The 144,179-nt window shown below is 42.3% G+C and overlaps 2 protein-coding genes across 6 annotated transcripts in view; one reads left to right on the top strand and one right to left on the bottom strand.

The window, feature by feature from the left end:
• Positions 1–4,409, top strand: part of CCN3 (cellular communication network factor 3) — a 6,342-nt gene extending 1,933 nt beyond the window's left edge. The window contains exons 3-4 of the mRNA XM_037381961.1: positions 1,033–1,241; positions 3,222–4,409. Coding sequence (XP_037237858.1) covers positions 1,033–1,241; positions 3,222–3,518 — 506 coding nt within the window. The 3' untranslated portion in view covers positions 3,519–4,409. The remainder of the gene's footprint in view (positions 1–1,032; positions 1,242–3,221) is intronic.
• A 38,907-nt stretch (positions 4,410–43,316) lies between these two features.
• Positions 43,317–120,925, bottom strand: ENPP2 (ectonucleotide pyrophosphatase/phosphodiesterase 2). Of its 5 annotated transcripts, XM_037379753.1 has the most exons (27): positions 104,064–104,111; positions 103,663–103,765; positions 97,459–97,614; positions 95,230–95,355; positions 93,129–93,189; positions 91,813–91,910; positions 90,581–90,660; positions 89,264–89,383; positions 79,508–79,563; positions 77,255–77,320; positions 76,497–76,569; positions 73,592–73,601; positions 71,672–71,829; positions 67,945–68,056; positions 66,458–66,583; positions 61,787–61,818; positions 60,859–60,986; positions 58,663–58,750; positions 58,453–58,540; positions 57,405–57,577; positions 56,939–56,990; positions 54,313–54,449; positions 53,696–53,831; positions 52,455–52,532; positions 49,797–49,929; positions 48,975–49,131; positions 43,317–43,930 (listed from the first exon to the last, which is right to left on the bottom strand). In XM_037379753.1, the coding sequence occupies exons 1-27, from the start codon at positions 104,094–104,096 to the stop codon at positions 43,760–43,762; spliced, it is 2,751 nt and encodes a 916-aa protein (XP_037235650.1). In that variant the 5' UTR covers positions 104,097–104,111; the 3' UTR covers positions 43,317–43,759. The 5 variants fall into 5 exon arrangements, with proteins under 5 accessions (XP_037235650.1, XP_037235645.1, XP_037235647.1 ...); XM_037379748.1 differs by lacking the exons at positions 71,672–71,829; positions 73,592–73,601; positions 104,064–104,111 and adding an exon at positions 120,704–120,925; XM_037379750.1 differs by lacking the exons at positions 71,672–71,829; positions 73,592–73,601; positions 104,064–104,111 and adding an exon at positions 104,204–104,329.
• Between the last annotated feature and the right edge of the window lie 23,254 nt (positions 120,926–144,179).

Below are 144,179 nucleotides of genomic sequence, written 5' to 3'. Positions count from 1 at the left end.
TGTGGTCTTAAGCAGTTAGTTATGCTGAAACTCAGCTAATCCATTTGAAAAACAAGTAAGGAAGGATCCAGGAAGAAAAGCCCTAACAGCTTTTCAGAGTGCTATGAAGTGTCAGTTCTAAGGCACATAAAGTCTAAACAAAAAGCTTGCCACCTTTCTACTGTCTTTTCCTTTTCTTTGATTTGTCTGGCATTGACGGGCTAATCCGTAAAATGCCTACAGATGGATTATTTGCATTCTTTCTAGCAATGGCCATCCTTCTTTGGAGGCCACCTTTTTGGAGCTTTACCATGTAAAAGGCAGAAATGCTGTTGTAAAGGAGGTTAACAGCAAGAGCTGTGATTGACAGCTCAGTCGTGTTGCCTCATTCTGTTTACTCCTGTGATAACGGTGAAACCAAACGCTACACTTTACAATATTTGCATAATACAGCTTAACACTGCCATGGGGGCAGGACAACGATCAGAGTTGCCTATAGCTTTGAGTAGCTGTGATAACTCCTGGAAATCGTTTACTTCCTCCCTCCCCACCATCACACTGGCCTTAATCTGTCAATAATTGACAAGATTGGGTGACTTTATGACTCTCAGGGTAAAGGCCTTTACTTCCATGCTGTTTATTAGTTTAGATAAAACATTCAGCCTCTCTCGAGTCATATCTAATACAAATACTTCCATGACATATCTTTAAAACAGATTTGTGATGTATTTCCATTGTAAAGAGTGGAGAATAAAGAGTCGTTCCGAGTTCTAAACTGGCTGAAAAATTGGCAATAATTCTTCCAGCTGTGGACTTGAGTGAACCAAATCTAAATGCTTTGCTGATTACACTGATAGGCACCTTTCTGGTTTTAGATGTAGGGAGCTCATAAAAAGGCAACTTTTAAAATTCCTAAATCCTGTCAAAAGCATGTATTTTGGACCTTCTCTTGTCTTATGTGTTCCTTCCCAGATATGGCAGAGCTTTTATTTAGATACTGGCTTTTTGCATGAGGTTTTCTTGTAATAAAGTTCTGTGGGGTTTTGTCTCCAGCCTACAGGCAAGAGGCCACACTTGGGATCGATGTGTTGGATTCAAGTGCCAATTGTATTGAGCAGACAACAGAATGGAGTGCTTGTTCCAAAAGCTGTGGAATGGGTTTTTCCACCCGTGTTACCAACAGAAATGAACAGTGTGAGATGGTGAAGCAGACACGGCTCTGCATGATAAGACCCTGTGAAAATGAAGAGGCATCTGATAAGGTATGCTGCAAAGAATGGCAAGAGAGCAGAGTCTCTTTAGCTGTAATTCCAAGGTTGCAATATTATGGTCTAGAATGCTCCAGATGCAAATGTACATAAATGCACCTTTTAGCATATGTGCAGCAAGCCCAGCATTTTTTGTAAGCGTTAGACTTGGCATGTGCTGCCCCTCCAGCAGGTCAAGGGAGATGATTCTACCCCTCTACTCTGCTCTAGCGAGACCCCACCTGAAGTACTGCATCCAGCTCCAGGGCCTCCAATGTAAGAAGGACGTGGACCTGTTGGAGCGGGTCCAGAGGAGGGTTGTGAAGATGACCAGAGGGCTGGAGCACCTCTCCTGTGAAGACAGGCTGGGAGACTTGGGGTTCTTCAGCCTGGAGAAGATAAGGCTCCAGGGAGATCTTATTGCAGGTTTTCAGTACCTAAAGGAGGCTTATAAGAAAGATGGGGACAGACCTGTTGCCCTACAAAAGGGCAAGGAAAAGGGGTAATCATTTTAAAATAAAGAGGGTAGATTCAGACTAGATACAAGGAAGATATTTTTTTTTTTCAATGAGGGTGGTGAAACACTCTAACAGGTTGCCCAGAATGGCGGTAGATGCCCCATGCAAGGTCAGGTTGGACGGGGTTCTGAGCAACGTGATCTAGTTGTAATCACATCACAGGGTGGTTGGACCAGATGACCTTTAAAGGTCCCTTCCAACCCCAACTATTCTATGATAATCTGAGTCGTCCCAAAGAGACCAGATGTATTGCACGTGCAGACTATCTTGGCAACTCATGCAGGCTAACTTCTCCCACAAATGCAATTGTACTAGCTGCATGTATACTTCAGAGTTGCTCCAGTCATGCATGGATATGTCAGACTTCTAGTCTGTTGGGCATCTGGAACTGCAGAGGAATGTGTGAAATCCTGCAAAATCTTCTTGGGTAAATTAAACCTTATTTTATGTTTACATTTATGATGCTTTTTCCAAAAGCAAATCCGACACTGACACTTCATGGCAATAAATGTGTATCTTGGGGAGCTGACTTTTTTGCTGCTTTTACACATCATGCAAGTGTTACTGTCAGGGAGAATAACATGTAGCTAGGTGAGAGGGCTATCACTTCATGTAATGTTCTGAGCGTCGGAAAGCATTGCTAAAGCCTTTGCTGAATATACTGTGGGGTTTTAACTATTGTGTTTTGAAAAGGATATAAAACATTTGGGAACAGTTGAGGAAACTAACAAGAATGATCAGAGGTCTAGAAGACATGTTCAACATGTTCAGCTAGGGGAGAATAGATTGAACTGAACTTTTTCTGAATGCAAGAGAACGGAGATATGTTCTCATAACTGTGTTCAGATATTGCAGCCTGTTCGGTCTGTGGGAGATACAAGAAAGGGTGAGTTTAGAATGCATAAAAATTAAGACATGAGTGAAAACCTTCCAAGCAGTAAGAACAGTGAATTGTTAGGATTGTCTGGGGCAGACATGGAGTCTCTTGTCACTGAAGACTTCCAGGGACAAGTTAGACAACCATCTGTTAAGAATAACATGGATAAAGCTCATCCTGCCTTGGGTCACAAGAATGGGCTATTTTGAGGTTCGTTTTAGCTCTCTTGTTTTCCCCTGAATCTAGTCCTGTAACTTGCTCATTTGGCTTCCTGGTTCTCTGATGGAACTACACTAGCCTGAGTTTTCCAGTGGAGTATAGTTTGATAATGAATGTTGGTTTGGCTTGTCTCAGATGATAAGAGTGGGCTTTAATTATTTATCATTTATTACTGGCCCAATAACACACTGGTGTGAAAGGACAGATCTTGTAGGAGTTACCTGTAAGTAGCTACTGAAGTAGATGTAGAGTCTTAACACTGTTGAATGAGCAAAGACAAATTCCAGTTTTCAGAGTAGACCTGTATCCTTGCATGTCACTTTTTAACTGATATCTGTCTTATGCAATGATACATCTAATGTGTCCTCGTATTTCTTTTAGAAAGGAAAGAAATGTATCCGAACAAAGAAGTCTTTGAAAGCCGTTCGCTTTGAATACAGTAACTGCACTAGTGTGCAGGCATACAAACCTCGTTACTGTGGCCTCTGCAATGACGGGCGATGCTGTACCCCACACAACACCAAAACAATTCAAGTTGAGTTCCGCTGTCTTCAGGGCAAAGTCCTAAAAAAGCCAGTGATGTTGATCAACACCTGTGTCTGTCATAACAACTGTCCTCAGAGTAACAATGCTTTCTTCCAGCCGTTAGATCCGACATCTAGTGAAGCAAAAATATGAAAAGCATAAATTAGGTAGTGCAAAAGGTATAAATAGTTTATATAAAACTTGACCCACAATGAATGTAACAGTAGCACATGTAAAATATCTAAGATGTTTTTCGATACAGTCTAGGCGCTTTCTTTTTTCCTGTAGTTTATTAAATACCTCATTTTACATTTTTCCCCTACAAACGTCTTCTATTCACTTGAAGGAAACTTTGTACCTTGGACAGAGCCTTCTTTTTTTCTTGATGATGGCATACAGATTACAAAGTGAACAGCTAGACTTCCTCCTTGAGTTAAGGGGATCATGCCACGTGTTTCAGTAGCTGTAAGTCTGGTCTCTTTAAGAGTAATTAGATTCCTTGGGGAATGCATAATACTGTATCACATAAGCTTCCAGGTTCTTAACTTCACTTTGCGTATTGCGTATAAACACTTAAACAGTGGGGGTTTTCTCCATTCTAATGAAACTCTGTTTCTGATGACAGTAAAAATCTTACTGATGAAAGTGTTGCACTCCTGTGTCTTATAAAATACCTTCTGTCTATACCTCCGGCTTTCTGAGGATTAAGTTTGCCCATAGCCACTGCAGTGATACAACTAAGATCTCTTTTCCTGAAGCATAGCAGATTGATAGCTGACAGTAATTAGATTTCTCTTCGGTAACTTCACTAGCAGTCTAATCCAAAACCCACTAAAGTCAGTGTCTTAGGAGAACTTGGTTCTAACTGATGTGTGTCTGTAGATATAACTATTTGGATGCAAAAATAAAATTTCTGTAAATTCCTCTAAAATACTAACTGTATCATATGGTGCTTCATTTCTTAGAAAGGTGTATATGTAAATAGAAACTGTATATATTGTAATATAACTTTACTAAGTAAATAAACTTTATGTGATTCAAAATATTTTTTCCCAAAGTTGTTTTTCTTGAACTACCGACTTTTAACAGCTAAATGCAATGGGAAGAACAAGGGTCTGCCGACTCCTAAAATCAAAAGACCTTATTTCGTGATGTTCTTAGTGTACCTCATCCTGATCACTGCCCTAGCAGGTGTGCAGGAAAGGATGAATAATTTGTGAGACACTTATTAGAAGGGAGGTTTATTTCAGAGTAAGTTAGCCTGGGAGATAGGATGAGGTAAAGAAAGTTAAGTTTGGATGTGGTGTGAGCTGAGACATAGTGGTAGTGGGCAAGAATAATTAGGTGATTTGGACTTCAGGTTTGGGTCTGAAGTACTAACAAAGTATTTAGTTGGGTCTTGCATTTCAGCCTCACAAAAGCAGCCTGTGACCCTGCTTATGCTAGATATTGTATGGCAATATCCCCAAAGAATCTAGAGCCTGAGGGTGGCAGTTTCGTGTATGTTAAAACATGTATGTGACAGGATTGTTTGTCAAATAGGTCATAAGTACAATTGTGCAGACGTTCAGCTGCCTAGCCTGTGGGACCAAACTTAGCCTGGTGTGTGTCTCTCTGCGTTAGAGATACCAGGGCAGTACTTATGCCACAAGCATTCTATGACCATGTGGTAGGAAACAACTCTCTCATGAGAAAAAAAAAAAAAACAAAAACAAATCTCAGCATTTTTGGCCTAACGTCCCCTTTCTCTGGAGGAGCTGGCAACCTCCAGGTTGGGAATTCCTGAGGGGTACACACCCTTTCACACCCAAAGTCATTCATACTCGCGCACCAGCTTTTCATTGTTGCATTGCTTCTCCTTTATCCCTCTGCTTTCCCTTTATGTTACCTAGATTTTCACATAATGCCCTATGTTTTCCTTTTATCGGCTCATACACGCAAAGCACAAGCACCAGGGAGAAGCAGTTCAGCAAGCAGCTTCCGCTTTGCAGGCAAATTGAAGAGCTCGTCTGGGATATGAACCCACAACCCCTTGTGCATTAAGATCATCCATTACTCTTCAGTTTGTTGTTTTCTCCCCTCCAAAGGCAGGAATTTAATTTCTGATATTTTTGAAGAGGCATAAATCAGCTTCCTGCTGAGACACTTCTTGTGGATTGTCCATCGCTTCCTTTGAGAAGGGCACTAAGTGCACTATGGCGTATGAGTTCAATTCCAACTCAAGTAAGTGCTTTTCTCTATGGACATATCTCTGGCACTTTAAAGTACAGTCTCCGCTTCAGTACACCCAGTGCCAAAATGCCCCCTTATCACCTTCCCTAGTGGTGCTCTGTGTGATCCCCACGTCTTCAATCCATTTTGTAGAGAGGACAGTTGCATCATTATGAGCACTACAACCTTCACAGAAGAGAAGTGCTACAGTGTTCAAATCCTTGTCAGCTACCTTTATTTAACACCAGAATTATCGCAATCTCAATGTCTTCTTACAATACTGTAACATTTCAGCAGGAAAAATAGTTTTTGGAAAGGAACATAAATATTTCCTCTGGACAAAAGGAGCCAAAGATCTGAGACAGTTCTCCACTGTCTTTTAGACTATATACATAATAGCAATTCAGTGGCTATTTTTACCTCAACTCAGTTGATTCAGCTTTCCATCTGGTTATCAGTTTTGTTATATTCATTTAGATTTGTTTTACTTTAATATGGACAGTTACTAGCGTAGTCATTGGGCCAATTTCAGCCTGTTTCTGCACAAGGCCGTGGCACCAATTTAATTAAAACAGTGGTGTATCAAACCTGTGACATTTGTATAAGTAAACTCCAATGATACATTTCTGGTTTAGGACTCTTATTTTCCCAAACAGGCAAAGTTAAATTATTCAGATTGAGCAAAATTGAATTATTCATATGTCAGCAACTCATTTTCATGTCTCCGAGGATTCCCATCTGAGCGTTTCGGGAAACATCGCTTGATATTCAGTGTATGGGTCCATACAGCAATATGTACCCAGCATGACATGTTGATGGAACAAGCACAAAATATGCTGGTTGACTTGTTCATCCCCATACTCTCTGAACAAATTTACCTTTCCTTCGCTAGTACCAGTCAAGGACCGTCCCAAAAATAAGCTGATTAGAAAGCTTTTAAAAATTTATTTCTGCATTTAATTGAACAGCTTTTGGTGTTAGCAACTGGTAGGCCAGGTGCCACCTCCGATAAGTGATGCTGATGGCAGCCAGTGCTACCCCCTACAGCACATATGCCCAGGAGAGATGTCTGTAGCTACTTCCAGGACGGCTTCATGTCTAGGACGTCATTAAAGCAACATGCTTCTTGCATTTAATCTGCTTTGAATTTGTCTAATGCAGCAGTCAATGACATATTGCAAACATGTCTTCCTTGGCCTTCACTGGCTGTGTAAGGAGACCAGCTGTCAGCCTCCCAGCTGGTGCCTGACACTAGACTGAAAACCTCACCATGAGTAAATTTTTACAATTGATCATGGCTTCACCATTTCTGTTTTCTGGTATAATTCCAGGAGCAGTACAACAAAAACTTCAGGAAAATACAGAGTGTCACTATTTTTTTCTTTCTAGTCCAAGCTATAATTTGCCTTGACTCTATTTTTATTAATTTTTAGGTGTGTGGGGAGATGGACAGGAAGAAATTTAGTTACTGTTTCTAGTCCTGGTATTTATATCTTATGGCAAATCTGAACTTCATGAAATAACGTTGTCTTTCTCTCCCCTGACAGATTACTACATTGGAATCCATTTTTCTTCTTAATTGTTTTTAAGCAATAATAAAATGATTCTTTGTACTAAAGCTTTCTGTATTAACTCTTGTTTCAAAAAGCCAGTCTAGTTACATCTACCATGCTAAATTTTGTGATGTGAGCTGTCTAGCGCAGGCACAAAATTCAGTGTGACCTGAGGGAAAATTCTGCTCCGATTTTTCCTATTACCAGTCCCAGTTTATGCATTACACAGGAACGGACACCTGTTCTATGGCTGGAGATACTACACTGGTATCAGTCAAGAGACCTACCATGCAGCTGTGAGAGGAACAGTTTGCTTGCAAATATCTAATACATACGGGTTTTATTTGTTCAAATCCCTGCAGTTAACACCGTTATTCCTATAAATGTGTGAAGCTGGAGCTAACAGCTCGTTTCTTTATGATTAAGCATACCTTTAAAATCTCATGTTCTCTCCATGGACTGTGGAAGGAGCCCAGAAAATTGCCTGCCACTAAGCTTGCTGGAAAAACATGAAATAAATTTCACACTGAGCAAGCCTTCTCCACCCAGAGGAACAGGAGGGAATAGTCATTGCTGGTCAACTCATTTAACTGAATGATTTGTAGATTAGCAAGCAGGAAAAAATACTTATTTATATCCCAGGAAGTAGATTTATTTGCCCTGGATGTGCAAATTGTCACATGAAAATAATGAAGTGCCCCATGGACCTCAAACGTTTCAGTGTTCATGGTTGTTAACCTGGTGGTTGTCACTGCATTTCAGTTCACACAGGGAGACCTGTGTCTGCTCTCCTAGGTTGTCTCTGCTCCTCTTTATCCTCTCATTCCATCAGCATGTGCTGAGTCTGTTTTCCACCCTCTTCCCTAATTTTTCCATTCTTTCCTCCACAAAATGCTACTTTTATCCCAGTTCTCAGAGCCCACTCCTTATTTTTCACTTCTACAGTGCCCTCAAGTGGCAAATTAAACTTGCATATCCCATTGCCAGAGACCTTGCACCCCACGCACCCCACCTTCTCCCTTTCCCCACGAGACTTGCACCCCTGAGAGAACACGCTATGTCCATTGCGGCTGCAAAAACATCTGCTTGGAGCTAATCAGAGTCTTTTGAAGCACATTTTCATTTTTCTGAAGGTAAAGGCTAAAGGATATTTAAAAAGATAAAATAATAATGGATATTCTAAAGAGGAAAAGGTGTGTTGGAGGGGGGGAGACTCGCCTCCCTGCAGCACTGGATCTGGATCATTAGAAACCAAGGCTCAGCACCTCATGCTGCCCCTGGCTCAGAGAAATTCCAAAAGACAGAATCTATCCATTAGGCTAAACAGAGACTTGAGCCTGCATATAACCCAGGACTGTACTCTGACAATCAGGACAGAAAAATAAGCATGTTCGCCTCTGTGGGAGGATTGCTGGTTTGGGTTGTTTTGTGTTTTTTCCCCCCTCTGTTTTTAATTACAGAATTGCACTTCAATAAGAAGCTGGGTTGTTGTTGTGGGTTTTTTGTGCAAAAAGAAGCAAATCCCAGAAATCCTTGCCTGGATTGAGGCAGAATTAAATCTTACAAACTGCCTTCGTAAACAACTACAAGCATTGAAATGCTTGAAAAGTTATAGCCTCACCACTTTGCAAAAACGGCATCTTCAGGCTGTGACATGTTAGGCTGGCTGCTTTCAAAACAAAGCTTTTCCCTCATTGGGAAAAAGAATCAGACTTCCATAGTTTGTTTTAAATTCGAAGTGAAATGCTGTTTGTAATTCTGGCCCCGAGTGAGGGGCTGGGTCACCTGCCCCCTGAGCAGCGCGGCGGTGGCAAAGGCAGCCCTGAGCGTGGCCCTTGGCCTGGCCCCGTCTACGGGAGCGACAGGGTCTAATGCGAACCCACAAACTCGTACCCCACAGACGGAGAGCATCAGCTGCAGAGCACTGAAGGTATGTACTTTCAAAATGTTGGGTTTCAGTGGGCTGGCCCAGTTCTCCTCCAAACCGTGGCGAAGGAGGACACCTGGTGGCTACGGGCCACCTTGGCTTGCCAATGATGACAAACTTTGGGTCTGTTCCTGAAAGCAGGGGATGCATCCAGAAAAATGAGGCCAACTGATGTAACTTATGACAACTGTCACTGGTTACGGGGACGTTAGCAGCGAGGGAGCACAGAAGAGCTGTCCAGCTTTTAAATGTATACAAATTATCGTTAGCATCATGGCAGACCCCAGCCCCACTGGGGACCTCGTTTGCCTGGGGTAGGTATACAATACGGAAGAAAGTTTCTCATCCCGGATGCTTTCCAGTTAAGTGGGAAGGGCACAAAGGGTGAAGGCAGGGAGAGGCCCTTTGGTTAGCACACCAGGCACCAAAAGCTCAGTATGTACGAGCGCCTTCCTCCCCACCACACACAATTTGTGGTAAAAAAACAGGAAAGGAGCCCATTTCTCTGAAGTCACCATCTACAGCCTTAACCACAAAGGCTGTTCTCCTCCCCTCGGCTTTACCCTTTCAAGTCCATCCTGCATTTCAGAGGATGATGTTGCCGAGGAAATGAAGCAATGCGCTTTCCTTTGGAGAATCAGGGGAGGTCTTGGGCACCACGCAAGACCTTTGCAGCCTAGAAGGACAATGAGCTCAGGGAAAATGGTGGTCTCAGGAATGGTGACTGCTCTGTCATGGAGAGGCTGCTTCTGTATATGATGCAGATGTACTTAGGACAGTCTTACTTAATTTGATGGCAAACTACCGTATCTTGGTTTACACATTGCCTGGTGGAATGTGGCTTTGCATCTCTTCCTTGGGATGCCTGTGGAGGAGATACTCATGTCTCACTTGCACTGACCACTAATCAACGAGGTTGCTGAATCTTTCCTCTTCCAAGCTGTAGTGAACATTTTAGCTTCCATATCAGTGTGAAAAAACCACAGAGCCTAGGGACCAGTACCTGCAGCCCACATACAGCAGCAGGACCACGATGCTGGAGAAAGCCGAGGAAGCCCAGGAGCCCCATGGCTGGGGACTGAGCCCCTGCCCTGCTTCACGGGCACTTGGCACACAGAAAGAGAAGAGAGGAATCTCTGCTGCAGCTTTCAGGCCTGCCTGAAGTGGGAGGGGAGGGCAAGGGCACAGCTCTGAGAGACAGAAAATGCCCCAAGCCAGCTGCAGCTGTTACACCAAGTTCTTTGAGGTATCTGTGCTCTTTTATTTAAGCTGACTTGGGCTTTTGGTTCCTGGGAAGAGCTGATGTGTTCTTGCCTTGTCACAATTGTTCAGCATTTTAAAGACACTGCTCCCCACCCACCCCACAAAAAAATAAAAAATAAAAAAAATCCTGTTGAAACGCAAGTGCTGACCTTTACCCAACTAAGTATTCCTGTGAAAAGAGTTTTTTTTCCAGATTTACCACGAGGGGGAGGCAGCTGAAAAATTATCGGACACCCATTCTTAGCACTCACGTTTTTCTGAAAAACACAGGGACATCTGCAAAAAGAGTGCAAGGGAAGCTGTCTTCAGGCTCAGAGAAGATATTAACCTTTACATGGCTGATATCAATTAATCTCCTTTTAAGTAAGGTTTATATTTTTAACTGCATTAATTGCAGTTAGAATGAGATTCAGCATTTCCCAGGGGAAGAAAATCTGCTAATGAAAATGATGCTTTCGCTTCTATATATGGAATGAAATAATAGAAATAGTTTCTCCAGAAATTAAATCAAGCAGCAAATGCATGCTGAATGTTTAATATGAAGTAGATTAAAAAATAAATTATAAATTTCAGAATATTAAGAAACATAACTACCAGAGCCTAAGAACATGAAAAGTCTTGAAGTGGTAACTAAGGCCATCAAAAAACTTCCACTGCCCATAGCATCAGCAGATGAGGCAGAGAGAGGTCAGGTCCCTTCCCCATGGTCTCCTGCAGATCAGTGGCAGATACATCAATACAAGGTACTAGTGAGGTATCTCTTGGATGACTTTTTGAAGTGATGAAAACAAAAGGAGGTTTCTCCCTGTCTCTCTCTCCCATGACTGTACTTCAACAAGCCATGGAACATTCGAAGTCCAAGGTCAGCCTGAGCGTAGAGCTATGAAAAGCAGCTGGGGAACCCTTTGGGAACAGTAATTATGAGCATATAAGAGGTGATCTTCTCCCCTATGTGAGACATGAGTCTATCAAAGATTGGTATTCAATAGCAAGCTTGCAGAATAGGCCACCTTTGAAAGCTATAATGAATAACCTCAAAAGAAACCATTATAAAATCTTAAACATGCGCAAGATACTAGCCAAGGGCTTAATAAAATACACAAGCCCCACACGCAAAAAAACAGACAAAACAAACAGAAACCTATGGCAACTCCAAACATAACAAGATGGACCTCATAAGGAGGAATTAACAGTAAATCTCTCAATAACTTGCCTTTTGTGGCCAGAGGTCTGCTATCTCCCCAGGGTACGGAGCACAGAGAAACCAAATTAAACTGTGGTTATCTGATGTCTCTGGTGAGATTCACTTCGTCCCACGTCAGAGCTCAGTGGGTAGCTAAAGCCCAGGTCCGGGAGTCAGAAAGTCTGCGTTCAGTTCCCAGCTCTGCCACAGGCTTGCTGTGTAGCACTGGTCTACTTACTCAGCCTTTGTTCGCCTAAGTTTCCATGGCATAAAAAGTCCGGGATTGCAACAGTGCTGCAGTGCAGGATGATGCTGCGCAGCCCAGAGCAGGGCTGCTCGCACACTCTTCAGGTCAAGGAGGGTAACCACTGTCAAAAGTGCTAGTTTCAAGATGTTCACCATCAAATATTTTGGAGTTCCTGGGATTCCGGGCAGGGAAGGATTGGCTTTCAGGCCAGCCTTGCTCTACGGGCAGTGGATTAAGTGATTGCTGGAGGATGTGGCACTTCTTAATTGCAAGAGGTTGGCATGCCTGCATGCAGAGTGGCATGGTGAGGGGAGACCACACAGCGGCACCCCCTCCTGGGAGCCCCAGGCCACATTGCATGGCACGGCACTGACAGAGTTGGACGAGGGGCTGTGCTCCCTCAGCACCCTGTTGAGCTACCTGACTTTTCCACCTATTAGTGACCAGGAGTTGCTCAAACCACAGCTGCAGGAGCAGCCTGCTAAGTCACAGAGAACTGGGACCATAACATATGGCAGCTGTGATGGGAACCAACTGTGCAACCTTTGTACTTGTCACCACCAAAAGGGTATCTTCACCCCCACAGTTAGGTGACACCCTCCGCAGCAGAGCCAGCCCCAGACAAGGCACATTTTATGCCCCCTGTGATCCATGCAGCTTACAGATGGTGTCTCACAGCCTGGGGTGCACTCCATTTCATAGAAAAGAAATCTTGGAAGAAATTCCCAGACCCTAGTGCAGATTTATAATGTCACTTGGCAAGGTCTTTTCCCATTAGGTGCAGGCATTTCCCATATTACCGTGAAATGAAAATCCCGCATCCAGCCCAAGTTTGGATGAGGGTATATGTACCCACGCAGAGGAATTTGCAGGAAGCCTGTGGGAGGAGAGGGCTGCAGCCAAGGGCAAAGGACGTGCAGATGGCACAGAGGAACCTGGGACAACAGTGAGCCAGATCCTGGCACAACATTGAGGTTTATCCCAATAGAACTTTACTTCAAATCACATGGAGGGAAGTTGACAGAGCCTCTCCAACGCTCAGAAGATCAGGCAGTCAGCCTGCAAAAATGTCTGCCACAGGAGGAATTATCTGTATTAAAAATTAAACTCATTTTAAAAGAGAATAATTAACAGCATTGCAAATCCAAGCCCTCCCAACCTAGGAACGCCACCAATAAAGCTGCCTGTGTGTTCACCCATCAGTCTTGCCCCTTATTTGCTTTAAGAGTTGAATCTTGATGTATCAAGCCCCATAGCAGAAAGCAACCAGGAACCCACATCCTACCTCAGACCGGTGGCCAAAGCAACTACTGTGAAACCCAAGAGCCCCCCTCTGAAGATACTAGGTGCACTGAGTATAGCAGCTGGAGGAGGCTCCATGGTGACAAACCAAGATGACAGGGGCCAAGGCAGTAGGAGATGGTTTTCTCTTGCAGACAGACAGGGAAATAAGAAGTATGAGCCAAAAAATCTATGCTATCTCTGAAACAAGGTGAAATCAGCCAGGCAGCAGATGGGGTGGGTGTAGTGGACATGTTCTTCTTGACTACAGACCAGTCAGTGGATGCCACAGCCACTTTGTGTGATGATAGGGATACCATCCTGATTCCTCTGAGCATTTTCTCTCTGCCAAATCCACATTTTGTACCTCCAAGGTCTTAACTTCCTACTAACCCTTAAAGGAAAGGTTAAAGGAAGCAAGCGAGCAACTCATCTACAATGTTCTCATTGTCCTCAACACGAACCTCACACACAGATCTTACCTGGTTCAACCCACCATACATCTTTGAGAAATATGTTCCTTCATGGAAGTATGAATTAAGGCCTCAATTTGTCCCTTTGGACAAATGAATGAATGAAGTAACTTGAGAGAGTTAAATTGCATTTAAATAGCCACAATTACTTGCAGTGATTGTCAATCATTAAAATAGCCAGTGGTTATATGGATTATAATCTGACGGTTTGTGTCACGGGAAGTGCTTTCCTTTACTTATAACATCAGTCACATCTTACCTCCTATGAACCCTCAGAGCATCTTGCTACCTTCTTCATTTTTTTGACACGAGCTCTTCATAGGGTCTGCCTGTGGCCTTTGCCTTCACAAGGTCATTTTTAGGCATTTCTTTGTTTCAGATGAGGATGTCATTTACATTTCCCTTCTAGGAATACAGCAAGACAAAAGCAGAAGGCAAAAACTGGAGGTTGGGAAGAGAAGCGATAGAAATGTATTAATAAGTTATCTGGGTCATCACGCAGCAGAAAAGATCCCAAGGACCACAGGAATCTTCACAAACCGTTCTGTGTGCATAGAGGAGCTCTGCACAGGGGACATTCCCATAAATGACTTTGGCAGCTGATGACCAGTCCTGCCGTCTTCACAGCTCTCCCCATCATGCGCCATTTGCAGGTCTGTTTTCCACTGTTTGATTTCACGTTTTTGAAGTTGTTTGAGATTTGCATCCAGAAAATCATTACAAGAGAATTGTATCAAGATGTGTTTTACTATGCTTTATTTTTCCGGGCAGTCCTTCTCTCCACCTTCCAAGTCCCAGAATCACACCGCATGCATAAATAAGCAACAACTGGGTTGTGAAATCACCTCCAAGGGGATGTAGCCCAGCCTTTAAAGACTGTGTTGCTCAGTCTGACCTACATCAAAAGGAGATGCAAAACCTGATTCCCGATGCCCACACAGTGCTGTGGTGCTGAGCCAGCCTAAGCACAACCCTGTCACTGCATCTTAGGATCTCTCTGCAGAGCATTACTGTTTTGATATATTTCCTGTAGGTCTTGGGGACTCTGAATAAAAGCCAATTGTACAAACAATTTTTCTTTGTAGAAAAAGTCAGTATGTTAATAGTGGTAAAGATAAAGATAACAGCATGAAAAAAAAAACAAAACCAACAACCAAAACCAAACAGCCAAATTCTGTGTTCTTTTAAATTATACCTGTAAGATTTAGCCAAAATAAAGTTCCACAGCACCTCACAGACTGCGGTGAAATTGCCACACAAAAGAAAATTGCCCCGAACATGGCCATGCTGTGGACACTTCTAAACTTTGAAATATTTTGGCTCCGATTTTTACTTTTCTGTTTTGAATGTTACAGTTTCAGACAGAGAGTCAAGAAACAGTATCAGACAGCACACAGAAAGCAGGTGCCCACTGAAATAAAAATTGTAAGGCTTATAGAAAATGTTTTCTGAAAAACAGAGATGATCAATCTCAGCATAAACGTTCTCCAGGTATTTTCAAATATTTATATCACCACTTGGAAACAAACCTAATTACCTATGCCTAACATGATAGTGCTTGTACTTATAGCTCTGATGCAATATAGGTCATGATAAATTGTAATAATAGATCAAAAGTGGGATTAACCTCCACATATGCACCTGGAGCTCTTGTAGCTGGGATAGCACTTCTGCCTAACCAACAGTGTCTGAAACCATCCAGCCTCTGGGAGTTTGAAAGTTGCAAAGCCATCCAGATCCAGCAAGAAAACCACTGTGTTTTTGCCAACCCTTCATCTTCTTGACTAACCAAAGAGCATTCTGGTTTGGGCCAAATTAAAACAGGATATTTGTCTGCATGGGGAATCCATATAAAGTGATTTCATACTGCCTTGCTTTACCATCCCCAAATGCTAGTATTATTAGGATACGTCACTCTTTTTATTGCAGTAAGGTGCAGACGCCCCATGCATCTGGCCCTGGCTTATACCCACATGGGGAGCATGCCAGTGAGCCTGGCTGATGGCTCGGGGGTAGCAGCCCTGATCAGCCTACAGCAAGAGAAAAGCAGTACCAAGGGAGATTTGGATGAACCGGCGGGCTGGAGGAGCAGAAGCAGGATGAAACTTTACAGTATATAACACAAATCTCTGCATTTTGAGTATTGAGAAGAGCATTTGACAGAAAACATGGGATTGTGATTTGAGAACGTAAGAGGAGGAGATGATGGACCGTGTATCCCAGCTGCCACAGTGAGGCAGCCAGGGAGGTGTCATGGCATATACAAGGAGAGATATTTCTGTAAGTACAGAATATAACTGACTATTCCAGCATTCATCCAGAACAGGTAAAGGATTTTTTGGGGGAGGAACAGTATTAGACATGCATTTTTTTCTTAAATGCCCATTTTCAGTAAAGGTGAATTTAAGCTAGAGGAGCTAGGAAAACAACGAGGGGGGAATGCCTGCCTTACAAGACACTATTAGAAGAGTGTGGGTTAGCCTGAAGCAAACACTCATAGAGAAAAACTGTGATTACCCTCTATAAACACAGAAAAACAGACCAAAAACAGAGACGGGAAAGAGCTAATAAGGTAAACTAGAAAAGCTCATCCAAGAACACATGGGCACAGAGTGGTAATGAAGAAGTTTAGGCTGGAAATTTAAAAAGGGGTCCTAATGAAGAAAGTCAGCAGCACATTCCAGTAGGAAAGGAAAAAACCAAAACCCCTAACTTATTTCTAGGACAGTGCTTGTTAAATTCATTTGAGCTGTCTGTTTTACTGCAATGGTAAAAGGCTTGAGTTTGAGCTTAGATTACTTTACAGTCCTAGCCATTGCACAGTCCTGCCTCTGCGTGGTCTTACACAAGGATGCAGCTGGGTGCTTCATTGACACCCGAGTTTAACCGGGATGCCCGAACTGGCCTTGTGTGCCTCCTAAATTCGTTCAGAGGTTCGGGCTGAGGTACCAGCTTTGCTCTGGGACCACCAGCCGGCAGTATCAGCCACCTTTACAGGCACAATTGCAATCCTGCTTTCCTTCAGGTGGCAATGGCAGAGGTCCTGCTCTCCCCGTGTGTTATATCTTAGCAGTGAAAACATTTGTCTGGGAAGCAGGATACACGGACCTGGTGGGAACTCACCCTGAGCCACGGTCAGTGGGGGGTAAGTACCACATGGCTCAGCAAGAGAAGGCAAGAGGAGGTCAGCAGTCTATGGGCAGGAGGAGCCATAGGTCCAGTCCCTGTTCCCAGCAGTCTCTCTATAATGTTACCAGACATTGGATATGATATGAAAACTGCTCTGGGAGCAGACAGGAGAAGCCAGGCCACCTCCTTCCCAGCTAAATGCCCTCTGCCCTGGACTAAAAGGTCGTGTTTGTGCTCTTCCTCTCCTCCAATGCATCCTGAATGCTTCCCTGCAGTTCCCCCAAGAGCGATGCAGCTTGCTCAGCTCAGAACAGTCCAGAGCCGGTGACTAAGAGGCTGCTGTTTTGAGGGGACCCATGTTTTTGAGTGATGGACAAGTGTTGTAACCACCAAGGTATGGGAGGTATACCTTTAGGCTACTCCTATTCGCTACCTGACAAGTCTGTGAACGGCTTTAAGAGCCATAAATCTCTAGCCAGAGCTTATAAAGATCAAACAAACCTTGTGAGGAGTTTCTTTCCTTTGCCTCATCTTAAATATCCAGCCTAAACTGAGATACTTTCCCTTTTAGAGAATTTCCCGGTTTTTAACCTGAGGAAGCAATAAAAGGACCAACAAAACTTCCCAAAGAAAATACGATTCATCTCCCTATTCACTCATCTCAGCTTAACCTCTAGGCACAGACCACGTCTGTCTCTCCAAAGCCTCGCCGCAGCTCAGCTCTATGCCCCACATCTGCCCAGCTCCCACTTCAGTCAATGAAATGTGGGAAACACCCCTCTTGTTTTCCTCCCAAAATACTACACGGTTTGGGGCAAATTCTTCTGATACGTGACTACAGTGATACATATGAAATGATGAGCTAAATAATTCATAAACTGAGAAGACCAGACTGCTGAGAATTATTTGTCAGTACTTCATAGTATTTTAATTTTTAAAACTGACAAGCAGAGCTGGCAACACAGCTCCTAACACATGAAAGGAGGAGGACATGCTGTAACATTTAACTTCAAACAACCTAACACAAATAGGCTGTTGATCTGCATGATTGTTTAAGCCAGCGTTTCCAAACTTCTAGGGTAATGGGACCACCATTAATGCTAAGAGCCTCTTGTGGACCACCATGTACCCGGTATCATCAAACTTTTAATTGAAAACATGACTGAGAGCTGTTCAGTTTGGTTCTGCAGCCCAGCTGTGGACCACTTACCATAAGCTTGTGGACCACCAGTGGTCTGCAAACCACAATTTGGTAACTATCAGTCCAAGTGACTCAAGGCTAGAAATGTGCCAGAAAAAGCAACGGTGGGGTACTAGTGCTGTTACAAAGATATTACACATAACTAACCATATGGATACAGAGCTCTTTATACCACCCGCAGCTTTCCATGTGGGAATGCAATTCCAGCTCCTGATTGTCTTCTCCCTAATGCCTCCCATACAGTGTATTTTTTGCAGCACATCCTGGGACTTGTTTATATGCGTGAGCTTTGTGCCACAGCCAGTAGCTACAATTAAGGCATAATTATAAGTGGTAGGGCAGGGAGGAAAACTTGGCTACCAGTAAATTTCGCAATCGATGGTTCTCCTACATCTAATAAAATAGTTTAATTGGGCTCCTTCTCTGTTGCCTCATTCTTTAACTAGTTATGGACCTGAGCTGCTTTTTCAAAGTCCCTGAGTCTTGTGGGTCTGTATTTTAAGGCATCGTTCTCCTCCTTGCATAGAAGAGGCGGAGCGGTGCAAACCAGAGATCTCTAGCCACAAATGACTACTTTGAGTCTTGACCAAATACAGTTCTCTTATATGTTTTGGGCAGTTTTGGATTCTTGGTGTATGTTTTTAGGTCCATCCAAACTCTAAGTACACATTGATCTTTGAATAGCAGATACTTGTTTGATCTGCTGTAAAATACATGTACACACATACACAGAGGGTTTACCTACAGGACACAGTGAGGTGCTATGCAGAAATGCCTTAGCTATCTCTAAACGACCTTGCTGAGAACTGCACAGCACTGCACAGAGCTGTGCTCACAAACCCAGCAGACCTTAAAGACCAGCCTTTGCATTTCTTGTGTTGGGGGACACCACAAGTTGTCTCTAAACAAGCTTACTCAGATATTGCAAATAGTGTAGCCATGATGCCACAGAGCGGTGTAGGTATATTATAAATTACATACTCCTTACTAACACACTTTCAGGCTCCGATGGTGCCTTTGGAAAGGAAAATTTGCTTTCAGTCCTTACTCTCTTGTGGAGAGGTAAATAAGCACCGTGAAGGTGCAAAGTCCCCAGGTAGCAACAGGCTTGGATTATGCAGACTCCAGGGGGGCAAGAAAGCAGATTTCAAGCTGCCAGAAGGGGTGAGTGGGCCTCTTTGGAGCTCCTTGACCGTCCTTAAGGCAAACCCTTACAGATGCGTTTAAAGCCTCGGAAGACATTTTATGTAAAATTCATCTTCGGCACTTTCTGATTTGGACTTGGTAAGGCTCTTGAGGCACTATTTATGTCTGCTTGGGAAGCAAATGGCACGTTATCATCTGGACACAGAAAGGTTGAGTTAGTTGCCCTAAATTGCACAGCGCATCAGTGGCAGGGCCAAAACCGGAGGCGAGGAGTGCTGATTACATGTTCTGTTCTCCTGACCCTGCGCCTGCATCCCAGCGCTGCAAAAGGCGCCTTTCACTTAGGCAGACACAGAAGAGGGAGGGAGCAAGAGAAGAGTAAGATTAAAATCTCTGGAAAAGAGATTGCAGAGAGGAAGATGTTGCATACCACCCCCAAAAATCTGTTTGTCACATGGAAACAGCAGTGGTTCTCCTAGGCCAAGCCTGCGGAGACAGATTTATCTCTTGTGCATCGTTAGTGAAGGAAAGAGACAAAGTTACTTCAAGAATGGACCCGAGCCAGAAAACCAACTCATTTTTGTTTGATTGTAACAGAAACTCGCCTTGTTCTTCCTTGTCCCTGACCTTTTACGGAGAAAAAAAATGAAAGTAAAGCTGGGCAAAGCCGTACTCTGGGAAAAAATATACCAGTGGCACTTGGCTTCGTGAGATGGAAGAGCCATGGAGATTTGTTGGGTTTTTTTTATGTAAGCAAGGTCATGTAGATATACTCCATGTACACAAATGCTATGCTGATGCTAATGCTTTCCATTACCCATGGCACCCCACCACGATGTGCTGTTCCAATGCTGCTTAGCCTCTGTGACTGAGAAACAAATGTGACATCTCATGAAATGATCCTAAGTCCCTCCAGAAAAAAGATAATTTCTCTTCTTTTGCTTCCAGTGCAAGCACATGTGAGCCTGACGGTGCTCAGAGGCATGCACATGCCTTGCTTCGCATCCTCGGAGCCAGCCAGTGGCGAGCTGCTGGTGCGGGCATGGAGCTGCATTGGCACATGTGGCACAGGGCACCGTGGCATGGTGTCGCACAGCCTGTGCCTCATCACTCACCTTCTGCAGCTTTACAGCTCTCTGGCAAGAGATAGACAGCTCTTATCTTCCTGACAGGGGCATCATGTGAACTAGCATTTATATATACATTTTTTTCCCATGTTTTTCACAGGCTGTTTTTGGAATCTGGGAGCTTACGGGTCTGTTTTTCTCATGATAACTCAGATCCTGCTTGGAGGAAGTACGGCAAGAAGACCAGACCTAATCTCATCTTATTTCATCCTGGAAGCTCCTTGAGGAATTCAAAAAGCCTGTGAAAAACCAAAAGCAAACAGAGAAAGAAAAGAGAAGAAACCCACAGACAAAGAAATCCGGCTTTATTTGGGTTTCCCCTAAACACATGTTTCTCAACTGCACAGCACTGCTCACTGAGATATTTCCTCAGATGTCTGATGACTCACAGAGCTACATAAACTATGTTTGCCATTCGTTAGGGCACAAAGTGGTGCATATTTAGTTCATCTATCCCTTCGCATTCTTCTCCTTATTTACTTTTCCCAGCGTCCTGACCAGTAATTCCTTCCATCTCTGACTATGCCCACTGTGACCTTTCAGGATAAGGAGACTCCCAAACTAGTTTTTTGCTCTGTGACTTTTACCTCCTTGTTTCAGGGCAGGTTTTGGATGCGAGTGTCCACTCTGTTTTCCAAAACTAATCCTAAGTTTCCATTCCCTTATTTTTCAAATGACCAAAATCAAGTGAAAGGTACTTACATTGTCCTTGACAATGTAAAGCCGATGACCCCACTGTTGTTTTCTTCCTTCCACTACACCTGTTATTGCTACCCACCTTCTAATGCAAACTTCTCATGTTCCAGTGCATTTAAGGTGCATATCAGAAGCTCCATTTTTAGTGCATTAGAAAGTCATATGTCCATAAAATAGCAGTGGCATCATCCCGTCACAACACACCTGGAGGTTCAGCTGCTGAAAAAGGAACTATGTAGAGGGAGTCAGGTTAAGAAGTGGTCCGCAAATGCAAATATTTTCACAGGAGAAAACAATGGATTTTTCCTCCAACCCATCCCAGCAGCTGATTTAGCATACAGTGGGGTCTCCGCACACTTTCTCCCCCATGAGCAGTGCCTCTGAAGCCTGCCACAAATTTTCACAGTAGGTTATTCTTGAATTACTTTTAATTGAGGAGGGGAAAAAAAAAAAGTCATAAGAAGAAAGAGATTGAACTCCCAAGGTGCAGTTAGTTTTCACTCCACCAGGGAACTAAGAAAGAATTTTTTTTAAAGTCCCTCTGTGGGACTTACCTTTTTCTTGTCAGTGTGGACAGGATCTGCAGATACACCTCCTGCCCCTAACACGAGAACGGTAACGAGGGATGCTCAGATAGGGCACAGCACACCATCCTGCATCCCCCTGTCTCTCTGCTCCCTGCAGCACCGCGTGCCTCTGTGAGGTAGGGACATACCGACCCCCACTCCATAGGACAACCGAAAAGCAAAGGCCACCTGTGACAGTCCTTAGAGAAGTCTCCCATCCAGGCGGAGACACTTCTGTCCTTAAGTCCAAAATCCCAGTTTGAGTAACGTGAGTCAGCAGCTTTCCTGTTTGGTGAGGGAGCTGCCCACCTCAGAGCTCTGCTCGCCCAACGCCACATCACCTCACTCCTACGTAAATCCTACCGGGAGCCAAAAATCACAGTCACCTGGACGGGACAGCTCTTTCTGAGGCCCCTTCAGCAGGGACCTATGGGCTTTGATGCACACACACCAGCAGGATTAGGCCTTTCACAAAATGCAGCTACAGCCACTTTTTTCTATTCTTCAGAACATGCAGCTGGAGCATGGGGTGCAACAACAACCCACCTTCTCTGTCTAGAGGAGAAGGAGCACGCCCAGGAAGCGGGAGCTGTGGATGAAGACCTTCCTTAAGCTGGAATGATACAAACCCAGAGTTTCTACTAAAAAGCAATCACCCTGATATCAGCCTAAAAACTAAGGCAACTGCCTGAGGTCTCCTCTGTTCACCACTAGCATGCTAGGTTTGAATGGACAGAAAGACCAGCCTTGCACGTCTCAGTTCAGGAGACAAACCCCATGGAGTGTCAGACCCAGAAATGGTGCTCTGCTCTTCGAAGGCTGGCCCAGGGTTGCTTCCCGCTCCATGCATTGCTTGGACTGAGCTCCTGAGGTGGTTTGCTCTCTCACTCCACTGATGAGGAAGCTTGAACACCCATCTGGATTTTTCTCATCAGCTTGGGGCAAGTCGCCTGGCCCCACCGCAGCTTGCTGTAACCTCAGCAGATGTGCTGAGGGTCACACATGATGCCTGTGGAGGAGCAGGAGGCTGAAAATGGGGTGCAATGGGGTCTTCTTTATCAAGCTACAACACTCACACCCATAGTCCTGTGAAGTGCGACAGCACACAGCGATGTCTGTGACTAGAGACCAGACCAGACCGTATTATCATATGTTATGATGTATGGCAGGCTATGACATGCTATATGGGCCAGGCACCTGGCTCAGATAAGAGAGGCACCATCAGTCTCCATTTAATTGACTATGAGCTGAGGGCAGTCTGTTCTTCGCAGGATCTGAACCAGTGACCTAAAAGTGAAAGGCTCTTTTTTCCCATGCTAAAACTACTGTTTTTTCCCATCCATGAGTTTCCATGTTGGCTTCAAATCAACTGCTGCTTCAAAAAAATAAACCCAACATTTTGTCTGAATGTTTTGAGGTTTAGAACGGAGTGTTTTGGCTAAATGTACTAAAAAATAAAAGCCTAAAACAATTAATTGCTGAGAAATAGCAGTAAGCTTCAGCTGCATTTTTTTCTAATAAAAAAGGAAAGAATTCTGAAGAGGATGGGATCAAAACAACACACTACTGTCTTGCCATTTCTCTTATGAAAACAAGTTATGGTAAATATAAAACCAGCCTGATATTACAATAATTACTGAGAATTGGTGAAAATTGTAATGTACAGTCATGCAAAGTCAAGAAGTGACTAATCCAAAGAATGTTTTGACACCTGAAAATCAGTTTTCTTTCCATATTATTAACAAAAAATAGCCGATATTTACATGGAAAAAATTATTTAAGAAGTCATCCTGGAACCGTATGATATTTCCTATAAATAAATATCTGGAACCATAAAAGGATGGAGCCAGGCTCTTTTCAGTGGTGCCCAGCGACAAGCCAAGGGGCAACAGGCACAAACTGCAACACAAGAAGTTCCACCTGAATATGAGGAAGAACTTCTTTACCTTGAAGGTGACAGAGGACTGGGACCGGCTGCCCAGAGAGGTTGTGGGGTCTCCTTCCCTGCAGACATTCAGAACCTGCCTGGATGTGCAACCTGTTCTAGGTGAACCTGGGGTTGGACTGGATGATCTCCAGAGGTCCCTTCCAACGGAGACCATTCTGGGATTCTGTGATTTCTTTTCAGCAAAATCACATCGCTTCATTTGATTAACAACACCATACCACATTTTTAAAAACATGATAGCAATGTTAAGGCAGTCTTTTTTAAATTAAAAAGTGAAGTGTTGCCTTCCAAGAAGGTCAAGTAGTACATTTCAAGCTTTATCTAATTAATTTATATTTCCCCAAAGCAAAACTTTTTTTTAAAACAGTCACCTTCTCGGGGAACATTTTTTACTTCGAAATGTAGAAAAAATTGAAAAAAGTCTTTCACTGGGAAGGTTTCAGCCCGTTCTCCTGATCCATTTGGGACAAACTGAAGCACACCACCCAAAACAGCCAGGCAAAGCTACCAAGGTTACACCACCACCTTGCTGCATGCACCGCTCAGACTCTGCTCGCACCTACCTCCTCCTATGTCCAGGAGAGATGCTGCAGCTGAACAGCCACCTCGGGCAGCCAGCATCCCTCAAGCTGGGGCCACCAAGCAAAGCCATGGGCAGCAGTGCCAGGGCAGATTGTCCCCAGGCTGCCTTCTCCATTGTCTTGCATTTGTCCTCACCTTGCATCTCCCCTTGAGCTTGCGGCAGCCCAAGGCAGTGGGAGAGGACCTTGGGCACGAACAAGGACCCATCCCTCCATCCTTCTCCAGGAATAGCAGTGGTGGCCGGCTTCTCCGGGCCAGTCAGAGGAGTTCAGCAGCTCCTGCTGCCACCAGTGTGTCTTGGTGGCTGGTTAGGGACTCAAAAGCCAAGATTCAGCCCCTGCAACTGCTGTGGTGAAACCATCTTCTTAATTACACAGGAAAATGTGCTTGAAACCACAATGTACATTGGTTCAGCTCACTCCTGCCTGAAACCAGAGTAAACTGGGCGAGAGGAAATCACAGCTCACAGCAGATTTTGCCTATCTGCTCCAGCCTTATCAGCAGTGGGGACACTTGGGGACTGGGAACCAAAGGCTTTTTCTGGAATGGAGACAGTCATCACTTGAGATGTTTCTTAAACCTCACAGATTTTCTTCATAGTTCCCTTTATCATGGTTCATATTAGCTGTTGCTTGTTTAACCCACTCTCTAAGAAGCCACTGGAGCTGATATTTGTGTGTAACAAGCGCTGAAGGTTTTCCAAGCATGTGCTCAAATGATTATTTATATATTTTCACATTGTAGGCCACTATGTCCAGAAACTTGAAACCAAGAACAAACTCTGAGACGACCAACTTGCAACGATTACAACAATTGCCCTGGCTGTGTAATGATGTTTAAACCATACAAGTCCATCTTTGCAAATGCAGGATAGATTGCTCCAGCAGCTGTGCTTTTAAAGACATGGTGGACTCCTTAGTCCAAGCAGACTGAAAATTACTTTCATCATACGGTTTGGAAAAAATAGCCAAACCTCAGGGATTACTAATGATGGGTAAATAAACCAAAGTTAGCATTCTGGGGAAGGAGAAAACAGTAGCAGTGCTTGAGATCCGACGTGGTGACCCAGGCAATGATACTGATCAATGCCTTCCCGGAGGAGGAAAAATTAGAGAGTGTGTGGAATTAGAGACACCATTCAGTTTAAAATGAATAGGGCCTTAAGCAAAACAGAAGGGAACAACCTTATAAGGTTGTAAAAGGGCTTTTTGTTTGCCCGGTACCATACCTCTTTTCATTGTGCAAGGCTGTTATCATCTTTCATTAGCGTCACTTTTGGCATAACTTTTTTCTCCTGTGAAACTTGCAGATTTTTATGGACCAAATTAGGACCATTAAATTAAAATCCTGGATGTATAGCCATGAACTGTGGCCAAGGAGAGAAATCAAATCATTCGGCAAAAAGAATAAGCAAAAAAATACTTTGTGCCTGCATAAATGTTATGTTGTGTAGCTGTCAGGCACATCCAGGGACATAAGCCCGAGGTGGGCACAGGAGAGCCAGTTTAAATTCTTGCCTAACTTGTCATGTCCAACCACAAGGATCTCTAGAACAGAGTCTCATCTTTTCTTTAAAACGTGTCAATTTATTTTACTGAAATATTCCCTACATCTGGAACTCAAGTAACCACAACTACTAAGTTGGGGAATGACTATTGCTTCCTCTCAATGCAGGAATCCTGTAGGAACACCTGCAGTGGGAACCAGCATCAGCAGGAGCACAGGGGACGGAGTGGTCTGCCCATGCCCCGAGGGCTGAGGTATGTGCCTGGAGAAAGGCACCTATACTGAGGGGGTACAGACCTCCTCAGGTGGAAGGGTGAACTGAACACGGGTCCTCACAACCTCTAGGTTGTCTCCACCACCAAGCCATGGGGACAAGCTCCCATACTGACCCCTTCCCTGCCTCACGTGGGGTGTGTCCTTCCAGACCATCCAAAAACACCTCCAGCTGCAGAAGGAAGAAGGAGAATCCCCAAGGCCAAGGAGGGAAATAAGATGTGAAGGACTGGAGAGCACACAGTTCTTACAGGAATGGACATGTAACAACATCTACAGAAACTCTTACATAAGAAATTCGGCACCCACCTCGAGGTAGTGCCAGGGTTAGACTTGCCTTGACAGTTACAAGGGAAGGAATCGGAGAGGCTGGTTTACATTAATCGCATGCAACCAGAATGCAATCCAAACTAGCAATTCTATATACTTAGTGCTTTCAAGAAGTCAAATTACACAAAGCTGAAAACAATTATGAGCCAAATTATTTCAGAGAAAGAATTTAAACAGGAAAAATGTGAGTGATAATTGGGAACTATTTAAACACAATTTACTAAGTGCCCCAAAAGGCACATTCTCACATTGCACAAAAGAGGTCAAGTAGAGTTAAAAACAAAAGCAAAACACAACAAAAGTACAAGCTGGCTTACAGAGGAAATTGAATCAGCTTTTGTAAAAACCTCCACAAACAATCCCCCTCCACCATTCTCCCAGCAACAAAATATTAAACAAACCAAAAACACATATTTCATAATGAATAAGGAAGGAACTGCTGATAACAACCGTGTATCAGACACCAGCAAAGGTAGATGAGGGGAAGCCACGGGATACAAAGGGGCTGTATGGCCATTGGACTGACAGTAGGAAGGGTCTTTTTTTCCTAAGTATATCAGAGGAAAAAGGCCTCCTAAGAGTAGTAATTGTTCACTGTTAGATGACAAAAGTGGAAGAACTGTGAATCATAGCTCTAAGATTTTTTTTTTTTTCCATTTGGAGGAAAAAATATCCTTAGCTCTGTACTGTGCTGACTGGGGTGCTGGTGAAATGCAATAATGAAAAAGGGTTTGAAAAGCAGACCTAAATACAGTGGCGAGTCCACATTGCTTTCGGTTAAGTGTCTCACCCAGGAGTTATTTTTTAAATACTGATTTTCAGTTTGTTAGTCTATCAAGAAACATATAGGACAGTAATAAGGTTTATACCTGGCCAGTTTTCAGAGGAGGTGACTGAGGGGAATGGAAGGATTTACAGATTTGTCTGCGTAGCACTGAACACAGGCAAAATATCAGAATAGCTGTGATGGGGTAAGCTAATAAAGAACTGGGGGTGAAGGGGAGGCAAGAAATACAGTTAGTGGCAATAGATACATGGGAAATAGACCTTGTCAAACAAACACACATCTTCTTTCTGTTGCAATTACAAAAGTTGTTGATAAAAGTCATAACATTGTCACTGAGTACATAAGTCTCCATAAAGAGATTTTGATTCAGAACTAAAGAACCAGGAAAAAGTAACTCAGCAGTAGAAATTCAGTTTGGTGCACATTAAATATGTTCAGAAATGCCTACTCAAAGGAGCACTGTTCAGTGCCTCTGAGACAGGTAGCAGGGTCCAGAGGACAGTGCATGGCAGAGGTGTGAAGATGGCCCTTGTCTGGCTGAGTGCACAGCCCTGTCCCGCCACAGATCCCAAGGCAGGCATACAGTGCCCCTGGAATCTCTGAGGATGCATGTTAGGAGGAGAAGCCCACACCACTCAGCTGGACAAGCTGATGGAGGTGTTCTGCAGGAGATGCCTCTCCTGTGCCGCATATTTTTCCACCTTGGTGCACCATACCTACAGCAGCACAGACTGTGTGCTTAGTTACAAAGCTGGTCTTTGAGCAACTCGGGAGCCCAAAAAGCAGTCTAAGTACAACCTTCCCAAGTTTGTACGTGTTAAACACTGAACCCAGGCCTCTGAATTGCATGCCAGTGCCTGGGCCCCACAGCCAGCAGCAGCAGATTGGGCAGAGGTGGACAGCATGTGTGGGGCCAGCACCAAGTGTCCTTCACCCTCCATGTCCAGCTCCCACAGTATCTGCCTTGGCGGGGCCTGGGACCTTACACAGGCACAGGATCTCGGGTTTTGTAGGCTTTCTGCCAGTTCATTTAGACTCTACCACAGCCTGACACCCCACCCTTGAAAAATTATTGACGTCAGTGCTAGTGCTTGCTGGAAATATGCTCATCTGCCCTACAAGAGGTATCCTTAAAGTAACTGCAAAATCAGTCCAGAGTCCTATGCTAACTTGATCCATGGCATTTATGATGACTTCCAAGAAGTCAGGCCATGAGAACAGTGGTTTTAAATTGCTGTGACAGATGGTATGTGTTTTGCTCACAGCTGGTTGTATGTGAATACGTTAAGTTCTTTTGAAGGGATTTGGCTGAGCAACAGAGAGAAATGCTACCAGTTTGCCTCAGCTTGGCCACTGCGCTGCGGGTCAGGCGGAGCCATCCATGGGGAAGGGAGGTGGTGTCTTCCCTGAAAATCCTGGGAAAAGGAGAAAACTGTCAGGTGGGAGGATGTGGTGAGCAAAGGGATGGTCCCTTTGGCAAAGGGGGAGCCCTTTGACAGAGCAGAAAGTGGGATATGCAGTTAGGTGCTTCTCCCAGATGCCTGCAGGAGTCGAGGGGGGGGGGGGGCTGGATGCAACTGGAGAAGCTGGTACGAGGTAGCAGGGCTAAGCCCAGGCTTGAAGGGAAGGACCTGTCTGTAAGGACACAACGAGCAGGAGCAAGATTTGTTTACAAACCTTCTTCATTTAATCCCAAATTTCCTTGAAGCTTTCTTGTCATCATTTCTCTTCCAGTAAATCGTGGTCGTGGAGCTCACAAGCTCCTCCAGTGTCCGGGCACGCTTGCTCTCAGAAAAAAACAGACCTTCCTGAGAGCACTGGGTATCACCTGCTTTTCTCACAGCCAACATCACTTGGAGAAAAAGCTACAACACAGATTGAGAGATTTCAGCCCATTGCTGCAATTCCATCCTCTGCAGACAAGTTTTTTGCATCAAATATTACTGAAAAGAGGAAAAAAAATATCAAAACCCAAGTACTGCCTAGTTCTATGAGAAACCTTAAAATAATATTTTCATGGCCCATTCTCCTCAGAAACAGAAGGAAAAAAAAAAAAAAAACCCATGAATAACCGAAGCGGTAATAAGACAGTTGCTGGCTAGAAAAGGAAGAAATGCGACCGCAGACACATATCTGCAAAACAGGGCTTTGCTGCCTGTTTCTGCCACATTTAAGGGACAGCTCAGAGAGGAAAGAGCTATTGGGAAATGTCCAGTACGTTGGACTCGATGATCTTAAAGGTCTCTTCCAACCTAAAGAATTCTATGATTCTATGACCCTGCAATGCCAGGCTGAGGCTGTGGCTGAGGCGGCAGCTGGCTGGAGCCCCTGCTCTGGCTTTCCACCAGGGAAATGCCCTTGGGCAATCCTGACCAGGAGCTGTGGATTTCATACAGGTCGGATGCGAGGTCCCTTTTTTCTTTTGTATACGAGATGGCATTCGCAAACCGTGATACAATTACCTGTGGAAATAAATTGCAAAGATACATGCGAGCATGGCTTGATCCACCTCCTCCCTGCCTCGGCACCCAGCCAGTCCAGGAGCCGGGGCTGCCTCCACCGCTGCCACCCCAGTGGGCCACACGAGCCAGCTCCTGTGCGACGCCTTGGAAGGTGGTGGGGCAGACTGCTCAGAGGGGCATGCAAGGCCTGGAAAAAAAAGGATAGTAGAAATATAGCCCTATTTCTATATATTTCTACCCAGAGACTGAAGAAAAAAATCACTGATCTTTTATTTGCAACCACTGTATTGCTTCAAGAAGTGACACTGCTGGTGGGGTGCACTGCAGGGTTTTCCCTCACCTCTTGGGATTTTCTTCCCTTCTTAGATTATTTGATGACTGGGATCTTCTGTGAGCTCTTACCTTGCCAAGCTGGCTGCAACAGCATTTCCCAGAGAAAGTCAATGAGATGGAGGAGCAGAGTAGTTGGGCATCTCTTTGGAAACTGTTTGGTCATGCTCCCAGATTTAAGTCCTGTTTAGGCATACAGTTCTCTCTCACTCCAGCAGTTATTTAAGGAACATTGCTCAATGAGAATTTACTACCTTAAATTATGCCCTGCATTGCTTAAGCAAATTTTAGCTGGGAGACTTGCTCTACTAAAAAGTTTAGAAAAAAACCAAGGATTTTTGTGTTCTGAATTAATCTTTTAACCTGAGGAAAAAAATTGGTCTTCATTTGAGCCTCCCCACTAAGAAAAAAACCCGTGAGCTGCTGCTTGTTTTTCATGGTTTGAGGTCATCTTTTTCTCAACATGTTAGCTTTTTTATTACAAATATACTTGAACAGAGTTAACACAACTGGTCAAAAATAGACTGAGCTGTATATGTAAAACAAGTTAATTGGTATATGAAAAGATGCTAGCTCGATATTTGTATCTTTGGCCTAAATGCTACTCAACATTTTGCAACTTTAGTACCTGTTGCCCATCTATCTTTTATCTCATTGTAAATAGAGTTTTAATTCTACATTTAAAGATTATTTTGAGCATTAAGTACTTACAAATCTTCCATGGTTCAACATTTAAAGTTTCATCTACGCTGAGAAGAAATCAGTTGAGATGAATGCACCACTTAAAAATACAGGGGAAAACCCCATTTTGAAAGGCATTTGCAAGTTAAGTCTGTTTTTAGAAGTGTTGAAGAGATTCTTTATTAAGCTTTGAAACTTGTGGGCTAAACCAGCACCAGCACAAACACTACAGGGTTGTCAACAGTCCATATCAAGATAACAGTCAAAATGCAAAAATCTGTTTTGTCTTCTCCTCCCTCCCTCCAAACTTTGCAGAAACAGTTTTCCCAACTTCCCAGACAATCTCAGGCCAAGGCACTTTATTTTACCAAAAGAAAAGGCAATTTTTACATTGTTTAATAATACATAATACCAAATATCTCATCAACAGACAAAGATTGCTTGCTTTGTTTGTTTTTATTGAAAGCTCGTTAGCTGGTAGGCCATGAAATACTAAGCTCACTGCACACTAATCAGCCTTTTAATCACTGCTGTTTTGCAGACACTCTTAGAGATATGTAATTATTATCTCATTTATTTTTATATGCTATTTTGCATAATCAATGAATATAAGACTTTACTGCAGTTCAGCATACTTAAAGAACAACAAAATAAACAAGAAGCCCCCTAAACCCTTGGAATAAGCTTGGGCTAACAGAGCAAACAATTACTATGCCAGCATTCAGAAGTTATACAGAAATGCAATGGACAAGTAATAAATACATATAATTTGTAGATGACAGGCATAATACTTACAAAGATCAAGGTTGATTTCAACCATACATTACCATTTCTGGAAAATCAATCTACATTATTTTTAGTTCAGGTTAGGAACTGGAGTAATGATTGAGCGATTTGCCAAGGACATGGTTAAGACAGTCTTGGAAAACTGAAAACCGATTTCTTTCCAAAGGGAGCTTGAATCACAGTCGCAGCTGGTATCACTATGTCGAAGAGTTCAGTCCTATATAATTCATGGTGTAAGAGATGAAATGTATTTTCATACAAAGCCTCCTATTACCACAGTAACAAGAATTATCCTTGAGCAGACTTCAGTCAGGTCTGGGGACTGCAGTAGGACATAGCATTCTACACTTAAAATTTGCAGTACAGCACTTGTCTAATCCTCACAGCACTCTAGAAAACGTACCTGAGATTATTACTCTGCTTTACAAAGGGGAAGGCAGACACAGTAGGCAAGCCAAAAGACGTGAAAGGATTCGCCGTTCAGAAATATTTTTTTTCCAACACCCCCATGTACTTCTCCCCCAAAATAAAACCCAATATAGAAAAATGCTTTACAGCTTTAAACACATGTTCAAGTGCCTCAAAAATCAGAGGGATTTAAGTATACAGATGTGAGCTAAGCACACACTTAAGTATCCTGCTGGATTACACACTGACCCAGATTTGATAGGACTGATTGAATTCACATTCCAATTACAGGCATATGCTTAAAGCCAAGGCAGTCGCACCGTACAACTTATTTGCTGTACAGTACCCCTGTGTTTTGCCCAGTTGTTCTGCAAAGGGGTAGGTGTCTATAGAGAAGAGTTAGGAAAGAGTAGAGACACTGAGAAAAGTTTTTTTCCTTTGCTAGCATCCTGCTTTATCTAGATGATTATTTTTTTTTTTATTTCAGTTTAATTAGAGCTACTTTAAGGCCATGTTTCCTGCAGCGCCTCTTCTTTTTCCAGCTGGGAAGTTTGTCCAGGCAGCTTCCATATTGAAGACTTGGTCACTGCTGCCTCTCAGTCGTGGCTTTCAGAAGCTCTGGATGCAGCTCTGGTCCCAGCAGATGGTATGTGCACCATGCTCATCCTGTGCATCTGGTCTAGGGCCCTGGGATGTACCGGGGTGCTGCACTGATGGCCTCAGCATGTTCAGAGCATCCAGGAGTCCCAGGTAGGCTCTGGGTGTGTCATAGACAGGATGTCCCTCACTGCACCCGTCTTCTCAAAACCCAGGCTAAATTATAGGAGACTGCCCTGGAAATAGACAGTATCAGAGGAATGACCTTAATGGTTCTTCCTCTTAACTTAACCAGCCTTTGAGACTCCAGGGGTTTGAGTAACTGGCCAGGCCAGAAAGAAGGAACTGTTGTTTAATGTGATTTGACCTATTTTGCTGTAACAGTCAGTGTCCATCTAGTTTTGCAAAAAATTATATTGTGTGAGATTAAATATTCGTCTTTCCTAGAAAGACCTGGAACACTGAAATTCTTTCTGCTTGGAAAGGAACTTCTTGAAAGTGTTTTACACTTACACATTTACTGATTTGTACAGCTTGGGTGACCAGGAGGATCCCGAATTTTAACCGTATGTAGGACCCAATGTAATACTAATCTCCTTGTTCTCTTAATAAATGTTATCAGTAAATGGCCTGGCAATGGTCTGCCTGGGCAGGGAGGACAAAAATAATTCACAGTGGAGAGCTGTGACCTAAAGATTATTCAGCATAAGACCAGGATGAAAGGCAGAAAGAGATTAAGCACCTTTCAGAGGGAAATACTACTCTTTACATTGCAAATAGAGGGTATCAAAGAAAATGCAGATAATAACAGGAGCTTTTTCATTCAAGGGTTAACACATTTTGAAGACATACACTGACTGGCAGAGAAGTGCTGCAGAAATCGCTTCTTTTGTTGTTTCAGCCTTTCAAATACGCCCACTGAAAAGATTAAAAAGTGAACAGAAGAAATGGCATGGCCTAAAAGGGACTTCTGAGGGTTCAGTGAGAGTATCTTCAGCTGGAAGCAAGGTGTGAAACACTGAAGAAATTCTTGGGCACCAGAAAAAAGTCCCAAGAAGGAGGCCTGTGGGGAATGGGAACAGACTGCCAGTGAAGCAGTTAAACCACAGCCCCTGGGTCATTTGAAGTGAAACACACTGCAGGAACATTTACACAGGCAAGAATAAGATCATCTAACAAGGGTTTTCCATTAATAGTGTCTCGTTCAGTGGAAGAGGCTAAAATTGCATCCTATCAGACCCACCTCTCCTCATGGCTGGTGGTTTTCTTTTGGAAAAAGGGGCATATAAAGGCCCTCTCCCAAGGAGAGCACTGGGTGGACCATCTGTCATGTTTATGACAGCTGCTGGACCCAGATTTTTCAGACCTTTACCCAATGGTTATATGGGTTGAAACAGGCCCACAGAGATGAAGGTTGCTGAAAGGAGAAGATCACACAGATGGCATGATGATATTACCAGGCCAGAAACACTTGGCACTCCGGAAAGGAGTGTTTTTCACACACAGAGTATTCCCAGCAGTTGCATCAAATACTAACACATACCTCAAATTACATAGCTCTTGAAATTCTTTGCTGAACAGAGAGTTCAGCAAAGTCAGGGCCTTATTTCCAGGGCTTATGAGCAAATAAGGAACCCAACTGTAGTCAAAGGAAACAGCCAGCACCATTAAAAATCATGTGGGTAATTGAGCAAATAGGTAGTCAGGCAACCGCCTTAAAACACTGTAAAATAATGACCTCAGAACATGCAAAGTCCTCATGCTTTGGACTGAAGTTCTTTTAAGCAAAAGACAGAAACATAGAAGTGTTTGGGTTGGAAGGGACCTTTAAAGGTCGTCTAGTCCCCCTGCAATGAGCAGGGATGTAGCTCGTTAGAAGAAAGCATAGCAAAAAAACCCTGCTTAACTCGGCCCCGCTGCAGCTAAGGACATGTACCCGTTGATAGGTGGCTATACCCTCCAGACATACTCATTTTTATGTTTCACGAGGACCAGACCTGAAAGTCCCTCTGCTGAGCCTCCAGTCACTGCTTTTAAGAGCAGCCCCAGGATGAAGTGCCAGGAGATGGGCTGAGCTGAGAGCACGCGAAAGCTCAAGGTTGGTAAGGCCATACCGTCAGGCAGCGATGCCTTGTTTAACAGGCTCAGCTGCCTCACAGCGCTACTGGACACGCCTGCACCAACATGGGTAACTGGATTAGTTTGAACCATTGATAAAGGTGATTTAAAATAATCAGGCTGCTTTGTGTCTGAAGCAGACAAGGGCTGTGAAGGATCATTTTTCCTAATTCCAGCTGTCTCAGATGAAAATATCTAGTCCCCTCTAGATCAACTTGGTCCTTCCATCACTATTTACCACTCTTTTTGGTTATCTAACTAGATATATCCTATGTTGCTTCCTAACCCATTTCCAAGTAAAATGAGCCACATGAGTAGATCTCTACCTTTTAAACTGTTCAGTGAAATAATCTGATACTCCAGCTGGAGTGAGTTAGTGGGGAGTAATTCTGCAGGCAGTGAAGAAACAAAAACCCTTGCAGGGAGAAGAGGCAATAATTTCTTCAGCCAGCTCAGTGCAGCTGAAAGAGTCCGTGTCCAAAGCCCGAGAACATCACACAATCTGCTTCTGCAACGCCAAGAAATTTAACCTTCTACTGGAGGTGGTGACTTGTTAAACCATTCCAGAAAGTTCCACAAGAACATATCCTTAGGCAAAACCCAACACTAAATTATGTGGGGATGGACTACGTGGCTGCTAGAGATTTATCTTTGTGCAAGCTCTATTTGCTGCTGTACATTTAATTATAAGAATGGAAAACACAATCCTGTCTATGACATTCATATTGTAAAACTAGAATTAAGCAAAGGTACCCAGGGCATAAAATGTAGTTTATGTACTCCCATAAATCTAAATCCATAAAATAAATACAAATATTAAACAAGCTTCTTTTCCAGGAATCCGTTGCAACAGTTTCTTTTCTTATTCAGAAGAGATGTGCCTGTAGCTTAAAAAAAAAAGAAAGAAAATATTTTGGGAAGGACTGGGTGGATTATTTAAATGCCAGTGAGGAAGGCGAGCTTGTTAAGATAAGAATGATGTTGACACAAAAGGGATAAGAAGATATAATCTGACCATGAGCACATTTAGGCTTGTAATTTTTTATCATTACCGTTCTGGATCTAGCTTCCAGTTAGAGCAGTGAGGCCAACAGCTTAACTCCACCAGAGCTACAACTTGTTGCAGTTCTTACTAGTGTTTTCCTAGAGCAGCTGCCTTCAGTGTGAAGTTGGGATGAAGCGGCCTGAAAAAGTCTTGATACTAAAAGTATTTCTGCATTCTTTTGGGTGAAATTCAGAAGTGCAGCCTCTAAGACTGTGGAGTTTTGGGTACTTCTTTCTCTGTCAGGATAATACAAGCAGAGCTCTAAACTCTGCCCCATCACAAGGCTAGCCTTGTGAGACCTACTCAATTCATACTTGATGCTGGAATCTTGGGTGGGATTTCCCATGCTCCTCCTTATCTTCAAATATTGTAACAGTCATACAAGCTAGAAGCTTCAAACCTTTTTCAAGCCCTTGTGGTATGAACTGTATTACGTTACAAATGACAAGCCTTGAAGTATTTAACCTCATTTACCATCTGCTGTTAAGAATTCCAGGGCAGAGAGGGTACTGGGAAGAGCTGAGGACCTCAGACTTCTGCCAGTCCTCTGTGTAGCAAATCCAACACATCCAACAGAGACCATCCTGCAATCTGCAATGCAGGCCATAAACAGCCATGGCTGTCATGGCTGTTAGACAGCACAAGTGTGTGGCTGTCCCCCTCTTTAGTTATACATCAGGGAAGAAGCATACAGCATCAGCCTCATTAAAGGCAAAAGCAAAGCAGCTATTACTCTTCTTGCCATTCCTCATTTTCTCCTCATCCTTTCCTACTCCCTCAAATCTGCTCCAGATAACTGACAGTTTTGCTTCTTGTGTACAATGAAACACTGTCAAAAAGCCCATGTGGAAACAGAATTTTCCTATGGGGCTGGACATAGACAACAAAATTAGGTCCCCGAGGAAACATAAAACCTTTTCTCCAACTACAGTACAACATTAAAATTAAGCACATCAAAGCTCTCTGAATCACATACCTCTCCAACTTGGAAGACAATGAGACAGTAAACATAGAATTTATGTTAATTACATTATTTAATCCAGAACTGAATGGTCCTTAGACAGACTGGTGGTGAGAATCTGGCTAGATCAGAGCAGTCCAGCAGCCTATGAAGGACAGCAAAGAGGGGGGAAGGGTATGGAGGTAAGAAAGATGAGGGCAGATTGCCAGGCAGTGCCCTGACCTTGAAAAAGAGATGTGGACAGCATCAAATAATGGCCAAGAAGAGTGAGGTGAATGTGATCACCACCCCAGAGACCCCAGAAACTGTCTAAACTTTTTTTTTTTTTAATTGATTGAAACTTTTATCAATGAACACTCCAAGGATAAAGTTTAAAACTGGATTGATTACATCAGATTTGGGGTAACAACCAGAATAATAGCTCATGATTTTGACCACAGGAGGGCTCCCAGGTTTCATGAATGCACATGGAAACCTTTTGAGAAAGGCTAGAAATAGATTATGAGACATGGAAGATGAAAGCCATGGAGATGCATCCTTAGCTCAGACTGGGCGCCTGCTAGGCCAGCTGAGCACACTACATGTAATGGCTTTTGTCTCCTACAAAACACAGAAATAAAAGGAAGTATTTTTCTGCAAACTTCTTTTTCTCTGCCATAAAATAATGATTATTAAAATGTCAGGTGTTAAGATTCCTAAAGCAGCAGTGTTTCTTCTGGTGTTACCAGTAAGGAGAACCTTTGAAATTAAAGGAGTTTTTGCTAGGGAATAATGTTTGGGGATTCAATTTTTCTCACATGGGAAAAGACTGGCAATATTTGACCAGGCTGCAGCCCACACAACTTAGATACAGCTGTCCAGAAGGTAACACATCATCTGTGACCTTGTTCCTACTGTCTTTTTCACTAGACTCTGCAGATGTGGCCAGTAATCGAACTACAGACCCTGAGTTCAGCCATGGAGCCTTGGGCATGGGGAGGCAGTGGTGGTCAAGGCAGATGAGCATCTAAGTGAGGTGGGTAGTTACAGCTGTTCATGTGGTTGTACAATACAGGAGGAAGAGGAGTGCACAATTGCTGTTGTTCCAGCACATCATGCCCATGCACCCCAAAACACATCCTAACAACCGGCTAGAAACATGGAAAAGACTAAAAGTATAAATTACAATGTGCAGCAGGAAGAGAGCAGGTGAAATCACAGCAATCACCAAGTCCTAGGGACTTTGTTAGATGAGAATGGATAGATGGGCAGAGGACGTGGCCTCCCACTCTCCCCACTGAAATCAATGCTGAGAAAGATACTGACCTCTGATGTGCCTGGATTGAGTCTGAACTTTCCAGTCCCAGAGGAGAAAATACATTACTGATAGTTAATTTTCTCAGTTGTTAGTAATGGTCTAGTCAGCCATGGCTTGTATGGAGAATTTCTGGTTGATTCATCAGATCTTTGACGTCCTACCCTCAGTGACATTAAATGCATCCATACAAAGCCATACATATAGGTAAAGGTCACCACCTTAAATTCTCTGAAGAGGGTTTTTACCTGAAAAAAACTGGCCCTGGGGCTTTAACTGTACTAGAGAAGAAACTAGGAACGTATCAGGATCTTCCACATCTTCTATTCTGCAGGAGGAGTGTGTAAGACCTGACAGAGCTCAGCATTGAAAGAGCAGGTGGCTGTGCACCCTGTAGAGATATGTATGTGCACAGAAATTGTGCCAGCTAGGCTGACACTAAAGGTATTTGCAGATGATGACCAGATCAAAGCTGAAATAAAACAGGGAAGCCAGAAAGAAGGAAAAAAAAAAAAAAACAAAAACTGTGATAAGGAGATAAGAGAGAAAGTTTCTCACTTCAGGAGACAGAAAAGGCTGGACAGGTTGAAGGTCCAGAAGATGCTGCCAGAAGAGAAATGGAGCAGAATTATTTGGCAGGTTTATGAAGTCCCTGTTCCCTCTGCATCCAGCCTCTTCTGATAGTTCAGGCCTTCACACAGAACAGATGAAATAACTCCCAACATTCTGCACACAGTCAGGAAACAGAAAACTTCCTCTTCAGGGGATGTTTTTCTGGGATTTCATCCTTTTCTGTTAAGGGTTTATGATGACAAATAATCCCACCTCTTTTCTAGTAAATTCCAGTTTTAAGGTCAATCAGTTACCGAAGTGCTATAACTTCTTTGCCTGCTGATCTCTCCGCGGTGAAACCTGCAGATGAAACCAGGGTGACATCCATCTGCCTTTCCCTACCGTATTTAGAAAAGAACAGGTAAGGTAAGGCTCCAGAACAACTGTGCACATACTGTGGATGCTATAGCAGGGCAGGGATTTTTTGTTTGAGTGGGTTACATCCCAAACTTTTGACTTGTAAAGGCAAAGAAACTTGTGGTTTTGTTTACTGCAGCCGACTGCGGCAATGCTGCTTTTTATGTCAACATACATTTTAGTAAATGTTAGCTTGTACTCTGTAGTAATGGGCTGTTTGCAGTCACCTTGGAAATACTGCTCTTATCTTTTATTTACACAACAAGTGCAAAGAAACAAGATTAGGTATTTTTCCACAATGTTTAAAATGCCTTTTTTTCCTCCTGTCTTGAACAAGGGCTGAACTTTAAACATTTCAAACACATATGGCCCCACTTGGAAGATGTACAGTGAACACAGTACTAATCATTTGCTGGCTGGTCTAACCTGATCAGAGTATACTTGTATTACCATGACTGTACGGTGTGTCTCGGGTCAAGTGCAACAGTTGTCTGGGACTGCAGCAAGGGAAATGGAAACTAGTCACAAAACTGAGCTGGACTAGGACTACAGACAGGATAGACAGACAGATACCGTAGCATCCCTCTGGAGAAAAGGGAAGACTGGTAAGGAACCAGGCCTGTCACAACCATTTTGATGGATGGGATTGATAGAAAACTAATTCAGCATGATCTACTACCCCCAAAGGGCGTTTTGTTTCTATAGCCCTCTATTAAAATTTTATTGCAGCCACACAATTCTGAGGTTTCTACTTTAGAAAACTTACTCTGTATAGTGGAAGCACTATCAGAAATTATTTTAAAATATCACATATTAAACCCAATGCAGGAGTTCTGTGAGCACCTTTACTCGTCTTACTGCATCCATGTCCTTAAACATAATGTTTAACCTCTCTATACCACAATTTCATCCATACCTGTGATAACAGCCACCTCCCAGGAAGGCTGAGAAGTTTCATTTGTCTCTTTGTGCCAGAACAGCAAACTTGTTGGATGAGCACCGTACCAGAGTGGAGGGGAGGTGGCAGGTCCGCAACACCCACGCAATCCTTTGCTCTGGGAAAGCCTGGTTTTCTCCCATCTCCCTTACAAGCAAGAGCAAGTGCTTTTGCCCCCTGTGGGTAGCGGGCTTGCAGTTTAAATAAATAAATAAATAATAAAAAAAAGTGGCTGGGTGGGAATTTTCTCAATTGCACCACAAGCAGTATCTCCTCTGTCTCCTGCAGAGAACAGCCGAGGTAAGCTGCATATCTCTGTAGTGCAAATTTAAAGTTAATTAAAGATGTTTGAAGTGGCCGTGAGACTGAAGGGAAGGACTGCTAGAATGTCGGCTCCAGCTGCTAGAAATGTATCTTTTCCAAGTCAGCTCCAGCACTCAGTTCTCACTGTACAGGCTGCAGCACTTCCAGAGTTCACACTGCTCCTGCAGCTAGCAACACCTTCAGAGGGAACTCCTCCAAATTTCCTGAGTTTTCTGCTTCCTGGCTCTGTGCAGGAATTAAGGAGCTATTTCATCTGTTGTACATGAAGGACTGATCTATCGGAAGAAGCCAGATGCAGGGGGATCAGGGACCTCACAAACCTGCCAAATAAATCTTCTCCAGCCCCAGTTCCCTTCTGGCAGCATCTTCTAGACCTTCAACCTGTTCTGTCTCCTGAAGTAGGAAACTTCCTCTCTTACCTCCTTACCACTGCTTTTGTTTTCTTGCCTCTCCTACAAGAAATTCATGTTTCCATTCGTTAAAATCTTTGCACAATCAGCTGACTGTTTGCATATAAAGCACTGAGAAGCTGGGGACTATGGCAGAATTGTTTTGGAGCAGCCTCCAGGAACAAAGCAAGACCAACCTAATTAAACATAGGGATTTAAATCTACTCTTCACAATTTCCCTGTGAATACTGGAAAACCTTCACAAGACAGCACAGACCTGACAATTATATTTTTTGATCCTGTTGCTCATCTGGAGCTGAAAGTGCTTTATAACACAGTGCAAACTGATCTGATGTTACCAAAACAGTACCAGTGTCCGGGCAAGCGCGCAAACTGTTGAATGCTGCACCTAACACCGTAAAGGGGCTAAAGGCTGGAAACAAGGAACAGGGAAGTAGCAGCAAGCAGAAAGTATCAATCTAATCAAGCTGTTAGCTGACCAGGACAGAATATAATCAGTAATAATTAAGTATGCCAGTACTACCAGTATAGGGTGGTGACTTTTGCTATAATTTTGCCATCATAACTATGCTGTTGGTTTGGTTACTTGACCTGCCTTCCATGCTTATATATTAAGGATATGTGACTGTGAAAAAGGGGTTAAAAAAAGTAACAGTTTTCTGTAGCAATGATATCCCAGTTGCATAACTACCTCTAGAGGATTTTTCCCAGAGCAAAAGGACTTCATTAGGCGTGCAGGACACCTACAGCTTTTGTTGCCTTGACAATTGCTCAACTGAACTGCCTCTAACTCATTAAACATACTTCAAATTTACATCACCAATTGCAAACAATAATTACCCAAACCCTCAAAACTTGTGTTTGCTCAACAGAAAAATTCAGTCCTTGTTCTCCTCAATGGACCTCTTGCAGAAGCCAGAGAAATACAGAAAAAAAAAGGAAACATGTAACAGAAGCAAGTGGTACTTTCAAAATGGTCTAACAGGAATGGAAAGCAGAAGGGTTCCTTCCTACATGCTGGCCTAAGCTAACACTCACTCTGATGAGCACCAAAGGGAAATTACAAATTTCCTTTAAAATGTCTGTTGTTCCTGCAGAGCTCATGTTGCTTAGAGGGATTTGCAAGGCTTTCACTTAGCGCTGGAGCTTTTGTGTCAATAGGGCATCTTTCAACAGGAAAAAACCCTCATGCAATTTACAGAAGTCACCAAAAACATTCCCCAGCACAGCTACTTCTGCCAACATGGTAAAATAAAACAGCAAAACCATACAAGAGCACAGGGCCAAGGGCTGAAGAGAAGTAGAAGTAGCTTACTAGTATTTACTCTCACAGTAAGCAACTGAGTAAAAAAATCATACTTCCCTACACACTAACCAACATTCTTTAGTGAAACAGAGAGTTAAACCATCTCACCCAACAGTCATCACTAACTGTATTTTGAAAGCAAACTTCTCTAAACACAAGAAGAGTATCTTTCAGAGCTTAAATGTTCCTTTGGTATAAATGTCATGTTATTTTGGGAGAAAATAAAATAATTACATCATTTGTTACATTTAATTAAAACAAACAAACAAACCAACAGATGAATGTCAAAGCAAAACAGTAGTGGTGGTCTCAAGTTTAGTTTATGAACAACCACATTAATTCATCCCTAAAGCTAGTGTTGAAGGAATTAGGGTCTTAACTGAAAACTGTTTTAAATCCAGAGGAAATACCCTTTGTAGCACATGTAAGAATGTAAAGTTTATCATGGCAGGAAGCCCTGCCAAAAGCTTACAGAAAAATATTTCTGTGCTACCAGACAACCACAAGAGACAAATTTTAAGTTGCAAGAATAGGATGTTTCCCAGAGCTTTGTGCAGTTACTAGCATTTCCATCCAAACATTTTGGGGGGATTTTAAAGCATCCAAATTTTGTTCTCTTCTAATCTAAACAGAATTTGGCACCTAGAATAATAAAATTTTGTCTACTGGTCACAAGAACTTTGTCATCAGTGCCAACATGATTTATTCTGGTTTACTACTTTCTCTTAGATGGACGCTACAGGGATGCAAGTTGCTAAATTCTGCCAGATTAGTTTTACTTAGGAGACCTGGCTACTTGTCTATGTACATGGCCGAGATCCTTTCCAGCCCTCCCCACTTCCCTCCACCATTTGCAATCCTCAAAGAGAAAACAGACACAAACCACTTTGGTAGGGGGAGGGCAATCTGTAACCCCAAACAACAGGTTTGTAGTAATGCCACTAGCGAGTTCAGCCTCAAGAGGCATTCTGAACAATAATTTATCTTTTACATCACCTAACTACACTAACGCTAATGGTCCATACCATATGCCTTCTGTAAAAACTGTACAAACCAAATCAGGCCATTATCTAGATACCAGTATACAACAGCGCCTCTTCCATTGGCCTGCGACTGTGGCATCAGTGTCACTTGTAGGGACTTGCCAGGATTATGAGACTGTGACTGTACAGCAGTAACCAACAGACTTGACTCACTTGACCAGGTAGGTGATGGCTGTAAATCATGTGCACTGTATGGGCTTCACAGTACCAGAAGTTACACAGGTGCAATCAGGCCAAGGGGGTTCCTTTCAGAATAACGTCTGGCATTAAGCCTCAGACTCAGATTAGGGGAAAACTCCGCAGATTCTGGCCACTAGAACAAGACAACAAAGATGAGATTTTCTCCTCCCAGCTAAAAGCCCACTGTTGGGTGTTTAGCAATGTCACTTCCTTCAGCATCTGCCTTATCTCATTTCCCCTCAAAGGCAAAGCAAAGGACATTGGGGCAGGTATTCCCAGGAACAGCCCAGAGCAGCATCGGTGGAAAAGGGATGTAACACAGCCCGACTAGTGATAGCAGATGTTGTCACCTTGCATCCTCCCCACAGCTCCAGAGCAGGGCCAAGTGGCCTCAGCAAGGAGTACCGCTGGTAGCTTATGACACTGACAAACCTCCTCTCCCAGCTATGCCCCTAAGGCACAACCTAACCAGTAATCACTACTGTGGGTATCTGCTTTAGGGTCTCACTGCTGAGTACCAGAGCAGGACACCTGGGCTCCTGGCAGTCCTCTTACCAGCAAACCTAAGCTCTTGAGAGGGTTCTGCCTGGTGAATAAGAGAGATCTGGCAGCACTCAGCTGCCCGCAAGTCCCTCTGAATATCCCTGTAAAAGGAAATCAGAACACATTAAAAAAAACTGAACGTGTGGTTTATTATATTTAAGTTGCTATTTGTCTATAGGGTTTAAATATGTCTGTCATATAGTTAACAGTAAATGAATGTAATTTTACATGTTCAGTATTTTGATACACAGTACAGGACTACAAGTGTGGTAAAGGAGCATGGGAAATTAGTATTTCCTTGATGCACATATCAAATCCTGCAGCACCATTTAAAAGCTCTGAGTAAGGACTCAAGCTGCAGTATTACAAGCGCTACTAAATAAACCAAGAGACATACCTATATTAAACATTAGAGAAACAAAACAAATGACACAAGGGTTTAATATTTAAGATTTGATACAGGATTAAAATACTAATATTTTTAATGTCCTGGTTTCAAATTAATAAATATAAAAACAATATAAAAATATACACCAGTTGATAAAAGGATGCACTGAGTAAGGTTAGAAAGCTAAATTTCACTTTCAAACGTATGCAGGTATGTCTTTAGGGAGAGGATTTCTGTGTAGCTGCGACTGGTCTTTCGGAAGAAGTCCAAGCTTGTGAGCTGCTCGATGTCACGCACACGTGCAGTGTGCATCTTAAGAAGATCTTCAACCCACTTTGATTCATCTTCCAAGCTCTGAAACGTAAGAAAAAAAAAGTTTTATAACATGCCATGTCAAAAGTCAGCTCCAAAAGCAAACACAACTTTTCTAAACATTGGGTCCATTTGAAGAATCTCTGTGCCCTAAGAACAGCTAAGGTAAACAACTCCCAAGAAAACAGATTAGAAACTTAACATGCAAGATGATCCCTACAGTTTTATTTTGGACCCATATTAGGACAGGGTTGAGGCAATGAGCATAGTCATCTAGGAAAAGCTGGCCTCATGTTGCAGGTGTTCTAGAAGAACTGCCATTGCTAAGATCCAGTGGTCACTACATAATTTATCTCACAGAAAGAGCTCCACATTAATCAGTTGTGTATTACCAAAGCCCAAACTCCAGGCTGCTTAGCTCTGAATGCTTACACATTATTTTAATCTGACCAGCACCCCACCTAACACAGTATTATTTTAATCTTTCCACTTTACTCTTAGGAGACCATTATGATTCATTACACAGTTGGGACTATGGTTTATGTTGGTACCTGTAAAATCCTGTTGTTGGAACATACATATTGTTCACTTATAGAAAAAAGACTTTCACTAAACATTTCCCAATATGGGAAAAAAAAAAAAAAAAAATCAGGAAGGTGATGCTGCAAGAGTGATCGAGGTCAGGTCGCATGGGTGTAATCTCTCTTAGGGGACTGTTCCTGCTACATGCTTTATCCCAGCTCCGATACATGTTGCAGCCATCTACAAACTAGTGTCACTCAATCACACATCAGAAAATCAGCCCTGCAAAACACTGCAGTTACTGGCTGTTCGAGCGTGTTAACCAGCCCAGCAACATGTCCCATGAGCATTGCAGCCAGCCCCAAGGACTGCACAGTGGGAGAGCAGACGTGGGAAAAGGACAGAGCAAACAGGACTTTTCCCCCTTTGGCCTCTCTGGCTGGCACGTCTACACCAGTGCTGGGGAAGCACGTTAGGAAGGGAGGGTTGTACCTCTGGGCATTTGGACTCCAGGAGTGTGACCTGGAAACCTTGATGATCACAATCTGTTTCTGGGCTTACTCTGGAAAATGAGCCTTTTCCTGACTGTCTCGGTGAGGTCTTCCTACAAAGTGATCCTCTCACCAATCGAAACGAAGCTTCAGCAACGCCAGAGCCTACCCAACACTGTAGATGTGCCACAGACCACACAGTGGGTCACCCTCCAGAGGCCACGAGGGTGAGCCTGATCGTTTGCACAGAGAGGACACGAAGTACCAGCTAGACCATAGCTGGCTGCTCTAAAGAAAACATCCATGACCCAGTCAGTATTTGTCTGTTTTGGACATTTTCAGCTCTAAACTGACTTTGTTCTCCATGTCACTAGCAACCCGAGGCCCCAGACCAGGTCTGGAACATGAAAAGAAAGATGCAAATTAAGATGGAAAAGAAAGGAGTATGCCTTGCCTTCACCTGCAGTGCTGTGCTCCAGGAATGCCACCTGGCAGCACGTGGCCACAGGAAGCCCGCTCCTCAGCCCTCACCCTTGGCTGATCAGGTTGCTAGTCTGCAAACAGGCCTCAAGAGTGTCATTACTGCAAATGCACTCACTCTGACATTTTTGTCGTCTTCAGACCTTCCTTCTGGGCAGGAAATGTGCATTTTAGAGCTCAGAGGGAAGTCCAACTGCTACAAACCTCACTTTTTTGAATACAAGAAGGACTCCTAAGAGTTTGCAAAGTTCTGTAATATGAATAAATCACAAGATTGCGAGGCTGGTTTAAACCAAGTCCAGCAAACCAGCATTTACAGGACCCCAGAAAATCAATCACCATATCTAGGTTTTAGTTTTTCCATTCCTCAACTGGCCTGTGAAGCCTTAGGTCCAGCAGCAAGGATATTAAACACAGTGGTCAGCTAAGATAATATTATATTACTGCATAAAAACAAATTACATTTACATTTTAAATGATAGTTTTCTCCATCTGTGCTGGTTAGTCTCACCTCAATAGTACAGTGAGTCTTAGAAGGAAAAAAATACCAGTTGAAAACATGTAGGTAAATAGAAACTGAGATCTCAGCTGGAGTACTTTATCTCATTCATGTTCCAGATTAAAAAAGAAAGGCAGGCAGAAAGGCAGGCAGAAAGGCAGGCAGAAAGGCAGGCAGAAAGGCAGGCAGAAAGGCAGGCAGAAAGGCAGGCAGAAAGGCAGGCAGAAAGGCAGGCAGAAAGGCAGGCAGAAAGGCAGGCAGAAAGGCAGGCAGAAAGGCAGGCAGAAAGGCAGGCAGAAAGGCAGGCAGAAAGGCAGGCAGAAAGGCAGGCAGAAAGGCAGGCAGAAAGGCAGGCAGAAAGGCAGGCAGAAAGGCAGGCAGAAAGGCAGGCAGAAAGGCAGGCAGAAAGGCAGGCAGAAAGGCAGGCAGAAAGGCAGGCAGAAAGGCAGGCAGAAAGGCAGGCAGAAAGGCAGGCAGAAAGGCAGGCAGAAAGGCAGGCAGAAAGGCAGGCAGAAAGGCAGGCAGAAAGGCAGGCAGAAAGGCAGGCAGAAAGGCAGGCAGAAAGGCAGGCAGAAAGGCAGGCAGAAAGGCAGGCAGAAAGGCAGGCAGAAAGGCAGGCAGAAAGGCAGGCAGAAAGGCAGGCAGAAAGGCAGGCAGAAAGGCAGGCAGAAAGGCAGGCAGAAAGGCAGGCAGAAAGGCAGGCAGAAAGGCAGGCAGAAAGGCAGGCAGAAAGGCAGGCAGAAAGGCAGGCAGAAAGGCAGGCAGAAAGGCAGGCAGAAAGGCAGGCAGAAAGGCAGGCAGAAAGGCAGGCAGAAAGGCAGGCAGAAAGGCAGGCAGAAAGGCAGGCAGAAAGGCAGGCAGAAAGGCAGGCAGAAAGGCAGGCAGAAAGGCAGGCAGAAAGGCAGGCAGAAAGGCAGGCAGAAAGGCAGGCAGAAAGGCAGGCAGAAAGGCAGGCAGAAAGGCAGGCAGAAAGGCAGGCAGAAAGGCAGGCAGAAAGGCAGGCAGAAAGGCAGGCAGAAAGTCAATACCCCAGCCCAGACTGGAACAGATACATAAGGTGGCTACTAAAATGCTCATCCTCTCTTACAAAAGCAGCAAAAAAATCCTGGGTCTCCCATGAATAGAGGAAAGTATATGCCTTGAGAATCATCATAAATCATCACTAGGGTAAATCCCAAAGAAGCCTAGTGAAGGGCTATTTAAGCCATAGAAAAATGTTGACACAAGAATAAATGGGTATAACCTCACCATGAATAAACACAGTTTGGAAATGGAACAAATTAAAATGAGAAGAGTAGTGGTGTTCTCCAACAGCTGTGTGAAGAGAAAGAAAGTGTGCACAACAAGAGCGGAGTGGGGGGAAAGCTAATATTTCTTCAGATCTTAAAAGCAAGCTGTGGAGAGGTTGAAGAAAAATTCTTGCCTTACCCCATGCATTTCATCCATGAAGCATCTGAGGTTTTACACAATCACTTCTTTGAACAAATAAAATGGAACACCATGTGCAGAAGTAAGACTAACAGTGTATTTGAATGTCAGACTTTTGCCTAACTGTATTCTCATTCAAGAGCTACATTTTCAGAATGGTTCTTTGCTATTTAAAAAGCATAGACCAGTATCTGCTTATGACCTCATAGTAGCGCTGAAGTTCCTCCTACAACTGTAAACACAATCACCATAAATAGGATGAGCTACAGAGAAAAGCCTGGGTTGGAATATAAGAAATTGAAGAGTAAAAGAGGCCATTATTCTAAATAGTTTGATTCTAAACAGCAGTTTAAGAGGACTATGACCTGCAAATGTAGGAAGGGGAAAAAACCCTGACTTTGTCATAAAAGTACATATGGGCAGAGATACAAGGGCAGAGGCACTAATAACTGCCAGTTTAGTAACCTCCAGATCACCAACTGGATCTTAATTAACAGGAAAGCAGAAAAACCATGATAAAATGTATGTAGGACTTTGTGAGACTTTTGGTGGAAGACATCTCTGCCCAAAGCAGTTAAGAGTCTAAACAGGGGGAGCCAGACCTGCAAGAGAGGGATACTGCTCCAAAAGCATGGTTTTAGAAAGAGGGACCTGAAAGCAGGCGATGTGTGATGAATGAGAAAGAAACAGTGTTCCAGGTGAATTGTGTACAGAGTTGGAATGACTGTTTCTGCCTGTAGCTGGAACAGGAGTCTTAACTTTTTGTGCCAATACGAAATTCATAATATTAATGCGTTCATTCAGGAAATGGTCTCCTGGCAGCCTATAGTGAAGCGTCTGTGTGCAGGAATCCGCACAGTTGTGTAATGGGAGAACAAGTTCAGACGGAAGGACAAGCCTAAATACAGCTGCCTGGGAGGACTGCTGTCCTTGCAGAGCATCAGAGCCCGTGGGGACCTGACCGCTCTCCTGCCACACGACCAGCTGTCGAGTGTGCGTTACTTTCTGCGAAGCTGACCAGACCAAAGCCTTTGAACTTCACCAAGATCCTTACACTACAGGATCTTGCATCCCAAAGGAAGATAGGAAAGGAACCAGGAGGGTGTCTGGTCATCTCTGTTAATAAGAACCCACACTTTTCCCTTGAATCAAGAACATCTGGAAAGAGCACAAACTGGCATTCTGCCCTTGGCAGGTTTTAGCATATAGTTGTAATACTGTGTGGGTTGGATGTAATCGTGCTATCAGATGCACCCAGACTGCCACAGAAGACAGAGTGTATTGTACCTGCATATGGAAACAGACCTCAATAAAAACATCAGGCTGGCTGCCAGCACAATACGACTATGCACACAACCTCCCCCAGCTCTGTTCTGAAGTTACACTGACAGTGTCTGCCAAACGGTAGAAGCTTACAGGTTGTTTACTTCCAACCTACTGTATGTCAGTTCTTCCAGACAATTTAGGTGCAGTAATAGTTTCATATTTTCTTTGATATCATGGAGGAGTGCTTTTGTCTAATGAGTTGGAGGTGACACTTAACAGACTCACTATCCTGTCCTTTCATTCAAGATATCAGTTGAGCACTAGTGGCCAATAGTAAGGGGGTTTCACATGTCCCAGGGATATATTTACCACAGGATTACAGTAGTGCAGCAGAACTTACATTGCAGCTCTCATCATTGTCAGGCCGGTGGGGAAGGATGTATGAGAGAACGGAAAGTGGTCCATCGCACTTGTCAGCTGGCTGAGTGAAATCTAAGCAGCTGGTTATGATGGCATAGTAATGAGTAGGAACAGGGATGGCACTGCCTTCCACAAACCTGGGGAAATAAAGCAAGCATTTATCCACAAATGATTAAACTTTTTTGAAAGAAGGTTACACAAACAGCATGGTCTTTCCTTGCTATGTGTGAGGCCACATGTATGTTGCTGAAGTGTGTTTGATTCCTAAACGCTATCTGAAAATGAGCATTCAATTAACTCATGTCTTCTGTGCTACAGAAATACCTCACACCGGTGCTGAAAGGCTTCTTCAGTTCAGGGGCATAGACAGAAAGCATTACTGAATTAACAAAACACATGAGTATCTAACTCAACAGTACTGCTATGGTTTTCTCTGGTGTCCAGTTGTCAACTCTTAAGTTCTAGACAATTTTAGAGAAAACAGGTTATTTGGAACATAATTCAACTTCATCTTAAGGATGAATGAACACTTAATTTCCAAGCCAAGGTGAACAGTTACCAGCTGAATTGCCATTTCCTCATTTTTACCATTGTACTACTTACAGGGGCATTCAGTCTTGAGGAACAATAATTTTAGAATGAGCGGGAAAATTGTATCTTCTCCCCAAAACCAAATAATGTGCAGATAATGACTCATTTAAGATAAAGCCATCATTAACAGAAGCAACAGCAAACCAGTTAAACAAACAAACAAACAAAAAACCACAAACAAAAAAACCAAACAACCCCCCCCAACTCTTACTGTTTTATTTTGTCAGGTGTGTCATGTAAACCATCATAGTCATAGTCAAAGATTGGTCCACTTATAACATTGACTCCATTTCGTTCAGTGGCATATCTCTTCACCAAAACCCTTTGGAAATAGTTCCATACCTCTGTGGGGAAGGAGGGGGGAAATAAAAAAAAAAAAAAAATTGCAACAAAAAATAAAATACACCAAAATTTGATTAAGTCAAAACACTTCAAGATTATAAACAATGTTTTTTCCCCCCTCAAAATAAAAACCCAGTGGACATCATTCAAGCGATTGTAGGGGAAATCAAACACTAAGCATTACAGATTTACTGCAGCTTCATTCAGTTTGGTCAATAAAGCCTATTCACATGTCTTTGTTCTCTATGGATTCTTTTACCCCAACCACTGATAAAGGAAATACACAGTACCACTCCCAGGCTGGCATTGCCATAGACATTGCACAGACAGCCTGCTGTTCCTTCACCAAGCACTAGAAACAACTATTCACATGCTTTTGGTGCCCCTGTGAACACTTCCTTTGTCTTTCTTATCTAGTTACAGGGAATGGTGCTGTAGTTGTGTGTGTGGGTTAATTCTAGAAAGGAAACAGCACTGTGATTAAAAGCAAAACCCAAACATTTTAAAAGAAAGGGAAATACAAAGGTCATAGTCTTCCAGTTAAATTCTCCTTGGCTACAAAATGTCTAACTTTTAAATTAAGTGCTGTCAAGGATGACCAAATTGAGGCATGGCATTTCATTACAGCAACTTTTGGGAAGAGCATGGCATTCTTTCTCCCACCACGCCCTCCTCAACGGTAACAAGATGCTTGCAGAGGCTGGAAACACACTGGGATCTCCAGTTACATAATTCTTTTCCTTCTTTTTCCGTTTACTTTAACACTAACAGAAGTGTCAGACAAATACAAAATAACAAATAAAATATCTCCGACCCCTAGAAGTTTAACTTTTGTCCTACCAGCTCAGACCATCAAGTTCACGGTTCATGGGCACTGATGTCAACACCAGCCTCAGCGAGCCCCCCCAGTATGCCTTGTCCTGAGGCTGCTCAGCGCCACATGCACTCCCTTGCTTGAGCTGATGCTCTAATAAGAGCCTCAGCTGCGGCGGCCACTTGGCAGTACCACTGCCCCAGCTCCTTGCTCCTCCAATACATCAGCCTTAACAATAAAAATAGCCCCCAAAAGAAAGCTTTTTTCTCCCCCCTTGAGTTTTCCAGCTGAATCAGCTCCCCACTCAGGTTCCCACTGCAGCCCACGTTAAGACAGCACTGCCAGCCCAGGGGCATTATCTTGCAGCTCCTTAAGTCAGACTCACTATAGGAAACAGATACAGTATTCTTGCCTGGGGGGATGGGATGAGACAGTGAATTTAAAAAAAACAACAAAGTGTGCATGTGGGGGGGTGCCTCTACAGCCAGCACTGCCACCAAAGCCAGCATGGCATAAAACTGCCACCTCGTATTTTCCTTGTTGTGGGAAAAGCTCCATATAACAAGCTTATAATCAGCTCTTAGCATCGCAACCTGCACACATGTAGTGGTTCGTAATTCCCCAAGAACGATGTCAGTTCCAGCACTTGTTCTCAGGGAATTCTTCACGCACTTGTGATGAAGAGGAACGCTGCTAGACAAAATGAGCTGCTAGTGGTGGGTTGCTCTCCTGCGATTAGCATCTCAGCTAATTTGCTTAGACTAACATTAGCATAAAGAGCACTTTTATGAAGTGATTTGAGAGTGGGAAATCCCCAATAATTTTGCACTCTGTAATCAGTTAAGTGCCTTTGCTCAAATTTCCAGCAAACATCACCACTTGTCCTACTCAGAGGCCTTTTCAGTTAAAAACACTCTTCTGGTTAAAAAGAAAAAACCTCCCCATAGGCTTTGATGTTTATCCAAACCTCTCTGGCCTAAAATCTGAATTGGAAATCTCACAAGAACAGGCTCTTGAGATTCTTCCAAGGCTTCTCAATTCCTGCCAAGCCAAAAATGCCACCAGAATAGTATGATGGTTTTCCTACCTCTTGGCAGTACTAGAGACAGAAGGGATGTGCAGACAAAAGAAACGTTAATACTATAACCCTGCAGCACTGTAAGTTTCAGCCAGGTTTAAGTCATTCCTCATTTTCCATGAATTGGTTTCCTCTTCCTTTTTCTTTATAGGTAATAAATATGTTTGGTCTCCCTCTAAGGGCACAGATAGAAAACCAAAAAATAATCACTTGCCCCTGAACTACAACAGTATGCTAAGTGCACACTCCCAGGTGGCTCCAGTTGAGAAGTAAAAACAATGTTGCCTAAGTATGTTCTGCACTAGCTTGGGCTACAGGCAAAATCTGAATGGTTTTGCACAAACTGAATTATTGTGGCACAAAGCAAAAAGTGCTCTTATCTTAGCCCAGCACTGAGGAAAATAAATCTTTCTTAAAACTTAAGCCTTGCTTGTGGTATTTTGCCTGCCCATACCTAGAACTATACAAGTGCCCACAGGTATTATCTGCTGGCTACAGGTAACTGAACTTCATGTTCTAAACTTCTCCCATCAATTCATTCCATGGTCCAACACACATATTAAAAACCAACCAAACAAACCAAAAAAGCCAAACATGTTGGGAAAGAGAAGTAAAGCCATGGAAAGGGCACTTACTTTTGAAGGCAGGATACATTGGAATTATATTTGTTATTAGAAAAGCATCGTATTTTGCTTCTGCAGAGGAACTTAATTCTGAAAACAATAGAACAGAAATATATTAGTAAGATGAAATATCAGAAATTCAAATAATATAAAAATGTTTTGGAAAATGGATTCAGAGATTAACCAAAGGGAATAGTGTAATCTAAACAACAATCTGAATACTATATTCAGAAGTGCACAGTATATGCATAAAATTTGACTATAATGTGACATCTGAACATGGAAGTAGGGCTATTATCTTTTCGTCAACTGTCAATCAGTTCAAAATATTTTTCTAGCTTATCTATTTTTGCAGTCTTAAAAGTCAGAGAGCTGTTCTGCAGGCTTTTACAAAAGAGGCAAACAATTTCCAGAGAGTGGAGTATTGGATTGTCTTCTAGCTCTGAGCAAGCCTTTGCACCAGTAATGCCATATCAAAAATCCATCAGAAATATTTCAGCCACTGAGCAAGGAAAGCAGAGCAATGAAGTTCATAAATGTGAGACAGTTGTGTCCCTTGAACATTTACTAATCCTAGAGAATCATTGCTTGAAGACGGAACCAATGTAACTGCATCAGGAGAATCCAGGGCACACAATTACATTGGTTTTCTACTAGCTTTATTTCTATAGGACAGTAGATATTTTAACAGTATGCGAGATTCTAATTTGGATTTATAAATTAAATATACATTTATCTTACTGCTGTTTGAATTTAAAACTCTGACTAGATTCCCAGTTCATATAAGTTGGCATCTATCTGCAGTCTTTAAAGGGCCAGCTTTTGATGACTACCTTATAGCTTGTACTCCTACACCGTGCAATTCTTCATTCACCTTTTATTTTTATGAACTAAACTAAGCCAGGCACCAGTCTGGAGCACAACCGTGATAGCAGCTTGTGGCACTGGGCTCTTGGGTCCTCAGAAAGTGCAGCAAGAATAATGTATCCATCCCATTGGGCCCATACATGACACTGGTGCCGGAGTGGCTCCTCTGAGGAGGAGACATCACAGAGGAAGAAATCACCCTGTAGCAGGGGGAAATTAAACCATTCCTACATATATTCTTTCCCAACAATCTCAAAAAAACACTTAGTCTGTTTATATCTGGAGGGGTGAGTGGGGTGGTAGTGTGTGTTTCACAGCTAAGGTTTTCCCTAACAAAAAAAGAAAATTACGAAACCTCTAGGTATTACAAAGCTAGCTGAACTTACGAGGAGGAAAAAGGAAGCCATAGGAGAGCTGTTTGTCGCCTCTGTAGGCTGCACAGGTCTGGCTGTTTCCTGGAGAAATGCGGAGGTCAGGCCTCACACAGCTGGCCAGGTGCTCAGGAACACCTGATACCTCTGCCTGCATTGAGGAACATAGAAATGACAAGAAAAGTGATTCCAGCATCAATAGCTAAAAGAAGATTATTTTATATAGTCAACAGATTACATGGAAGGTCTTGTGTAGAGTAAAACAAACCACCCAGCTGTACAACCAAATCCTGCTCCTGTGTCTGCTGCAGAGCCCCTCCTTCAGGTAGCAATCACCATGGGAAATAATTCAACTGAAGTCACTGATTATTCCATCATAATAAAACAAATCCCCACTGAGCAAAACTTAGAAAGAAAATGAAAACAGGAAAAGAAATATACGTCCCTTCTGCTTTAAAATTATTTTCTCCTGAACAAACACATTTGGCATTGTTTACAATGGTATATGATGTAATTTCTGGTGCAAAAATTTACCCATGGAAGGGGAATTTTAGGACTTTAAAAGTTCAGGTACAGAACAGATTTCCCCAGGATTTTTTAAGTACTTTTCCAAGAACAAAGATAGCACTAACCTGTTTGGAAATAGTGTAGGATGTCCAGAGAGGCATCAGGAATGTTTCACTGTAGCCACTTTCAAAGTCATGGTGATGCAAGATATTGTATTTTGTGCGGTACAGCACTGCGGGGCGCCCATACAGAAGATGCTTCTCTACATATCAGAAGAAATTACATTTGCATTTATTACTGAAAACCTTAAAGATGAAAAAAACCAGGGGTCGGCTTTCCAACTCCAACACATGCTGATTTTACAGTGCTCCTTAATGGGATACTGACCCTGAATAACTGCTAAGGAAATCCTGTAATAGAGAGAGCAGCAGTTCTTCAATAGCTTTGGCCGAGATCCCTATTCCAGGCTCACAACACACCGAGGTTAAAAGTCCCTTCTGTACTTGAAAGCTTGTTGGGGTCATAGCATGGAGAAAGGGTGTTTCTCCAAACACAGAAGACTCCACAAGAACTTTGTGTCCACATCTCAGTCACACATGAGGTAATAAGCACTTTTTTGCAGGTTTCCATCAGCCCCTATCCTATCCTGCCACTCTTTCTTCTTATGTTTTTTCTCTCCTTCCTATGGTAACATCCCTCTCAAAAGGGAGGCATAAGTAGTTACTCACTAAAAGAGTATTTTTTTCCACTTGGCTGATACAGATGATGTTCTGAAGACTGATGTGCTATTTTCTATCAGCTATATCAAAGAAAATAAACAAACAAAAAAAGAACTTCCTAACTTTAGCTAAAAAAACCCCAACCTTCAACTCTGCAAAACTTGCTTTTCTTCTGTCTTGGCGATATGGTTGAATGTCACTAGGTACCTCTGACAAGCTTGCTTATAAAAAGACAAAAATATCTTTGAAAGAGAGAGAAGAAAAATAAATTTCCTGGCTAATCTTGCATTGTGCTGCACAGTTCGTTGATTCTGATTAACCGTTTGGGAAATAGGCTTGGCTTGCTTTGGGAAATCAAAACAAAGAAACAAGGGAAGCAGCCTAACATTGTACACAGATAGGCATTTAACCTGGAAGGACATGGTTTATTAGTGCCTGAGTCCAAATAGAGGATATTTTTGTAGGAAACAAGAATGAAAAGTAGAAAAAGGCATGTCTAGGGACAAAGACAAATTTGCTTTATTCAAGAGAAGCTGAAGCATCTTTTTCTTCTGCATGTGTGTATCATCATCAGCTAAATATGTGTGGTGCACCATGCAGGAAAAAGGAATTACCAACTAAACACAGGAAGATTTATGAACAGGTGCCACAGCCTGTCATAAAATACAACAAAATAACTTGCACATAGCAGAACTTTTTGTTGTTTAGATAAGGGCCACTTCATTCCACTTAACTTACAAACGAGCAAGTAAAATTGGTTTAAATGTTTGTATCTTAAAATACATCAAAAATACAGTTTTTATACTACTGAAGGAAGAAGCATCAAAACCTTAAATGAAAATAAAGATGTTGAGACAATGATGAGAGTGTTTCTTCCTGATGCCAGAAATTGCCTCAGCAGGGAGTAGCTCTTCACTAAGTGGACAATATATTCAAGTTTAACAATATGAAAGCTGCAGAAAGGCAATTTAACTCACAAAGAAAAGGAATAGTTTCACCGCTAGAAACTAAAAGATAAGCTGCATTGCCTGTTCACAGCAAAAAAATTGAAGTAGCAGCTTCCCAAGAGAATTTCTAAAATCTCCTTAGTCATCTGAGCAATATGAAGTGTCTCAAAAAGTCCATGTCTAAACTTAAAGCTTCAGAATTTGCCAATTTGGACAATTGGTGAGCGGGGTGGTCTAAACTGGATCAGGGCTGTAAGAAGTAAAGCTCTGCTTTGGCATGCCTTTCACTCAGCATAACTGTTCAGAAATGCAGTTCCCATCCCCTCCCCTCTGGTCCTATTGCTGGTTTTAACCTGGACCACAGCCCCGATGCAGCTGAGAGTGCAGCCACACGAAGTCAGTGCTGCCATACAGCGGGGAGGGTGCAAGAACTAGTGTCCAGGAGAGCAGGGGATGCTTTCTCCTGGGTGTAACATTGACTTGAATGCTGATGAGGGACAGAAATGGACTAAGCATCCCTGAACCAGCAGAGCATTTGTTTCATATCCCATGTTTCGGTGGATACCATGCACCTTAAAACCCAAGCATTAAAGACCCAATCAGGGATTGTTAAAGCAGCTGTACCATCCTTTTTACCACTGACCTGGTGAAACCTAAGCCAGAACAATACTGGTAAAATACAGTTTGCAGATGTGGTCTCTGTTTTTTACCCCACTTATAGCTTGTGGTTGAATGGAGCACTGCCTCATGCACCCTCCCCTTGCCTCAACTCTCCACTTGCACAGCAGAGATTAAGCATCCTAAAGGTGATTAAAAGAAAGAACTAAAACTCAGCACTTTGGATGACACTTTAGTCCCAGTTACAACAAAAGACACTGTGCATGTTCACTCCCTAATGGAAGCAGCACTTAATCCTGCCCATGTATCTCATATATATCTATGTGCTATTTTGACAGTTATTTGAAAAGATGTTTTACTATACATTACCTAAACCAAAACAGGAGTTTCTCTGGTATAAATGACACAAAGAAACTTGCAATATAAAACAAAAATAGCTTTTATGAACTGAGGCACCAGGCTCTTACCTTCTGTTCCTTTGACATGAAAGCGTTTGTTGAGTTCATCCAACTTGTTCTTCTCAAGAAGAGAAAAAAGGGACAAGATTAGGATCACTGGAGCATTCTGACACCTTGTTTTACTAGGCATCTAGCAAAACAAAACTAAAGCTATAAAACACTGACAGTTTTTTGTTTCCTGTTTTACGACAAGCTGTAATTCATAGAATCAAGGAATGGTTTGGCTTGGGTTTGAAGAAGCCTTAAAGATCATCTAGTTCCAACCCCCCTGCCATGGGCAGGGACATCTTCAACTAGACCAGGTTGCTCAAAGTCCCATCCAAACCTGGCTTATTCTAAAAGGGCACAAACGCTTCACAGGAAGGATCTGGGGAATTCTTACAGATCAACCCCTCTCAAAATAGATAAAAAGGCTACAACATTACTAGGCAACTACTGCTAATAGTGGAAGCATCAGCAAATCCTGAACACCTACCTTATCATCACATGTACATCCTATATCAAAATCTGATGCAGAAGGTAGAGCAACAGGATAGAGTGGTTTAGCAACTTCATCTGGCACAGTTGGTTTATAAACGTTGGCTCTCAGCAGGTGGTTTAAACTTCCATGGGTGCCATTATTGGGAGCAGGCTTTAATCCAAGCAGATCTATGAAACCACCAGAAACGAATGATGGTTAGATTTGCAAACAAGTATTCAGCAGCACCTCTACTGAGCCAAGACAATTATTTGCAATACTGTTTACAGCCACAACATGTTAATGTATGCTTTTAATGTAATAAAAATGCTAACCTTTTGTCCAAATTGTAAAATTGCAAATGCTGCCTGAATAGTATGACAGCCTTTAGTTAGAAGGTTAGCTTGCATCAAGACACTGGAAAACAGTTTCATTGTAACTACTCCTGCAGCTTCCAGTGCGCACCTACTGTCAGTGTGCTGACCTTACACCAACCATCTGGAACACAGCGTTATTAGTCATTTGCTTTATAGATAAGAGATAAATAATGTTTTTTTTTTAAAAAAAAAATAATTACACTTTGGGCTGAAAGTTTTATTGCCCTGGAAAAATCAGTATTAAAAAAAGATCCTAATGTACATCTGTATACATTCTTCTTCACAGCTGCAGTTACCAGTTCAAGAAACATAATCATACCAGGTGATGCCATACAAAACTAAGCGACGTCCCCGAGGTGCTCATGAGACATGCAGATGCAGAAGCAGTCTCTGAAGAGCAACCTCCTTCATACACCATGCTCTGTAGTGGTGTGTATTCAATCTCTGCCAAGCTGCACACAGCAAAACTATGGTAATCCCCTTTACTGGCCATCTGCTAGAGCAGAGCAAACTCAGGCCCCTGAGAAGTGACTTCAGCCCTCCTGGCCAAAAGGCAAGTGCTTGGGAAAGAGAGACTGGGGAAGGGACACTGGGATGGTCAGTCAGGGTATGAGCTCACAGTTGCTTAAATTAAGCTCTTTTATCCAAAATAGCATGTTTCCTTGTAATTTCTCAAGGACGTAGCTTACCACACATTACGTTGTAAAGTTCAATATTTTCAAAAGGAGGTACTTTTGTCTTGTATTTGAATGTAGGGCCATAACCTATAAAGACAGTCTTTAAAAAAAAAAAAAGATTATCATTAAAAGGGTTTTTTACATAAATATTTACATTTTAGAGACCTCCAATTTCTTCTGCCTTCAATGACCTTCCCACAAAGTTTACTCCATTGCTCATACCTGCATGCTGTTTATCTTGTTGTCGTAGCCATGATCTCCATGGAAGAAACACTTTCCCGTTGGTTTCTTGTAAACATCCATAGCTTTCCTAAATGGAAGAAGTATGAGAAGATTTCCTCAAAGGTGTAGTTATGGTGGCTGACCTGACAATGTACTTTGGGGGCAGGGGGGATAAGGTTACAAAGTAGTGCATTGCTTATCTTTCTTGAATAGCAGTAGTGGGGACTGCAGGCTCATCCAGCAACCCCAGGTGTTTCTCCCTCTGCTCCCACTATAAGAGGGTGCAAACCTGAGAGTCAGCTCTTGCTATTACTCACTGATAACAACCTTAGCATCTATTTACTTACTTTCTCAGACTTTGTCATATCACATCATCTCCTACAGACCAGAGGTATTTTGGGCCATACTCTTCTAATCCTCAAAAGGCTAACAGAGCCTTCTAAGAAAGCACTTACAATGGGGCAAACATGATACAATGCTGTAACATGCTTTCACCTGTTTGCTTTCCACCAATAAACAAAATGGGGAGCAAAAAGAAAGCTAGAGGGAAAAAAGAAATATTGTAATGAAGATAGACAGCTGAGAAAATAAGTGCTATTTCATAGGAATGCTAATTATCTGCTTGTTACTGAGTATTTTTTTTTTTACAAAGTATGTGGAAAAAAGTATTGTGTCACAGCAATTATAATTACCAGCTTGTTCCAGAGTACTTTTTTTACAGTTTTATGAAGGCCATGTGCAGGCAATACATAAAGTGGACCAGATTAACCTACAAGTTAATATCTTCATCTGCAATAAAATGATGCTCAGCCCAAGTTTGATTTTGGCCTTGTAAATTACTAGACATACAGCAGTCAGGTCTGTAACTAGCATTTCTCTGGCTGTGAATATACAACGAATTACAGCTACATTAACGAACAAATCATTGGTGAATGAGATTCCAGAAAAACTGAGAAATATGTAAGCCAAAGAAAGTCCAACGTAATTAATAAGAAAATACTAAATGTAAATTAGCTTGGGCCATCCCATCAGTTCCAGTAAAATTATCAAAGCTGAACTTTTATAGGCCTAAAACTCAGAGTGTGATTCTTTGAAATGTACATGAACCCTAGCCACAGAAACTGCACAGGGCAGCCAGCCAGCCAGCTAGTGGAGTTATGCAAGAAAGCAATTGGGATTTCTCATTCACTGCTTCAGCAGAGCGATCCTTGCATAATTCATGGAAAGATAAGCACAGATGTCAAAAGGCACTTACAACACACCGTGTGTTTGCCTGGCAGCTATATGGGCAAAAAACCCTACCATAATTTAAAGCTCCTAACAGACTACCGTGAGCCAAAAGCTGTGTCATCTTCCAAGAACCACTGAGTCATTTTATGCATAAAGACCCAGCCGTTCTCATACTGTAATATACAACATGTGTCAAAAGATCAAAGCAAGAAAAATAATATACGTTAAACCAGAAAGAGGTGCACGATTCATGCATAAAGGCTACTCCTCTCCTGTTCACTCTATACATATGTATGCCAACTTGGTTTTTTGCTTGATTTTTAGCTAAGAATATTAAAAGTTGCCTGTATTTTATAACTGAAAATTCAAAGCCATATGGAGAAAAACAACGCAAACTAGGGTTTTCTCTGAGCTAAAGCATTCTAGTTTTCTGTGGATTTCTTTTGCAACACAATATGCTGCTGGCACTTTGATGGTCACCCTGTCATACCCTTCCACACATTCTCAGGCATTCACCCACTCTGCCAATATCCCCATTTGCTTTCCATTCACCCACTGCATCCACTCAGCCTCTTGTTCCCTAACATGCCAGGGTCACATGTGCCTTTCCCTTCCTCCCATATTCCCTGGTTCCCAGTTGGAATAAGCTTGTACCTTATTAAAAAAAGCTTATCAGCTTCTATATTTGAACTAATCAATCAGTCAAAATCCACGGAGCTGCTTAAGGAAACCAATCTAGGTTTCTGCCCTCTATCCAGCTACTGATTTTCCCAAATTTTAAAACAATTTTATATTCTGAGCCACATCCCCTGCACCAAATACTATTGAACCTCACCAGGAGTTCAAAACTTCTCTTGTTCATGGGGTAGAGCAGCGGGATGCTGACAGACAGGGCAGTCCCAGGTGCCTCTTTTCCTCAGAAAAAACAGGCTGAAAATTGGGATGGGAGCAAAATCAAGAATTTACCTTGCCACATGCCATTTGCGATCCACCAGTAAATGGACATCCTCAATTCTTCGGTTGTAAGCGTAGTGCAAGCGTTTAGGCAGATGCTGTTTCAAGTAAGGCTTGAAGTGCTGGTCTGGCTTTCTGCACTGAAAAATAAATGGTTACAAATGACACTGCTGTCAGTTAGTTAAGACACACATAAAACCTTGAACTGTAGCAATCAAGCTGTTAAGGACATTATTGATGATGTCTTGAAAATAAAGTGTACATCCAGAGCACATGGTCCAGCCCTCTCTGTGCAGTATTTAGATAAGACCAGGGCCCAGGGAATTATTCAAAGACTTATTTGGAAAGCCTCATTCTCATGACAGCCCTTTTGAAAGCATCATGCAAAACATCACACTTACCTAGCTCATGAATGAAGAATTTTATTCTAAGTGGACCAAAGCTTAGGTTTCAGAGAAAAGCTGAAATGTTCAAAATACAACTCATGTGCAAATATATTTAAAGCCATCTGGTTATAAAACTTGGTACTTTTTTAAAATCAGCTTTTATTTTAAACACTTCTTTTCCATTAAAAGCAAGGTTATAGCTGAAGTCTATCAAATTAACTTTTTCAGCATCTTCAAAGTGCTAGTAAAATATTTACCCTGAAAGATTACTTTCCCTTCCTGAAGGAATGAATAGGCTCAACTCCGAGTCAACACAGTTGGAGAGATTCTGGCTCCACACTGCCCAAAAAGTTTACAACAGCTACTACAGCAGCAAACAGTGGAATTTATGACAAACATTATTCTGTACTCATGAAGACCACCATTTAACACTCTTTATTCATGTTAGTGGTTGGTTTTCCTGCCTAAAGAGTGAGGAGAGAATGCTGATTAATGCTCCAAAGGAAGATGTGAATTGAACAGTTCAGTATAGATTCCCAATTCTAAATACTTACTGTAAGGTTGGCAACAATCACTTTAGGGTCATCTGTTAAGGAAAGAAAAAATAAGAAAAAAATAATAAAATATTAACAATTTGCAGAAGAAAACAAAGTAATAATGTAGTTTTACAGAAGTGTTCTTCTTAAAAGTTGGCTGATCTTTACTAAAAATACACTGTATATATCATAGAATTGTTTAGGTTGGAACAGATCTTAAGATCATCCATTAACCTAGCACTGTCAAGTCTGCCCATAAACCATGCCCCTAAGTGCCACATCTACATGTCTTTGAGAAACCTGTAGAGATGGTGACTCCACCTCCTCCCTGGGCAGCCTGTTCCAATGCTTGACCACCCCTTCAGTGAAGAAATTTTTCCTAATATCCAGCCTAAACCTCCCCTGGTGCTACTTGAGGCCATTTCCTCTTGTCCCATCGCTTGTTACTTGGGAGAAGAGACTGATCCCCACCTGCCTACAGCTTTCTTTCCAACAAAGAGTGACAAGGTCCCCCCTCAGTCTCCTTTTCTCCAGGCTGAACACCCCCAGCTCCCTCAGCCGCTCCCCATCAGACTTGTGCCCCAGCCCCTTCCCCAGCCCCGTTGCCCGTCTCTGGACACGCTCCAGCCCCTCCGTGTCCCCCCTGCAGTGAGGGGCCCAACACTCAACATAGGGTTCCAGGTGCCGCCTCACCAGTGACAAGTACAGGGGGACAGTCACTGCCCTTGCCCTGCTGGCCACATGATTTCCAATACAAGCCAGGATGCTGTTGGCCTTCTGGGCCACCTGGGCACACTGCTGGCTCATGTTCAGCCAGCTGTCAACCAACACCTCCAGATCCTTTTCCACCAGGCAGTTTTCCAGCCCTTCTTGCCCAAGCCTGTAGCATTGCGCGGGGTTGTTGTGACCCAAGTGCAGGACCCAGCACTTCTCCCTGTGGAACCTCACACAATTGACCTCGGCCCATTGGTCCCAGCCTGCCCAGATCCCCCTGGAGAACCTTCCTGCTCCCAAGCAGATCAACACTCCCTACCCAACTTGGTGTCATCTTCAAATTTACTGAGGGTGCACTGAATCCCCTCATCCAGATCATCATTAAAGGTATCAAACAGGACTGGTCACAATACTGAGCCCTGGGGAACACCACTTGTGACCAGCCACCAACTGGATGTAACTCCATGCACCACCACTCTGGGCTCAGCCATCCAGCCAGCTGTTTACCCAGCACAGAGTACACCCATCCAAGCCATGAGCAGCCAGTTTCTTCAGTAGAATGCTGTGGGGAAACAGTGTCAAAGACTTTGCTAAAGTCTAGGTAGACAACATCCACAGCCTTTCCCTCATCCACTAAGTGGGTCTTCTTATCATAGAAGGCGATTAGGTTAGCCAAGCAGGACCTGCCTTTCATAAACCCCGTGCTGGCTGGGCCTGATCACATGGTTGTCCTGTACATTCCATATGGCAGCACTAAAGATTATCTGCTCCATAATCTTCCCTTGCATTGAGGTCTGACTGGCAGGACTGTAGTTTCCTGGATCCTTCTTCCGGCCCTTCTTGTAGATGGGCGTCATATTTGCTATCCTCCAGTCAACTGGGACCTCCCTGGTTAGCCAGGACTGCTGATCAATGATTAAAAGTGGCTCAGAGAGCACTTCTGCAAGTTCCCTCAGTACTTTTGGGGGGATCCCATATGGCCCCATAGACCTAAGTGGTGTAGCAGGTCACTGACCACTTCCCCGTGGATTATAGGGGCTTCATTCTGCTCCTCATCCCTGTCTTCCAGCTCAGGGGCCTGGGTACCTGGAGAGCTGGTCTTACTATTGAAGACTGAGGCAAAGAAGACACTAAGTACCGCAGCCTTTTCCTTAGCTTTTGTTGATATGGTTCCTTCCACATCCAATAAAGGATGGAGATTCTCCTTAACCCTCTTTATTGCCAATGGATTTACAGAATTCCAGCCTTCTGATCTCCTTTGCCCTTCAGCACTGTACCCCAAGGGACTCTGGTTCCAGTCTCCTGAACAGGCCAAAGTCAGCCCTCCAGAAGTTCAAGGTGGCTGTTCTGCAGATCCCCCTTCTTACTTATCTGAGAATCAAAAACTCTATATCATTTTGTGATGGCGGTGCCCAAGACGCCTCCAGCCATCACATCACCCACAAGTCCTTCTCTGTTCACAAACAACAGGTCCAGTGGGCACCTTCCCTAGCTAACTCCCTCAGCAGCTGTGTCAGGAAGTATCTTCCACACACTCCAGGAACCTCCTAGGCTGTTTTCTGCCTGCTGTGTTGTATTTCCAGCAGCCATCTAGTAAATTGAAGTCCCCCAAGAACAAGGGCTAGAGATTGTGAGACTTCTCCCAGCTGCTTACAAAAGTTTTTGCCTGCCTCTTCATCCTGTTTGGATGTTCTGTAACAGACTCCCACCATATCTGCCTTGTTGGCAGATTCTTATATGATTTCTGTAAGATATCCTGAATATGAACTGAAGTTTAACTGTATACCCTTTACTCAGTGATATGGCAGTTGCTTAGGTAGTGTTGCTCACTGGTTTATCATTTGGACCTTAGTTTAATATTTATTCTATTTTCTGAAAACAAGTATTTTCAAGTCTTTTGATTGCCTTCCTTTAAAATAATAATTTAAAAAAAATCATCGCAAAACAAAAAGACATTCCTTGAAAATTTTGAAAGCACATTTGAATTCAACAATGCACTTCCTTTGAAGCAGTAAGAAAATTATGTAGCATTTTTTGCCTTTTAACACTTCACATATTTCATAGGCTACTACAGAGTATGTGAAAAAACACAGTAAAATATTCTGGATACGTCTTTGGACTATTAAAGAGACATGCAAGATGCAGGAAGCCCAAAACAAGCACAGTAAGTTTGGTTTGGTTGTTTTGGGTTTTTTTTTTTTGTTGGGGGGAAGAGCATTTTTCACTCATGACAGAAAAAAACAAGCTGAGAGAAAATCTTAGGAAGTGAACATTATCTCTTGCTTAACTACTGTTGTTTCTACTTGCTTAAGGCATGATCTTGCTGAGCTCTACCGAATCTCAAAACACAAACTACTGCCTTATTCATTGCAAAGGTGTGTCTGCAGTATTGAGGTAGTATTATGGAACAGGAAAACAGAGGGGGAATAAAAAAGGTGGTAATTTGCCATTTAATGGGGCAAACCCCAGTTATAAAACTAAGGACTATGCTTCTTTGTTCTGTGTTCAAAGTGCTGATTAATAAGCAATTGCAAACATTCAAACTACGAAGCTGTGGACAGAGGCCAAAAGAGGAAAACTGTATTGCGGGAAAACCAGTAGTATGACTCAGAGGTCAGTCAGACAAGCTGATCATTTTGGAAGATATTGCCATTCATCCTCCAAAGAAAACTAATTTTTTTTAGCAATTTGGGAATTCAAGGGTTGAAAGATCTTAAAAAAAAAATTCTCAGAACTGAAATATAAGTTTTCAGTAGACTGAAGTGTAGGAATTCTGTCTTCATGCTAGTCTCATAAGTTTTATCAACATAACTGCTATTTTCAACAGATCTTTACACACTCATCCCATATTCCTAGAGCATAAATACCCAAGTAAATTAGCTAGTGAAATAAATGCATACAGAAATCAGTATCTAAGGAAGTTTTACCACATCCTTAAGATTTCTACTATTCTGAAAATATTTAATTTTCAAAGACCAATTGTTTTGTGAAATCTGTCCTCAATCAAAGTATATGTGAAGTGTTATGAGGGGTCAGTTGGCTGTCCTAGCTATTTGATCTTCCCCTCTGCCAAACGTTGTCACCCTTGTAGCATACACTGCAAAAAGCATAGGTACTTACTGTTAGTTTATGAGTTTCACAGTTTGCATGGTAGCTTGAAACTGCTGGCAAAGCCAGGTTTTCCCTGGTACACTGAAACAGAGCAGCCATGGTTCTGGCACAAGCCCTCTCCTGGTATGCTGCCCTGGAGGTAGTGGTAGTCCTCAGTGGAGCAGTAGTAGGGCAGTTGGGTCTGTAATGCTTTAAGTTACAGTTAGCTTCACCAGAAGACTTCTGCCTGAGCCCTGAATGCTCTCATCAAAGATCACCTCATCTCAAATGCCAAGTCAGGATGAATTTCTAACAGTACGGTACAAAAAAGCAGCAAGTTTTACTGTCACCATTGGCCCTGAATGCATACCCTAAATTTTCCTTACATCCCTCAACACCTCCAGCCTGTTGCTGTTTAGCAACCCACTCTGCTTCTCATCTGTGCCAAAATAACGAAGAAGCTAGTGACTTTAAAATTAACAATTAACTTTTTTCCATTAGCTCACAAAAGGTACCAGACACCTTTTTTAGATCCAATCTGTGCAGTGCTGAGATTCTCCAAGTCCCATTTTTGTTGACAGAAGGGAAAAGTACACGAATAAACTCACAGTGACATGTAAGCTGGTGTGTGAAACTGGCTTAGAGTTCCCACTCCTCCTTGCTATAAAAGGGTGAGCAGTGACACAGCTCTACCTCTATGGGGTCTGTGAATTACAGACTGGGAAGGGAGCGAGCAGCTGGTCTTCACAGTGGGCTTCCCTCTGAATGTTCTGCTGTCACACTGCAAACATACACCCTTCGGACATCAGCCCATGGAAGGGATGGAGATACATCTCAGGATTTTCAGATTCTCAGGACATACAGGGTACAATTAAATAAACTTACATTTTAGGTTATTGCTAGACCTAGGGCGAATTCGCCCTAAAGATCCAGGCAGCAAAATGATATCTTCCACATTAGTCAGATAGTTGCTTAAAAATTCGGTTCTTTCACAAGTAGTGTCTTCCATCCCTGCAGAAGGAAAATGCAAAATTAATTTGGCTTGAAAATAAACATGTTTTCCAAAGCACCACAAAAGAGACCCTAAACAGCCTATATTTTTTTTTTAATAGCTAATCTTATTTTTGTTCTTTTCAGTCATCCAGTTCCAACATCAGACACTGACAGGAGTCAGACTAAGGGTGATTTTAGCACTTGCCTACACAAGAGAAATACCAGTCTTGATGTTGTAGAAGTAGTCACTACATATACCATGTGTGGACTGACACATCTCGAAACAAAGCTCATGGAAAAATCAGTCTGTTTCTAGTTTAGTGTACTACTTTGAGGATTTTCTTTTTTTTTTTTAACAAAGGATTTTAAGAGAAATTGCACACAAAAGGTATTGTCTGTTGGTGGTCTGTTCTAAGGCAGCTGAAGATAAACAATTCTCTCCTACAGCCGTTTGTGGTGGGGAGGAATGTATTGCCAGTAACAGACAGTTCTCAACACAAAAGTGCCTCCCCTGGAAATTCTTCCTGCCCCTTACCCTTCCCTCCCCACAGCCAGAAAAAGGCATATGCCATTTTATTGCTAATGTAGAAGTTCTTGTGAGACTTTCATAAACAAAGATCTAAACAGAACAGGACTTTTGGTAGCATCTCTATAAAGTTATACAAAACCAGGTTTATCTCAAACATGCTTGCATATTTCTTTAATAAAACTTCCTTTTTCTTTTTGTTTTTACTAGTATTTAGTATTTCTTCTATTGTAAAATTTCTTCTGATGTTCAAAAGAATGAGACATAACAAGTAATATATCTGCTTTTAGGTGACTCTCCATCTGACTCTGAAATTATTTTTTTTTTTACCATTTTCCCTCTTCCTCCATTATTTTGATGACATTTTCCATCCAAATTGGATGCAGTCCCTTACAGATGTTCTGGTCTTTCTCCTAGTAGGACAGCTTGGCCCACTAATTGCCATGGAAATGTCTCACTCTAAAGTTCTATTTCTCTCACGAAAAGGAGAACAGTGTTACTAAGTTTTCTCCTTCCATAAAAAATGCCAACAAGATTACTCTAGGCACATTATGGTCTTCCAATGCAAGGAGAGCTGCACTTGAATGCAATATCAAAAACAGCAGGTTTTGAAAAACTCAAGTGGAGATGTAAAACCAGGTCACTGTTATGAAAGAGAAGTGTCCTCCAATGACAATTAGCAGGTGAGCTGAGTGGCCAGTCCACACTGACTGGCTGGTTTTAGGGATTTGAACTACCAGAAAAAATCAGCACAAAAATACCTTAAGTGGAACTTTCATTTAAGCCACCTGTTATACGTACAGCTACATTGATCACACTTTTATATACTGCTAAAGAATATTATTTATTTTACCATGATCACCAACAAATATGACATTGACACATCGATGTAGTTTCAACTGTTTCAGTCCATCCATTAGTTGTCCTACTGTCTTGTCAATCTCTCTCAGGGGATTCACCATCATCTGTATAAATATGCAGAAAGGAAAAGTTAATTCTTATCATTGCAATGTTCCCCCTTCTACAAATGGAGGTCCTTTGGCAAAACCCTAACAGGATAACCATCCAGGTCAAGAGGCAAAGCCTTGGCTGAGCTGTTACACCTAAAATTGTACCATTTCCTTTCCTAGATCCACACTGCGACTACATCATGAGAAAGCCCAGCTGAGATGCTGACGCAAGACAGAAAAGGATTGTTATGGCTGATCCTAGGCCTCCCATGGACACGCACACATTTTGTAAAACAAAGTATAGATATTAGAAATATGCATGTGACTTTGGGGGTCAGTTTGTTTCTTATAGATAAATAGTAGTACTTTTTAAAAAGGCTATTTTATATGAATGGCTTAGTCAAAACATGAACATGAAATGAAGCTTTGGACTTCGGATTCATAAGCCAAGTCACTTAATGAAATTCACTTCAAAGGACACCTGATACTAGGATGACAACACGCAAGTCACTTGAGCAGCACATGGGGCTCACAGCGAGTGTTCTTCGGCTTCAAAGCCAAGAGTTTCCAACATTTCAAATGACAGTTTTGGCAAAATTGTCAGCAGGCCCCAGAAGACATGGCTACAGTACTGTGATTTCTTCATTTAAGTTTCCTTTTCATTAAGAAACAACACAGAAAAGACCAAGACATGTTCACAGGATAGTGTTTTCAGCTATAAGAAAATGAAACCTTTTTTACCAGATGGCACCGAGAAGGGAAAAATTTTAAAGTAAGATTTCAGGCAGACTACTCAGATTTTGTTTTGGTTTTGAGAAGAAAACATTTCTTGTCACTGTATATCAACTTCCTCCACACTTGTCTGTTTGATTTGGCTGGTCCAAGTATCCGCAACAAAACATCCTCCCAGTGACAAACAGAATGCTAACGAATTTTGGATGAGAAAAAAATAGACTTTGGCAGAATTTTCTGAGAAAAAATAAACACCATGTTAGTGTGACCCAGAAAGACATGGTTCAGAAATTCTCCCTCTGCATGAGTCATTAAGGGATAGATGTTAAATATTCCCAAGTCTGATAGGTTATGAGACAGGAAATGTTGTCTCCCATGTGGCACTATAAATACATGGAGAAGCAGCTTATGAGAGATGGAATCATGGTAGGGAACAAGAGGGACAGTTTCTGCAACATATGGAAGTGGTTCAGTCAAAGAGAAAAATTTTGAAATATTTTAATTCAAGAAAGCCTATGTAGTCAGTTTAGTTAAAACTTTGAAACATTTTGAGTTTAGAAAGAAAGACAATTATCTGTTTCAGCATTCTTCCACTCTCAAATACAAATTACTTCTTCAGTGAAGGGGAATTCCACTTTTATGAAACTCTATTTGTGTAACATCAATCATATAAGGAAATACAACTTTTACTCAGAATCCAAAGCTTGTTCGAGGAAGCTGAAAATCCAGATGGATTTCCCATTAATGGCTACTTTTGTCAGCAAGCTTGAGGCTTCTTTTAAAAAATACAAATAAAAAATTACAGCAAACAATACTTCCAAAGATTTCAAGGATTTCAAGTTATGGTAATTTATTTAGCTCCCTTCTTGACCAATTTAACCTGTAAACTTCAGAGACATTTCTGAAACTGTAAGAAAGTCAATATAAATGAAAAATCTTGGTTTTAAAAGAAACAAAAACTCACACAGAAAACTACAAAAATAACCCCTCAACTTTGCAGTTTTCACTACCTGACTGTGTTCAAAGCAGCTTTTAGAAAGGCCCTCACCAATATTTCTTCATCTCACTGCATTCTCTCTCTCCAATTTCTCAATTCAGCTATCTTTTATTATTCTATACAATGCTCTAGTTTTTCCCTAAATGGCCTTTGCAGCCTAGGGCTGGCTGTAGGTGGCATATTCAGGCAAGGATTTTTTGTGTGAACATGCTGCTCTTATAGCTCATGTTCTCACCCAGATGCAACTTCCAAGGAGTTATTGGTGAACAAATAACTCTTGCATATACCTTTCTTCACCTAATAAATTGATATCAAGACTTTGGAAGACTTACAGAAACATTTTGTCTTTCAAAATACACAGAATTCTAAGATGGTGCTACAATAAAGAGTTGGTAATATTGGGAAAGCATTGGGTATGGGATCCGAGACATACAGACCACAACTGGATTCTCTCTTGTCTCCTGAGTTTTCCCTTAGAAGAAGCTTGATTAGAAGCAAGAAAATTTTACTTTATCCACGTGGTTTTCTTTAAATTGGTAGGATCCAGCTGGTACTATATTCCACTGCTCTCAAACAGCACCAAAAGATTAACTTCCTGATATGATGGGAAATATTGTGTAATATTAGGATGTTTTTTTCTGAAATAATAGTCATAAATTTTCAGAGCTGACTTCTCAGAAAGAGTTCCTTGGGGATAAGTTTGGATAACCTTTTCATCCAGGAAAAGAAAGGGGAAGAAAAAAAAAAGTAGCCACATATGCTCACATCAGTAGTATAACTTGGAATGACAAATTAATGAGTAATAGCAATATCATCCACAGCAGTTATGACTTCCCCTCTCAGGTAAATCCATGTTAAAAGTTCTCTGGAAAATTCCTGTTTTCTTATACCTGATAATTTTTTTACATGTCCCTGTCTGCCATGTCTTTGCACTTAAAGAATCAAACTCAAAATAACTGTTTTAAGTTCATAATGCAACAAGTCAAAAAACACCCCTACAAAAAAGCTACTGAGACGAGTGTTTATAACCTCTGGTAGGATACAGTGGAATGTTAAGACTTTTTTTTGAAAGCTTCAAAAAGAGATATTTAGGTTGTTTATTTGAAGAGGTTTTTAATTATTTAGTAAAATCTCTGAAATGAAAATAATACAGAAGTGGTCTATAACCCCTCCCCCAGTGTGTGTGTTAGTGCTGGGTGGAGAAAGAAAGAAAAAACTAAGGAATACCTTTTTCCTCCACTTGCACCTCCTTCCTAATAAAGCAATTTCTGTTTGACCTTTTTCTTGTGAAAACAGACAAGACATATGCACCACTTTGGTTGCAAATATAGCACTCAGAAATCATGTAATCAAGAATCCCCTACCCTCCAAAGTCACAAACTGGCTTTAAAATACATATTTTTAAAGCAACTTTTTAAAGTTATTTCCCTTTTAGATTTTATGAGTCACATTTTCAGGACTTTTCCACAAACATGATGACTAGACACAGAATCTCAAAATAATCACAAGGCTCCTGTGAGCTGGGGAGTTAAGGAGGCTACAATGTATTGAGGAATCTGTAAAAGCTCAGAAGTGTTACCAGCACTGGTAGCATCTTCCCAGGGATTTAATCATCTGACATAATCTCCAGCTGATGGCTGGATTTCAAAATATAGGAATTATAAAGACGACTTTCCCTAATGCAAACAGAGTCTGAAACAAGAAAAACGTAGCTCTCAAGAGGACTTGGTCTGGTTTGGCTGCTTTCCTTTGGGTCCTTCAGCACATTTATAGAGGTTTTGTCTGCAAAATCCCAACCTGAAGCATGGAGCAAACTCCCAAGTTGAAAAAAATAAAGCTAGAGTAGTGCCTGAAAAGTGGCACTTCCATCATAAAATTTTGGAACATATGTAAAAACTTACTTTCTTCCGACGAGCTTCCGCAGAATATTGATCCACTCTATGTACTTTTCTTCTTTTCTTTGGAGGTGCAACTGGTCTTTCCTGTCTCCTCTTAGGAGGAAGTTTTCTCTTAGGTCTCTTAGGCGGAGTAAGAGGGGAGCCATAACTACTCTCCTGTACTGGCGGGGAGAGATGTCTGGACTCAGAAAAAAAGCCTGTCTCAACTCATATCAAATAGTAATGCTACCTGTGCCAGATAATCCTGAAGCTTAAATGTTGTGGGCTTTTCAAAAATTTAGGCTTTTGGACAATTTAGGATCTGTCTATTTTTAAGGAGGAATCCACCAAATTGTACTGAAAGCAGAACAGCAGTTATGACAGCGGGCAGCATAAAAGCAAATGAAATTGGTGTTGCGGAAGATAGGTGGGGCTTCCGGTTTTGAAAATACATCGTTATTGGGGAGGTATTGATCAAATATTAATCCATTAATATTATCAAAATGCAAGTAAAATTAATGTCAATTAAAGTAAAATTCATTGCATATAATTTAATGAGTGTTTGGAGTAGAGTGCTGGTGGAAACGCAACATTTCACTCTGGTGATCAGGTACGAGTACTAGAAACCGTCCAGTCCAAATGGCTTTCTGCAAGGTTTTCCACACCCACTTTTTGGCTGAATCAGTGACACCAGGTATCCTCATCAGTAACCTTAGCAAGTGCCACCATTGTGTGCCAGGCCACGCATTCCACTGAAATCACCAGAACCCCACTAGCCAGTTTGGGGACTGCAGGACAAATGCTATGAAGGCGAGACTCAGCATGGAGCTTGTATCCTTCAGAAAATCAGCTAGGCAGGGCGTATTAGCAGCAGCCCATCAGAAAGCTGCACTGCTACCTGCCTTATTACCAGCTTTATGGGCAATTTAAGTTTTTAAATTTCTTAGCACTTTCAGTACTGCGCCTTATTGGGCGATAATGTTGTTCATAATAAATGCACAAAAACCTGGGACAGAGTTATGGGGGGAGGGGGAAAGGGGGAAGACATAATTGGAAGGAACTACTATCCCATTAATCAACTTGCTCACAAATTTAAACTGTACTGCTCTCACTGACTTTAACACAAGTTGCAGGCTCTTGGCGCTGCTCAGGATGACACGTGAAGTGCTGATAGATGACACCTACTGGGAGATAGGAACTACGATATGCTGTGTATAATGGAGCACGCTGAGTAGGCTTGAGAAAAGTCGGAGATTTATGATGATATTTAACTTCTGTGTGCTTAGGCAGCTTCTCACAGTTGTTCAGTTACAGAGCTATGTAAACAGGGAAGGGAAGGAAGGGAGGAAGGGGATGTTACCATCTGCCATGCTGTTTCATTGCTTCCAAGGCAAGCAGCTGGAAAGGAGATTCTAGTCCAGTCTCATTCGTCTCTCTCCAGAAAGGCATTTTAATAAAGCAGCACCAGAGTTTTCTGTTTTTAAAACGCTTCAAGCTTTGTGCAGTCCTGATGAGAGGAGCGGCAGGGAAAGGAAGGATTCTCATTTTACTGTCTCTGAATCGGCTCAGATAGAGCTCCACAATGCCAGAAACACGCGAGCACAGGAGACCCAGGTCTGAACACTGAAAATGGCCGTCTCAAGACAGCATGTTAGAGGAGCAGCAGGAATGGCTTAGCGGTGCCAGATTTTGATGTATTTTAGAGCTCTTATAGTAGTATATTTCTCGAATATTTTATTTTCAAAAAAAAAGTTAGCTAGGAGGGGAGAAAAAAAAGCCAAGTTCTTATTAACCAGCCAAATCTTAGTCTTGCTTGAGAAGAGTCAGAACAGAGTTATGGAGGAGGGAAACAAATCCCTCCCCACTTACAGAAGGGAACTGTAACATCACAAAAGTAACTAGCCAGCCAAAGCTCTGCTTCTTGACCCGGACGGACCAACCTACCAGAGTTCAACTGCAGAAGCACAGAGGGAAAGAAAAAAAATAATGCAGAAGTAAATCAAGAGCAAGCACATATTTGATAACTCACATAACTACTCCTGGAATCATAATGGAACCCAATGAAATACTTCCCAAGAAGTTTATGTCCCACCAAAAAAAAAAAACCAAAACCACTAAAAAACCCCCCAAAAAACACACCCCGCACACAAAAAACAAACCTCGAAGCCTAGACAACCAACTCATTTACACATAATGTTAAGAGGACATGCAAAGTTACACTAGTGGACACTAGCCATAATCTGTATTCCATTTATATCAGTAACACTGGCAATTCACCGATAAAGTTTAAGTGCATCTCAGTCCCTTATTTCTAGCTTTTAAGAGAGTCTGTACGTAAGCTGTTGTGCACGTCCCATGAAGCTCTAAGTGCCATGCACTGAAGTCTGGAAGGTGAAAACTATCAGTAATGGATACCATTAGACCTTTAAGACTTTACATTTAAAATGCATTTAGAACATTATTTGGTATAATAAGCTCTAGCAAACATTCACTTTAATGGATGTTTGCAAGATTCGGAGGTTTTCAAGGTGTAAAGTTATTCCTCAAGCTACTAAATGCAGCAAGAAAAACTCAACATAAAATCCTCAGTCTTCAGAAGCAATAAAAATTCCATCTTAAATATAACATGAAATTGGTAAGAGCTTGTTTGGCTGATCTGCCTTTCCAAGAAGAAAAATGAAGTGGTCAGTACTACTCCATCTGTCTAACTGCTGCCAGCTGTATACAAGAAAAGAATGATTTCACAGGGAGGTCATGCTCTCAGTATCAAGGAAGCAGCTGAAAGGGATCCCTTTGAGGACTTTCTTCCCAGCTGATTCAAGTAAATTTCATAGCTCCTAAAAATTATGTTGAAAACAGTGTCAAGAGAAACAATATAAAATACTTCCTAGCTTTTTTATCCTGAAACCAGGCCCCTAGCAAATCTCAGCATCTGTATACTTACACATCTGTATTCATTTATTGAAATTTCCATTCACAAAGTTACATCTACTGTTTGAACTGCAAACCCATACATGCTCATCTGCTAACTCATCTGTTCTTAATTTGCTAAAAATCAGTTTCATGCTCTTCTTGTGTTTAACACAAATGGCATAAATCCATTTATCTGTAAACCTTTCATAAGCTATTAATTCACACTTATTAAAAGCCTAAGCTTTGCCTTGCAATTAGAGGTCAAACTTCAGATAACCATCCAAAAGAACATCCAAACAATAAGATCCTCCGGGGACTTTTGCCTTTTATGATGACTTCTCCTATGGTGATATAATTACACTGCACTTTTTAGACACTTATAATTAACCTGAAACTAGATTACCATTGGTAAACTGGTTTGTGAAAGACAAACTGCAAATTAAAGAACAAACTCAATGTCATCATCTTCATATTCTCCTTTAATTCCATGGAAAGAGCCCCACAACTCTGTTCAGAGGAAGTGGTTGTCTACAGATAAATAAAATCAGAGTTGTCAGTCATAAGACACACACAGTATTTGTAACACTTCAATAAGAGGAACTATAAAGCATCAGTGAGCAATATATCCTGGAATCAGGGCCCTCATTACCGATACCTTGCTTGACAGAGTCAGACATCTCTCCTGTTCTAAGCCAAATGAGAACACAGAGACATATCAATGCCTGTCAATTTAGCAAGTGTTGGGAGATTTTAACCACTGCTTATCCAGAAAAAGGACTACTTCCTTCTATCCAGTATGGTATTTCAGTGCTGGATTAGAATAATTCCTCACACCTACTGCTCTGGGACCATGTCTCAAACTGCTCTAACAGGGATGCTACCCACAGCAAGCTCATACGTTTTCTTCTCCAGTACAGGACAGCTATCAGATGTATACCAAACAAGTAAGAAACTGTTGCTGGGTACCTGACTGGTCAGGGAGATTTATGTTACCTTCCAAAGAGCAGGTATATGATACACTCCTCAGTTTTTGAAGGTTTACAAACATTTGTTTACCATTTTTAAAAAGCATGTATAATATCTCCTGAAGTCTCACGATGGCAATCTGCAGGCCTACATTTGCAATGAAACTAGAGGACCTTTGCCAGATGTCAAGAGATCATCGGAGATGCCAGATCCCAGCCATGCAAAGTAGCAGGATTTTTGGGTGCAGAATTTACTTTTCCTCCCTCTAAATCCCAGAAAAGCACACAGTATTTAAGTTTTGTCACCTGAACAGTGTTGGCAAGGAAGCAGTAGTCATCAGTCCCAGCCAGCTACCCAAAGTTCATACAAGGGGTTAATGTACTGTAGTCTTTTGCACACAATTTCTCATTAAAATACCTTACAGTGCTTCGAAACTTTTTCCAAACTCAACAGTCTGGTCCTGAGGAAACAGTACTGGCAAAGCTTTCTGAACTCCTGTAGGGCCCACGTGAAACTGGAAATAGCAGCTTTTTACAGTTCGCGACAGACTGGAATTATTGCTTTGGCTACTGCAGGCTGTCAGCTTTAAAGTAAGCTTTTTCTTCTCTGTGTTTATCCTCAGTATTTTCGGCATTATATTTTTATTACTTTTAAGAATTATAAACTGTTAGGTGAAAGTTAAATTATGCTGTTGCATCCAAATGTACTCCTGTCTTTATCAAATAAACCTTTCCATTTGCATTATCATATCACACAGAAGCAGCCTCCTGAAAGGCACGGGCAGTTCCTTCTCTCAGAAGTGAATCTCACGTAACAAATCCTTTAGATAGTAACTTTGCTTTCTCTGGCAGAGGTGAAGCATACTGCAGAAACGGGTGAAAAAAAGTTGCTAAAAACTCCTGAGCAGTGGCAATTATTCCCAAAAATGTATTAAAGATGTGTTTTTTTCTGCAGAAGAAAATCTACTAACCTCTGAGTTGAAAGGACCATATCTGTGGCCAGCAGCATCTGGTTGCTCAGAGTAGAAAGCATAAACATAAGGCCTGAAAGAAAGGAAGGTCTCGCTCAGGATAGCTTTTCTTCAACAACAATTAAAAACCCCAGACCTATTAGGTCAAGTCAAATCATGTCAACCTTCCAATGAGAGCTGGCTTTATGGAAAAAGAACTTTCTCAGTCATATGTTTCCATGGTATGATTAAGCAATTAGTTGTTCTACAGCTTTATTAAATCCAAGAACACATGCAGGGAGGCACATGGGGTACCATCTGAGGACACACGCTCTTTTTAAGTCTTGTAGGAGAGGTCACAACAGCAGCTTGCCTGAGCTTTGCAGCCAGCAGCATGTGGGAACTTGTGTACTAAGAAATACTCATAATTAAAATCTTAACATTTTCGCAGTTCTCAGGGTCCAGTTCTGCCACTGCCATTGCCTGTAAGGTTGTTAAACCATATTAGACTCAGTAGGACAAGAACAATCCAAGTTAATCCATGTAACTACATGCCTCTTGATAAGAAATAAATTCATACCATACATTTATTGAGAAAAATCAAAATGCTGAGGGTTAAAAGCTGAGATCAAAAAAAACCCCAAACAAATCCTTAAATCAGTGACAGCATGTGACAGACAAAAATAATTTTTAGAATTAAACTTCCACTTGTTCTTCCAGCTACTTTTAAGACGACAAGCTAGCAGTCATTCAACAGCAGATTACAATAAGTGAATTACCTTTCATTGTCTGGAAGGGTTAGCCACTGCAGTATTGTTAATATTCTGCGCTCATGGGGGATGACACTGGGCCACAAAATACAAAAATATACCTTGTTATCATAGAATACAAAAAGCATCGACAAAGCCTTGCTATGAACCGATTCTAACATGATTAAAATCAATCATAACAACATCATTTGCTTTTAGTATGTTGTACCTTCTTTCTTGCTTGGTACTGATTCTTATTTTGCAAACAGAATCACTTCAGATTTCCTGGATGTCCACATGCTCCAAAAGAAATACAATGAAATGTTTGTAACTGGGGTCAGAACTCAAGGCAGTAAATCTAACTGTTCTAAGCAGGAGTGAATAAAGATCCATTCTGGTAGCTTTAACCCAGATGAACCTTTTTTTATGCACAACGATGCTGCCACTGGATAGCTGGCATGAGTAAAAACCATTACATTGTTCATATCAGTACAGGTTTAAATAACCCTCCTGCTCTGGTGGTCTTGAAGACACTGGAAAAGTTCCCATTGACTTAATAGTAAGCAAAGTGAGGACTAGGCTGGTATAAATCAAAGCAGAGCCATCTGAAACACCAGGCCATTAGCACGGTGACTTGCACAATTTTGACAACTTCTCACTCCGCAAAACAGACTCCTCTTATTTCACTCTTTGTATCCTGAGACTTCTCATTTGGCTGCTGAGGCCAAGTTCATGCTATGAGAATGACTAACCTTATAAAAATCTGTTTTGAAAGTTCCAAATTTCTCATCTTGGGAAAGCTCTGCAGGTCAGTGACCACACAGTTACTTTAATACAATAGCATAGTCAGTCCAGATTCCATTAGATCAATAGCAGAGTCCCAAGACAGGAATCAAATACAATCGTCTTGGATTCACCATGCTGAATTGAATTCAGCACCCTCTGGAAATGTCTGACAGAGAAATAGAGATGCCAAAAGCCTTGTAGAACAACAGTGGTCCTCAATCTCCAACTACATAGAGAACTTTTGGTTGTAAAACAACTATAAAAATAAGAATTTATGATAAAATTTGCAAACAAGGCAGTATCATAAATTAGAATAATATTCTTGGTTATTACCCAGTTTTGAAGTTTTTATTAATTGTACAATATGGAAAAAATACATTATTTCTATTAAGCCTTTTATGAGTAAGATGTTTGTAACACTTCTGTTTTCCTAAAAGAGTTTGACTGAAAATTTTCCCAAAAAACATTCTATATGCCGTATTAAATAATACAGTTTTAAGGCATATATATTTCATTCATACATAAAGCAGCTGTCTCACTCCCTTACTATTGCCATTCATATACCGTATCCTTAGTTACCTTCCATAACATTTTATATCCCCAGGTATGCATTGGCCAGGGTAGCTATGGTGACTATGTAGTTGTAGAGCTTTGAAATCAAATTAATGTCTTTGCTTTGTAAAGCATTAGACCAGAGCTCTGTCAGATAACCTGTCTTGCAAGCCTAAACCTATGATCAGCTTTGTATGTGGTATATTTTATTATTCCCTCCATATGCTATAATAATAATTTAGAGTATTATTACTAATGGAATCACAAAAAAATAGGCAACCCCCCTTGGTACTTCAGTCTTGACAGTTTGCCCATTTTCTTTGTTCCTGCAATCCTGCCACTAAATGAAATAGAGAAATTGATTGACATGAAATCCTCAGAACTCAGAAATGATCAAAATTCATTCCTTTTCGGTTAGGAAGATACATCTTAGTTGGGACAATTTGGAAGCATTAAACAAAAGAATAAACAGCAAAGATCCTCAAGGCTGTCTTTTAGGAAAGGGAAACTGGATATCTTACTCAAAGGTCAGACTAGATTGTAAAATTAAAATGAATAAGGCTTGAGTCAATTAGGTTCTTGAAGTCAGATGACGTAAGAGGACAATACAAGAGTCTTCCTTGAACACTCAGAGGACTAGGAAACATGGCTAGCAATACTAACAAGGCAAAACAACACACCATGAAATGAAGGAAAGTAATTTTTTTATAGTCACCCATCTTTTCTTCAGACAGCTACTAAAAATTAGCATATGAACTTAAAGCAGCAAACTGTAGCATCAGCTTTAGTCATCAGAAACATTGCACAAGTGAAACAAGGAAGGGTTACAGATACAGTCTCCAAGTTATCAAATGCTTAGAGTAGGGAAAATTACTTCATAAACACTTGCACCAAATTAATTCCCAATTATTAGTCACAAATCTCCAGAAAACAGAGGGCACTTACACAGACCAGAAGAACGTGCCAGCTTTCACCCCTTGCTTGGCTGCAGTAATCCAAATCTAATGAGGAAAACATAAGAGGATTAGAATGTGTTCAGATCTTTAATGACCCTCTGAAATAAAAAGAAAATGTTTTCAAGACACATTCTTCTACCCTGAGCCTAGAAGTGAAAATTGCAGTTTTCAGCCTGCATCCCTAATTTGAACATGTGGAGTGACAAACCTATACAAATTCTGTAGCACTGGATCAGCCACCATGGTGTGGATTTTCACCCCTAAATCTCTGTGTTGCTTTTAATATAAAGCATTAAGATTCACGGCCAGGAATTTCTCCAGTATTTCATTTAATTTTCAAGACCCAGCCATTAGTCACCTGCCCCTTTTAGTTCTAGCTTTGGAGGATTCTCAGGACTCAACACAGCTTAACACTAATCAGCATCTGCATAAATGTCCCACTTCCCCCATATTCTACCATTAGTAGCCATCAGCAGAAAATACATTAGAAAAGAATACACAAAAAAGGGTGTAGTTGAGCAAGCAGGGGTATAAAGCAAGCAGATGTTCTATAGATGTTTAAGATCTTTTTGAACCCACACAAAGCGGTGATTGATGTAAAGGACAAAAACAATCTCCATGAACTTTTCAAATCCTTTTTTCAATCCTTCAAATCCCATATGTTTTCCTGGCTATAAATCAGTTTGTAGCAGAAAGTTCCACAACGTAGTCGCACAGTGCATGAGTATATTTTTATTTGGTTTAAACCTGCCAGTTTCACTGGGTTTAGGGTACTGTTCTCATACTTTGAAAACAGGTCATTAATCCTTTCTCTTCCCGCTTCTATATAACATGCACTACATTCCCCTCTATTTATTCCTTTTTGAGCAGCAGTAGCCTTTGTTTAATCTTTCTCTAATGAAAGCCATACCATACCGCTGGTCATCCTCATTACCCTTCTCTCTCCCTTCACCCTCTCTCTTTTCTGTTCTATGAGTATCTATACAAGGCAGGGGAATGAGAATGACCAAACCTCAGCAAGGTCCACAATCAGGGAAAGCAAGCAACAGGAGTTTGTAAGCCTACAGAATTAAGTTTCTCTTGCAAAGAACTACACAAATTATCTCAAAACTAATTTCAAAAGTGGTAATGGCTTGAAGTCCAGTATTATGTACACAACTAGATTATTTCTTCCCATTATTTATGCATACTGCAATTTATCCATTTCATGAGCAGTTAAGTCAAAACATAGTTCCTTACTTAATTGCAAAATCTTCGGTTTGCTTAAAATCTTTTGAAAATACATTCAAGGCCCTTCTACCTTGCTCTAACAGGCACCTACACACTGTCATCTAGGCATACATTATCAAATGTCATGCCTGAATTATTCATGCACCAGTCTTAATCTAAATAAATTTGGCAGAGTCTGATGAAAGCTCATTTGCACACTGAGACTATAGTTAATAGCAATTGAATTTGGATACTGTTACTTATGGGAAAATTGGTCATCTCTGCCTTTCCAGTGCCCTAGACACACCCTTTAACTTATCTCTCATCTTCCACCCTTCCAAATCTCACTGGACTCAATCCAATTAAATTTAAATCACATTTTATTGTATTCTAACTTTCTGGTCATGTATCCTCTTTTCCAGGGAAGAGTATATCCATGGTAACTTTATAGGAATGGTGGTTAACTAAAAAGCACCAAGAGCAGGAACAGAATGGCCATGGATTTGCAGCCCATCCTTCTCTGTTTTCATGTGCTTCTCCTCAGGAGTCTGATTTCAGGGTTAGTTCATATTACTCTATAGTCAAGCTACCACCAAATGGGGCGATCCACAAGCACACCCTTCAGCCTCTGCAGCCCCAGCCTTCCACCAGCACTGGGGTTTGCATGGTGACGACCACAAGATGATACAGCTGCAAAGTAATTGCCCCCCAAAAAAAGGAAAAAAAGGCTTTGAATTTATATTGGAATTTGGCTTTGAATTGTTGAATAACAGGGACATTGTTTTCAAATGCTTGTAGAATACTAGTCCTGACAGGATGGGACAGAAAAATGCAGATGAACAGGAGAGATGAGGAAGTATGTCTATAATCCACTGCTCATGTCACTGAGCCCAGAAGCTGCAGTCAGAGATGTGACTGCAGTGCAAGGATGCACCCACAAACCCGCTTATGTCATATAAATCAGCACAGGGTATATAACCTCAGCCCAGACCCTGTGTCTAACTAAGGCAGGAGCTACTGCATATTCATTAGTGGTTCATGGGCTGCCCAGGTGAAAAAGGGCCCAAACATAAAGCAATTACATTTTTCTTTGCATTGCAGATTTATTCCTAGAGTAGAATTCCCTCATGGTAGAGAAAAGATGTCAAATACAAATTCAGCACAAGGAGCATCAGTTCCACTGCTGTTAGGCTCTTTGGTCTTGCTGTACTTGGAAAACCATTGTCCCTACAGAGCTGCAGCAGTTTTTTCTTTCAAAGTGTTTGTGCTCCTGCAGAGTTTAAATAATTTTACAGATATCTTTGGGAAGGTACCAACAAAATAAGTCCAGGGAATTCAGCATTTGGATTTTACAATCTGTTAACTCTAGCTTGCCTTTCTAGTGCTTTGGCCTGCGCAGATCCAAGTGGTCCAACCTGCCTGGTTGGCCAAATCAGACCAGCCAAGTTCCACCCTCAGCAGCTGAAGCCGCTCCTGACTGTTAGCACTGCTGAAATCAGCCATGACCCTGTCTATTCTAGGCAACAGTTTTAAACATGTGCCAAAAGACACCCACCCTCCGGACAAGCAAGTAAAACAGTAGTTATCTTGACAGAACAATAATTAGGCCCTACGTACATTGCCAAGGTACCCAGCATGCCTGCAAGAAGGTGGCAGCTATTTTTTATTCCTGTTGAGTGGAGACCGTGCTTCATGAGTGCCACATGAAAACAGCATGAACACCTTTCTGAACCAGGCCTAATGCAAGTAAGTGGAGATCACTTCTAATTGCGCACCCCTAAGCAAGCAGTAAGGGCAGTCCAAAGGCACCCAGACTGGCTTCAGACAGGGAAAAAAAACTACACCCTCCCTGCTCCCCCAAGTATTTCACCTCGGGAATGCAGCTGTTTACATTGGCATTAACTGTTTGGATGAGGACATGTGTGTGCTGCACTTGAAATAAACTCAACAGCTAAGACAATGATCTGTTAAAGTCAAAGACCAGCAAGTCAAAAGGCCAGCAACTGACCACATTGGAGAAGTGATTCTGGAAGACTCCATGCTGACTGCCAAGCAGAGCCTGGTTCAGCTCCAGGTTTCAGCAAAATAATACTCAACCTCCACCTCCTTCTTTTTAAGGGGAAAAAAACCAAAACCAAGACATCTTTGGTTTAACTAAAACCAAAATAAGAAAATTCAACACTATTCAACATCATACCTAAAGCTGCTGCTGGTAACAATGTATTTACGGAGATGTCTTTAAGCATGCAGAGAAGCAGCAGTCATCTAGGTGGAAGTATTTCTATCTGCATGGAACAAGCTTTAAATCAAATTTCCACTGTGATTTAGAGTTGTGAGAGTTATTGCAGATTAATCTAGTGGTAGCAATCTCTACCAGAAGTACCCTTGGTTACTAGACTCTTTACTGGCTAGGTAAAAATCAGACAACAAACTGAAGCAGCTGATAGGAGCACATAAAGTTTCCTTACTACCCTCAGCTATAGGTTAGTAATTCCAGCAGAAAAGCATGGCAAACTATTACTGCAGCCAAATCATTGAACAACTCTCACTGTCTTTAAATCAAATCCATTGTCTTTCAAGGCAGACTACAAGTCATGCCTATTGCAGGCTAACACTACACTGTCAGTCAATGCAGGATAGAAAAAAAAAAAAAAGTTAGCTGATGTCCTTTCAACCTTATCCATGCAAAACAATTTAAATTAAAGAAGCAATAAAGGTTACTGTTCCATTTCCTCTCTGTTGGTTAGGCTTGCAGTCTTAAAGTTAATTAATCCTAAATGTTCCAGTCCTCAGCATGTAAAAGCAATATGTTATATATGCTCTATGGCTGGTCACATCTGTTCAGGTCACTTACCATAAAGTTTGCTGTGTTAGGCATTGCAAGGTCAGTACCGTTTGTGAGCTTATGTAATTTATTTGCCATATGTAAATACATTGGTTTTAACTGTTAATATGTTAGAAATTTATAGTCAGCTGTTTAACTATGTCAGCTGTGCACCCATGGTTTGCATATGGGACAAACTTTATTGTATTGCAAGCTATATAAAGGCCATATTTGTGAATTTATTTGCTTAAGCAGGAAAGAGAGGAATAAATACTGAGAAAAAAAAAAAAAAGATTAACCACTCTGTCTTCATACCATGCCACAGGAGTTAAAGAATATCCAACTTTTCCAATGCAAGAAGACCTATTAAATTATGGACCCTCAGATTCAACCCTAGTACACTGGCAAACATCCCAAGAAATAGTATACATGCTTTTCTATTTGTATATGAAACATATCCTGTAAGTTGAATTACTGTCTTTTACATCCTCTATGTTGAATGACTACAATTCTTCTCCTTCATTTATGGATAAAAATAGACAGGCTAAGCAACAGTTTAGGTGGCAATGCCATATGGAACATGGAAGTCCCAAGTTCTCCCTTCTTCTGACTGCTAGACACACTTGCACAGAGATATTACCTACAGAATCGTCCTGGTTTCAGCTGGGATAGAGTTAATTTTCTTCTAAGTAGCTGGTGCAGTGCTGTATTCCAGATTTGGTGTGAGAATAATGTTGATAGAAGTGTAAATATCACCTAGCAACAACTAAAAACACCTCAGTCAAGCACTTTTCAGTTTCTCAGACCCTGCCAGCAAGCAGGCTGGAAGGGCACAGGAAACTGGGAGGGGACACAGCCAGGACAGGTGACCTGAACTAGCCAAAGGGATATTCCATACCATAGAATGTCATGTTGAGTATATAGATTGGGAGGAGGTGGCCAGGGCCTGCCAACTGCTGCTCAGGGACTGGCTGGGCATTGATCAGCAGATGGTGAGCAACTGTATTGTGCATCACTTGGTTTTTGACTCACCTCCCTTTGGATTTTATTCCTGTCCCCTTCTCCCTCATTATTATTATTATTATGGGGGTGGGGGGTGTCCCTCCCATTGTTTTATTTTAACTATTAAAATTGTTCTTATCTCAGTCTTAGAGTTTTACATTCCTTCCCAATTCTCCTCTCCATCCCTCACAGGGATGAGTGAGCCAGCAGCTGCACGGCACTTAGTTACAGGCTGGGGTTAAACCATGACAAGAGTTATTCAAGTCGGCTGTTGAACTGTCCTTGAATACCTGCACAGAAAGTGGGGCACCTCCCTACCTTTAATCTTCCATGAATAAATAAGAGCCCATAACTTTGCAAAGGCTTCCCCATATTTGTTGTACTACAAAAGGACTGGCAGCAGCACATCTCAGACCAGGGCTGATGGGAGGGACAGCTCTGAAGTCCGGCCCTTGAGCCAAGTTGAGCAAACATGTTCCCACTCACCAACCGGTGAAGGAGATTCATGTCAGGAGGAGAGGAAGCACATACACCCACTGCAGCAGAGTTGGTAATGCATGGAATAGAAATCCCTTCCACACCCAGGCAAAGGTGGGAAAGGGGAATTCACAGCATTTCCCAGGTAAAGAAATGTGTACAAGATTGGTCAAAACATACAACATTAATACCAGTATGCTGCCAAATGTTACACTCCTGGGCCATTTGCAAATTGTCCTGCCAACAAAGTAAAACATGCAGTAGCCCCTTCCAGTCCTTACTCTTTAGCAGGATCTCGCCCAACTAAGTATTGCCTTCTTGCCTAGACAGAAAATTTTGGTACAAGAAGCCTTTTAAATAACTGGACAGATGCAAAGAGCCCTGTTGCTTGCTTATGGCTCAAGCTAGACAAAAAGAAATAGTTACAAAAAGACAATTATAGACATGCCTCCCCCACCAATCAATAAAGTACTTGCAAAATGTGTTTTGGACAAAAAGGCAGATGACAGCTTTCTGCAGAGCCTGGCCCCCTCAAATGTAACTATCCTGCCAATGCTCTGGCTGACTAGACAAGAAAATGAAAGTAAGTTCTTTCTGTAATTGCTAGAGTCCCAAAATCAACAAAATCCCAATGAACAGGAGAGCAAAATAGTTCTATCCCAAAGATTTATATAGAATGTGAAATTTAGATAAAATCAGGAATAATCAGTTAAGATGCGTAGCGATGATGCCTAATGTCTACAGGCATACCTTGCAGACTAAGGACAGCTTCCCTACATGCTGTCACTTATCGAGGAATGTCAGGGCCCTTTTTAAAGTTTATCTCAGCATCTCAAGCTGGGCCCTTTTTGAGGGTTGAATTCTCTTTAGAAGGTTAATAGTGAAAATAAAGCTTCATACAAGGTACCCTAAACAACTTTCAATACATTTATAATTAAAATATTTCTGAAGAGAGAGGCATCTTTGGAGCCAAACTCAGATCCAAGCTGGGTTACCTTCCGAAGAAGCCCCTATGTCCCCATTAACCACAGTTTGGCAGTTTTATACCCGTCTCCTTCTGACCTTGGGGAGGCCAATGGATTATTTCTAAGCATCATGAAAGATGACTAAAAAAAAAAGCAGCGTATTGTCTGCAGTGTAAGCTTAAGCTCACTACATAAAATCAAGACATGGAAAACTACTGCTTAACAGAAGCCAAAGGCAGCTGGGGCCTAATTTAGTACTTAAATTTACTTGGGATGAAAACAGAGTCTCAGTGTCATGAAAAATGAGCAGTAAACTTAGTTCCCCCTTGGGAACATGGGCCCTGATGTTAATTTCTGTGAGATGCTGTAGCAATACAAGGAGTGGTTTTGCGGCTGTTTTCTGTCAAATACTTTTGTTTTGAAAACAAGGTAGTTTAAAGCTTATATAATAAGTTGTATACTAAATAAGTTGTATACTAAATGAGAAGACTGGATTTCAGGAAATCCAACAACAGGCTGAAGCACCTTGAAACACTTCCAAGCTACCTTTTTCACCCCTTCTCCTTTTCCTAATGGTCTTAAAATTAATTTCTCATAATTCCTGGTGTAGAAACATTCAGCTACTCATCTGCCAGCTCCCACTGATGTTCATGACAATCTGGCTGTTTCCCTGAAAGATGCTGAGTATTAGAAAAAAATCAAAAAAACATCAACAACAACAACCACCACACACCACAGAAGAAACACCAAAACCCTCACATTTTAACAAAGCCATATACAATAGGCCAGCTTCCAGAAGCAAGAAAGCATTTCAGAAATTATCAACATTAAATTACATTCTCTTCTAGGTAGTTTTAGCCATAATAGGGGATTGGGAATCCCAGACACTTTTCCTGCCTTCCTGGGCAGTAAAACAGTAATTCCCAATTCTGTGCAAACCAAGTACCACTCTGCTGTTTGAGTACTCCAGGTTGAGACCTAAGACCTAAAAAGACCCAGATGAATATGTAATATGACAGACAAGATTTCAGTGATATGCAACCCAGCTTTCCCTTTCTCCCCCCTTAAAATTACTGTCTTGTCTTTTTATACCTAGTTATTTCTGGCAGTCTATGTCAATGTGATATTTAGACAAAATTATAAAAAAAGAATTAGAAATGGACTGTATCTAGCCCACGTATAGATAGAGGTCATTTTTTCTCCCATAACAATCAACAATTCCCTTATCAACTGTGCAATTCATCCACATGCAGAGAGAGTATCATTTACTTCATACTTCCACAAAAGATCTACCACCTCCTTACCCAACCACTATAGCCACTTTATCACGTTTGCCAAACTTACAGGTTTCCCTCACACTAAGTGTGTGGGGATTGAATTCTAGCCCTTCCTCTATGCTTTTGTTCACAACTTTCCAATGACATTTCCAGTTTATTATATGTGTGTTTTTCCTTTTTGACACTTCTGCAGGTCAGCTGGCTTATTTAAGAGTCCTTTCTTGTCATATGCAACACCCTCCCCGTCCCGAGGATTTAATCCAGCATACAGTCATTGACTGTTGTGTAACTTTCTTGAAATCTCAGCTGATATTTTTCATAACCTATTTACAATCCAGAAAAACTTTTATTCTCTGGAGCAGCACAGGTGTTTCTAATAGGTGAGTGCGGGTATTACCAATGTTCCCCACTCAACACAGCAGACGATGAAATATTTATAGATGTACATTGTACTTTAAAAATATCAGTTTAAAAACAGACAGTTGTACAGTCTCCAACAGTTAGTTCCCCACTAACTCCTACCTAATTGTGATTAAGTAAAGACACACAATTAAATTTGCAATGTATAATTAAAATCACAGCTGCTCAACACATCGTCACACAGCAGCTGAGCCACAATATTGCCTTTGAGCTCAGTGCCTGACTGCAGCAGGCACTGGTGGTTAGCTATGTGGCTCTGGCTGCAGCCAAGATGGGGGAAGATGTTACCCACTGCCACCCTTTCACTGCTCTTAGTTCCGATCCTGCTTCTTTGCTCACATCTAGGAGGACAATAGCTAAGCACATTCTTCACTCTCCTATCCACACAACCCATGCTAAAAAGCTAAGCCAGATCATAGCTGGGCAAGAGAGTAGCTACACTCACTCTTATGCTGACAAATTTTACAAAAGCACAAATACCTCATATTCTGGCTCAGCTACAGCCAGACACATCTGCCTGTCACACACGTGCTTGCAGCTCTAAACTGTCTTTTCTCACATTTGTTGCAGACTAAAACCACATGCAGACAAATAACACACACACTTGCTAAGCCTAAAAACATCTGAGTAACTTCCTTTAGCCCCTTGGGATCTTTCGTCTTAAGAAATTTGGGGGATGACACCAATCACTTTAGCAAGCAGCAATAACAGACTATGGTATTCCCAAACCCCTTCTGATTTCCCCACCTTCATCACCTCACTCTTTTGTGGGGTTAACTGTTCAGGGAGCTCTTAAACTATAGTTCTTTAAGCATTCGGGGCAATGAAAAGTGCATGCACCTTGGCTGCTTGCACATCAAACCTATTAATTAAATTTAAACCCACTTTTGTTGGCAAAGCAAGCCACCACAGCATGCACTAATAGGGGAAAGTACAGCAGAAGCAAGGAGACCTTAGCTGTAGTAACACAGAATACTTTGAAAGAGGCCATTTCCTTGCCCAGAATAAGGATTCAGAGCTAGAGAAACCAAGTCAGTCAAACACGAAGAGAGAGAACCCAGTTCAGCCAACACTGCTTTGGTCAAGGCAGAAATTCACAAACTTCCACAGCGTCTGCAGCAGGTCAAGTAACAGTGATCCTTTGTGGACTTAAATAATAATTATGAAGTTGTGCTATGCTACACTGACAGAACACTAATACTAAAACTGCCACAAGAACATTGCTAGGACGAAAACCCAAGAAACCCATAATAAAAAGAAACATTATGCCATGGCGATGAACATACAGTGTTAAACTGCTGCCTAAAGCGAGGGGTTTTGCTAGCCACATCTAATTTATACTTATCAATGCAAGCACCGTTCCATAATCAATGGCTTTATTATTCTGAAAAGCAAAAGCGAACTCAAAATGTTACATTAAATTGACAGACGCAGAGCCAGCCAGGGGGAAGATTAGGTACAAATTGTTCACAGATGTATTTTTTTAATTATTATTATTGGCTATGTTCCACAGCACAGGGGGACGGGAGGAGAGGGAGGAGGGAAGGAGGAAGAGGGAATCTGAAACTTACTGGTTGACCTCCCCACCATCTGTGATTGAATTTCTCTCGCCCTCGAAGACTGAAGCTGGCATCAAACACTGGGTCATACATCGAATTGCCAACGATTCCATGTGATTCAGGATAGAGTCCCTTTATGCAGAAGTAGATTAATTAGTACAACCCTAATGCACAGAAATCCAGTTCTTCATAGCTATCTGCAAATACCACTAAATTATTTTAAAAATGGGTATCTTCGTAACTGTACACCAGAAAAGGTTTTAACTTTTAAGATAAGCACATTTAATACTGCGTGTAGTAACTAAAGCAGTAGGAGATGATTAAATTGTGCTAAAAGGCAGAAAAATTCCTGTTACTTGATACTTTGAAGTATTTTCGCACTGGTTACAAGTTAGCTTGAGACCATCTAAAGTAAGCAAAAATTTATGAAAAGGAGATTGATCTGAACTTTCAGTTCCTTTTCAGGAATTCCCTTTCTGGAAACAGTAATTCATTCTCTGGTTGCAAGAGTAACACTTAGCATTTCCATTTTATAATGTTTCATCTTCACCAGAGACTGTGAGATAAGTTATTTCCAAGGAAAAAAAACCAAGGCAAGTCACCCAAAGCCATGGCTTTATATCACAGTCTGTCCAGCCATAAAGGCAATGTGAGAAGTTTCTGCTCTTCTCCCTTTCTTTTGGCCCTCTCCTATCCCCAGCTATTTGTTTCTCCATCCCCTCCTTTTCTCTTCCCATTTAACATTTGTGCAGAAGCTGCAGGAAGAAATGAAGGGGAAAAAATGCAGCTGCAAGTAGGGAGCCCCTTCGCCCAGCTTTGGGAGCACTGTCACACAGGAGCGTTTGCATGCCAGAGTGGGGACAGCCTGGCTGCCCGCCATGCCACTGGAGTGTAGAAGTGATGGTTCATTTTACTGCAGGGCCAATGCAGCACCCAGACACGTGCAGCCGCCAGGAATTGTAAGTTAGCCACTAAGTTAGTCCCACCAACTTCAGCTACTCCAATGAAGAAACAGCTGCTGGTTGTATTCTGGATAGGATTTCAGGGGTGGTTTTTTTTCCCACCTGGAAAAACTTTGACCTGTAATTACGCAGCAGTACAAATAACTGTAAAAGCAGGCATAAGAAAGCACAGGAAAACTGTGACAGTGTATAATGGTGAGATCTACTTTATCTCAAATTCAGAATGCTGAAGAAAATGCCATAACTGAAGTCAGAAAAGGTTGGACAGTGAAGCAGTTTTATATAAAAAAAAAATAACAACCTTGCTTCCCACAAGCCACATTTCTACTGCAGTGCAACACTATCAAAATCCTTCACAGGGACTTACAGTAGCAAGGGTGTACAAGTTGGGGAAGGTTTTTGTAGGGTAGACTGGTCTCATGTAAGGGGAATGTGTTCCACAAGATCCTGAAAAATCAATTGTGAATGCAAACATTAGGAAGTGAAGCTCTCAGACATGGAAAACAAAAACAGAGGAAATTACTTGCTGTGACTCAAAATGCCGCAGAAACTGGTTAAATTTTAACCAATTTAAATGAACATTCTGCTGCTTAACATTGGCAGGTCTTTACCACGGGACGGTAGTAAATCAAGTCACGCACTCTTTGTACTTCATAATAAACAAATGAAATAATGCAGCCAGAGGACTACAGAACCAGCTACATTTCCATAGACTGTTTTCCTTTTTGAGCCAGCCTCCTTCCAGAGTCCAGAGTCATTGGAAGTATCTTGCTAAGTAAAACAACTTATGAAAATGCAGGCTAATTTTAAGTGGCAAATATACTAAAGCTGCAGTTGCACAATGGGCTTTGGCCACAGCCCCCAAGATCATAGAATCATCAAGTCATTTAGATTGGAAAATACTTTTAAAATCGAGTCCAACTGTAGACGGCTACACAAATACAAGGGCCAGCACACACACTGGGGGGGGGGAAATCCAACTCCTTTCAAGGATATGGTCACACACAAACTGCCATGCTATACTGAGAAGCTCAAATATGCATTGCATCCAGTACTCCACAAAGCCAGGTGGATGTCCGCTCCCCCAGAGGTGAGTGCAGATCTGCTCATGGCTGGGGCACGTCCCCAGCTAGTTATCACACTTTCACTGCAGCTCCTGCACCCACTTACACAGATCTTCAACATTTCTGAATCAAGTCAAAAATTTTGCAGGCACGTCCCAACTAGCCTGTAAGAATGCATGATATATATCGTGTACTGAAAATGCATTTATTTGCTGACAAAACCATATGAAGGTCAGTAATTCTGAGCAGCACTCCTTAAAGTGGCAGCTCTCTCCACACTCTCTGATTGCTATGTGTGGCTTTAGCCAGGGTGCTTTCAAGTCACCAGCTGATAAACCAAAGGGGACTTCTTCCATTCTGCTTTCATGGAAAAAAAAGACAATGTCTGTTGGACTTTTCAGTAAGAGGAGCCCTGTGTCTGGAACAGCCCTTCTACCCACAGCTCCACAATGAGTTCTGTTGCTCAGTGAACAATGAAAACAACTGGGCTGCAAGCAATCTTCTTTCATTATTGTAAAGAAACAGATGTACTCACTCAGTTTTTCAATGTTGGGCATGACCTTGTTCCCTTTCTTCATATACGATGCACGGAAACCATCAACAGAGAAGATGATCAAAGGAGGACGAACAAAGCTGAAAGCAAAAGCAGCAGGAGTGTAAGGCAGCATTTCAAAATTATTATTGTTTTTTCCACTTGCTCACTGAGACTCCAGAGAATCTAAAGTAGTTACTGCATATGCTATATGTCTAATTTATTTTTTTTTTGCTTACCTAACAGATCAGCACAAACTGATAATCTTCACAGTTAGTAATGTCCACTGTTCACTCACAGTCAGTGAAAGGGCTGAGCTCCAACATAAAAGACACCTTCCCTGAGCAGCTAAAAGCATATAGCCCCAAAAGGCAAGTGCTTATAGAAGGAGATGGAGAAGGAAAAAAACAATAGCATGCATAAGTACCTACCATAGCATACAATCTGTAGTTAAAAACCACATCTCATGACAGCTGGTCTTTTCACAAAGTCCATAAGCTCTGCGAGGCAGAGCTCATTCTCACGTACTAAAGATGACAGTACTTTATGTTATTTTACTACATTTTTAATTACTACTGTTACTGGGACTTGATCCTATGCAGGCAGAGATGTCCCAGGTAGACACACCTGGACTTCTAATGTTCATTGCCTGCTGAGAGGGTAAGCAGCCATCACTGCCACCAGGAGCAGCAGGGGCTCCTATCACCTCAGAACTACCCTCCTAATAGCACAGACAGAGCTGCAACACAGGGCAGCACCTTAGCAGACTGCTTAACTTTAAGGATAATAGTGAGCCAACTGGTTTCAGAAGTGCTTACTCTCTTAGTGTTACTCATTGCTCAAACCCCTCATTAAGCCTGTATCCCACTGCAATTTAGAAATCCTTTCATTTAGGAACATAACACTAGAAGTACAAAATTCTATTTTAAAAACGGCTTGAACCATGTTCACATATGGTTTATTCTGAATTTTACTGAAACGAAAAAAACCGAAACCTTTCCACTGATTTCAAGGGAGTTTGGTCACCTTCCCTATGTCATAAGTAAAGCAGACAAACCCATCAGCAGGTGATAAAAAACCAAGAGTTCAAGCACACAGACCACACACCATTACTCATCCAGCAGCCCAAAGGCAAATGTGTTACAATATTATCAGCCTAGCTATACAAATGGTGAAGCACAGGAAAGCATCCAACCCACAGCCATTCAGCTTGTGTGACAGAGCCAGGGCTTGGAATGTGGTGTTCAGAGGTCCAGGGCAGTGTCAGGGACCATCAACCTTGCTGCATTTGGCTTTGCAGTTGCCTGCAAAACACTTACCCTGCTGGACATTCAGGAGCCTTGATCTCTTCACAGTCATCATCCACCCAGTGTGTTTCTCCTACCAGAAAAGTCACAATGGATTTTCAAAAAACAAAAAGAAAAAATATGTGGACACAGCTACAGGTTTCACAGAAAATGACAAAAAAAATTAAAGTCTAACTCCAGCTAATGGACTGTCTTGTCACACTTCCCGTGAATCATGAGCAGGTTTTTTTCAAAGCTGAACAAATGATCTGGTTATAGTCTGTTCAACATGAATATCCAAACTAGCACTCCTAGAAGCAGCTCCTAAAACTGGAGGCAAGAGTGTCATTTAGACAGCAGGAGACAGTGGTAATGCTTTAGGCACAGTGTCATCTATTTTAATTTTTTTATTTTTGATGTGTCAAAAACAGGTAGTGCTGCTTCTGGCTGTGAATTCCCACCCTCCTCCCCACCAGCTCTGGTGTCTCCATGAGCCAATTCAGCTGGCTAAAGACATAAAACAAAATCCATTGTGGGGAAGAAAAACAACTAAATAACATCCAGCTGATTTACGGAGTTGAGCAGCTCATGGATCAGGTGAGACTCAGAAACAGCTAATACTCTTTCAGAACTCGATTAGTTAAAATTACTTTATTTAATCAACTATTTTCTTAATGTTTTCACTGCTGAATGCTGACTATGGAGTGGCTCATGACTTGCACTTTCACAGGTCAATTGAAAAACAAGTTATTAGCTAAGCTAACGAGGCTCACTTCTTGAACCTGGCACTATTAAAGGAACTGTAGTTCAATTAAAAGAACAAAACAAAAAGCACCATAGAAAATATTTGCAGGAAACGTGTCCTGCAGCAATTCCAACTGACCACAACAGAAGGTGGAGGGACAATTTCCAAGAAGGTAGGGGGGCACGGAACAAAACAAAAAAACCAACACACTATACTCAGATAGGCAAAGGCATGAATAAAGAGGAAACACTGTTCTCACATAAGGCTTGCTCTTGTTAGAGTGCAAGGGTCATTGAGATCATTTGTTATTAGCCAATTAAACAAAGATTATATACATTAAAGCTGGAGACATGTAAATTCCTCTGTCTTGACCCTTGTAAGAGGGGGCTCACAAAAAAGGCAGGAACTGAAAACTATACCAGTATTTAAGTGGTCTCAGCCTTGGGTTTCTTTGGGAAGGGGAAGAATGTAACCTATGGGGACTTGCTGGAATATACAGATTTCATTTGGATTCCCAACAGCAAAACTTAAATAAAGAAGACAAGTTCATTTTCAGTGTATGGGTCTGGATGGTTATCATTTTTTGAACATATGCAGTTGGTCAAAATGATGTGGAAGAAAAGAAAATCTAAAACTGTAACCCTTCCACCAGTAAAGTTAATAAATGAAAAAACTAAGAACTAGCTGAGGTACAGAAGTGAGAACCTGTAGAGCTCATTACCAAGGATCAGAAGACTTGTTCCATATGTGAGACACATTGGAACATGTCCTGCTTTGCATAAAAAATTGGGGTAGAGGATGAAAATTAAGCCTTCGCAACCCTCTAGCCACCAAGCAGTGCAGGCTGTACTGCAGCCATGGTGTTCAGAAGATGGCATGGCCACCTGAAGCCCATGCCACCCAGCTGTGAATTACAGCCCTTGTATTCTCATAACTCCTGTCCCACAAAGAACAAAGCCTACAGGTGTTAGGCCAAGTAGTCTCAGTAGTATTCCAGGTGCGGGTGGGGAGAGGTCTTTGAGGCAGAGATAACATATCTAGGAATGTTCCATTCCTTCTGAGACCATCAGATATCCCTGCTGTCCCTGTGATGCAGACAAATACATCTAAACACTTCTGTGTTTTACTTTAAACTCTTCTTCATCCACTTATGCCTCTTTCTATTGCCATCTCTACAGGCAAAGACACAGTCGTACCATCAACAAATTAAAAGTATTCACCTCTGCTAGTGCCAAAAAAATTACAAATGCAATTCCTCCTTCTTCCCCCCTCCTCCAAAAAATCAGAAGAAAACAAGGAAAGGGTTTCTCCTTTAGAAGAATACTCTACCCACAGGGCTGCCTTCTATCAGGTTTAGAAAGATAAGAGGTAGAAAGACCAAAGACGTACCTTTGCAAACGACTTGGTAATTAGTGCAACAATCTCCTCTACTTAAGCAGTCTTCAGAGCAGTGACAAGCATTGTCATCATTCCTGGTTTCTCCACAGCGATCTTTAGTACATTCCCAGCCCCGAGCTAAAATATTCACCAGGTAGGCAAGAATGAGAGATTGTAATCAAAACAAAAAGTACTCACTGAAGTCATAATGACAACACTGTAGTCGTTAAAAGTTTGATGTAAAGTTTATGGCCCCATTTTCGCGATTTCAAGACCTCTGAAGTAGGCATGTCAACCAGAAACAAAAAGGACCTTTGTGTCCTGCAAGTGCAGGAGGGTGCTTCCACCCACCCACAAGTGCTTCTGCTACCCTCAGGTGTTACACTCCAGGCTTTGTACAGTCTGAATGCCAGAAAAAGTGTAGAAAGGAGAAGACAAGAAAGGATCTTGACAGATAAATGGTGGAGCCTGAAGCTGGTGTTTCTTGGGTGATCCATTCTTTTCTCCGAACTACTCGCAGTTCAAGCCATACAAAATAAAAGAAAGTTGAAAAGAGACTATGTGGATGCAAGTCGCTGCTTTACTCCCATCAGTTCCTCACCTACAGGGTAAGATTCAACACCAACTGCAAAGTTACAGAACAAGAGCTGTTCTTCAAGGAATTATTCAAGGAAAAGCATGGCACAGCTCCTGTAAAGCACTCCAGCTCTTCTTATCTTGCGAATTAAGTTAGGATCTAAGGGCCTGTCTAAATTAGGTGCTCTTTTAAGGGCAGTGCATTGCTTCACCTTGAAATAGGGCCTAAGGGTGTAAGCATATAGCTTTCCACATCCTGGTCCAACCAACAAGAAACTTGAAAGATTAATTTAGACAACATGTGCCCAGTAAAAACCACACCACACCAGAGCAATGCCTATTACTCCCTTTTCTTCTTCACTTGGGGCTTTTTTCTGTAAATATCTAATATTTACAGATTGTACATGTGATAATTGCCTTAATAAATGTCTATGGGAGTATATGTCAATTCACACAACAGTCCCAAGGGCTATGCAGTTATCCATACACATATGTGGACATGGTGCACTGCAGACAGGAGGAATTGAAAGTCTACCCTTCGGCAGCAAATACCTTCTATTGTGCTGAAAGTCTTCAAAAAGAGCCTTTCATTCTGCAGTCATTTATATGGGAGCAAAACAGTATCAGCGTAAAATTCAGAAGGTTTTGGCCCGGAACCAAAGGTAGTCTTTCATACTGGATTAGCTCGCCATGTTCTGCTACTAAGCTATTAAAATGATATTATAAACATAACTGAGGAAGTCAGGACTCTCAAGTATGGCACATCCATGGGCAATGATATTTTTAATCATTAGTCTTCTCTTCTGGCTGCTTAGTAAGTGTAATTCTTTCATAAAGCAGGAAAATATTTAATGGCAAAAGTAGAAGGCACCTGTGTCAACTCTGATCACTGTGCAAACAGTCACAGAGATGGGTACAACTAATAATTTAAAAGCACTACGTTAAGTAGTAAGAACATAACTCATGGCCCTCTTTGAAGTTTTCCTTGCCTATGACTCATGAAAACAACAAAAAGAAAATGAACCCAGTGCTGTATTTCCATCCCCCAGGGTCCAACGAATTGAAGTCAAACAGTGTGTTACATGCATCCTGACGTCTGGAAATCAGTCTGGGGCAAGGGGAACAAGCCCAGTTTGTCACCTGCAGCTCACCCTGAGAAGACCTGTGCTGCTTCAACTCTACTTCTGAGGTGCTTTCACAAGTAACCACAATGCACAGCCCACAAGTGAGCATGAATTGCTTCAATATTAAGTCATCACTTGGGAGAAAACAGGATGGCTAACATGGAATGACCAACCTCCAGCCTTTAGCATCGCTCTTTTCATTGTAACCTGGAGGTCAGACTGGTGCCTGAACACTGATTATTGCTTTTAATTGAGTATCAGAAGAACTACTTTGAAATGCAAAGTGCCCTGCTTTTTCTGCCCTGGAAACCATGGGCAAAGCCCAGCAGTGAGAAGCGATAGGCATGCATCCCTCCTGCTCCTTGCAAGGAAACATGGGCTGCATTTTGAGCTGAGCTGAGCCTGCCTGACAAGGCAACCTGAGGTGAGGAGGAGATGCAGGTTATGGCAGGGAGCGCTGGTTTGTCAGGCAGGTCCTGACTGCTGGCAGGAACCAGGTGTCAGCAGCATCTGGCAGTGCAGGACAGGAGACCCATCGTACCTGTCTTTAAGCACAGTTCATCAAAGTCGAAGCAGCAGCTGTTGTAGCTCTTGCACAGGTTGTCACAGCGGCAGCCAGGAGGCTCTGCTTCTTGAAGTTCAAAGCATCTGTTTTTGCAGGAGCCAGAGGTACTGATCCAGGGGGAATCTGACAGGACTGTGTGGAACAAGAAACAGGGCATCATCTGTCAGTCCAGCAGCAGTGGATGAGCAAACCCTCGGCTGCCTGCTCTGGGGAAGGGAAGGGAGCAGGGAGAGAAGAGTTGCTTGAAGAAAAAAAACAAAACAAAACAACAATACCCCAAAACAAATACAAAAAAAAAAAACCCAACAGAACAAAACAACAAACAAAAAAAAACCCCACCACCCAAAAACAAAACAAAAAAGAGAAACAAATCCCAGAACAGTTGCTCTTTTGGGGGAGAATAAAATAAAAGGGGAAAGAAAGAAAAAAAAAAAAAGAAGGAAGCAGCTTGCTGTGATAACATCCTGCAAAGAAACAGCCCTGGCTTCACCTCTGTAACAATCAAGAGATCATTAGCAGAAAAGTATTGAAGTCTCCAAGGCCCCATTCCAGGAGCTGCAGCTATTCCTCAGAAGCAGGCCTTTGTTTTCAGAAACCAAGTGACATTTTCATGGCTGGCTGGGCAGTTTGCATAGGAAAGGACTGCAATTAATCTACATGCAGTCAGCAGGACTTGGTTTGCTATACTGGAAGGCACCAAATCAACGTCAAGCGTGAAAGAAAATTCTAAGATGCTCTATAAATTAACAAAGAAGTAAAGCAAGGCTTTTTAGTGGGCTTCTGCAGAGCATTAAATTAAAGAACTTAAAATACAGACGTATGTAAGAAATCAATGCATTTTAGTTATATACATCAATGGAGGAGTGCCAGTCTGAAAACCATGAATAATGTATTAGACTTAATTAATCTCTGTATTAGTAAGGGCCCTTACTGTCAAAGCTGATATGTAAAGCATATAAAATACTAAGTTTTGAGGAAAAAAGCAGAGATGTACATATTTGATATATTTTACATTTTTTACCTATAAAAGAATCCTACATAGCAGCTTATATGAAGTAAGAAAATTGTGTGCTACTTGCTAAGGTTAATCATATTTTATGAAGTAAAATAACAAACGTGTGTTATTCTTCAACAACAGAGGTGTTCCAAGGAAAACTTCACAATGCCTTTTGTTCCTTGAGAGACCTATTAAAATTAAGTCTGAAATTGTCTTGGGGTTTTGTTTTCTTTTAGACCATGGTTTGGTTTTGGTTTTGGCAAACCTTACCATGATTAGCAATGCAATTTTAAGAGGACTGATGCAACGGCACTTTTGGGAAACAGTTGCTCTGATCTTTTCTTATATATTTTTCCCCTACTTTTTTACATAGCTGAAAATTTAGTCTCCACAAACTGAGGGGAAATCTCTTCCCAAACAAGATGACGTTATCCCAGGAGAATGAATGGAAAAGAAGATGAAGGGGAAGTTTGGAGGTGACATTGTAGTAGGCAATATCCCACCAGCTCCCATCCCCAGCACTACTGCTCTGCCACTTCCCTTGGAGTGGCACTGACACTGGCTGGACATCAGCATAAACCACTTCAGGGAGCAAACCTGACAGCAAACCAACCCTACAGCAAGATAATGGGCAAGAAACCCAAACCTACCGCAGCTGCAGTCATGGATCATGGCAGTGGCAAGGGACGTTCATATGCCTGCTGGAAAAGGTAGTAGCAGGCAACCGTGTCTCTGCTTTCCCCCCCCCCCCCCCCCCCCCATTAGATCAGTAATGCTCAGAGCAAGTAACATCATACACACAAAGTTTCACTCTATAGGTATATATACCCTGCAAGAAAGCTCTTTATGAGACATCAATATTTTGGCTGTCTGGAGTTCGAAGGAGCTAAAGATCACATATCTATGCTGGCGACACATGGATCTGTGTTTTCTTTGCTCATATAATAGGCCACAAAGCTATATTAGAAATTAATCACAAAAGAATTGTTTCAAAGCATGATAATGTCCAGATTTTCAGAGATACAAAATCTTGTTCCTTATTCTTAACAACAGCTGCTTCCTGCCAAATGCTTCTGGAGATCTGTTACTAAATAATATTTCCATGTTATTTAATCTCTTCTACTACTTTCCATTTTGGAAGCTAGTAAATATAATCACAGATCCAGTAAGCTGCAAATCAAAGGTATTATGGACCCAAAAGGTACTACATACTAGCATACACTATATATCCCTTACACTGCCATTGCCGCCTTCATTTCAAAGGGATGAGGGGGAGATCATTTGAGAAGGTCAAAAACCACATGTCAACATGCATTTAGGAAAAAGCAGGTGTAAATCTGGCTGCAGATTACATAAGGGACAGAGTCAACTACAGCCCAAGGAATGTCTAGCTGTTGTAAAGAGCAGCTTTATCTGAAAACCATTGGAACAAATTGCCCACCAAGGCTGTGCAATCTCTGATCTTGGAGATTTTGAAGAACAGGTTAGACCAAGATCTGTCAGGAGCACTTCAGTAATAACTGACCATGTCTCCAGGTATACAGAAGGTCTACATAGCTGGTCAAGGTCCCCTTCTAGCTCCATCTTCTATAACTGCAAGTAGGGTTTCCATTTCATGTAAGAAAAGTTTAGCCTAGCTACCTTGTCTGTTATTTTTGCACATTTCTTGACAGCCACTTTATTACTGACATGACAAATTATCCCAAATTACTTAGCAAATTCAAGTCACAGCTCCTCAGTCAATGTAGGACACTCTCCATACAGCAACACAAAAGAGGACTTGATTTAATTTCTCTGATCTCTGAATGTATTAAGATTGTTCATTTGTTTATCATGTTTGACCTTGCCTTTGCAGCCAGACCATGATTTTCAGGTCGTGCACAATGCCATGGCATGGGTACTGGTGCATGCAGAATACTTTGAAAATATACCATGAGAGGCTCCATCCCTGGTGAGCATTTCCAAATTAATAGAAAACCCTGTACAAAACAAACTTACACAATTTTTTGAAATTCCTGCATCCCTCTACAGCTCCTGCAGTCAGACCATGCAGAAGGCAGAGGGACCTTAACATGAAGATCCCTCCCCTCCTTATTTGATTCATAAAGCTTCTCACAACCTTTTCCATGCATTCTTTTTTGGCCAGCTAAGCTCAAAACAACAATCTAAGAATTGTCTTTTATATCACAGGTTAGAGAGAGAAGTTACATAGGGCAATAGTGCCTTTCTGATTCAGTCCATGGAGGTTATTACATCTCCATAGTAAATGTGCTATATTTACCTTGGAAAGTGCCATATGAAACTATTTGATCTGATTCTATCTGATTCCAATATTTTTTAAAAAATAATAATTTGCTTACAGTACTATTTCAGTCATAGGATTACACAACACAGACATGCTTACATAGTCGTTACAGGAAGACGACTGCCTGGTAAGAATTTGCCTGTTTGGATCCCATGGATCCTCTATGGAACCTACATGGATCAACCAAACACCTACACAAAACATCTGAAACACCAGTTTTGCTAGATAATATTCATATTATGAACTTGCATGTCATTTTTGCAGAATGCCATGGCAATGAGTAAAATTTCAATGAGAAGTCAAATTTATTTATTATTTAAAAATAAAGTAAAACCCCCACATCCTAACTGTTCTAGTACAAGAGAGATATGACTCCATTTTTAATGAATTGCTTACAAATCTAGTGAGAAAGGACAGAAAAATGTCAGTGTTTCTCCTTCCAAAATTTAAGCTATCATCCTATCATCACCAAAGAACATGCTTCAAGAGACTACTAAGGCCATTTTCCCTGGAAGTGCTTACAAAGATGCCTAAAAAGCTCCTTAAGCAAGTAGCTTACAAAATCCAAGTTATGGGCAAAAAAAGGGGAACTTTGGTCCTCCAATGTCTTTTAGAAATTTTAAGTAAAAAAAAAAAATTCTATTAAATAATTTGTTGAGTACAATTATTAAACATCTCAAATGTATAAATGCTTATATGTCTGTACTCTGTAAAAAGAGAACAAGAGGGATTTTTTTTTTTTAGGCATGATGGTACTTCTTTGACATACATTTATAAGGGACTAGGGAGAAAATGTTGGTTTTGACTTGTAGAGGAGTTCTATGCTAGATGAAAACTGAAATTTGCTTGGAATGATGATGCAACCTCTGGAGAAATATAAAATTGGTCTGTGCAGTAAAGATCTGTAGAGTGTTTTTTTCAATCTAAACTAATTAGCTCTAAACACCAAGAAACTTGGAAATACATAAGCCAAGGCAGAATGAAGTTGAAAAAGTATTTATACTAGTATTCCATTCTGGATATTTAATTGCACTGGACTTCTGATGAAATATAACTGGAAGTCATGCAATTAAGAGAGCCTAAATAGGTTCTTTGATCACAGTGCTTTTAGTTTGGTAAGAAAAGCATCTCTCTAGCATAACTTTTTATTTTCTCCTTTAGACATATGTGACTATAATACTTATTCTTTGTTATCCTTTTTTAATTTTTTTTTTTTAGTTTGTTTATTTATTTATTTTACTGCAATAGAAGTAACCAAGCTGCATAAACACTGAAGGGACAAAACTCCCTCATTGTTGCACCCTGGAATGGACTACTTCAATGTCAGGTGTCAGTCCAATCCCACCTGTAAGCGAATTCTCAACAGACAACCAAAAGTAACCCATCTCCTGCCCTCTTACAAGACATCCTGTATTTCATCCTGTTTTTATGTAATGCTGAGATGAACCTCCTACTACTGGAAACATCACGCAGTTACCGATCCCCACCCTGGTGGCACTGAACAGTGCTGGCTGGCTGAGCAGAGTTGGCACTGGTGAGTTGCAATGGGTCCCCAATATCAGACCTTTGGGACTTCAGTAAAATTCAACTGGGCAGCCCTGCCCTGAAGCCTATGTGGTCACTAGCGAGAAAGTAAAACATCTGGCAGCCAGGTGTTGGAAGACATGAAATGCAAATCTTTCATGTCACTATTACACACACTACACAACTTCCTACAGTTAGCGTACTAGAAGATAAAAACAGTAAAATAAAATTGCTTGAAAAGCATTTATTTCCGTTACATAAAGATCAAAAGCAACAGCCACTAACTTTCTGATTACCTAAAATGCCTCTGCTCAGTTATGAGCAGCCCTGATTGTAGCTGTGATTAGACACCAACTCCTGTGAAAGACAGAGTGGGAGAAGACACAGGTACGCTGTCAGGAACACAACAAACTCTGGCCACAGTAAATTATTTTATAATTAACATTCACAAGCTATCCTTACAGATGGGCATTGCAAATGAAACCCTTTCACTTCAGTTCTATTAACCAGCTCTAAGTCAATGACCACAGGTTTCCTTTCTCCTGCCAAAGGAAGGAACAGAGACACAAGTCAAGCTTGCTTACTTACTTTTTTTTCTTTCTTTCTTTTTAAGAAAAAAAGACTAGTTTTCCATGTTATATGTTTTTCCACTTGGACTATGCCTGAGCTCACAAAACCTATACTGCCACAGAACACAAACAACGGTCTTTTCTGTGGCATGTTCTTGCTTTCCTCCGAAGAAAAAAAAAATTGGAGGCGAAAGAAAAACAGAGAACTGGGCGACAGCACATCTGGGCGAACACCTGCTCTCCACTGCCTGGCCCTCTCCACTGCCTGGCCCTCTCTGCCGTCAGATGTCTGCCGTCTACTGTTCACAAACCAGCATGACCTCAGGAGCCACAGAAATCCCAAAAGCTTTTCTCACCAGCGCCTCTTGAAAGCATTAATCAAGTTTCTAGAAACCACTTCAATAGCTACCAGAATAAAGCCAGTACCCTTAAACCCATCGGGGAGTTTCTTTTAGCTCTAGAAGGAAACGGCGTGGTGTACAAGACATAGTAAATGCAACGTAGGAGCTGACAAGACCGATCTCTGTGAGACTGACAGTGCTCAGTCCTAAAATAAGCTAGATTTTCCATAGTCACATGCACTCAGAGCAAAAGTTTAAGTAAATAGGAGACCTATAGGTGAGTCCCAAAGGTCAACTGACTCGGGCTTGCCGAGTTATTTATCCTTCCCTATATCCTAGAGGGAAAAGGAACAAGCAAACTACTGTTTCAGAGTAGGAGTGGTTTCTAACCACAGTATATAACATCAGGGTATTGCGATGTACAATTTACGTCCGTTACTGTACCTGAGAGGGGGCCCTCATCCCATTCTTCAGATCTCCTAAATCGATTTGTCGTAAATCCCATGCAGACATTTACTCCAAAGGCAAAAGCAAATAAAGATATAACCTGCAAAAGTAAAACAGCAAAGTAAGCAAACCGTGCAAAAAGCAGGACTTTCGAGCTAAGAGCATTACAATTAAAGGGGCAGAGATGGTCCTCTGTACATTCGAGCTCCCCAGCACTGCAGTTCCCATCACTGGAGCAGCAGCTGACAGCGTCACCGCTGGAGAGTAACACAAACCAGAAGGGGTTTATGAATAAAACAGCTCTTTCTGAAGCTGAAACGCTCCTTTTTGTAGGAACTTATTCAGGAGAGACGGACTACTCCTCCTTTAAAAGCAAACACGCTCCTTTCCTCCCGTACCTGGTGCGAGTGGAGGCAGCCCTTCTTAGCCATGCTAGAGAATTCTTGAAAAGCCTACGCAGCACCGTCGCCTTTTCTTTATAGTGAGCACAGAGCTGTTTGCTCTGGGAGTTCGGGCTATTAGCTACAAGTAATCCCACCTGGTGAGGTTGACAGGCTCGTGTGATTTGTCCAGGGGGTGATTTCATCATGTTTCGCTCACAAATCGCAGCTCCGCGTGCAAGAAGCTCCAGGCATCATCCCTCGCTGCGCCCTCCCCCCAAACACACACACACACACACACACACACACACGCACACACGCACGCACGCTTTTATGTGGTTTCCCCTGGCAAAGCAGGGCTTTCTTATGCTGCTGCGGCCAATAGCTGGTCCTGCTCATTTTATTCTCCTCGCAAAAGTAACATGGTTAAAAGAGAAACCAAATGTGTCTCCATCTGGCTCGGAGAAGCAGGGAGGGGAAGCTCACTCGGGGCTGCGGCACGAAAATATCCCGCTGCCACCCTCCAGTGTCACCCAGCGTCGCAGCGCGGTGGGCTCGGCGCACGGGGCCAGCGGAGCCCTGCTACTGGCCTGGCGGCAGCCCGGTGACTTTAGGGAGCTCGGGTGCTGGTCTCCTCCAAGGGTGCTCCTGAAGTTTCTAGCTGTGTCACGGATGAGGGACACACACGGCCTATCCCCCTCCCCCCCCCCCCAAAAAAAAAAAAAACCACCAACAAACAAACCCAAACTGGGGACACCTTCAAAAGGGGGGTTATCTTTCAACGCTGTTCTGCTGCGCTGCTGTTGCAGTGCAAGGCTCAGATCGATGGAAACACAAGCAGTTTTATCTGAATAGCTGGAAACCGCAGACTTCCAGAAAGGAAGGGATGTGACACATTCCCTCTGCCCCACATTTTCCCATTTTCATCAACAACAACAGAGAGCTCGGCTGTTTGGATAAGCACTTCTATTTACAAAGCAAAATGATAATGCTAAGCAGAATTACAGTTCGAATCAGTGGCTTAAATATTACTTGCCAAGGCAAATTATTTACCAGTGTAGTTCGCCACTTTTTTTCCCTGATGAAAGCTTCTTTCATTAAACTATTTACTAACAATGACATTTAAAGGGACAGGGTCAAGGTTCATTAGCCCTTTGAGGTTCCCTTGGGTCCTGTCCCATATTCTATACTGGCATTAAGAAACAGTGTGCAGTTTTCTTTAAACTGTCTTGTGATATTAAACATGTACAATTTTGAGCTTTGTTTAGATGTACCTTTTACCTGCTGCAATATCTCTCTGGTCCCACCATGCAGCTTTACGGGGCAGAGGCTAAAAAGCCCTTTTCTTTGCTAGCCACATCTTATCAGCCTGCCAGCCTTTGCTAGGAGCTGATCCTAAGTTATGCAGTTTCTTAACCAAAAGTGGCTCTATCGTGCAGCTGCATCTTTGAGCTGCAAGGCTCAGGGAAATGTTAGCTAGCTTGAAAAGACCTACATCTTAGCTACACCAGGACACTGTATTCCTTTCCCTTACACAGACCACGACTGTGAAGTTAAGACCCATCTTCTAACTCTCTTCATCACTAGCTGGGTTGAAAATGAAATAGGTTGCAATAGGCAGTATTTTTCTAGCAAAAAACCTGTGCATAGAGGTCTAGAGAAAAGTAATTCTTCACCCTTAGCGTCTGGCATATCCTGTGATTAAACAACTTCACCCCCAAGCACTAGGTAAGTACAGCAGTGTGTGACAGCAGCAAAAGGGAAACCAAAGGTGTCGTAAATAAAATCACTCAAAGGTATTGCCTATGTATCTCAGCTAATGAAGTTCATAATTTCATGGGCAAAACATGGGAATCAGCAGCCCAAGCTCTTCTCCAGCCTGGGACCCTAAGGTCTCTCAGTGACCCAGGCAAAACACAACTGAATTTTCAAGTCTGGTGGCCAATTTTGAGTGCCCAAACCAATACAGGCCAATTTGAGGCCCAGTACGTCCAGCCTCATTGTCAGAGATGCTGAGCCTTAGCTGTACCTGCCTATCTTCCCAACACACAGGTGTTCAGTTCTTTTGAAAGAAAGTTCCTACATAAGTTAGAAATGGCCACCCAGAAATATAAAGCAAGAAACAATACCAAAAAAATACAGCATCATGGATGACTTCTGCTGATCTGAAAACACATATTTCATTTTTCCATTCATGTAACCTCTCTGGAGCTTGTAAACTGCACAATTTTACATAAAAGGAGGAGCTCATTTTATGTTTCCTAGTCCATGCTACAAGTATATTTTAATCATTAACCTCCTTTGTAATATCCTTTAGAACTATAGATGATGACGACTCTGAAGCTGCTAATCTTTTTCATATGTGTTATGTAAGACGCATTCTCCAGTAGCTCTGAACTGACCGCATACTCAGATGCACAATCATCTTTTTGTCACAAGGATACTGCCTGAAGCCACCCCACAGATGCTGAAGAAACTTATTAGCATAAACAAGGTCTAATAATTTTGTTCAGGCAAAATTTCGCTGCTGGGATGACTGGAAATTAATTCTTTTAGCAATTATTTGCCATTTTATTCATCAGAAAAGACTAAAGCTGAAATAACGTATTCCCAGCCCAAGAACACAGTGGAGCAGTGCAAGTCTTAGGATTTAAAAGAAATCATTAAAAAGGAATTTTAACAAGGTCAACAGAGTATGAAATGCCTCTTCATCAGTTACTGTGTATAAGAATTGGCCTTTGGCTTTTATGGCTTATATAATCGTACTGATTATTATTAAACTCAGAATGAAGAACTTTCAACCAGCCACTAGGTGGCACCTTACATGAGAAGTTCATAACGGCTCCACAGTTAAAACCATTCATAAGAATCACAGAATCGTTTAGGTTGGAAAAGACCTTTAAGGTCATCGAGTCCAACCGTTATCCAGCACTGCCAAGTCCACCACTGAACCATGTCCCTAAGTGCCACATCTAGGCATTTTTTAAACACCTCCAGAGATGGTAATTCCACCACCTCCCTGGGCAGCCTGTTCCAATGCTTGACCACCCTTTCAGCGAAAAGATTTTTCCTAATCTCCCCTGGTGCTACTTGAGGCCATTTCCTCTTGTCCCATCACTTGTTACTTGGGAGAAGAGACCGACCCCCACCTGCCTACAGCCCCCTGTCAGGGAGCTGCAGAGAGCGACAAGGTCCCCCCTCAGCCTCCTTTTCTCCAGGCTGAACACCCCCAGCTCCCTCAGCCGCTCCCCATCAGACTTGTGCCCCAGCCCCTTCCCCAGCCCCGTTGCCCGTCTCTGGACACGCTCCAGCCCCTCCGTGTCCCCCCTGCAGTGAGGGGCCCAACACTGAACACAGGGTTCCAGGTGCCGCCTCACCAGTGCCCAGTGCAGGGGGACGGTCACTGCCCTTGTCCTGCTGGCCACACGACTGCTGATACAAGCCAGGATGCTGTTGGCCTTCTGGGCCACCTGGGCACACTGCTGGCTCGTGTTCAGCCAGCTGTCAACCAACACCTCCAGATCCTTTTCCACCAGGCAGTTTTCCAGCCCTTCTTGCCCAAGCCTGTAGCATTGCGCGGGGTTGTTGTGACCCAAGTGCAGGACCCAGCAATTCTCCCTGTGGAACCTCACACAATTGGCCTCGGCCCATTGGTCCCAGCCTGCCCAGATCCCCCTGGAGAACCTTCCTGCTCCCAAGCAGATCAACACTCCCTACCCAACTTGGTGTCATCTTCAAACTTACTGAAGGTGTACTCGATTCCCTCATCCAGATCATCAGTAAAGGACTGGCTGCAGTGCTGAGCCCTGGGGAACACCACTTGTGACCAGCCACCAACTGGATGTAACTCCATTTACCACCACATTTTGGGCTCAGCCATCCAGCCAGTTTTTTACCTAGTGAACAGTACACCAATCCAAGCCATGAGAAGCCAGCTTATCCAGGAGAATGTTGTGGGAAACGGTGTTATAGACTATTCCACAGAGTTAATATAAGAAAGGCAGTATTTACAGTCTTAGATAAAACTGAGAAAATAAAATGCAGAAAAATCAAGTATATTGGCACATTTAGAGTTTGGGGATACAGTAGGCTCTAAAGAAATAAGCCTTTTTAGCTACTCAGCTCCACTTTGCACTGGATGCTGGATGCAGCCACATCAGGTGAGTGGGGTGGGGTGTGGGTGGTGCGGCAGGGTGAAAGCCTCCAGTATACTTGACAGCAGCATGAAAAGCAGAAAAGTGAATGACTTCTCCAAAGTGTCCCAGAGCTTTCACCCTCTCAAAGACAGCTTCCACGTATAGATGTGGCTGAGAAAAACAGTTAGCTGGGTACATGAAGTAGCATTTCAAAGAACAAAACCTTTTGATAAATTATAGAAATCTGAGCAGGGTCTACATAAAGCCTCCTCAGATGCAAGCACTGTGAAGCCAAATAAGCTTCCAGCAGCTGAAGCAAACACAGGAAGATGTGAGTACCTTGCTGAAAACACCCTGAGGCTTTTTAGCAAAAGCAAAGAGGCACAGCATAACAAGAAGAGCTGATTCCTTTATGTATAAAGGACTTTAAACCATATTTTTATAGGACTTTATAGATAAAAACCAAATATCTTTGGCACTTGGCCAGTGCAGTGACTGATAAGACAGAGAATGAAGGGGAGGGGAGTGTGAGGGCAAGGACTTCAAAAGGACAACAAAGCCAGCAAAAGGCAGCAGTCTGATGACAAAAAGAGAAGTGAGAAGAGTAAGCATCAGTGCAGCAGGGTGATGATGTGTGATGAGCAGTCCCTCAGCAGAGATCAGCCCAGGATCCAGGCTATAGCCACATGCAGGAGTCTCAGAAACATGATTGCACAGCCTGGGTGTGCAGGAGGAAAATACACGAGAGTTGCTGAAGTACGAGGGACCTGTATCTGCTCAGCTTGTAGGAGTACCACTGAAGACCCCAAAACGGTCACTGAGAAGTCCTCTTTACCTGATGGAAACACTCCAGCAAGTGATAGATTTCAAATGGCTGGCAAGCTGTCTTGGAAACTAAAAATTACAATCTGATCATAAGTGGTAGGAGAGGACGCAGATGTTTGCATGGATGCTTTAAAGGAGTAGGCAGGATATAGAGAAAAAGAAGCTGTTAGCATAGACAAGGGTCAGACTGTCCCTTCCTTGGGCTGTGGGACATGTTGTGAGAGTTGCAGCAGCTTCTGCAAGTATCTCTTGTTCTTACACACATAAAAGCTGCATTTTGTCAAGGAGGCAATCTTCCTGGCAGAGGGCACAGGACTGACTGCTGAGGAGCTGCACCACCGTGCCCATGGCTACTTGATGAGACTGTGAAGACCCACAAACCAGGCTGTGCTTATGGAAGTACACCCTTCTCACCACAGTGCCTCGAAACACCACCTGACAGCAGCTTGAGGCTTGAGGAACAGTCACCAATTATCTGTCTGCTCATCACAACCCTGAAGGAAAAGGTATGCAAACCATAGTGCCTCATGCACCGGAAGAGTGTGCTAAGGATGACTTTCTTGGCCAGAAAGATCCATAAAGGGGTGCCAGACCCCCAGGGATGATCACGGAAAAATTAAAGCCTTCAAAATTGCAGTTTCCTGCAACCCAACCCCTGAGGCACCAAGTCCCTTAGGCATCTATAAGCCCATCAGCATTTCTGAGCACCCTACATAATGCCTGAAGGGTTCACAGGCCTAGGAGGTGAGCATCCAGATCCAGCCCAAACCTCACTGAGTATGACCAGCAAAGCACGTCAACAGCAAAGCACATTACATCCCTCCTTGCCTCAACCTCCCAGGACGACTAACAAATTGCATCCGCACAAAACACAAGTACATTGGGTGCATGCCTGTCAGAAACTGAGCCTACATGCTCTGCCTACCCAGAGAGAGAAGAGGAACCACCAGACAAGGGAGGACCTGAGTCCCAGTCTCTGCTTTACTCATGTAAAACACTTGCATGCTCACTGGGCTGAGGACTGAAATCCACGAGTAACCTGGTGAAAAAAATGAGGAGGTAATGCAGGAGAGAAAATTCTCCCACACCCTATATCAGATACAACAGCTCCGTGGCTAAATGAGGGCTGTGGATTTGGCAATAGCACTGCAGCTCATGAAGCTGGCTTGGATGCCTGTGGAGGGGCCTTAGCTCAAGCACACGTGCAAGGACCATTTCTGCCTGCAACACAAGCAGAGCAAGGCTTATAAGTGAGATCACGTCTTTTATCAGAACAGCTAGGTTAGCTGGAAAAAGGGGAGAAGTTTTCAGTAACCTGAAGAAAGCTTTGCGTGCCTGAATGCCTGCCTCTTTTCTCACAGGAGTACGAGAGCTAATAGACCATCTGCTCCAATACAGGGCATTACACCTCTCCCTGTGAACCACATGTGTGACAGCAACAGCATTAACACTAGCCCAAATATGTATACCTTTATCATCTTCAAAGAAATTGACATCTTCCCAGTTAGGTTTCTGGACAATATTACTATTATGAAGCAGCACAAATACTTCACTAAAATGCACCGAGTCCAGAATATTTCTTAAGATAATAATATATAAAAATTCTAGCATGCTGCAGAATAAAAACTGTTCTGTGATGAAAAATCACTTCTCCGTGGAAGGTATGAATGAGCGAAACACAGAGCAAAAGAGCCCATATGTGTTTTCAATGAAGCGAGGCTAAGTATGTCTTCATCTTTGCTTTCTGCTGCTTGAGATGGTGACAGGTGTCACAGGTGCCCACTAACAGCTGTACATCCATCTTTTTAAAAGAGCTGTAGGCTTCACTGGTGTGAAAATAATGCATCTACCCCCTAACAGTAGTCTAGAGGTCTCAAAGGCCTCTGCACAGTACCTTCCATGTGCCACACATAATCACTGTTAATTTATTTGAATTTTACAAGTGGTACAACCTATTCTGTCTCACAAAAAGCTTAACCCTTTAGAACCCATTAGTTAAAGCTAAAAGAGGAAACGACAAAGAAAGATGGGAAAACTACTTAAAGGTGCAATAAAGCAGATTTTCTAGACTTCAGATCATATTCTTTGTTCCTCTGTGTAACTTGTGTGTACATCCTTTACCATGTTTGAACCTTTCTCAATCGAATATTAGCTTCTAATTTCCTGTGTATAAAACTTCTTGTGGGGACTTCTACAATTATCCTGCAGCATACCTCTCATACTTAATCACATTTGCCCTTAGCCCAAAATCTATTTTGGCATGCTTTTCAAGCTCAAGGCTTGGATATGATTAAAAAATTTCCAAGTGCTAATCTCTTCCCTACAAGTAGAATGTGGATATAATTAATTCTGTTTTGTTTACTTTAAGTTTGTTTTCTTTGCCAAATAAGAGTTTCTGTTTGTTTGTTTGAAATGCCTTTTTAAAAAAAACAACAACACAAAAAAACAACAAAAACAACAACAAAAAAACCAAACACATTTTTGGCACTTGGATCAAGAAAGAAGTATTTTAATTAGTATTTTTCTTCTTGTTAATCTAAAAAACCCCACTGATATTTTCTAAACAGCAAAACCCTATTTGATGTCAGTTTAAAGAGATATATCACTAGGAATACTGTTCTCAACTTGCCTGCAGCTGAGGCTTTGGACATCCATGCTCTGCAGCAACAATACTTCTGGGGAAAAAGCAAAGTGGGGTCAGGCTGGAAACAGGATTCTCCTACGACGAACAGGGCCATGCCTTCATGTGGGCATATTTTCCTCCTGCTTCTATGCATAAGGAGGCATGTCAAGACAAGAACTGGCTGCTGTTATGGTGACTGCACCTAGGAAAGCTTTTTTTGGCATGGTAAATGAATGCATGAACATAGAACAGGCTGTGGTAGTGTCGCAGTTAAGACAAACAAAAAGAGCCGAAGGCCTTCTGGGGCTTGAACCTACTTCACATGAACACAAGTTCGATTCAAGTACAGAGCTTTTTTATTTGCATAAGGACTGCAAGACTGCACCACTAAATGCAATCAGTCCAGGATAAAGAGAAGGAAATCCTCTATTAAAAAAAATCCTGAAGAAATCAGGACAGCTGATGAAGAAACATCCTCTGAAAAAGAGGAATAACAATTATTAAAAGCTGCCTAAGCTGCCTGATCTGATTCGCTGGGTGGCCCCGTGAACACTTAAGTGGAGGAGGATACAACAGGAAATGTACAGGCTTTTGCTCAAAGAAAAATGCATAAAATGAAGACACAGCTAATACTGTCACAAACTTAGCCCCATCTGCAACTCCTTTTTGGGTTACTAATTTGTCTCATAGTTGAAAGATACATCTTTATAGCTTACACAAGCTGTAAGTGGGGTGGGTTATGTGATTAACTTGGAAATAACTGGATTTTCCTTCAGAACAGAAATAAAACCAGACAGCAGAGTCCAGATACCAAGCGTCTACCAGCAGCCCTGGCAGACTGGCTCATCCTCGCCATCACTTCCATCCTTCTCACCCCAACCAACCATTCCTAGGGCCACAACGTGAGTCAAAACAGGTTGAAAAATTCCCTTCCTTTGACAGGTTTTGAAGTTGGATGAGTTCCCTGCTCTGGTCCTCAGCCCAGGAAGCAATGCATCTGTGAGATACAGTGAGCTGCAAACTGCTACTGCTTCTGAACCCCAAGCCAGCTACCATAAATAAGCAGCATCCTGTGGCCAGGGGGGCAGAGGGCAGAGCACAGACAAGCTCTTCTCTTCCCCCACCACTCACTGCTCCTTCCAGGGGAGCAGTTTCACTGCAGCATACACCCAGCTCTCTGCATTTCTTAACCTGCATCTGCTGCTGCCTGTTTTAATGACAAAGCACAAAAGCGTAAAACAAGTGCATATTACTTTTTAGGTCATTTTGGACCAGTGGGCCACTTTCCAAGCATCACAAATTTTCCTAAGTTGAACCATGTCACCACCATTTCAGTCGAATGCCAGCTTTTTTTTCTGATTACAGCCAAGTGCAAAGATGACAAATATAAGTAACAAAGGGAAAAACATCCTGTTGGAACAGTACTCCCTGTTTTCTACGGGTGAGAAAAGTATAAGCAACATTTCAGCAACAAAACAATGTGATCCATTGCTGGATTATTTTTTTTTAAAAAACGCTATCATAACTGAATAGATTTCAAGCTCTGCAGGAATGCAATATTAAGAAAAAAATTAAGGAAAAGTGCTAGAAGTCAAAAATACACAACTCTGTGCTAGCATGGGTTTTCGTAAGGATTATCAGGGCTATTATTGATGTAAATACTTTTTTCACTTTTTCAGCATAAATCTTTGGAAAGGAATAAGAATTTTTTTTTTTAATGGATTAAACAAGTAGACTGTAGGGAAGCTCTGGCCACTTAAATATGAATAGATTTCTTCATTATTTTAAAGCAAATAATCTTACTGAGTTAAGTTTTAACTCATCTTTTTTTTTCATCTAGCAATACAATATTTTCAGGAGGAATCACTTCCTCTGTTTAATGGTTGCTGACTGCTGTAAAACAAAAGCAGCTCTGCTTCATTCAGCCTTCACAGAAAGCTCCCCATCCCAGTGAATCTTTTCTTCACAGCAGACAAGACTAAAGTCAGCTTGAAATTACATTTGTTGAAGTTTCTCAGAGGAGAGACAGATGTTCCTGGGCATCCACAGAAAGCTTGCAAAACAGCTGGGACTATTTAACTGAGCGTCCTTTCACTGCCCATCGCTACCCCTTCTCCAGCTACCCCTTCCCAAGACGCTGCAACCAAACACCTTTGAAAGCAATGTCTGATCCAACCCATGTTTTTTTAGGACTTGAGTAAACTACCACGCTGGTGAGGAGAGTAGAGACACCTCCTTTTCCAGCAATAGCTTTGCCAGCTGAAGGAAAGGCCTCTGGTACCTGCTGTCCCTGCTCAGGTGTGCAAACTCAATATTTTATCCTTCTGGGTGACGAGTTGCCCAGCCTGGCTGCTTCTCCCCCTGCTCTGCACCACACTGACCATGGTAGCTTCGCTGCTTGGGTGATCTTCCTCTAGCCTGGTGCTGAGGAACACCATGACTAAATCACCCTTTAAAAAAAACAAAACCAAACCCAACACACTTTGAGTAAAGACACCAGGATGGATGATGGAAACAGGCAAGGAGCAGCAATATCTTCAAGTGGCACCTGAAGCCAGCACAGGAGGAGCAGCACCCCTGCTCCTGGGGTGAACTGGGTTCACTTCGCACCAGGTCAGAGCAGGAGCACACACAAGCTTCCTCTGTGGTAGCTTAATCCATGACAGCTGTTTTGAAAATGAGTATCGGAGTATAAACTCATGTTCATATCCCTCCTTATAGGCAGCCTAAGCCTGCTGAAGCATCTGCTTGATTCTGCAGATAATACAGCATGGGTTTGGAAGGTGTTGAAATAAAAAAATGACACTAGGAAAGCTTCTGGTTCCGTAGCTTCCTACTCTGACACATTATATATAAAACAAGTAAGCCAACCCCAAAGCCCCATTGTATAAGGGCAGGTGGAAGTACAGCCAGACTGCAGGATGGAGGGCACAGGGCAAATGCGTGGGAGGCTTTTGGAGAGGTGACAGCTTCAGCCAATAAGCCAGGCCTGATGCTGCCAGCAGCAACTGCCAGGACAGCATGGTAAATGAAGGGCACCCAATATCTGATGACTGTCACAGTCATCTCCTACCATCTGTGGGGAATACTGGGCTGGCTGGGCAGAGCAATGGAAGGGCAAAAGAAGACATCTTAGTGTTGGGTGTGAAAAGAGACAATATATATCTGGAGAACAGAGCTCTGGAGATTCCTTAGAGATTCAAAAGGGAATCTTGTTCCCTCTGTTGAGAGGCTCTGTGGGAGGAAATCTTCCTTGTGATCTCTGCTCTATTGTTAATGCTCTGTTTCGGTAATACTTTATCGCACATTTCCAATATATGTCAAGGGACATAAAAAAAATAGAGCCTATTTAGGTGCATTGAATTTATGTGGTCAAGCACAAATGACCTGAGCAATGAATCTGTTTGGACTTGGCAGCCAGCCGAGATTGGGACCCTTCAGGCTGTTTCCTTTAAGAGAGGACTTAGGCTGTGGCATCAAGTGATTCTTTGGTACAATCCTGTCGTTTACAAAGAATGTACAAAAAAATGCTGTTTCCCTGAGCCGGGAAAGGAATCCTATTGTTTTGGATATCCAAGAGGCACTTAAGGGCTTCTTACATTTACCCTGATTGAAGGGCCATCAGCTCAAATGGAATTTCATCCAATTTTATAACAGCAATCCCTTCCCTCTGTCCCAGCCTGAGGGGTGACCTTGCCTGGAGTTTGCCTGTTGTCCTCACTGCCACCTTAGCTGTGCTGCCTCAGCTTGGAAAGAAAGGAAAGCAAGCATTTACAGGTGAGAGCAACTTAAATTATTTACAAAGTATTGTTTCATCAGTAGGGTTTTTTTCCTCATCCCCTTGTAGTGGCCATATTTTCATCCACGGGATGTTTTTTATCTTCTCAGCCAAAATTCCTTTTGGGGGTGCAAAGAGAGCCTTTGAGGAATGCCCAGGATGACTGAGGAAGCTGTAACTCACCTGGGCTGAGCCACATGCTTCCAATGTCACCTGTTACAGGTACCAGACTGCAACCACAAACTCATATTCTTCTTTTTACAAAGACGGCTGAACCATACCGTATTTTCTCTTTATACAGCCTATGAAGTCGTTGAAGTATTGCACCCAAGATCCTTCACTGATCCTAACACAGATGAGGGCTGGGCCACCTTCGCAGCATCCCACTGACATGCGAGATGGATGCTGACACACCAGCCCCCTGCCTGGTGCAGCCAGAGGGACAGCAGTTTGTTACAGCCCCTGCAGTTGCAATCAAGAGTTTCTCCATCCCAGCATTGGTAGCCCCCGACACTGAATTTGGTGCAGGGCTGATTCCCCAGACCCCCTGCTGCTGCCACAACACGTGTCCCTCACCACCATGCTGTCCCAGGTCCAGTAACCCTCACCAACCCTTTGCCTATTTCCCTATTCTCCTGCCACAGCCAGAAAAGGTTTTCAAGACATCACATTCATCAACAGCACCAGGGACATACAGCTAATATGATTAAAAAGGTTCTTCTGCAAGGGGAATTATACAACAGGTGAACAAAAATTCTGCAGATAGTACCTTCTTCCATGAAATTCACTTTGTTGTCTTTGCCCTTTTTATTGCTATTTGTCAGGAACTCTTGTGCATCCTGCAGCATCAAAATCTCATCCTGCCTCAAGGACTCCCACTTAAATGGGGCAGTCTGGAGCAGTTCTGCAGAGCTGAGCTGCTGGAGTCAAGTCATTGAAAACACAGGGCCTGGGATAGGGTGTCCCTAGGCTGTATTCCTCCTCTCTGCTTTGTTATGCTGTTTGCAAAGTGCTGAGGGAAGTGTTCAAATCCTGACCCAGGTTTGCACAGGGCTCTCCGTAAAACCTGGAGTGATTCCCTGTGGAGTCCGTGCAAAGTCCTGCCCATACTGATCAACACTTTTGCTGACCAACTATTTGCTACAGCACAGACAGAACAATAAAATCATCCTTTCTTCAGGTCCACACATTTCCCACTTGCAAGTTATCCATGTCTAGGAAAAGAATGACCTGGTGGGTTGGTTTGTGTGTAAACACAAGTGTATGGACCTGTCTGGGAACATCTCCTCATGGGTTAGCCCTGGCTAATGCACATGTAGCTGGCAGCCCAGGAAGCACCCTCATCCCTACAGCTGCCTGCGGCTGGGCACGTGCTGGTATTAAGCCAGAAACTTGAAATTTGGTATTAGATCAAAAAGCCCATACGAACAAAGTGGTACTACCCAGGACAGTTCATATATCCCAAGTTCTTTGAGCACCACAGGGATGAGGGGAAGGACCTCAGCCGGACATGCCATTTAATAACATGCAGGAAGAAATGAAAGAGCTGTGAGGAGAATAAAACGGGAAATGGCAGTAATGGGGGTGGCGGGTAGCTGCCGTGGGAGCGAGGGTTTCAGGAGAAGAATGACAGGAATAACTCTGGCCCTGTTCCACAAATGATGGAATTACACCATGACATGGGAGGGAAAAATAAGGTTACGGTCAAGGATGAGTTACTAAGAACTTCTGGGGGAAAAAAAGAGAGAGAAAGCCAGTGAAGAAGCCAGTAATAGCAAAGTCAGAGGTGACTTCCAAAACTAAAAGGCTTTCAGGTTAAAAACCTTTAAATAGCCAAAACTTACGTGAAAACAGAAGATCAGAGGGTGAGAGTCCAGAAACATGTACAATTGTGCATTATTTTTGTAGCTATGAGGTCAAGGTTTAAGGCTTCTGTACGGGGTGGCGGTGGGGCTGTGGGGGTCTCTGTGAGGAGAGGCCAGGGCTGCCCCACGCTGGTCCCAGCCGGTCCCAGCCGGCTCCAGCGGGCCCGCCGTGGCACCTCTGGTAAAATGTATTGAAGAAAGGGTGAAAAAACACAGTGCACGTAGTGAAGAGTGAAGGGAAAAGTGTGAGGAACAGCTTTGCAGACACTATGGTCATGAAGAAGGAGGGGAAGGGGGTCCTCCAGGCCCTGGAGTGGAGATCCCCTGTCAGCCCATGGAAAACACCTCAGCGGAGCGTGTTTATCCTGAAGGACTGCGGCTCATGGAGGGGGCCCAGGGTGGGGCAGCGGGACATGTGAGGAGGAAGGAGCAGCCGAGAGGGGGTTATGGATGGATCACCACCCCCCATGCTGCCTGGGGTGGTGGGGAGGAGGTGGAGGAATCTGGAGCTGAGCCTGGGGAAAGGGGAAAGAAAGGTGCTGTTCTAATTCTGTCTTTGCTTCTCACTGTCCAAAGTCTATTGTAATTGGCAATAAATTGAGCCCATTTTCCCCAGGGCAGGTCTGTTTTGCCCATGGTGCTAATTGCTAAGTGACCTCCCTGTCTTTATCTCAATCCATGAGCTTTTTCATCCTGTTTTCTCTCCTGGTCCTGTTGAGGAGGGGGAATGAGAAGGCAGCTGGGTGGGCATCTGGCAGTCAACCAAGGTCAACCCACCACAGCTTCCTACTAAAAAATCTCTACAAGATATTATGAAATTAGATAAACAAATGAGAAAGCTTATAGATTAAACTTCTGAGGTATTTCCCAATAAAAAGAGTGAAAGGAGGGCGTGAAGTTTCCCACAGAAATGAGAGAGTGGATGGACAGGAATTGTATTTGAAGAGGAGGCATCTGAGGACACAATTTATCTCCCAGTCATAGATGTAAGGAAGGTCCATCAGCAACAGGCAAAAAGCTCTGTCTGGCTCAGGGCAAGAAGGCAGAAGCTGAGCATACCTGCTACTACTTTGTATTTTTATTCTCTTTTCATCCAATTTTTTCATGTACAGTACTAGTAACTGGGACTTATAAGCAATTTTTCACTTCAACACTTCAAAGTATGAAGCTGGCTAGGACAAATGACCATTTACAGTGAAACTTTCTGATGGAATTTAAACAGTTCACAACAGTGAAATAGTTCTCCAATGCCAACAGAACCTGTATGTATTTATTTCTATATTTACATTTTTTTGTGTACCAAAGTGACAGTGACCCTGTTTTCCTTTACTCTAAATGCATGGAGCAGACACAGTTTCACGCATCTTGAGACAAAGAAAGCTTGTGAGATCATTTGGTCTGACACCCTGCAAACATAGTCGTCATCTCACCCAGTGATGAGCCCAAGGGAGGGTGCATCTCAGCTGGGCTGGTGCTAGTGGCATGGGGAGAGAGGCACAGGGAGGTCCAAAAGCCCCTGTCCCACAAGGTGTGGCAGAGGTCAAGGATGCTGGAGCTTTGCAAGCACATGAAAACCAGTTTGTGTTACACCTGTGTCAGCAGTAACAGGTTTTGCTTTATTTCCATAAGTGACCCATTAATTTGGTAAAGAGCCATAAAAAAGCACTTACAACAATGCACTGGAATTTGGACAAGGTGCTGCTGGCCCCAGTGCTGCCAGGAGCAGTCTCATGCCGCCACCTTTCATTCGTCTCTCAGAAATACTCATTACCTCCACTTCCAGTTCAGCTAATGTCAAAGGATTACATTTGGCATCCTTCTGGAAAGGTGGCTATGTGAGCGCTGTTATTAACAGCTACACCTTTCAAGAATGATGCTAAAATATCTTTAGGTAGCTGGCATTCAAACTCAGCTGGCATTCTTAACGAATAATTGGACACCTCCCTGCTACAATGACTTCAAACTCATAGTTTAACCATCATATTACATCCTCTGAAAGAAGGCAAGATTTTGTAGAATAAATATTGCTACACAAATGGAGCACTGCTTTTGTTTCCTTAACATCCTATACAGGTCAGCCTCCTAGGATGAAACATTTCTACAGCCTTGGACTTCATGAGAAGCTCTTTCTGAACCTAAAAATGACCATAGCTGTCCCTGAACAGTTCAGCAGGTCACCTGTGGGCGACCAGTGTTGGAGGCAGAGTTAGCCTCTTCTTTCTTTTAGGTACAGGCAGCCCCCTGCTACCTCTCCCACCCCACCAGGCACAGCCAGTGCTCTCTGTGAGCCCCCAGCCCACCTCCCCACCACGCATCCAGTGTGGAGGGCTGGAGCGCTCATGGAAGCTGCAGGCAGAGCCTTGACACTGCTCCAGTAATGCAGTCTTTCAAACCTGCTTTGCAACAGAAGTGTCCCATTTCCCCATTTTTGTTGAATCTGACAAGTCAGCACCCGGCTTCGACATGCAGTGCTCAGCATTTCCATCACAGATGTTGTGGCAATAAGGAGCAGCCTGCACAGCACTGATGCATGCTGACAGGAAGCTTACATAGATCAGTAGTAATTAGAAGCAAATCACAATTAAAATCTAAACAAATCAGAAGCAAAGGAGACTCAAAAGAGGGACCCAATGATTAATACTTCAAAATCAGAGCAATCAAAGCCATTATGAGTCCAACCATATGGATGGGAACTACAAGGCATGCACTGTTTTATTAACTCCTTATCAACTTGCCTCTCTAATCAGCACTTTACATTTGTGGCATAGGGAGTTATGAAAAAAATTACAGATCCTTGAGGTGTTACTGCCCTGATCAAAGAAATCCATACATTGCCTCTGAAGAAAAAGGCTTAAATAGACGTACGTGCCTGTAATAGGAACCTTATTTAGACAGATTGCTTTTAAGCCCAGGACTTTACCAGTGAAGCTCCAGGCCCTAGAAATTTTAATGTAAATCAAAAGCCAAGTAATGTGGGAGTTTTAAATTCATAATTATGCACTTGCATAATATTAATATTGTAGGAGATAAATACAAACAAAATGATATTTTCCTTGTGTCTGTGCTGGATGCCAATTCTAACATTGCTAGAAGGTAACAATATATATGAAAGGCAGTTTACATTAAAAAGGTTGAGAAGATGTCGTCAGAAAGCAAAACATGGTCTTTAAAATACTAAAACATTTTCTTCTCCATGCATTAAATAATACTTTCTACTCTACTTATGAATCAGAGCACTTCCAACATCGTTCCTGAATGCACATTGAAAGGATTTCCAATTTGCCAAATGGCTATCCAAGTTGCACTTGGCAAAAACACATTCATGCTACTTCATAGCCTGACTTTGCTTGTAATTGTATTTATTTAAGACTACTTTAACAAGCCAGAAAAACACACGGTGTAGAAGGGGAGGGAAGATGCGCCTACCGTACCAGTGGGTCTTTTTTCTCCATGACTGAAGCTTGACGTGGAAACTTCGCTTTGCCCCGGCCCTGGCAGTGGCTCCCAGCAGATGCTCCTGCCCGAGGAGGTCGTGGGCTGCCTTGGCCCCGGGCCGGCTCCCAGGGGGCTGCCTGGCTGCCCTGGGCCTGGGCTCCTGATGCAGCGTGGCTGAAGTCAGGGTGCCAGCTGCCCCGGCGGGACAATGGCTCCATTGGGAGATAACTGGGGGACAAAGGCACTGCTTTCAGGAATGATTTTATATGCACACATGTGACCTTTGCCTGAAATGACTCTATGGAAAGCGTCCCTGTCCTGAAGCCCTGCTTTCAAATGCAGCGATCTGTAGTTCTTGCTTAATCTTTTTTTTTTTTTTTCTCTCTTTGCTTTTTTATTTGTTTGCAACAGATGCCTCAGGAGAGGTCATGTGCAGATAACAAGGTGGTGCCAAGCTCTTTCTGACCATTTAATAGAGCTATTCAGTAATGGATAGGATTACTTTCTTCACTTTTCAAAGTCCTTCACCAGAATCTGCTAACTGGAGTGCTTTTCTCTGCTTTTAGGAGTTTAACTACAAAACCAGAGCACCCTAACTTCCAAGCCTGTGTCCTGAGCCAGTCTACAAGCTGCTTCCAAGCTCAGGTCACCTTTGCTAGAGTGTATATATTTTTTTAATTTATGCACCCAGATAAGAACAACAAAGCCTTTGGATTTTTAATGGATTGGAGCGAATTATTTTTTTATTGTTATTATTTTAACTGTGATTTTAAGTATTTTGAAGGCTTCCTACTTGACTGGATGTAAAATAGAAGCTGTCAATACATAAGACATGTGAAATCCAAATATCACTATAGCTAGACTGGAGGTGGGGGGGTGAAAATGGAGTTTATCACCCTTAAGGTATACGGCAGTGAATGCTGCAGCTGTGGCTGGTGAAAGGAAGGTCCCTCAGAGCGATTCTTTGTTAGGTTATAGGGAAGGCTATTAGCAGTGTGCCTCTAAGGTTAGCCAAATTTTCCTGTATAAGGTCTTGACTTTTGCTGTTTATTGCTCTAACAAACTACATTTACACTGACATTTTTGTGCTAGAAAGAGTCAGGCTTTTTAATCTACTTTTAATTTAAGGCAAAATACAATATGCTGAACATTTTGGGGATTAAAACAAAGGATGTATACTTTCCTATACTAATGATAAAATTATCCATCCTTTTCATAAACAGATCTCGGGCTTACATACCCTAAAGCAACAGATTGGATTTTGGGGATCAGGGGAAAATGGCCTGTAATCTTTCATCATCTCTTTACAGTGAGTAAGTTCATCCATCCCTACCAAATTTCAGCCAAATTTGGTCAAGTTATATATCTTTAAGAGATCTTTGTGTATCCTCAGCACTGTGTGCAACTTGCTTATACTTAATGGCTGAGCTCCCTGAAGATCATCATATCCAGGTGTCTTCAAGCCCCTTAAAGACCATGGGTCACACTGCAGGTTTATTTCAAGGGAAAGGAGTTTTAAAAGGTGCTCACAATCACAACGGGATCCAGGTCACGTCCATCCATCCGTCACTGCCACCATACACACCCCAGCTCTGCCCCCGCCAGCACAGCTGCATGCAGAGCCCACATCTCTCATATAAAAAAGTGTGTGCTTGTGCATGCTGGGGAAGGGGATTCTTTGTCCTGAAATAAATCCTGCCCCATCCCCCAGACAAAATCAAGCCCCACTGTGAAATCTCGCCATGGACTCCCCACAAATGCTCCCTGCAGCACTGAAAGGGAGGATAAAATCAAAGCTTTGAGGAGCTGCTGAATAGGTAATGGGTCCTGTATTGTAAATGGAACAGGACTGCTGTTGGAAAGACAGCAGAGAGTATGTGATAATGGACAGAGATGACAGAAGCAGACAGATTTCAAGTGTTTGATTCAGAAACCTTAAAACACAATGTTCTTAATTTTGCATGTCAGGTCAAAAATTTTAGATACATATCCGGTTAGCGTTATGTAGGTACTAAATGCAAGCAATTTTTAAAATAAATATTCTGCAATATCTAGAAGCAAAATATCTGAGCATCTTGTCACAAAGGAGCATAGAAAGTACTGAAGAAGAAGAAAAAAATTAAACTTACAGAAGTTCTCCTCACTTCATAGCAGGCTGTGCCAGCATTGTGCTCCCTAACACGTTTGAATGCCTCTCACTTCCCTCAGAAGCTAATGTGCAGCCTGCCATGCCATTGACAGTTTTTTATCCCTTGACCTCCATCTGACTCTAATGTAATATCTAAATTTTTTTTTATTTCAGCTTATCACTTCTAATTATTTATTACCCCAGGAAAATACATCCGTTCTACAGCAGAGGGGCTTAAAGTCATTGTTACAAGTATTCTGCTGAATAAAGACATGTTTACATAGCAAACAACGATTTCTCCACATTTACAGAGTTTATATACTACCTGTGTTTGGAGAAAAGCACAAGCTTTCTCACTTAATCTTGTTTCAGCACAGTTAGTGGGGACTAGCATGATTTAATATTTCCCAATATATTCACTGCAATCTAAAAATATTTTGGCAGATCTTTACCCCTGTTTAACACCACAGCATTCTTGGTCATATGGCTATTGACTTCTTTGAGTCATACTCAGTTAAAATAAATCTTAGTCAACTCTCTCCCGTTCTGTATAAACAAACTCAGGCTGTTTAGCAAAACAGGCGCCGCTGTCTCTAGATGCCGTGGAGAGCGGTGGGTATTGCTTTAGATAATGCTTTGTCAGAATTAACGCACACCAACTAGCACAGTTCAAGCAGGGGCAGTGGCCCCAGGCAGGGCATGGTCAGAGGGGCACACAGTGCAGCAAGTAGAAGCCAGTGCCCATCCTTAAGGGCCCAAAGGCACAGGAAGGGCTTCAGGAATGGGTTTCTACCCATAAACACATCCTGTTTATATGTCTTAATCTAAAGTGGTAGCCAAGACCCCTGAGAGGGGAGTCTATGCAGTGCTGCCTCCACTCTTTTACAGACAGCGGCCATCGCTGCATTTTATCAAACATCCTCTTCCTATGGCATATCCCTAGTGAGCTATAAGCAGAGCTGCTGGACCTGCTTTCTGGACTCGGCTTTAGGCAGCAGCAAGGCACAAGCTGTTCAGATCAGGACAGGGCTGGACATGCACAGGAAAACAGCTGCTGCACTTAGGAAATTTCCAGGTGTGGCAGGCAGCTACTTCCCATTTGAAGGAGCAGTTCAGCTGGACAGAGAGTGGATTGCAAGTCTTGGATGAGGAACTAAAAATCCAGTAAAGTCCTATTTTGATTATGCAAAACATCCAGCCTAATGAAAACCAAAACAAGTTTCCAGGTACAGTAGGTTCAGGAATGAACACTGAGAATAATATTTACTGAGGGGCATAATTTCATGCTTTCATATGTAGCCTAGGCCATGCCGTATGGGAAGGTTAATGAAAACAATAATCAAAAAGAAATTATTTTTCAATATTCAGAATGTAAGGAGATGATAGTGAGTGAAACTGAACCTTGCAGCCACATAGGAGAAAAGATTATGCAGGCTCAGCTTTAAAGCAGCTGTTCTCCTCATTAGAATCAGAAATCTGAGCATCTCTTGATCTTGTGCAATCAGAGGGAGCAGCTATATACTTAAATCGGGCCACACATTGAGCACCTATATATGGATTTCCGGAGCCAACATTAAGATCCTATTTTTAAAAGCTGTGTTTACAGATGCCCCAGCCTGCTAGAAATAAAGACCTTTTGAACATTACTCTTTTTAATCCCTGCATTTTCTGCATTCATTTTTAAACAGTATTGTTGCAAATAAATTCACCAGAAAATTATACTGGCAGTTAAGTATGCCATGGGTAGTACAGCACTAAAATCAACCATAAAAAACAGCGCTTCCAAAAAAAAAAAAAAAAAAGAAAATTGCACTGTAGATAGCCATGAATAAAAGAAGATTGTGACTTACAAGAAATATACAACCCCTCCTCCTGTTAATCTGTTCCATATTTGATGGCTGAGTGTGAATTACAGTTGAAAAATATCCTGAGGGATTACTTAATATACCACCTAATCCAACCATCCACCCCCTGCAAAGTACAACCTCATGCGGTTTTGCTTCATTAGGAGTTTCTCTGCAGCTCCGATGTCCCGTCTCAGTTTCACCTCCTGCAAACAGGTCTGAACATGAAGAAATGTCTTCTGTGGCCAGAACTGTGCAGAAATATGTAATTCTGTACAAGGATAATTGCACGAGCTGAGCTAATGGAAAAAACAAACTGTGCCCAGCTACCTTCTAGGCATGGCTGGAGTTACCCCTTCTGCAATCTGAATGGATGATGTGGTCTTGTATCTCCAGCTTTGCTTTGGCATATTTTCCTTTTCTTAACCCTTAGTTTACCATAGGACAGCTGCATAACAGCTTTGCTAAAACTCCAAATTTACCACTTCTGTCCAACAACATCTTATATGCCATGAAACGCTATTTATTTCCACTAGAGTTTGCCCACTAGTGGGGATGTTACGGTAACCTGTATCCTCGGTTTATGCAAAAAAGTAACTTTTCTTTGAAAAGTCATCAGACCCGGAGTTTCTAAAGATCCACTCTCCAAAGATTAATCTTCCCCTTCCGAGCTCTGTTAAACACAGTGTGCCAGGCTACAAGTAGCTATAAAATAGCACAGCTTTACAAACCTGCACCAGCAGGATCTGCCTTCTTGGGGGTATCTGCCATGGGGAGCTTGAGATGGAAGAGAAATGGCCATAAACTGTAGTTGTGGGTAAACATGCACGCACACACGAAGCATGGATAGCTGAAGAATCATAAAGATCATAAACTGAATGTTCAGTTCTCCCTGACCAGCATGAAAAGACTGTGCATGGGCTGAAGGTTTCCTCTGAGAGAGCATGACCTTGCTGAGATAGCTTAAAGTTTTATCACTTGGGCCATCACATGGAGTGCTCCAGATCCTGGATAAGGCCAGAAAAGGGCCACAGGGGAGAGGCAGAGCATTACCAGCATCAAACAAGATCTTGCTCCTTGGCTTGAGGGCTGACACCACGGCTCCTTTCTCTACTTTCCATATCACTAAACCATTGCTTTCTATACCTCCTGTCCTTCTCTTCTCCTACTGATTTTCTTGCCCACAGCCAATCCCTAATGCCCTATCCCAAACAACTTCTCTGTAATCTAACACAGATACAGCTCCGTATCATCTTGAAGTTCCTAGTCTTGTACAATATATACAAATTATGTGAAATTCCACATTCTGAACAAGATGCACAAATTTCTTAAATGAAACAGTAACTTACAAAGTGTAACTATGGACCCAGTTAATAAAATCCTTCAAGAAACTTGACATATATATGTCCCAAAAGGGAACACCCCAAATTTTGAAGCTGCTCTTATCTGCTATGGAAAATCCAGTGTGGAAATCTAACTGTAAAGGCTTGAAAAGAGATATTCCAGTAGGAACACTAGGAATAAGAGATATGTAGATAAAGTAAAAAATAAAAAAATAATGAACCAATACGATCATTACACACTTCTCATGAATCATACTCTTTTCACCAAAAAGCAATGCACCAGATGATAACACTGATCCACAGGTGACAGTAGCCAACAAACACAGCCACAAATACAGCCAACGTGCCCTAGGTAACTGAGAAGTCAGGAAACTCCAGAGAAGGCTTACAGAGGAAGGAGTGACAACTTCCATTGGGTCCTACTGCAGGACAAGGCTTGGACACACACGGATTTGCAGTCATACAATAAGACCAGCCTTTGAAGCACGGTGAGGAATTTCAACTACCCACCAGTGGCTGTGCCGGCAAGAAGCTGTTGGTCCAACAGCCGTGGCATGACTTGGGTTGTTCATTTCATGCAGTGTTTGTAGTTCAAGACCAGCAGGCTGGCCACCATTACTGTAGTGCCTGGATTTTTGTCTTCCTGAAAAGAAAGTTATAATCTGGAGAGAACATAAAACAATCTTCTGGGGTTGTGGGAATTGGTCAATTTTTTAGGAAGAAACATATAATAATAATTTCTTATTTCTTATTGCCCACAACTGGGGTATAAAAGCTACTTCAAGTGAATGAACAACTCATCCTTACATTTCAAGTGAAGCCCATAGAAAATCCATTGTGAAAGGAAGCTACAAACCCAACTGCAACACAGATTAGGGCCTTTGGAGTGCCAGACTGAGTAGGTGTTGACAATGGTGACAGCCAATCCTGCATCAAAATGCGCTCAGTTCTGGAGCAAAAACTGAAAGCAAACTGGCCTGTTGGGTTTTGGATGCTGCAGAGAGGAACCGCTGTGCACTAAAGGGTTTTGGGCTACACAAATGAGCTCTGACTTGAACTTTATGTGTAACTGTTTGAGACTTCTAAACTACTCCCGTTTGTTTGCAAAGCTTGGTTTATATTCCTGCTTACAATTTATCTTCTCCTTTTGATTCCTCACAACATCTGTGTCCTTTTTCCAGACCCCCCTGCATGGTTTTATTCGCTAAAGCTTTCAGGGTTTTGTTTTTGTTCTAATGTTTTTGCCTTCTAAGTTGTTTTTATTACGATGCACACCACACTGAGTGCTCTGGCAGCCTGCGAGGGATGTTTTCTAAGAAGAATAAATTATGTGCATTAATAAAACAAAGCACAGAACTTTTGAGCATTTGGTTTCAACGTGGAAGGATTCTCTTTCATATGAGAATCATGTTGAGGATTTATTTCTAGGGGAACTTTTTCTGTTATTAAGATCTAACAAAGCAGTATTTTACTGAAGGCTTTTTGCTTTTTCCTTGCCCACTCTGTCATGGTTATTGCAAAGCTCTTTTGCTGTTTCTCATTTCACTGCAAGGTACCTATGCGCATATGAAAGGTACACTGTGCAGGGTTTGCTTTCAAGTTTTCAGTTAAGTGGGGGGAGGGAGGTTTTGGGGGTTTTGTTTGAGCTTCTTTTGTGGAAAGGGATTAAGGTAAGGACATGGAAACCAGGGGCAAAGTAGTTCTTTAAAATAAATCCAGATCTCCCCTCTGTAAACACATGCCAACCAAATATACAAATTATGGCAAATTGGTTGGCTGTGTTCACAACTGGGTTAGTTCTAAAATACAAGAACACTATAAGCATGAGTTACAACATCTCTTTGGACCTCCTTGAAAAGTCTTCCTTTCAGTAGGCTCAGTCCTGGAACACAAGCAATTTAGCTCTCATGAGTAGTCCCATTGACTAAAAGCAGCACCTGGATTTACAGGGTCACCTAAACCAACAGAAGAGTTTTGAATGCAACATTTTCCCATAAGTCACCTCCTATTATACCCTTTTGCCACCTGGACTCCATCTCCTTAAATCTGCTTTATTGGTCCCATATGCCTTTATTCAGTGAAGTGCTCAAGCTTTGATGGAATGGAAGGGACGTAAGCGAGCACCAGCTTTCCTGAACCAGTGCTGCAGCCGCACTCCCGATTAATGCCTCCTTTCATATGGCTGTGTCCCCACACTACATGCAGGGAACAGCCTCCCACTTGTAGCTCCCAAACACCCTGGCTTTCTCTTCCAAACCTGCTTGCAAAAGCCACTGTGTCCCGGCTGCCTCCAGCTCGCAGCTTTGTGCCGTTGTCCTTTGCGTGCTGGGGGTACCTTTTGCTAAGTACCACGGAGTGTTTGACACCACCAAATGCTTAAACTCCCACAGGGTTCGGTTCCCAAAAGCAGGGTCTCACCTGCAGCCCAGCAGGTCTGGAAGCTGACAGCCCCAAACCAGCACTGCTGCCCCCTCCTTGCACTGCCTCGGGCTCCCACTTGGCCCTCAGGGGATTTAATGCAGGTCCCCAAAAGGCACAAAACAGTTTATCCCCCCTTGATTTTGGTTGGGTTTGGTTTCTGGCCATTGAGCAAGCTGACTCAGCCCATCAAGGTGAACCTCTGGCTCTGATACACAGGGATCCCCGGAACTAGAGTGGGAGGAGGGCAGGACCACCATGTTCAGCAGTACTAGATTATCTAATTGTAGGATTGTACCCTAATTAGGAAAGAGACAGCAGCAGCTCCATGTATCCTTCCCTCACTGCATCTCCATGCACCTTCTACTTTTTGTCTGCATTTTACAATACATAAATATGAGAAAATATTGTAGTGTAGATGTCCCCCCCCAAAATGGCAATTTTTGCACCTGGACAGATTTTTAGCAGCATCTAAACATATTTCGAAGCTGGTCTATGTCAGCTATACACCTACTTCTAAGTTAAAGATGCAAACAGTTTGATTACATCATACTCCAGATCAGAAAGTGGGGGAACTGTACACTTTGCAATGTTTGACTAGAACTCCAGTGAAAACATCTGAAGGCTTTTATGAGTGTTTGTATTTCTCATTGACAGGAATCAAAGTAAAAGCATCTTGATTCGTTTTTTTTCTATCACTTTCCAGCAATGATACAGAAACAGGTATCCATTAATTCCTTTGGACACTGATGGGGTTGGACTGGCAGCAACAAGGAGCTCTGAGCCTTTTCCTTGTAACTGCTATCACAAAAAACTCCCGTGTGTTTCCTTCCTCGCCACATGCCTCACAAAAAGATTTATGGCTGTGTTTTAACCACATGTCAATGGGCCATTCAAGACTTATAGGAGCAAATTTGGACTTATCTGCAACAGAATTTTCCCACTGATAGGCCATAATTTATAATAAGTGCTTGCATATTTAATTAGCCATCTGATGAGATGAAATACTACAGAACGGCAGCCTAAATGAAGGAGGCAAGTCAATGGCATCATATCCCTTCCTAGGAGGGTGAAGAGTAAGCGGGACCTGAGGAACAAGATCAGATTTCTTAGCTGCACCATGCTGCTCACAAGCAGCAGCAAATAAATGTATAGGAATACCAAGAAACGGACGTTTATTTGCATGTCGTGAGGTTTTGCTTTAGTTCTTGTAGCATCTCTTCCCATCAATGCTACTTCTGTTGCTTCATTTTCAACCGTACTCCCAAACTTCCCAGCAGAGGCAAGGACCTATACAGTGAATTTAAGCTGGTGATCACATTGACTTGTTTAGCCACCCTTTACTAAACAAAAGGTTTGAAAGCCATTTCTCCAGGTTTTTTTTTTCCCCCCCTTTCCCCAGCTCATGTGCACGGGACAGGGGTCTGTGGGGCTGGAACAGAGAGAGGCAATGGGCTTGCGATGGGATGCCAAGGAAGAGGCCTGGGGTGCAGGTGAGAGCTGAACACCCATATTTTCTTTCCATGTTGTCTCTTGTCTCTTGGCACCGTGTTTCTTGACAGCTCTCAGCCACTTTCATGACATTCACACCAGAGAACAGGACAGCACAGCAAGGAGTCCCTGTAGAAGGTCTAAGCAATACATTTCCCTGTTACCAGAGATGCACTTTTTTCTCAGGTCTTCTCCCAGCTTGTTACTTGTCAGCCAATGAAACCTCAAATCCAGCTAAGGTGGTGGCAACTACTCCCTCTCATTTTTTGGCACATGCCCAGAGCACAATCTTCCTCCATGTTTCAGATATCAAACCTTTCATTAGGGCTTTGAGCATTTCCACTTTAAGTTGTTGTAACCTTTTCTGCAACATACCTGTGTAGCCAAAAGAGCATGTACAACTCAAGACACCACAGCAATTTGCCAAGTTGTGTTCACCTGAGTTTCTTGCTTCCATTTGAAGTTTGCTGTTACGGAGCACAATATTAACCTAAAGCATATGTCAGACCTTTTTAATTAAGAGCTGGCTGGCGAGCTGAGTCAGAAAACTCCAAAAAGCTCTCCATCAGAGCCTAATTTCAGGTTAGATTTCTTTGGTTCATCTCTAAGGTTCAGTAACTCTATCCCTCCAGGTCCACTATTCTTAGTACCAGTGTTGATATTCTTATTGCCCCTTTTGGCTCAAAAGGTGAAAACATGTTCGGGCTCAGCCTGCTATGCCTCTTGTCATCTCACCCATAAATGCTTCACTTCAGAGAGAGAAACATTTAATAGAACAAGCCTAAGGAAGCCTGACTCAAATTAACAAGTGACAGCACCTGTCCTTCTTCCACTTTCTCTTCTTGCCCCACTGACAGTCATTTCCATATAATGTTTAGCATATAAACACCCTGGTACAAACCCCACATTTTACCTTCCACAAAGTGCTCATAGCACCGTTAGAAAATATATAATTACTACTGAAGTAGAATTCTGCTGTTTGAACTATCAGTCCTCACACACCTTCCGGGGGACCAATATGAACTTCAAAGATAAAATTAAGCCCAAAATATACTTTAAAAGACAACTTTTCAAGACATTTTCCTGCATTTTGAAGGATTTACAGAGCACAATCCCATCTTGTTTCCTTCTCAAGTTATCTGTAAGACACTCCGGAATTCTGAAAGCACAACAAAAAGCCAGTCTAGGTATAAACACAACACATGCATAGCAGAAATAAAACAAATAATCCATTTTAAAAACTAATTATTGAAGCATGGAATCTCCAGCAGAGTTTCACCCCCTATTAATGCAGCTCATTCTTTGCCAACAGGTAAAATCAGCAGGGTCGATGCGGAACAGTGCAAACAAAGAACAGCAGCAATAATATAACTTGCAAAGGGTTCTAAGGTGTTGTCTCTCTCTTGCAAAGCAACAGTCTTCTCTCTTTGATTCCTTATGCTTTCGCCATTCATCTAAGGTTGGAAGTAAGACGAAATTGTTGTATCAGAGGCTGGGGAGTACACCAGGCTTGCAAGAGCAGGCTGTGAAAGGCCCCCTCTGTCCATTGCAGGGTTTTACAGGACTGCAGACAGCAGATCTGAGAGAGCCTTTCAGGCCTGTCTTTATCAGTCAAATCTCCTCTCAGGCTCTGGAGGAGCCCCCTGGAGAGGCTTCAGCCCCCCTGGTTGTGCTGGTGCAAGGGGGCTCAGTGGTGTGCACCCCCAGCCAGCCGGACCTCCAGGCTGCCAAACTTTCCCTTCCTGCAGCCAGTTGGCTCTCAAGCAGCACTGGCCTCCCTCTGCTTGCAGGACTTCTCTTTCTTATACCAGTTTCAATGTATGGAAAAATAAGATACCTGTCAGGAGAAGAAATTAAGCCCCTTTCAGTTTTATTACATTCCTTCCATTTTATAGGTAGGCTGTTTCTTTCTCGTTTGCTTTGCAAAAGACATTATAATAATAATTGGCCAGTGGAAAGAGTTTGCTTTTGATTCCTTTGGATGAATTTTCTTGGAGTGACTGTGTCTGAAGTAGAAGAGATTAGTACTGTATTTACTAACACGCCACAGGCTCAGTAAGAGAAGGGGGGAGTTATCCCTCAAAAAAGGCTGTTTGTTATAAAACCCACCACAAGTAATCAATATACCCCAAAAGAGCAAAGGCAGCGATGGAGCGAACCCTTAATGTGAACCAGACTGAATAACATGAAACAATCATCTTGATGGGTGAAGTAGTGATTTGGCAAATGTTCTGACGCTCCTTGCCATGGGATTTCCGGACAGTCATGGTGAAAGTAAGTAAACATGCCTCATCAGAAATAACATTAGCAACAGGCACAGCAGTAACCACAGCTGGGCTGTTCATTGAGAAAAGGGATTCCTTCCTTTACCTGATACTAAATCTTACCCTCCACATGGTGCCACAAAGCAACTTGGATACGAACTTTATATCAAAAATTTACTTCCATCAAAACACTTTTGAGCTGGAAGTGCAACAGTGCGATAGCTAAGTTCACATTTCATTACAAAACAGAGTGGTTCCTTGAACAATTCCATATCCATTATGAATGTTTGAGGAAACAACCCGGGAGCCGGCACTTTCTGGCTCCCAATCTCATGCTCTGTCCATTACACAAAGAAATTTTGTGTTTCAGTGACAGGATTACCCAGACTGTTCTGGGGAGTTTTAAGCTAAATCAGTTTCCACACCTGCAAAACAAGAATAAGAAGGTTAAAACATGTAAAGGGATTTGAACATTCACAGTGAAAATGCTAATTGCTATTCTCCATGTAGCAACTGAATCTTGATTTTTTTTTGTTTATATTTCATTGAAGGAACTCCTCCCATCCCTGGGGAGTGTGAACTGTGCAGAATGGAGAGAAGCAGAAAAGAGATGCCTAATTTTGTCAAGAGAGGGATTCAGTCCCTCCAGGAAAAGGAATTTAATACATAAAATCACTTTATAAATCTCCAGCTCCGTAGCTACAAATCCAGGGTTCCTTCAGTGTCTTCAAACTCAGACGATCTCCTAATGCCCAGCCCTTCTCTCCGATTAGCTGCAAAGAGATGTGAGCTTTTTTGGTGACACCAAACTTGGGTGGACTTTGAAACAATCCCCTAGACTGGAAATCAACAGCAACAATTGTATACAAAGGTTTGGATTTTTGGATTAAACAACATGGCCCATGGGGAACATTCCTGCATTAAAGTCAGCGTTTGATTCCAAAATTTGACATCTCCAAGATGCTAGAGAGCTTTCCAGAAAACAAGACCATCACTCAAAGTGTGACAGGGGCTTCTAACTGTTACAACATCATCTCCAACCAGCATTAACACTAAGCTTTAAATACTGAACACTGGGGTTTGATGCAGCTCCAGGAAAGTGCTTTGCTAAGCTTCAGAGAGGATGTGCTAAATTTGGAAAGTTGTCCAAAGAGAAAAGCAATTATTTTCAGCAGAAGTCCATCTAATGTTTTGCAATGACCTTAAAGCAGGCAGATATAACAAGGGATGGCAAGTAGCCACTGATGTGAATTAAATTTCATCCCAGCTCCAAGGTCACTTGTCAAATACAAATAGTGATCAAATAGTGAGGAGACACATGGTGTTCCACATGCACCACAAGGCTGACGGGAGCTTGCAGTATGGCTGAGGGACAGCCTCCTGCCTTCTGCAGCAGGAGCTCCCATTTGGTTGTATGTTTCTCTGCTACCGAGGACCTGATCAAGACAGTGAGTAATTCTGTGTTGCAGAAGACACCAATATAGACCAACGTTTCTCCTGCACTTTTTAGTATATTCGTATCTCTGCAATAACCAGCATGCTCTTAGAGGCATCAGCACGGTCACCTAAAAGCAAAATACATCACCCAAAATGTACTCCAAGCCACTCAAACTAAGGTAGATTCCCACTCTCACTGGAGTATGTCCTCTGGAAAGACACCGATTCATGGCTTTGCTGCTTTGACTCCAGTCTGTCCTGTTTATGCAGAAGCTTTGTGCATGGGACCTGGTGCTGTAGACCCCTGTTTCAAACTACATCGTCCACAGCAACAAGCAGATGGTCTTACAGCACCCTTGCTCCATCTGCTTCCCAACATCAATACCATGCTGCAAACCAAGTCAGGGAGCAGTTCCAGATCAGAAATTTGGAGCCAGCTTGCTCTCAGTCAGATCCATTTTGAGATGCTGAATGCTGCTGACCAGAGGCACAGCACCACACCCTTGCTGTTTGTATGCTGCATAGCTGAGCACTGGAGCTGCAGGACCGGCTGAATCTTCCTGGTGCTGCCAGTGATGCCAACAGCAACACAGGGCAGCCCAGCATAGTCATTGCATTCAAATTCCTGACTTCTTTAGACATGGAGCACCATTCACAGCTGTTTTCTGGATGAGATGATCAGGAGATGTCCTTAGAGTGGCGTCCAAGCAGTTTCCAAAATATTGGGACAACACTCTTTTGAGGTAAAGGCAGCATTACCGCCATTTTCAGATAAGACACAGAGACATTAACAAACTATTTCCACTACTTATAAAAGCCTGCCTTAAGATTTCAAGAAACCCAGTTTATAGAATTCATAGCATTATACACCACTACTACTACAGTTTGTAACTGGCACTACCAGAGACTTGCCGTAGTGGATCATGCATCAAAAGCAGCACAGCCAGCAGGTCAAGGCAGGTGATTCCCCCTCTACTCTGCTCTTGTGAGACCCCACCTGCAGTACTGCATTCAGGTCTGGGGCCCCCAACATAAGAAAGACACGGACCTGTTGGAGCGGGTCCAGAGGAGGGACACAAAGATGATCAGAGGGCTGGAGCACCTCTCCTGTGACAGGCTGGGAGAGTCGGGGCTGTTCAGCCTGGAGAAGAGAAGGCTCTGGGGAGATTTCATAGCAGCCTGCCAGTACATAAAGGAGGGTTACAAGAAGGCTGGAGAGGGACTTTTTGCAAGGGCACATAGTGACAGGACAAGGGGGAATGGCTCTAAGATGAAAGAGGGTAGATGTAGATTAGAAACAGGGAAGAAATTCTTCACTATGAGGGTAGCGAGGCATTGGCACAGGTTGCCCAGAGAAGCTGTGGATGCCCCATCCCTGGAAGCATCCAAGGCCAGGCTGGATGGGGCTTTGAGCAACCTGGTCTAGTGGAAGGTGTCCCTGCCCCTGGCGGGGAGTTGGAACTAGATCTTTAGGGTCCCCTCCAACCCAAACTGTTCTATGATTCTATGGATGTGTGTAGCACAGAGCTCTGTTATCTCCAGAGGAAGCCATCAGGACTCAGCAGTTCCCCTAATCAGAGCTGTGCATTTCAAACTGAGTGCTGAACAGAGAAGTTAGAAATTAACTTTTCTGAAAATTAAAGCTGAAGTGATCTGGCAGCATCCCATAATAATTCCGTTTATGGATACACAGAAACAGGATTCAGCTCTGCAGAACAAGATCGAGCTGGGCTGAGCATGACCTGATTTCTCCTGCAACCTCATTCCCTACTCGAGACACTGCTTTGAGTTCATGTCATCCTACTTTGATGCTAAGGGGCTGAGTAAAGTTGCCCTGATGGTCTTATGTCCACTTGAATTGCAGCCTTAATCATATTCTCTAAGAGAGTAGTCTGTGTTTTGTTTGGTGGAGTTTTTTAAAGAGTGAATTCAAAGAAGAACAATTTCTACTGTGTTTATGATGTGACACATGCTGACTCTTTCATGGTTCAACAGCAGCACTGGAGCACATTTGGCTCGCACAAGTTAAGACTGGCAACTAACAGCTGTTGTAGATTGCCACCCTTTTGGTAACTGATACCTACAGAGGAATAAAGCATGTGTTTTAAGCAAATGGCTATGAAACCTTCTGCCCAGGAGCACTGAGACTGCTGAACCTCTGGTTACAACCCACCTTCTTGGAGTGGATGGTGGCTCTAAATGATTTTGTCTAATCATCTTTGCCCATTGTCCCTCAACGCCTTGTTGCTCTTCCCTCTCAGATCTTCCTTTGACTTTATTTTATGTCACAAGTCACTTGTTCCAGTTCCCTCCCTGGGCTAGCTTAACTTTCTATTTCACGTGTGACTCACCTTCATCAGGGGTCTGTCTAATCTACCAGGCTCCACTCTGGAACAGCTGAGCCCGAAGTGCCTGTTCCCTTCTGCTGCCTGTGCCCTGCGGGCAGCAATTTTGTGAAATGCTTCAGCTGTCTATCAAAGTGATAAGTCTCACAGAAATTCACAGGGCTTCAATTTTGCCATGCTGGAGTCTGTTCTGGAAATTGGGCAAAGACTTGTAGATCACATGGATCGTTTGGCCAATTCTACCTCTCATGTCCACTGAAAACTGCGAGTTTTTCATTATTTCAGGCAGATGTCGGTGGATGATTCAGGGAGCAGATACATGTAGTTGCCAGCCACTGAGCTGAAGAAGTCCAAGAGATGATAAAGTTGAGCAGAGCTGAGAGTTATCCAAAGCTTGTAGCTTGTGCTCAGCTCCCCTGGGAATACACAACACACACTGAGCAATGGATTCCAAAATATTAAGAAATAAGCTAGCGTGTAAGAAAAATAAGGATCTCCTGTTGAATTAAGGAGTTAGGTCATTAATGCTTCTTCATATTACATTACTCACACTTGAGAGACAAATAACTATCTGTTGCCTCACTAACCCACATATTTATTTGAACAAATATTTCCCAAGAAGTAGGGAGAGAGAACCATTTCAACAGAAAAGTTCTATATTATGGTCTTATCATAACAAGCCACTTCACAGTATGCTGATGTGTATCGGATACAAGCATCCATTGTAAAAAGCTATTAAGTGTATCTCATTTTACGGTGCTGACATGTTCGTTCATTCACAGAGGTCATTAGCTCACAATGGGGCCTCTCATTTCCATATGCCTTACTGAGGTTTTGCTATATTTCAGAATCAAACCTTAGTATGAGCATTATTAACTCAGACAGACATGATTGGTGCCATATAAAGTCAATTTATATGGAAATCCTGCAATCGTTCAGAACAAATTTTATACATAAAAAAAAATCTACAGTCTGAATGGAAAGGACATAGTAAAGGATTAGCTCAGCTTCACATGCTTAATATGTTTAACAGAAGGCTGGCCTTTAAAAAAAAAAAAAAAGAAAAAAACCTAAATAAAACTACCTCTTTTCCTCTAGGCTGAAAATACTGCTCAGCTGCCTGTGTGGAGAGCTCAGAGCTCTGTGTGGAGGTGAACTTCGCTTATGTTTTGATCAAACAAGTGGGTCATTGTCGCGGCAGTGCCAGCATGACCCTCAGCCCAGCAGGCAGAGCCATGCCAGCGCCCGGCGCTGCCCCTTCTCCCCAGCTGTGCCGGAGCTGTGCCGCGCAGCCAAGGGCAGGATGCTAGCCATGCGGGCAGCGGAGAGCACGCTGGAGAAAGTCAAAACCTCTGAAAAAGCAAAACAACAAGCTACAGCACTAGACAGTGGTTAATTGGCAGACTGCTCTTTAGTGTGCCCTTACCCGCACACGTGCACGTACCGTTTTAACTGTCTCTGTAATAACTGTCTCAAGGGCATAAAAGCCTTTTTGGTGGCACGTACTGATGCTCTCTGCATAAAAATACTTCCAGCTCCTGGTTCTGCTCCTCGTCCCAATGGGGTGTGAAACCTTGACACCCTGAACAGCTCGTGTATGAGGCTGTAGAAAAGGGAAAAAGTAGTAGGAGAAGGGAAAATAGGGAGAAGGAAGAGAGGAGACACAAGAGCAAGGTGAGAGAGCTGGGGAGAAGAAAAAGAAGGAGCCTGAGAGCTGATGGGGTGTGAACTGGCCCTTGTCCATGCAGCGTATTCAGCTTGTGAGAGCTACACAACAGTTCACTTTCCAGTCTCTCCCCTTTCCCCAGCCTGGCAAGGTGCTGGCACAGCTTGAGCAGGTGCATGAAACATCCAGAACAGCTCACTTAAGCAGCAGACTGGGCCAATGAACATAACATATCAATCATGATGCAGGAGGGTTGGAGAAAAAGTCCTGGCAGTTACAACTGCAGCTCAGGTGAGCTCTAGTGTTCCTTGTCTATTTTATCCTGCACACCCTGAAAAGGCAGAAAAGTAATCTGCATGTAAATAGAGGACCTGAGTAGTAATTTGGAGGAAGAAAGAGATGTTACCTTCACAAAGAGGAACTCTGCAGATGCAAAAAAACCCCAAACCCAACCTCGAATAGGCCTGAGTAATACCAGGATCCAAAAAGCTGGGATAGTCATGTTCCTCAGACGGATGTCCAAGCCCCAAGAATATGAGGTATTAGACAATGAACAACTCGCTACCTGGAGCTTCTTTTAACAGTGATAGAATTATGGATGCCTTATACTAATTAATCTTTAAGTGTTTCAAAAAAATGTCCTAAGATTTACAGTTTCCCTGTGTTTCTGTAGCCCGCAGGTAACTGTCAGGGGTTGCTTCAGGAGCCCAGCACATGGAACAGGATCATCCCAGCCTGAAAGTCTGCCCTGACTGAATCTTCCCACCATCCTCAGGTGAAGCCTCCATCATGTATAAGAAAGGTAGATGAATGAGAGAAACTGGGGAAGCTGGAAGGAGCTCTCAATGGCCTCATAATATCTGCTCCAAATGGTGACTATGATTGCCAAAAATTGGCTCAAATACTAGGGGCAGGTACAAGTCATTGGCTCAACTCAGAACCACGACCAGAAATACTCACTGATAAATATACATCTACTCCACGCACAAAGGCCAATTCCTGATTGCATTTCTGTGCAGCCCAGGTACACGTTACATCCATAGTTATAGAACAGGTAAATCAGATTCAAAGTATATTTGATTTTTGTAAAACAACTGTAAACCACATACTTAGAAGTCTATTCCTGATAGCATAAATCATTAAAGGAAATTTAAAAGAGAAAACCCAAGCTGTTAGTTTCAGTTAGGTGACAGGTATTCAGTCATTATACATTGCTTGACTCTGGAAAAGAAATGGAGGTCTTGCTAGGTTCTCAATTGACACCAAGGAATACAGCACTCAAAGACAACGGTCAAAAATTAAGCAGCTGTTGTATGTCACACATATTATCAGTGTCTTGTTTTCATTTTATAAATGCATTTGTCTCCAATTACATTGTTGAACTTTTATTGAAAAAAGAGTACCGCTTTCAACTGCTGTCTCCACAGTATTTATTTAGAGGTTTTCATATCTCCCTCATCATAGCCGTAGTAAACAACCACTTCCTTGGAGTCCTTTGTCAATTTTCCTACAACGTAATTGCGTTTCTCTCTTTCATGAAGAGATGTACAAAAAAGCTTTGTTGCCTCTAGTCCTGTGTCTTGTCTTAGCTTGCAAGTGCTGAATGTTTTACTAAGCACCGGGAAGATTTTTCAGTGCTGTAAAAACAAATGTCTATTTAAAAAAATCTGAGTCTTGGGATTAAAGCAACTGAAAATCTTCAGTATTTTGAAATCAGTCAAGTAGTCAATAGCAAACATATGAATTCCAGCATTTTAAAATGACTGCATCCTTTGATAAAAACATTTGAAATAGAGAAACATTTGTTCTATGAACTGCTCCAAACACAAGAAAGATGCTTGCAGAGACTCTGGAGCTGTAAGATGTCCATAAAGGACAAGGAACATCTATGCCTGGTCCTCAGAGAGGAGAAATAAGCTGTAGTAGTCTGCTGGCTACAGAGCTGGGAACAGACCATGAGAAACCATGAAGAGACTCAAACCCTCAAGTGCAAGGTATCATCCTGCTCCAAAGCAGCTTAAACCCTCTGCTTTGGTGGATGTCTTTGAGTGAGCTGCCTTTCCTGAAGCTTGGACATCTCTCAGATGAAGGAGACTTGAAGGTAAAGACATAGCAGAGGTAAACAAGTGAAGATGGCAGCAGCTCCATGGGTGAGTCCATAATACCCAAAAGGAGTAGAGACTGCCTCAGGAAGGTGTGGGATAGAACCGATGCAAGACCTTTAATCTCTCCACTGTGTTGAAAAACCATCTCAGTCCTTCCCTTCCTCCCTACTCCAGATTTTCACTTTACAGAAAAACTAGGAATTAAGTGACTAAACCCAGCAAAACAGTAACGCACTGTTAGTAACTTCTGTGACCGCCATATCAGCTTGAAATAGCTGCACTCAAATATTTCCAAAACTGCTTAAAAACTTTCTTCACCCATACGTTTCATTTAACTCCCGACTGGGAGATGAGCTACAGAAAGACCGAACTCTTTTGACAGTGCCAAAGTGTAAGGCATTAAAAAACTTGAAAGATTTAGCAAAATAAGTGACTAGAAGCTCAGCAGAGCCAGTAGTGCAAGGTAAAACAGGTCTGGGACGTCTTCAACGTATGCTATAGCTGGGCACCGAAGGAAAACCGTGGCCACCTTTCCGTTGCTCTCACGGTGTCTCTTTGGGTGCCGCACTGAAGCCCACCCCCAGGCAGACACAGCAAGGCTTGGACAAGCCTGTCCAGCACCCACAACAAACGGAGAGTTACTCACATGGATTCAACCCGCTTTTAAATCGTGAGCGGAGCCTGAGTCGTCCCTCCTTTTCCTGCAAAGGTGAAGAACAGGTAACTTCCAGAAAAGGCTTTTTTCCCTGAAATAAGATTTTGAAAAGGGGAAAAGCCAGTCAGCACTTGAACTGTGCTTTCATTCCTAATGTGCTTTCAAACTTTTTCCTTCGTTTTAGGACATATTTTCATTTAGAGGTTTTATCAGTTACTCATATTTTACGGTATGGGTTATTTATAAAACATAGGAACGTTCAGAAAACGTAAAGTGCATTTTCAGAGCAAAATGCTTCATATTAACACTTCTGAAATTCAATTCTGTGGATAAAAGTAAAATAGAATAGAATAATAATAATAATAAATAAAAAAGGAATAAAAATAATTTTAAAAGCCCTGTTTAACCTGAAACGACCTTTGGAGTAATTTTTGAAGGGAGTTTCTTTTGTCCTTTACTGTTGAGACTATTCCTTTTTTATTTTTAACACAGCAAAGAAAAAAACTGCCAGTCACTAAGCTCATCTCGCTCCAGCCTTCCCAAACCTCCAAAATGTATCTGATTCAAAACTTCCACCCAACCAATTCACAACAAAATTAAGACTCCCAAAGAGGCACAGATGTGAAAACTTGAATTCACCCTATAGTATTGTTTTCTTGGAGTGAAGTTGCAAGGAGCAGGGGAGCCAAACAGACTGTGGGGCGCTGCCAAAGAGGGTTTTAATCCTGCTCACGCCTCCCTCCCTCCTCTCCCCACTCCACCCTCAGCTCCACACGCTGTGCATCAGCCTTGCTGCCTCCTCAGCCTCTGCCCCAAAGTTTCAGCTCGCTAATGCGGCAAGAAACGGCAAGAAACACCCTGACTTAATTCGCAGGTCAGGGAGTTTTATCGGGCAACAGAAGAGCCGGGTTAGCACCCAGAAAATCCAACGTGGGACTGCAGGGTCAGGAGCCAGGGAGAGAACTAGCTCCTTGCTGCAGCGGTGGCAAGCTGTTAAATCAAACCAAAGCACACCCATGTAGTTTCACTTCCACTCAGAAATGAGTTTCCATTTTTGCTGTCACTCTATGACGTTTACCACATCCTAAACACCATAGTAAGTGAAGTATTTTTCAATAAAATATAAAGTCTTTTGAATGAAATCCTGACTCACCTACATCAACAAAGGTTGCTAACGTACATTTCTCTGGACAAAAAATAATAATAATAAAAGAAAACCTTGGAAATATGTTTAGAAAAACTATACTTACAGTATCAGATAACTATGGAACAATGCAGACTTTAAACATCAGCTGCCGTGACTTACTGTGTATGTAAACTCTCATATATTATTTTTGCCATTTTAAATTATAAAACCAGGAAAAATATATTTTATGAATAAAAGTATTTTTATGAACATATAAAACCATAAACATATAACATTAATTAAATCTCATCCAAAACATTTCTGTGTACCTTGTGTATTTTAAGGGCCCCTGCGCAATATCGATGCTCCATTAAAAACCAGGTTCTTAAGTTTCTGTGAATAAACTGTCTTGAACTGAAAATATTGACGTGACTAAAAAATCCTTGTATCAAAAATTTACAAAAATTATCGTATTTCTAGGAATATGAAATGAATTAAAACTAAACAGCTTTTACATCCCAAAAAGCTAAAGAGTGTAAGATACTTAATTATCATTGATAGAATCCCAAATGCCAGGCAAAGCGCTTTATGGGGTGGCACAATTCATGGTAGAAAGATGTTACCAGCTCACCCAAGAACTCGTCCAGGAACTCGCCTCCTGCTGTCCTTTCTCCACAGCACCAGGACAGGCTGACGGCTTGGTTAGTGAGCTGACCAAAGCTGCAGGCGAATGCTTACTTGGACACCTAAGGGAAGAAACTATATCCTAATTAGATACTTGAGCATCTCTACAAATTTAAGAGATGCAGCAGTTACTTTGTCGACATTTTATCCTATAATTATGTAGAGAAATAAAACCCCAAAGCTAAATTAAAAATCTGCATTAAAAATTCATACGGGTCTTTTAATATTACGTATTTGCCATACACTTACATTTATTACAGTGTTTATAATGAACAAAACAAAGGAGTTCATGCTAAAAACTGAGATGTCAAACAAATTCTCCAGACTTTGACCTCTTTGTGCACTTTCAACAGCATATGCATTTATACTTTATGTGTAATGTGTATTCTTCCGTAATTTGGATACTACCCCACTTAAAATTAAATAGCTCTCCTTTTGTTTCAAGGGCAGCGCACCACAAACGGAAAGTTGTGACTGAAAATCAGAACCCAGCCCAAAACCAACTGCACAGGTCACAGCCAACCTACCAGGTCTGAAGGTAGCAAGGGTGAAGAGCTTAATCCTCCATCCAGATACAAAGTTAGAACTTGAATTGATGTCAGGGTGTAACTTCGAAATACTCACGGATTTTTCAGTAGAAGAAAAACCCAGGCTGAGGTGCAACGGGTAAGATCTTTGGCAGGCAAAGGCCTCCGTTTCCCAAGCCCTCCGTAAGCGCCCATCACATCCAGGGAGCCACCGGAGTAATTTCAGTGACATAAATGGAATATCAAAGAAACCATGAAAATGAACTATAGCACTGAGGTCCCTGCACTGTGGCAGGGCGAAACATCCCATAAACGTCCCCTGCAGACATGTGCCAATTTGCTGCCTAAAAACCTGCAAGAAAAGAGCTTTCATGTTACCTAGAATATTTCCCATCTTAACATTCAACTTTTTTTTTTTTTTCTTGCAAATAAAGCTCATCAGTCTCTTCCCACAGGACATATCAAGAACAACTGATAAACATTTTTTGTTGCAGCAGTCCTTTCTGTTTTAGAAGGGAGAGTTCCATCCGCAGACTTCATTTATTCTAGACTGGGAATACTCAGTTCCCTTTCTTTTTTTCCTTATGTGCAATGTTATCTGTTGTTTCTCTTTGGGGCAGTTTGCCTGCCGCTTTCTTAAAACGTCGTGACCCAAATCAGTGGCACTTGATAGAACAGCTACTTTCACATCTCACAATAAAAACCTCCTGTTAATCCTTACGAGAGTTTTACTTTTGCAATAGTATCCTTGCTCACCTGTGTGCAACTAGATGCTTTCTTTCCTTACTGCACCTTGTAAGATGGCAGGGAACAGCTTGCTTTCACGCACTTAGTTTCCCCTCCCCAGGTTCAGCATTTCACCTTCATTCTTACTGAATTTGAGCTTGTTGCTTTTGGATCTCCTGTGCAATCTACCCAATTCCTGTGACTTGTGAGCACATCCACCCGTTGGAGAGCCATTCCTGTTGCACCACCTGCAGCCCTCAAACATACTTTGTATTGCATCAAACACACCGATGGATACTTTGAACCAGGACCACGACACAACCTCAGAAACTGTACTGAAAGTATTTTTAGATGTTTTCCCCCCTCCAATTTTCTATTAATGGCATCTTTGCCATATTTCCTGAGCATATATTCAGTAGTTCACTGGAAGTCATACAGCCAAACATACGATGGTAGAATTGCCGTGTTACAGCTCTGCCTCAGTCCTCTGCCTCTATCACTGAACAATACGTTTCCCCACAGCTTAAGAGTGTAAATCCATGTCTCCAAAAGTAGAAACTACACCAGCCGAAATAATCCATGACCTCATTTTTAAAATATAAATGCATCTGCCTTCACTCTCCCAAACAATGCCAGCTTTCATTGCTTATTAGCCTGGGTCTCCCACAAACACCTTTGGCACTGTTACCTCACTTCTTAGCCAAGGGAAAAAC

This window comes from Falco rusticolus, chromosome 3 (assembly GCF_015220075.1).
Source record: "Falco rusticolus isolate bFalRus1 chromosome 3, bFalRus1.pri, whole genome shotgun sequence".
In the NCBI taxonomy this organism is placed as follows: domain Eukaryota; kingdom Metazoa; phylum Chordata; class Aves; order Falconiformes; family Falconidae; genus Falco; species Falco rusticolus.
The sequence above is the reverse complement of the archived record's forward strand: the minus strand, read 5'-3'. Positions and strand labels throughout refer to the sequence as shown.

Bases quoted from the DNA above. Each gene is read 5' to 3' on its own strand.
- ENPP2 (XM_037379748.1), bottom strand. From the start codon at position 120,925: ATGGAGCCATTGTCCCGCCGGGGCAGCTGGCACCCTGACTTCAGCCAC. The intron at 90,661-91,812 runs GTGAGTACATCT...TTGATTTTTCAG, and splicing joins GCCCAACATTGAAAAACTGA to GATCTTGTGGAACACATTCC. The intron at 53,832-54,312 runs GTTAGTGCTATC...TCCTCAATGCAG, and splicing joins CCTACACTATTTCCAAACAG to GCAGAGGTATCAGGTGTTCC.